The following is a 144,179-nucleotide window of genomic DNA, read 5'->3' as shown; positions in this document are numbered from 1 at the left end:
AAATTAGATAAATATATATAAAAATGCTGGGTAGCAAAATCAAATACAGTGACAACAGGAGGTATAACACAGGGGGAAGAACATACAAAAGAAACAAATAAATTAGGAAGTGGTGCTGTGGCTCAAGTGGTAGAGCGCTAGCCTTGAGCTGAAGAGCTCAAGCCCTACAACCGACCCCCCCCCCCAAAAAAAAATCACACACTACATTAAAAGCAACACTAACAAAGTAAAACCTCTTGTGTCCATATCTTGGGGTTCATTTAGATTAGCATCACCTTATATAGTCATATGCTTTTTGACAAAGTGATGTACAGAGGGGTTACAGTTACATAAGCAAGGTAATAAGTACATTTCTTGTCAAATTTGTTACCCCTTCCCTCATTTTTCTCTTATTTCCCTTTCCCCCACCATAACCCGCAAGTTGTACAGATCATCTCCAACTTATTGTCTTGTGTCTGAACTTAGAACTTGGGTGCTATCCCTGAGCTTTTTGCCCAGGGCTAGTGCTCTATCACTTTGAGCCACAGTGCCACTTCTGATTTCCTGATTTAGAGACAGCAGTCTCACAGACTTTCCTGGAGCAGTTGGGTTTGAACCATGATTCTCAAATCAGCTCCTCAATAGCTAGGATAATAGGCATGAACCATTGGTGCCCAGCTTCATGTACATTTTTATTTTGTGTCTTCTTGTTCAGGAACTAATTTTCCAACCTGATATTTTGCCAAAACAAACAAAAAAACAGCACAATATAAGCACATTAGTACAGAGTACAAATACATCAACTATGAGCAATAGGATTTCTAGACAAGAGGTTATGTTCCTCCCAGTGCCCCATATTCCTTCATAACTTTTCTGCTATTAGGTATTAGGATAAATAACTTGTAATTGCTTAAATTATGAATATTTATTCCACCCACCTAATTTTTCTATGTTCAAGTATGTATCTTTCCAATGTGAACACCTATAGACACCTGCTCAGTTTTTTATTTTACCTTTAGTTTAGTAAAGATGCAAATGAAAATGTTTCATTTCTCACTGATTCCTCTCTGCTTTGACAACTTTGTACTGCTAAGTAACAAAATAAGTTGCCACACTAGAATTAATGGCAAATATTACAATTCCGTTTTTTTTTTTTTTTGGAGGAGAAGAATATGTTCAACTCAAAGATTTATATTTGCTCAGCTGGGACTCTACCAATTGAGACAAGCTTCCAGCTCTGATTTTTGTTGGATTTATTTGGAGATGAAGCCTAGAAAACTTTACTGTCCTATCTAGCTTCAAATCTTGATCTTTTGGTTATCAGCCTCCTGAGAATATTGGATTATAGCAGCAAACCACTGACATCCAACTACAATTCCTTTTCTAACACTAGTTATTCATTTAACATGTACATCAAGGTATTATAGAGAAATTGAACAAGATAAAATTTCTCCTTCAAGATCAAACTTCTTTAGTGGATAGGAGGCCTGAAGATACATGTATATTGGAGAAATAACACTGTGTATTTCTCTGTAATGGTGGTTGCCAAAATCAGTGGTTTACGATTTGGGGGAAACCTAAGATGTAGATTGCTAAGACACAGCTACAATACTTAGAAAGTGGTCTAGGTATCTATATCTATATCTATATATATTAAAAGGCTAGTATGGGTGATGTTTCTCTTTAGGTGATTCTCAGAAGTTTATTAGAGAAACATCATAGCTAGTTAACTTTATAATAGAGTCATTATGTTTTCCCAGTCTTTATATTTTGCCTTCTTTGTTGACTTTAATGTACTCCAGTAATTTCACTGAATCTGGTTTTTTTCATATATAATGTCTTTGGGTTTTGTCAATAATAATGTTTTTGGAGTCTTTTAATCATCCATTTTAGATCCTTGTAGTCCTTATGTTTGTTTAAATTCTGCTGAAAGTTAAATTAAAATTGTTATTAATAGATATTTAAAAAGTTTTTATCTACATTTTAGGAGTCAGAAGTTAATCCTTAAATTACAAATTAGTTAAAATATCAGGTACTGGTAGACATATAAAACTAAGTTTCCATTCTAAAATAATTTCTTCTTAGCAGTTAAGTAAGATATGTATTTAATCTTTTCAAAGAGGGAGAAACCACAGGGACTTACACATTCACCTCATCATTGAGGCCTTAATTAGCATGTGGGATAGCTCATAATGGAGGTCTTAATTAGCATGTGAGATAGCTCAACTCTGAAAAAAAATTCTGCCAAATGATTTTTTTTGTCAATTCACTCATGCAAGGGAATGAAAACATCAAAGGACCTGTGGTTGGAACTTAATTCACATTTATTTTCCATAATAGTTTTGAAATTTCTATGTCATAACGTCACAACACTTAACATGTTCTTGATAAATAGGTAATAGAATGGCAACAATTTTCAAGAATTTGATGAACTCTTTTATTGAGAATTTGAATAATTATGTAATTTGTTGACATTTTATTAAGTTTTCTCTCATAAACTGTAACAATGGTAGAAGTATTAGAAGAAATGCTTTGAAATATTAGGGCAATTTTATGTCTTGTTAAAACTCACTGCAATAAGATGACATAATTCTTCCTTGTTTTAGGATTTTTCTTAGTTGCTTGTTTGATTTTTGCATTGTTAGTGTTATAAAGTAGTCTGGAATCTATTTGACTTTGCCATGGACAAACCCCTATCCCCAGACCTGAAATACAATCATATTTTGAAATTAAAGTTCCTTCTTTCTATTCAGAGCAAAGGTACAAGAAGAAATGTTACCTTAGGGTTGGATTAAGAGGCGAAGTCTAAGCTGCATCACTCAGTACAAAATTTAACATACTGACTATGAACAATCAAACTCCTAGGTTTGCTAATAATTACTATTATAGAAGTATTTTAATTTCTATGAAAATTTTGTAAATAATATTGTATGTATAAAATGAACTGAATTAAATATCCTTTGGGTTGTTCTCAAATAAATATTCAAGAAGTCATGGTGTTTATAATATTTATTATAATTATTTGAAACAGGATCACAGTATGTAATCCAGGTTAGACTAAAACTAGTATTCTTACTGTCTATAGTTCCTGAGTGGTGGGATTACAATTATCAGCCACAATGCCTAGGTTTAAATGGAAGAATATTTCCTTAGGTATTATTGATATATCCACTTTCAAAGTTGAATGTAGAAGCAATTATTTGTTTATTTCAGTTCAAATTAGCAATCCTGAAGAATCTGTTCTGTGCTGAGCACAAGCACTCTTACATATCATGCTAATTTTCTGACATTGAGCAGACAGATGTTATAGAGGCTGTTCTAAAGTAGGCAGGAGGGTTTATTCTTTCAGAATGAAGGAAAAGGCAATGAAATATTAACATGTCTGAGGAGAAAGCTGTGAAGGTACAGAATAGACAAAGACAATGAGGGAATGGGGCAGGGGGGGGCAGATATCGGTCACCACTAGTGTGAACAGAAAGCAATCACCCAAAGGCAGACCATCTATGTGTATACATAGAAGACCAATAAGGACTTTTCTCAGTTCTAACTCTATCAATACCAAGTCAACACAAAGTTCAAATGGTCCCTGAGAGGTCCTAAAGGTAATTATATTGATGATCAAATATTTCTTTTTTTTTTTCTTTGGGGTCCGGGCATGGGGCCTGGACTCTGGGCCTGGGCACTGTCCCTCAGTTCTTCAGCTCAAGGCTAGTGCTCTACCACTTGAGCCACAGCGCCACTTCCGGCTTTTTTCTTTTTGCTTATGTGATGCTGAGTAATTGAACCCAGGGCCTCAGGCATGCAAGGCAAGTGCTCTACCACTGAGCCACCTTCCCAGCCCCTGATCAAATATTTCTTAAAGTATTTTTAAAAATCTGAGATACCAATTTTAACTTTTGCATGCATAAATAATTAATTGGTAGACACACTAAGTGAACAGGCTCTGTTGCCTAAGTTGGTAGAGCAGTCAGTCTCCTCTCTGCTTATAGAATGAGACAGGAAAGGCTCCTCTGTTAGGAAAATGACAACCTTTGCAGACAAGCAAATAGCATGCTTCTTTTCTGTACAGATTGGAATGGTGATGGAGGACAGATTTGTTGGTCAGTTTTTATTTTCTAATTCCCTAGGATTTCACTATCACTTGATGTCATTTGGCAATTAATTTAAACAGTTTTTCAGAGTTTAATAAGGAAATTAACATAACATATATCCCTCTCAATTTCTATAACATGGGCAGCATTGACCTTTCATTTTGCTGTCTGAGAGCTATCTAAGAGAAATAGGATGAATCTTAAAGAAATGAGATCATCATGCATCTATTTACTTTCTTTGCCCCAGGTTCATTTTAAAGATGCCATTAACTTGAATTGAAGTCTCCTTTAAAATGTCATCCTTTTACCCTAATACACTATTGATGTTTATTGCAACATTATTCACAATTGCTAAGCTATGAAGGCAGCCAAGATGTCCTACCATTGATGAATGGAAAAAGAAAAATGTGACACAAACACATTCACTCTCTCTCTCTCTCTCTCTCTCTCTCTCTCTCTCTCTGTCACACACACACACACACACACACATACATGCAGGAGTGTCAGCATTAGTTGGCCATATTAAAACATAAAACTATGGTGCTTGTAGCAAAATAGACAGAACTGGAGAGCATAATGTTAAGCAAACTAAGCTAGACTCAAAAAGTCAAACAGTACATTTTTTGTAATGTGCAGACTCTAGATTTTTTTTTAAAGCATGGAAAGAGAAGAGAATTTGGGAAAAGTGAGAGTATAGATGGAGAGGAAGAGAGGTAATTCTATACACATATAAAGGCTCATTATTTTATATAATTCATATATGCTAGAGGAAAAAGGAACATGAAAGGTGTCACTCTTTTTAACTGGAATTGTGGACATCTACTGACTTGCTGGATTGCCACTTAGGAAGTCAAGATGATCTTTGGTTCCTCCTTTTTGGGCATAAACTGCTCAAAATTACATGTAACTGCGGAATTGAAGCCAGTTTCTGTCTCTTTCTAGAATATTTTTAGCTGAGAGAATTTTCAAGAACTACCTGATTGCTTCTAAAGGCACTTAGTTATCGAGGGATGGTGGTGGACTTCAGTAGAGAGTATTAAGTACCCAGGCATGTGGGAATGTATGTAAGCAGATATTTTACACCAAGTTATTAACAGTTTTTGAATGGGATGAAGTTCAGCAATATCAAGACAGGAAGGATGACATTCTTTTCATAAAGATGACACTTGGCCCCACATGGGCCTGACAATGCATCTGTTCAAATGGATCTCTATTCTGTTTGAAGGTACAACCACTTTAACTGGCAGTTTTTCCATTTCAATCTTTTAATTGGTATTTTACTGCATGATTATATTCTTTGTAAACACAGTACAGAGATATGTTGAGGAGAGAAATGAGGATAGAATGAAAAGCTCTAGTTTGTTGAATGTCATTCTAAGCTTTGCCTGGAAAGATCAGAGAGAGGTCTAAGTCTGAGAACACTTAACATGAACTGATTTTGATGCTACAATTTTAGATTACTTCCTTTGGGTGGGAAATTAAAAGTTTCCATTGAGCTTTATGCCTATGCAGACCTTGTGTGTAGACTTGAGTGTACCACCATAAAGAACAGAAAAAGAAGCTAATGGAAGCAGAACTGACATGATGTGTTCACAATGTAAATAATGTTCTAAAAATCTAAAGTGCTGTTATTTACCAACAGTCAAAACTATTTTTTTTCTTTGTCTGTCCTGGGGCTTGAACTTAGGGCTTGGGCCTGTCCCTGAGGTTTTTGCTCAAGGCTAGTGCTCTACCACTTAGAGCTATACCTCTACTTCTGGATTTTTGATGGTTAATTGTAGGTAAGAGTTTTATGGCTTTTCCTGCCCGAGCTGGTGTTGAACTGCAATCCTCAGATGTTAGCCTCCCGAGTAATTAGTATTACAAGCATGAGCTACCAACACCTGGCTATGCTATTTCTTTAGGGAAAAGTTTACATTCATCCTGGAAGTAATAAAAGACTACCTCCAAATTAAAAAAATGGACTCCATATTTTTCCAAATAGTCATGAGTAAAATTTTAGTGTTCTCAATGATAAATAACATTTTAATTGCTTCCAGTCATTAGCTAGTGTACATATTCTACCTACTCCTAATTTTGCATATTTTTTAAAATTTTATTTTATTGTAAAGATGTTGTACAGAGGGGTTACAATTACATGAGTAAGGCAATGCGTACATTTCTTGTCATTTTATCTCCTCCTTTGTTTCTATCTACTATCCCTTCCCTTCCTTCCTTCCCCACTTCTCCCCTTCCCCTGGCTGAAGTCATAAAGATCATTCCAACATAGTGTCTTGTGAGTATAATTGTTGCAATGGGTCATCCTGTGTCCTTGTTTCAGCATTTTGTTATTCCCCTTTCTCTTCCCAAATTAGATAAATGTATATACAAGATTCAGGGTAGCAAAATCAAATAGAGTGACAACAGGGGATATACCATAGGAGGAAGAACATACAAAAGAAAAAAAAATCACATAGTACATTAAAAACAACAACAAAGAAAAACCTCTTGATGCTAAGCCAAATGGAATCCATATTTTTTTGAATAGAAAACATTCATTGTTATAAGCAGGGTAACATTGCCTTTAAGGACTGTTAAGAGTTGTTAAGCAGATGGTTTCCTGGGCAGTAATTCATCATATAACTAGAACTGATAAAACATAAATCACAGATTTCCTATCTGTATGTTTTAGTAACATGCTCATTTCTAAAGACCAAATATCTAGGGGAACCTCCCAGGTTAATAGTTTTAACCAGAAAGCACTATAGTGTGGACAAATTTCCTCCTCCACAAAGTTTGTTCTTTATTTTATTTTTTTTTAATTTTGGATTTGGGGCCTGAACTCTGGGCTTGGGCGCTGTCCCTTATTTCTTCAGCTCAAGGCTAGTGCTCTACTACTTGAGCCACTTTCCTAGCCCCCTCCACAAGGTTTTAAGATTTCTTCCTTATTTTTTTTTAAGAATAAGCCTATTTGTTCTTCATTAAACTAATACTTCTGGCCATATCAGCAATAGCTCCAAGGAGTATAACTCTGTAATTTCCACAATTTTCACAAAGTAGTTATTAAAATAAATAGATATTAGGTTTGATGCTACCCTTGATTTGAAATAAAAAAAAATTGGACTATCTTCTTGGGGAAACGAAATTTGTGCCTTAGTTATAACAAGAGAAAGAACTGACTTCATTTGGAGATCTTCCAACACATTTAGTTATTATTCAAAACTGTGTACAGATAAACTGCCTGTGAGAATAATAAGAATATGCAAGGTAAGAAATAGACTTTTATTTTGTTTCTTTCTACTGGTTATAGCAAGCAGAGATAATTATACTATTTGATATTGAATTGGAGAAGCTGTATCAAGTACTTTTTGTAAATCCACAGCAAAAGGTTTAGGCTCAGGTAGATCAATATCTATATTTATATCTATCAATCTATCTATATATCTATAGCATGTCTATAGTCCTTCTCTCTCTTTCTCTCTCTCTCTCTCTCTCTAAATTAGTGCCACAATATATTGGAGACATGCTATATAGCAGGCACAGAATTTGGTTAATATTCACAATAACTGTGAAGGTAGAGACAAATACAATCCTTATTCTCTACATGGAAAAACAATGACCAGGGAAGCTGTTATTTTTCTAAGTTTACCCAGCTAACAAGTCATTCCTCCCGAACAGATTCATGTATACTATTTCACAAATAATTCATATGTGTTTGTCCTTTATTCATCTTATTTTCCCAGTAATCTTGCTTAATATTTCATGACTTATTATGTGAGACATGTAACAGAGAACATATTACTGAGAAGTGTTGGGAAAATATGGAAGAATGGTTCATGGGTTTTTTTTTGTTTGTTTTTGTTTTTGTTTTCCCGACATAATTGCTTTAGGAGTCAGCTACTGTGCCCATGAAATCCCTGCTCTTTGGGAGGTAAAAATAGGAAGCTTGAGGCTTGAGGTTGGTTTGGGAACCACAACACAAGATCTGAAAACAACTAAAGCAAAAAGCGGTGGTGGCATGGCACAAGTTTTATAACACTTGCCACACAAGGGTGAGGAATTGAATTTGGTCCCTTGTACTGGCCAAAAGACAAACATAAGACAATAAAAGCAGCCAAACAGTAACCTATTATTAGTTTAAGAACAGGAAATGTTAACCTTTTATGGTTAAGCCAGAATATTATGGGTCCATGACGTATTATTTGAAATTTGTAGAAACTTGTCTTTCCTCCAGAATTACTTTGTCTCATTTCTGGTAAACAAATTTTTTCTGGAATAATACTTTAAATTATTTTAATAAGAAGCAGAATAAACTATGTCAGGTTCTGTGCTAAGGATGGATCCTTTTATTGTAAGTCCTTTATGGCCTTAGTCACATTAGCTAGACCTCAGATCTGGCTTTGTTCAGATAAAAAAGAGTTTTAATAGCATGTCTCAGGGTTTAATTTACTTATTGATTGTGGGGATTGAACTCTGGGCCAGGACACTGTCCCTGAGCTCTTCAGCTCAAGGCTAGTGCTCTACCACTTGAACACAGTAGCACCTCAGGTTTTCTGGCGGGGAGATAAGAGTCTCATGGACTTTTCCTGCCCTGCGTGGCTTTGAACCACGATCCTCAGATCTCAGCCTCCTGAGTAGCTAGGATTACAAGTGCCTGCCTCATGTGTCAGTTTTCTCCTTACTAGATAATGAAAAAATTATATTTATTACCTGAGTAAGACACAATGCATACATTATAAAATTATTATACTATGAACATATGCAATGTTTTTTGTAATCAAAGAAGGCAAAATAAGAAGGATAGAATATAATTTTTCCATTAATTATACCATCAATATTTAATACCCTAGATCCTGTCTTTGTCAGAAAGATCTTTACACACATTTCCAGTGGGAAAGAAAGGTGATTGTACTGAAAGAAAACTATTTAGGAATGTCTAACAGAATGGGGGGGAAAGTCCATATCTTAGAAGTTACAGATTGTTATAGTATATATTGGCATGAATTCTACTTTGCTCTTTCTCTAACTTGTTCTTTTTTTTTTTTTTGTCAGTCGTGGGGCCTGAACTCTGGGCCTAGGCATTGTACCTCAGCTCTTGAGCTCAAGGCTAGAGCTCTACCACTTGAACCACAGCACCACTTCTGGCTTTTTCTGCTTACGTGGTGCTGAGGAATTGAACCCAGGGCCTCATGCATGCAAGGCAAGCACTCTACCACTGATCCACATTCCCAGCTCTCTAACTTGTTCTTTTAAGTGGTAGCTTATTTGTAATTTCCAGCTATCTCTCTTTGAAATAGGGTTATACATCATCCGTCAGTGACATATATTTTGCAGTACTTCTGGAACGTGTGTGAACCTTTCACCCCCTGGACATCACTCTTCCTTATATGACTTTCTTCAGCCCAGAGATCAAGTAGACATGATGTATATCATAAGAGAGTGGAAGTTTCAAAGGTTATATTGGTGCCACCATTTCTGCTTTTCCTCTAGGAGATAAAAAAAATACAAGGTGCCTCTTCACAGAGTGAAGTGAACTACCAAATGACACATATGGGAGTAAGAAATCTTATTAATGGAAACTACCGGACATACTCTCAGGATACAACCAGGTAAGAGCTAATAAAACATCAATATTTACCTTAAAACATATTGTAAATGTGATGTACAGAGGGGTTACAGTTACACAAGGCAGGGAAGGGTGAATATTTCTTCTTGAACAGTGTTACCTCTCCCTCCTTTTCTCCCACTTTTCTCCACCAACTCTCCTTCCTTCCAACATTGTGTCTAGTGAGTATCACTGTTGAATTGGTTCACCTTTTATGAACAGTGTCACTCCCTCCCCCATTTTCTCCCAGTTTCTCCTCCTGACCCCCTTTCCTGCTCAAGTTGTATAGTTCATTTGTTACATAGTGTCTATTGAATATCTCTGCTGAATTAGTTCACCTTTTGTCCTACCATTACTGTGCTTCCTCTTTCCCTCCCCAAATCCTAGTTGATCTTTCTCCTCTTAAAACTACACAATTATCTCTTGTTTTTAATAGAACTTAATATGTGTATTTTAATTATATGCTTCTATTATGTGTCAGTCCTCTGCTAGATATAGTCCAAAGAGCTTCATGTTATAGTGTATACACATTCATTGTGGCTTAATTCAGATGAAAGTTAATCATTTAAACTGTGAAATTCAGTGGCCATATTACATTCTCCAGGTTGTAAAACCAGCATCTTTGTCTGCTTTCAAAGCATTTTCATCACCTCCAGTAGAAAACCCATCATTTCCTACTTCCCCAGCTCATTTGTCTGGCAACACCCATCTTATTTCTGTCCCTATGATTTTGCCATCTTTGAGTATAAATCATACACTGTTTCATCTTTTGCATCATTTCCTTAACTTAGAGTGATGTTTACATTCATCTAGTACTTCATTCCTTTTTTTATGATGTACTCATCTTTTCTACCTTTTTATCTTTTCTACTATAACTGTTGTGGATAGTGCTGCTATGAACACCTGTGTATCTGTACTTTTTGAAAACCTCGTTTTGACTCTTTTGGATACATATTGAAGAATGGATTGCCGGGTCATATGGTAGTGCTATATCAGACTCTGTGAGACACCTGACTTTCTTATACAAGGCTGCACTGGGTCACATTTGTTCTAACAACATAAGAAGGTCAAACTTCTCCACATCCCCTTTATTACTTGTTGGTTATCAGTTATTTTATTTCTAAGCGTTGTAGTCAATTTTAAATGGGATTTCACTGTGGTTTTGATATGCAGTTTCTTTATAAAATAAAATATTTTTCCATATGCTTATTATATATTTTTATGTGTTCCTTGGGAAATATTTAAGTTATTTGCTCATTTTGAATAGTGACCGTTGTCCTTTTTTGTTATTGCTGCTTGTTAGAAGTTATTTATTTTGAATACCAGATCTTTATCAGCAATGTAACTTGAAAAAAAATTGCTTTTACATTCTCCATAGTTTCTCAAAGTCTTCAGTGATCCTGAAAGAGGATTGTGTGGCTTTAAATTGTATCTTTTGACTCAAAAAGTTTTAAATTTTGATTATTATATTTTATTTTTTTCTTTTCCTTGTGCTTGCTTTCTGAGTTAAATATCATGAAAATTTACTTGATGTTTTATTCAAATGCTATTGTAGTGTGAGCTCTTACATGTAGGTCCTTGTTCCATTGGGATAGTGTTTGCTTATGATAAAAGGTAATGGAACAACTTCATTTATTTGGATATGAATACCAAGATTTCCAGCACCATTTATTGAAGATATTAATCTTTCTCAACTGATGATCTTAACAAACTTCTAAAATATTAATTGGCTACATAGGGGCTTATTTTTGAACTTCTAATTCTGTTGTTTTGCTCTCTTGTTATATATAAGTTTAAACAGATGAAAGGAAGCCAGATCTCCATGGGACATGGGTGAGGAGTTAAATATTATTATATAACAATGCAAAAATTTTGGTACTAATGAAAGTTTGTTGTAAACATTTATTTTGCAGTTTTTCTTTAAATGTATTTGGATGGTAGAGTCTAGGGAGATTTAAATCTTTTATTAACATCTGTTAGACCATTTCTTGATTCTCTGGCTGCCTTGTACAAAAATTTACCAACCATGAAGTCAGACTGTCTTCCTGCCAGTAGCCGCTGCTACTTTGAATCTGATGCAACATTCCAGTTGTCATTCCAAAGTCATTGCTCCAATTAGCAGCTTGAATGAGATTTTTGTCATCAAAACAGCCATTTCCCCACAAACTAGAGAACTGCTTGATTCTTTGGATAGACCTTCCTTTCTTTGGCATTCAAAAAATTTCACTGATAAGAATTGTAATCATTTTCTGAGGAAAGTGAAGTCTGAAGAAATTATGGACTTTTCCACATCTTTTATCTCCACAGTCCACTGTGGAGCTAAAAAGAAAACACCATGGTATTCTTAGTTCCTCTGAAAAGTAGAATTACTTCGTCTTGCTAGGCATTCAAAGGGCCAATGTGCCAACTCATAGCAATAATTCTTTTCTTTAACCTTGGCTAATGTTTCCTATCAATTCATTACACTGGCTGTTAGCTGAGGAAGGGCAAGTGCATCCAAAAATATAGCAAGGTTAACTGTGCAATGATTCAATAAAATGTATTATAATAAATATTATGGGGCTATTGAAAAAATAACACTGATGTTATACAATTGAGTATATTATCGATGTGTAGGCACTTAAAAATAGCTGTAGCCTGTCGATTACTGATGTGTGTAAAATATATGTCTGAGACAAACACTACCTTTATATTAAGCCTCCAAAATGTGTATTTAATATCACAGAAGAGTTTGCAATTAAGGACATATCTAATCAGATAATATACCAGAATAGTCTCCTTTTAAAATAATCTGAAAATCATTTTATACTTAGAACAAGATGCTTTTGTTCTATGTAACTTTTTTAAAAAAAACATGAAATTTATTGTGCCTTATTAAAAACCATAGGGTACACCACATAAGCTAGAGGATCATGTGGCTTCATATATATTTCAAAATATGTTCCTAATTAAGTGAATTAATAAAACTGATGCATAAAACCCGGCCTGGCATAGTACTGTACCCCAGATAAAATGTGACTTCTTTCCTTGAGAAACACAATTAATCATCACTTTTAGTCCTTCATTCAGTAATCTGTAAACACATTTTTTTTTTTTTGGTGAGGATAATCTCCAAGGAAAGACTGAAGATTACATATAAACTCCTTTCTTCTAACAAATAAGTACATGCAACTCATTCATTTATGCTTTAAGAAATGCTTTTTTACCCAGCTTTTTGTAATCATTACTTTTTCCTCTGTTTACAGGGGTATATATTTCTAAAGGAGGCTCTCCTCAAAATGCAGAATGTATTTGAGTTTTGATTTTTGTTATATTTTCCTAATTGTTTATGTGTAATTTGCCTCTGAGAAGAGGCAGATGTATCTTTGTATGTCTTGTCAAAACTTACAGGAAAGAATCTTAGTGTGCTCAAGTGATAGAGTCCCAACTGTGGTTAAGAAATCTGACCAAGTCTTCTTTAGTGACTTTGCTTATACTTGCAATCAGATGATCCATGATGGGAATATTGAAAATATTTCCCACAATAATAAGAATTAAGTTTATATTATAATAAAATTAAGTTTAATGAACAATTAAATAAGTCACGAATAGGGCATGAAATGTGGACTATAGATTGTCACCTTTTAAAACATAGCTCCTTAATTTTTGAGGGCTGTCTGTGCAGGCTATGTTTATTATAATTTTTCTAAATTAAGAGATGAAAATTCCATTTGGGCTAGCAGACAGTTCAAATAGATTGAACAATGGAATACCATCATCCCATTCTTCTCATAATCTTGCTGACAATTATTACTATGAAAAATACCTATTCCACATTGTATACTTTGCTGTTTTTTTTTGTTGGTTTTTTGGGGGCATCTGGTCATGGGGCCTGAACTCTGGGCCTGGGCACTGTCCCTTAGCTCTTCAGTTCAAGGCTAGCACTCTACCACTTGAGCCACAGCGCCACTTCCATTTTTTTTCTTTTTGCTTATATGTTGCTGAGGAATCAAACCCAGGGCCTCAGACATGCAAGGCAAGCGCTCTTCCACTGAGCCACTTTCCCAGCCCCCTTGCTGTTTTTTTTTTTTTTATACATTGCTACATATTATCTTAGTGATGAACAAACAGGTAGAAATCATTATATTTGTTTTTATCCAGGTAATGAAAAATGGAGGGAGCCTCCATTTGACTTGCTTCTCTTAGTAAATCAGAAGCTGGTACTTTTCTGTTGCTTTGGCATCTTCTCATCCCAATAGATCAAATGCTATTGTTCTGTTCTCATTTCAAGGCCTGACTGTTAGAGGAGAGACAAGGTGAGAGAAAATTTGGCTGACAGATATCAATACCTTTCATGAAAGGTGACATTATATTTGGGCTAATTTTGTCTTGGAGCATCTGAGGGAATAAGCTATTATAGCGTGTAGACTTGACTCATTGTGTTTTTCTTAGATCAAGCAAGCATCAAGGAGTCCCAATGGAGTTGTAATTGAATTTCTCTTCCTTTTACTCATTCCTGTTAACACAGGTATGTGAATAGCATCTAAGTGTTTTGGAAGATTATTTAAATTTGGTTGTTTATTCAAGCAACATTTGAGAAATACTGACAGGAGAATATGTACAGGCATTATACAATTTGTAATGTAATGAACCTTAAGTGTTAGGTTGTTTCATATTTTATTATGTTTTTCATCTAGTAAAATGTGTATTATTCTATGGGTGAAATGTTTATTTGCAGCTACTGGTGATGATGTATTTTGGTAATCTTTTTCAAGATGAAGTCACAGATATTTTAAGAAGTAGTTTTTAGATAAATTGAGCTTTGGTTGAAAAAAGAAGCCAATTTGGAAAGCAGCTACTTGCAAAACTCTCTAGACATGAAATAAGTGTTATTTCTAAAACAATCACTTTCGGAAACTGTGAAGCCTGTGATGTTGGGAAAATCACAAGAGACAAAGTGGTATGGAAAAAAGAAACCATCAACTAACAAAACAGAACTTTCTAAGCCAGGAACTAACCATGTGTGTGTGACCTGGAACAAATTATTTTATAGAGTCAGGTTCACTTTTCCTTCTCTGGAAAGTTAGTGCGTTGGTGTGAATGATCATACAGCTGTATTGCGTATACTTTGATTTGAGGTAAATATAGAATCCAAAAATTTGCCATAAAAAATAGTTATTTCTTATTTATCTCCTTATATGTCTTTAAGAACATGAAGGATAACTTTAAGTAGCTCTAAGGATCAAAACAATTTCCAGATGTCGTAGCCAGATTGCCCTCACATCCTCAAAACAATATCCATATGTTCATCTTCTCTTTGGTCATTAGCATTTAGGTTGTATGAATATCTTTACCAATTTATAAAGCTAGGAAAAAGTACCAGCCACTAAAATGACAGTTGCTTTATTGATAGATGATAGAGTTTGGAGCTTATTGACTTACCAGTTGCTATAATATTGACTTTTATTTCCATCCAAATATTTACTATCAGTCTGAAAGGAAAAAAATTTGAGGACAACTTATAGTTCGTAACAGTGCAGATGGAATGAGGACCTAGCACTATGATGTTCTTGATGAACTAGAGCCCACAAGAAACTAGCGGAGTTCACCTGGCTTTGAGTTCGGATTCTAATTCCCTTTCATTTGTTGTCTAATGGGCCATTACTCTAACTTAAGAGAATGATTAGGGATTCATATACCTTGCAGCTTCTCCTCCTCTTTTATTAGATACAGAGCTGCTTCATTAGAATTGAATTCAAATAATTCAGGACATTGTTCATTTCTAATTGTAAGCCTGCTCTGCCATATAAAGCAACAAAGAGAAAATATACAATGAACTGTTTAATAGCAACAGATTTCCCAAATTATATGACTATTCCCAGTAACATCAGTTTTCAGAAATAAAAAGATGCATAGGCTGGTCATTAGAGGCCCATGCTTTCAATCCTAGCTACTCAGGAGGCTGAGATCAGAGGATCATGGTTTGAATAGAGCATGGGCAGAAAAGTCCCAGAGAATCACTCTCCAATTAACCAGCAAAATTCTAGACTCAAGTGGTAGAGTCCCAGCTGTGGTTAGGAAATCTGAGCAAGTCTTCTTTAGTAACTTTGTTTATGAAGATATGGTAGGGATAGCTGTTGTGCTATCCAAGAAAATAGTTTCAATATTCCCCATGAAGGACAATGCTGTAGTTTTATTAGATACATAGACAGACAGACAGATAGACAGACAGACAGACAGACAGATGTTTAGATTTTATTGTGTGTTTTATTTTTTACACTCCTAATTTCTTTAAAGCTTTTATCATGAAGGGATGAAACATTTTGTTAGACTTTTGCTTCATGTATTGAAATGATCATTTTATTTTTCTCCTATATTTTATGGATGCCTTTTATTATTTTAATTGTTGTGGATATGTTGAACCAGTTTTTTTTTTTGTAACCCTGGGATAAAACTATCTTGATCATGCTTAGTGTGTGATTTTAAATGTGCTGTTTAATTATGTTTGTGGGCTTTTGTTTCTGAGGATATTTTATATAAATACTCATTGGGAGTTTGTAAAATCTGTGTCTTGATTTGGTTTTGGTATTAGGGTCATATTTGTTTTATAGAGTGAGCTCATAGGGTTCATTCCCTTTCTGTTTTATGGACTAGCTTGAGGAGCCTTGCTCTCAGGACTTCTTTAAAGGTCTGGTACAATCCAGCAATGAAAACATCCAACCCTGGTCTTCTTTATTGGGAGAAATTTTATGACTATTTGCATTACTTGTTATCACTCTGTTGAAGCAGTAAATATCCTTTTGACTCAGTTTTGGTGGAACATGTCAACATAGAAATTTATCCATTTCATCTAGATTTTGCAGTATATATAATATAGGCTACAAAGTATTTTCTAATTTTCTTCTATATTTCCATCCTTTTTGGTTCAGTGTATCTTTTTTCATCTATAATTCTATTAATTTGGATCTCCTTCATCTTTCTTCTAGCTATTTTGTCTAAGACTTTCCAATTTTGTCTATTTTTTCAAAGAACCAACTTTTTTCGTGGATTCTTTTGGTCTTTTAGTCTCCATTTTGGTCATTACTGCTCTGACCTTATTTATTTCTGTCTCTTGATTTGGAGTTTGATTTGATCTTGTTATTTTCTAAGATCTGGGATATGTCTCAAGCTAAAATATACATTTTTAGATATACATGCCATCATCTTTTCTTAATTTATATTACATTGCTTTATTTTACAGAAATATGTACGTTAAGGTGCACACAATTGTGATATTAATTACTTAAAAAACAGAATAAAATATTTAAAGACATTATTTAAACATAAAACGCAATAGATCTGAATAACTAAATTGAATAGATCTTTATTTCAAAGGACAAGTGTATATTAAAAAGTTTGCTTAAAAGTCATCAATCAGAGACATAGATTATTTAACTGTCAGAGACATATATTATTTAACTAAGTATGAGATTAATTATGACTTCATCTCATACTACAGACCCATTTATTTCCCCTAATCTCTTCACACTTTATATAAAGTTTCTGAATGCCTCATGAATCTTTTATAATCTACTTGAAACTCTTTCAAAATCACACATTTCCATGCAGGGGGAGTTTATGAATGTCAAGCATCATGTAATTTTATTTGGTAGTGAATGATAACAGAAGACAAGAGAAATAGTAAAACAAAGGTTTTCCTGGTTATGTTCTTTCATTAAATAGAATTTCGATGTTTTACTTGCTATACAAATACCATGTTGCTGAGATGTGTGAATGGGTTATAAAGTCTAGAAGACACCTTAGATAGACATTGGGCTCAAGGTCTTAGAGACAGGTGATACGATAGGGTTTCTTCAAACTTTTACTAAGTTAGATAGTTACCATTTGACCAATACTCTCATCTCCCTGAATTGAATTGTCTTGTCTTGTCTTGTCTTGTCTTGTCTTGTCTTTCCTTTCCTTTCCTTTCCTTTCCTTTCCTTTCCCATATTTTGTGCTGCTGGGGATCAAATTCATGACCTTTTAGCAAGCACTTTATATCTGAGCTATATTCCCAGACTGGTATTTGACTTTCTATATCTAGCAAATGGTAGTCATTGCTAGCAGAGGGCACCCTGGTACAGTCAAGAGCAACACTGTAATAGAAAGACACTCCAGGGAAGTGTATCATATGATTTTGTGAGAAATCTTCTAATTAGATGCATAGAATGGAGAAAGTGCTTCTCATACATAGGAAAAATTAATCAGCAAGTTCCTTGTATTAAAGATTATTCTGACTATAAGGTGACCAAATGCCTTATTGTTGAGCAATGAAAACAGACAAAAGCTCATAAATCAGTATATAAAAGAGAATAAAATACTAATAGTAATATTGAATTTTTATTTTAGCTCTGTTTAATTTGATGTAAAAAGGAAAAAAATTCTGCCCATTTAATTAAAAGTCTATGATATTGTCTTACAAAACTAATAATATATTCTAATAGGGAAATGTTGCTACCTTACACAATCCAGCTGGAGCAATAAGTAAATATTAATTACTAGAGCATAAGCAAATGGAGAACAAAAGGTTTAGCACAATGGCATCATTTAGATAAGAAATAAAGACTTATTTTCATGTTGTACTCTTTCATACATTCATGTTTCATTTTTATGATTTTATGTATTTTGTGATAAGATTTTTATGTGACTTTGTTATAATAACTGGTTTTAATAATAACAGTTATTATTCTCTCTCTTCCAGAGAGAGAACCACAAGTCATAGCTAGTAGATTTTTGTTTTCTTTTTGCAAGTTTATGTAAAATGATCAATTTGTTAAATCAGACTGAAAGCAAATTAGAGAGCTTACTCAGTATCAAGTTGCTTTAAGAAGTGGCGCAAAAAGACAGAGAGAGGTCTGTGGCCTCTCTCATGGCTCTGTAGCTTAGTCTTCTGTCACTGGGCATAGACTGGAAGGTAAGAATAAATGATGTGGTCTAAAAGGAGGGCTGTGGCTTGTCTTACAAAGCTTGGAATAGGTAATTATGAAACATTTCCATTTTATATACTGAAAAGTTGGAAGCATTTATGTGACTCACATCAGGGAGCTATGATTCATAAATTTATACTTCACAGTTAAGATTATGAAAAACAAATATTTCCTTTCAAAACATACCAAAGATATAAAATTTCCAGCTAAAGAAATACGACTGTATTTACCCAAAGGATATGTACTACAGAGGCGTAAACCCAACGAGTTACCTGCCTTTTGTTCTCATGATACACTCTCTAGCTACAAACAGGTTGATAGACTTGGAGATGGGACAATTCAGAGCAAATTAGTTTATGAGAGCAGGACTGTAACATGATGGGATTAGTATACATACAGAAAGTCACACCCCAAGTACTCCCATCTCTCTTACCCACTATGCAGTGTACAAGGTTGAGCCATGTTATAGGACCAAAGTGGCTGTTTGCGATTTGTAAGTGTTTAATCTTCTAAAGCTGTATGCCAGAGTATCTGCTTCAACAATGTGCAAATATAATCAAGAACAAGGCAAACACAGAGGGGCTGCCAATGATTTTGGATGCCTAGCATATTCTAAGTTGTATATTCAGAATCCAGATGTAGGATGGAAAAAAAATCACAGAATTACCTGTCTGGCCAGCAAACAAAAAATAAATCTTTGTTCTTTTTCAGTTATTGAACATCTACCTAACATACAAAAAGGATGGACATTTTAATATCTTATTACATCTGTTTAATCTCAGAACAGTAGTTATATGGTTTAAAAAGTTCTTGAAGATAAGAAATTTGTAATTTTTTCCTATGCTCATAAAAATACTGGTGTCAATAGAGAAAATATTTGTTTTATTTTGTTTTAATACAGTGCTGAGTGATCAATCCTAAGTCCTTGGTGATACTCAACAAGACCATTATTACTGAGCATATCTCTCTAGCCCATGAAGCAGAAATACAACTAATGACAAACTAATACTAAAGCAGAATTGTTAATAATCCAAGACTGTATTTGAGAAAAAATTCACTGGAAATCATTGAATCATGGGACAAAATAGTCTTCTTTGTTCAGATTTGGGGGGGGGGCTTGGGGCTTGAACTCAGCTCTTCAGCTCAAGGCAAGCCCTCTACCACTTGAGCTGCAGCACCACTTCCAGTTTTCTGGTGGTTTTATTGGAGATAAGAGTCTCACAGACTTTCCTGCCCAGGCTGGCTTTGAACTGTGATCCTTAGATCTCAGCCTCCTTAGTAGCTAGGATTACAGACATGAGCCACCAGCAGCCATCCAGATATTTCTTATTTGATGACTGTATCCTATTCCTGGAAATAATTGGTACATGTAATCTACATGAAATTATATTTGAAGTGCAGTTGGTAATTCAGAGGCAATTTTCTTATCAAACTGTTCATTATACAACTCCATTGTAATATTTATAGATCAGAGATTTAAAGATGGATTACTCAAGTTACATAGAATGAATATAAAAATATTTTTTGGATCACTTATCAAAGATTGAGGGCTATAGGCCTGTGAGTTCATTTCTGGGTGTTTAGTTCTATTCCATTGGTCCTCAGGTCTGTTCTTGTGCCTGTACCATACCAAGCTGTTTTGATTACTATGGCTTTGTAGTAGTAGAGTTTGGAGTTTGGTATTCATATTCTACCAGCACTCTTCTTTCTGCCAAGGATTGTTTTTGCTATTCAGAGTCTTTCATTGTTCTACATAAATTTTTGGATTGCTTCTTCTATTTCACGGAAGAATGAGGTTGGGATACTGATGGGTATTGTAGATAGCCTTTGGCAGTATTGCCATTTTTATGATGTTAATCCTCCTAATCCTCCCAATCCAGGAGCATGGGAGGTTTTTCTACTTCTAAGTTTTTCTTTAATTTTTTTTCAGGTTTTTAAAGTTTTCATCAAAGAGGTCCTTCACTTCTTTAGTTCATTCCTAGGTATTTCATTTTTGTGGGGCTATTATAAAAGGAGTTGATTTCCTGATTTCAGCTGCACTCTTCTCATTATTGTCATAAGGAAAGCCATTGATTTTTGAGGGTTAATTTTATACCCTCCTATTTTGCTAAAAAAAAAAAAAAAACAACTAAAAAACAAAAAAACAGCCTCTTCAGTAAATGGTGCTGGTAAAATTGATTAAATACCTGTAGAAAACTAAAGCTAGATCCTTTTTTTTTTTTTTTTTTGTTGGTCTTGGAGCTTGAACTTTGGCCTGGGTGCTGTCCCTCAGCTCTTCAGCTCAAGGCTAGCGCCCTACCACTTGAGCAACAGAACCACTTCTGGCTTTTTCTGCTTATGTGGTGCTGGGGAATCAAACGGAGGGCCTCATGCATGGGAGGCCAGCACTCTACCACTGAGCCACCTTCCCAACTCTTAGATCCTTATATATCACCGTGCACCAGAACCAGCTCCAAATGGATCAAAGACCTCGAAGTAAAATCAGACACCCTGAAAATATTACAGGAAAGAATAGGAGAAACTCTAGGGCTCCTTGGCACAAGCTAAATTTTCTTAATAAAAACCCAGAAACACAACAAATCAAAGAAAGGTTGGACAAATGGAATTGCATGAAACTGCAAAGCTTGTGCATGGCAGTGAACATATCTGGTATGATCAATAGAAAGCCCACAGATCGGGAGAAGATCTTCAATAGACAGGGCCTCATATTGAAAATATACTTAGAGCTGAAAAAAATTAAATCCTCCAAAAACAAATTATCAAGGAAACAACTGCCCCATTAATAAGTGGGCTAAAGATTTAAAGAGCGCCTTCTCTGAAGAAGAAATAAGAATGACAATAGACACAATGAAGAAATGTTCAACTTCTCTGGCCATAAAAGAAATGCAAATCAAAACAACATTGAGATTTCACCTCACTCCAATTAGAATGGCTATAATCAAGAAATCTAATAACAACAGATGTCGGAGGGATGTGGTCAAAAAGGAACCCTACTGCACTGTTTGTGGAAGTGTAAACTTGTTCAACTACTCCACAAGGAAGTATGAAGGTTCCTAAAAAGACTATACATATAATACTATGTGAGATATATATATATATATATATATATATATATATATATATATATATATATATATGAATTCTATGCTTCTATCAGAAAGAATGACACTGTTCCATTTGTTAGGAAATGGAAGGACTTGGAAAACATCATATTAAGTGAAGTAAGCCAGACCCAAAATAACATAGGTCCCATGGTTTGCCTCATTTACAATTATAACTATACATCTAGAATAATTTTTTTTGGTTAGTCATGGGCTTGAAGTCTGGGCCTGAGCGCTCTTCAGCTCAAGGCTAACACCCTACCACTTGAGCCATAGCACCACTTCCAGCTTTTTCTGCTTATGTGGTGCTGAGGAATTGAACCCAAGGCCTCATACATGCAAGGCAATCCTTCTCCCCCTGAGCCACCTTCCCAGCCCTGTATCTAGGATAATTTTATCAGATGAGCAGAAAAGGTCAAAAGGTATGTACATATGGCCACATAAGAAGATGCTAATTGAAATGAACCCCAAGATCTGGGCATAAGAGGTCTTTCTTTGCTGTTTTTTTTTATATACTATGTCATTTTTTGTTTTCTTTGTATGTCCTTCCCCTTTATGGTACATACCTGTTGTTACTATTCTTGATTTTTGTACCCTGCAACTTGTATGTACATGTGTCTAATTTGGGGAGTGGAAAGGGAATAATAAAACTCTGAAACAGGAAAACAGGATGACCTATTGCAACCATGATACCCCTAAGACACTATGTTGGAAATTAACTTTACAACTTTGGGGTGGGGGTCGGGGGAGGAGAGAGGGAGGTAGGGGAAGAAAGGGATAGTGGATGAACAACAAAGGAGAGGGTAACAATGTTGGACCAGAAATGTGCTCATTACCTTACTCATGTAACTGTAACCCCTCTGTGCAGCATCTTTACACTAAAATAAAATTAAAAAAATAAAGTAATAAATAAAATGTAGAATGTGAGTCCTAAATCTGATTCTGTGAAAATTCAGAAAACAACTTCTCCAAGTTATCCACAAAACTTTAGTTTGTGGAAGCACGTCAATGGATTTGCAATGCTATCAGCACCCAAATCTTCAAGAGTAATAGTTAAGGTGATATCTTTATTGCTGTCAGAGATAAGGGAAATCAGAATGATGAAAACATGGCCCTTCCTTTTAGTTTAACTGAACCAAATTTACTTTATCTCCAATAATCTCAACCAGAAATGAACATTTAGTTTAGTTTATCTATATTCAGTTTTATATCAGAAGAACTAATTAGCAAGTGTCAGTGTTCAGAAATAATTTTTTTCTTTAATTTCAAGAAAATAGCAAAGGGATCTTGACTTTACCCTTTAGAGATAATTGTTAGCCTGGGTTGTGGCTTAGTGGCTCAGTAAAAACAGCCCAGGAGTAAAGCATATAAACACATCACCACACACATCCACACATGTGGAGAGACTATGGCAGAATTTTGTGTATGTTTGGCAATAATTGAATATATTTTAACTATTCATTTTATTATAATTTTATTCTAATAATTCTAATATTCAACCTGTACTCTGGGGAAAACTTGTGATTTTAATATTTGTCTATTTATCATTTATCTATAAGTCTATAAGGCATATGTATTCCAGTTTTAATACGTTCTTTTCATTGTGGAACTGCTTCCCCATCTCCATTAAATTCATGACCTTGCTCTATCACTTGAGTCATGATCCTTGACCTTTTATTTGTATTTTGTTTCTGAGATAGGTTCTTGCTAACTTTGCTTTTGCTGGCCTCCTCCTAGTCTCACCTCTCGAGTAGCTGGTATTTTAGATATGAGCCAATGTGCGCATCTTATCCATTTCTCTCCTGAAGAACCAGAACACTTTTATAAAGGACTTGCATTCTAAGAAGTTAAAAATGCAGCAAGTGTGGTCTTATCTTAGATCAGGAGATGAATCCCCTATGAACTTCCCTTCACTAAACACCTAGGTTTCTTGACATTTGGCTAACATGGATTTCCTAAGAAGTCCCTTCACTGAAAAGCTTAAATCCGCCACATATTAAGAGTGCTTGCTTCCTGGCTTCTTTTGACTTCTCCTTTATGCTCTGCTAGGTTCTATGGCACAACCCCAAGATAAATGCACAAATCCTCCCAGGCTTTCAATTTGAGGTGTTTTTGGAAGTATCCTAAGTACAGCGATGTGCTGTAGATGGATCCTTATTGCCAGGGGTCAGGCAACACGCTTTGGCCCAACTTTTCTCTTCAATATTCTATTCAAGGGTAACTGCTTGGATGCTGGCACTTTGGTATTACATAATACATAATTCCCCATTTGATAAGTACCTCTTTCCCAAGGACAAACATTAATATTTTAAGAGACAATGTACTTTTAGTTCATATTTAGAAATAATATTTCCTACATTAACAATGTTTCTGCCCTGCCCTTGGAGTATATGATTCCCAAATGTTGCTCTGAGGGGCTTTTAAATTTCTCTTCTACATTTTCCTATGGCTCAGAGAAATCATAAAAATTTACATTAGCCTTTAATGTCCAACTTTATTGGGGCCTAGGGACAGACTTTCTATTCTATCCCACTCTTCAGAGTCAGACTGTCTCTTTGATTTACGGGAAATGGAAGCCAATGGTTGCCAATGTGTCCTACAACTGACCCACAAATAAATAAAAACTTAAATTGCTATTAGTATATGCGCAGCAAATAGATATGTTATATATTAATAGATACACATAGGAAAGCTAGAATCTAAGTATAATCATGCTGCACTTAGTGATGGGACTGCTTTTGAGAAATGCAGTTAAGCAACTCTACCGCTACCCAAACATGATGGTTTGCATTTACAATTTTAGATAACATATATCAGTCAATCGTCCGATATGTTCCTTTGAATGTAATAATATGATTAATAAACACAGGATGTGTGAGAACTGATACAACATAATAATGTAGGCTGATTTACAATAAACCTTTTTTGTAGTAGGAATATACTCTAAACAATGATTTAAAGTTGTAGGAAACGACATAACAAATTACCTGTTTATGATGATTATTATTCTATCAATTATCACATATTGTACAGAATTGTATGATCTGTAGTTTTGTATGACTGTCACCACCGAAGATTTTCTTACACTTATACCCCTACAAATACAAGAATAAGAGGACTATGATATCATTGGATGATGGATTCCCAGCTCCATTATAAATTTATAGTACCATGGTTGTCTATGGAGTCCATTTTGTTGACTGAAACTCATTTGAATAGTAAATAATATCCTAATTAATAACAGCAATTCAACTATTCTGTTGGAAGAGAAATAAAATTTTATCTTACCTTATTCACCAAAGGCAAAATGGCTATTTTGAGACATCTTTGGTAGTTTGTGGAAACTCATGTTAGCTATCCCTCTGAAATGATGAGCAAAATGAACTTTTTCTCCCTTGCATTGTTTCTGATAGGTATCTGGTCATATAAACAAGAATAACTCATAACCTGACAAATGTATAAAAGTATTACTGTAACTGCTTTACTAAGAACAGTTTAAATGGTAGAGTGAATAAAAGTAGAGACACTGTTTGGAATAGATTTAAATAAGCCAGTCAATATGTCATGATGGCTTACAATGAGAATAAATAAGCAGACATATAAATATATATATAAACATGTATAGTATTTCTGATATATCTGAATGCAGCAATGACTATCTTCTTGTTTGTTGTATAACTAACCCATGTGGTCAAACATTATAAGCCAAGGAAAATAATTGTTCCATATTCAGAAGATTTAAGTCAATTTTCTTCATCATGTTATCTTTCCCAGATAGTCTAAGTTTTCAACAGATTAACTAGTCATGTTTTCCCATTTACCTGATACTTATAAAACCTCTTTTAAAGTCTAATAATTATACTGCATATTTATAAAATATATGACACTTTAACTTCTGAACGTAGGATCTGGAAAGGATATGTTTGCCCCAGAAAGTTGCAGCCACCCATGGAAGAAAAAAACATTTAAAAAAACATTTTTCAGATCACATTTACTACCATCAAAACTGGTGAATTTAAACTGATTCATTGAAGCCGTCAATGCATTTTACCTCTCCACCTGGCTTAGCAGCTCTTTTTTTTTATATTTATTTTTTTTAATTGTGAAAAAACTGTACAGAGGGGTTACAATTATATGGGCAAGATAATGAGTACATTTCTTATCAAGCATTGTAGCCTCCTTCTTTGTTTCCCCTTCTGGCTTAGCAGCTCTGAGGATTAACAGAAAAGTTTTCTTCACGTCTGAGTTGTTCTTCCTCTTGGCAATACCAAATCACTGAACTTCTGTTTCTTCCATGATTAGATTATGGACAAATTTGTAAATGTTGCATCTGAGTTTAGTAGAAATATCAAAATATAACAAGGAGGGAGGAGAAATATAATAATGCATTCTTGGTCCCAATCTCTAGCTCAATATGGTATGAATGTATTTCTCTCTCATGCTATCTGTTGGTTTTATTCAAAGTATAGTTGTTGCAGATGAGTTCTCAGAATCGTGAGTGATGACAGCTGTTCACTCTTGTTGTTTCACTACTGAAAACATGAAGTGATTTAAAAACTGTAGTTGGCATTTGGTATATTTTTTTTACAACTAGTCACACATGATGAAGCTTACTAGAAAAGGGTCTGGGAAATGAATCCTCTGTGTTCCTGGAAAGGAAAAAATAGGCTGAGTATTACTGAGTACTTCTAACAGTTGAGTACCTAATTATGGTGAATTCAGTCATAGAATACTTGTACATCTTTCATATACTTCTTATAATGACTGTATGGCCTAATAACATGATTTATTCAAACTCTATGGATCATATCATTAGCCAGTTATATTTTCTCATATTATTTTTTTTGTTTGTTTGTTTATTTTGTCAGTCATAGGGCTTGAATTCTGGGCCTGGGCACTATCCTTCAGCTCTTAAGCTCAAGGCTAGCACTCTACCACTTGAGCCACAGCACCACTTCCAGTTTTCAGAGTGGTTTATTGGAGATAAGAGTCTCACGGACTTTCCTGCCCCGGCTGGCTTTGAACCATGATCCTCAGATATCAGCCTCCTGAGTAGCTAGGATTACAGACATGAGCCATCAGTGCCCAGCTTTAGATATTTTCTTAAATTTTGGTTTGATACCCAGACAGAAATCCTCAGAAATAGTGAGAAAATCATTACTTTCTCTGTGACACTTAGTAGTGTTTTAAGTAATATTGGCTGATTTTGCATTCGCTCTTTTGGCTTATTATTATTATTCCTTTTTAACTTTTTATATGCTTGATTATGCATACTCGACATTGAAATTGATTTTAATTATTATTATGAGAAAAGCTATTATAGATATGATAAAGTTGTAATTTTTTTTCTTTTAAAAGAATTTTTCTCAGGGTAGACTCAAATCTACAACTCTTCTAATTCATCCTCCTTGAGTGCTAAATTGTAGGTATATCCCACAATGCCTAGCATATTCTGGTTACATGAAGAATATTTGGTGCCTAGGTTGATAGTAACAAAATTGAACCTTTATGTGAAATTCTTTTTCATTGTTTGTGAATACTGGAGGAAGATCCTTTTCAGAGTACTGTTTAAGAAAAAACCTTTCACGTTAAATATTGGTAATCATGTTTTCTTTTTTATTTGATCAGGAAGGTAGAGTAACTGCAAATATTTTAGATGTGTAGTGTGATATTTTGGTAGCTAATAGGTACTATAGTGATTACTATAGTCAAGAAAATTAGCATAGCTATATCTTCTCACAGCTACTTTGTGTATGTGTGCATAATGTTTTAAAATCTGTTCACAGTAATAATTTTATGCTAGCTAAGAAAAAAAATCTATGAAACTGACATTTCTACTAATTATCTAAGAATGAAAGTGTATTGTTTGTAACAGCTGTTATTTTCAAAGTTGTGCCTCAACAAGGAGATGTGTTGTGAGGCACCTGCTTCTCATAGTACAATTTGTAAAGACAAAGTCTGTCATGTTTTTTCTTCACCCTCTGCGGCTTCTTCACTTTGTTCAGACAGTATTGACTCAACAAAGTGAAAGAAGTCTTACATAGTGAACAAGCTGCCAGTACCATTTAGTAAGATTATCTTTTATCTCTGTACATTTTTAAATTGAGAAACATCAGAGAGTACAATGAATGCAGCACATACCTTTCCACAAGGAAACAAACATTGCAATTACTCAATCTAGTCACAACTATAATTACAAGCTGGAGAACACATCAAACCATCTTTAAAAAAATGTTTTAGTAAAGCTCTCACAAATCCTTATAGAGTATGTTTCTGAGATTCAGTCAATGCAGTCAACAGGATGCTATCCTGCAATAGCAGTCTCTGAAGAAAAAATAAATCATTCATCCATGCCTCTTCTTTCCAGTGCAAACATTTGAGGAAGTCAAATTAGTGACTTAAGTTTAAATTATATGTGTTCCTTTGTAAACATGCAACTCTGGGTAGATCATTTATTTCCCCTTGGTCCACTTTTGTTTTGAAATTGACTCCAGAAACACAGGCAGGAGAAGCAAATATAAATAAATGAGATGGCATTAAACTATCAAGCTTGACATCAAGCTTTTGCAGAGCAAAGGAAGCTCCCAAGGAAATGAAACAGGCACACAAAGAGAAAATATTTGAAAACCATATAATTGGTAAGGATGAATACCTGAAATACATATGGAGAACATACAACTCAGAAGCAAGGCATTAAATAGCCCAGTTTTAAAGAAGGCAAAGGATATGAATAGGCATTTTTCTAAAGCAAAAAAAAAAATGCCAATACATACACTTGCTCAATACCAAAGATCATTAGGGAAATCTTTGTGAAAAAACCACAGTACCACCTTACAGATGATCTGCTGATCTTCAGCATGGTTCTCAGAGCCAGGTGTTCAGAGATGGATTAGGGATTGATTGGCAGACTTGTGTTAGCCTGGTCTTAAAGTAACGCTGCTGTTGATTGCTGACACTTCAGAATCATGGTAACTTAACTAAATCACTTGCTGATTAGTTGTCCAGAAATGTGGTTCTGTCACTGATTGGCTGACTTTTAGATGTTTGGGACTGTCACTGATTTTCTAACCTTTTAAAGTGCATTCAGTATTGCTCATTTTTTTTTTTACTGTCAAGGTGATATACGGAGGGGTTTCAGTTATATAAGTAAGGTAATGAGTACATTTCTTGCCAACATTGTTACCCCTTTCTTCAATTTTATCCTACTTTCCCTCCCCTCCCCCTTCAGTAGTACAGTTAGTTTCCAACATATTGTTTTTTGTGTATGGCTGTTGCATTGGTTTCTCCCTTGTTTGTTCTCTCACCATTCTATTGTTGTATTGCTGACTCTTTAAGTTTTAGAGCATGTTTACTGATCTAAAGTTTGCTCTAAAGATAGTTACTTGGTTCACACCTGGTATTTTAGCCAAAGTACAGTCTTACTTCTTTTATCATCATGAAAAATTAATTCTTATTTCTCCACTGTGTTCTAACTTTAGACAAATCTTATGGGATTTTCCAAATTTTTTATCTGTGATGGTAAAATTTTACCTACTATGGTCATTATTTAATTTCTTAAATCTGATTGGAGTAACCTAAAAAATAACTTTTATGAGGAATTTTTAAAATAGGTGTTGTGAAAGTTTAGGACAAGATATTGAAGGCATCCTGATATAGTTAGAAAATGATTTAGAATTTTAGAACATGCATTTAATAAATAGAAATGTTTCCTAATACAACTTCCCAGCTATTTTATATTTTTAATCTCAATATCACAAATACAGTTGTAAGAATTCTACTTTTTCAAGAGATAAGCTCATAAACAAAAGAAGAAGCTAACTCAGAACATTGTTAATGTCTGAGTTATTTTACATTTTCTAATCCTGGGTAAGAATTACAGAAGTGTTACCACTAGAAAGGACATTAGAAGTTTGTAGTCCAAATAAACAGACTCCTGTGTTTAGGATTACAGTTAACATTAGTGTTGGTGTTACATTTAGATTCCTGTATTCCTGAGAGTGATTGCAGATTTTATCTTGATGCTGTAGTTCAGTGAGTTGATTTACTGGATGGATTCAGTTGTTGCATAGATCTTGCTTGAAAGTTTCCACTGGATTTAAAGATGAGCAAATTGTTGAATGGCCTTGAGTTCCAATTTCAAATCAGTAAAATAGTAATAATAATAAGATAATCCACATCAATTTGATATATTAATGGCAATCAATTATTCTATCTACATGGTATATAATCTATGTCCAGCAAATGTTAGATAATATCTCATGATATCCCATTCAACTATTATAAAATTAGTTTTCCTAGACTTGTACTCTTGATATCAGTTGTGTCTGCACTTGCAATCATCTTTGTATTTATGATAGTCGTGTCTGTTGCATACACACCCTTGGAAACCATGTGAATCTGTGAAGTAGTATGTCCTCTTAGACTAATAATGTTGACCAATGGCTGTTATAATTTCCTTATTTCAGTCCCTAGACAAAAGACAACCTTACTTCTGGAATTTGGACTTGCAGGTGACTCATCTTCCTACAGTCACTGAGAAATTAAATGACCTTTTATTTGCTTGCTTCAACATCCCCTAAAACTTAAGCTCACCATGAAGTTCACATTTTATAGTGTCCAATGAAGAAAGATAGAAGTTATAAGTGGTTCTGCAGGTTAGAAAGGCCATTTCTGGGACCAAGGCATAGTTCTTTCAACATTGATCCCAAGCTATGAGGCCTGTAATGGCAGAGAAATCAAGTTTAGAAAAAATGGACAAAACTAAAGACTGAAACACGAAGATTCATGTGAGGGAAAATGAAGATCTTAGGAGCCCTATTATAGATAATTAGCACTTCATAACATGCCAATTAATTGCCTATGTATTGTCATTCTACATAATTGAAAAATACCTGGGAGACACAGATGAGTACCCAAGCGTGCCTGCTCACTGAAATGAAGGTTTCTAAAAATACTTTTCCAGGTAATAAGAATCAATAGTAAAGATTTTTTTATTAACAAGTTTTTTTATTGTGAAAATACTGTACAGAGGAGTTACAATTACATGAGCAAGGTAATGAGTACATTTCTTATCCAGCATTGTTGCCTCCTCCTTTGTTTCTCCTTCCCATCCCCCTCCCCCAACAAAGTTGTAAAGTTCATTTTCCCACATAACGTCTTGTATATCTCATTGTTGCAATGGGTCCACCTGTATCCCTATTTAAACAATTGTTTTTTTCCCTTTCCTGCCCTAAATTATACCTACATCAAATACAGTGAAATCAGGGGTTATACTGTGGGGGAGGGACATACAAAACAAGAAAAAATCATCTTATAAATATGTTAAAAACAATAGCAAGAAAGAAAAACCATTTGAGTTCTTATCTTGGGGTTCATTGCGCCTAACATCAACTTATCTGACCTTCTCTGCTTGTCTCAGATATACTAGTTATTGCAAATAAGGGAAAACATGGGACCTATGTTTCCTGGGCCCTGGCTTACTTCACTTAATATAATTTTTTCCAAGTCTTTCCATTTCCTAACAAATGGGGCAATGCCATTCTTTCTGATGGAGGCATAGAATTCCATTGTGTATATATACAACATTTTCTTCATCAATTCATCTACTGAGGTGCATCTGGGTTGGTTCCATATCTTAGCTATAGTAAATAATGCTGCTATAAACATAGTCGTGCTGGTAGCTTCAGTGTGGTCTTGTTTGTGATCATTTGGGTAAATGTCCAAAAGTGGGATTGCTGGGTCATAGGGGAGCTCTATGTGGAGTCTTTGGAGGAACCTCCATACTACTTTGCAAAGTGGCTGAACAAGTTTACACTCCCACCAACAATGCAATAGGGGTCCCTTCTGTCCACATCCCCTCCAGCATCTGTTGTTATTAGAGTTCTTGATTATAGCCATTCTAACTGGGGTGAGGTGGTATCTCACTGTTGTTTTGATTTTCATTTTTTTTATGTCTAGGGAGGTTGAGCATTTCATGTGTCTATTGGCCATCCTTCTTTCCTCTTCAGAGAAGTTTCTCTTTAAGTCTTTAGCCCAATTATTTATTGGGCAGTTGTTTCTTTGAGTATTCGTTGTGGGGAATTTAATTTTTTGAGTTCCAGGCATATCTTACATATGAGACCCGTTTCTGTTGTATGGCTAGTGAAGTTAGTAAAGATTTTTTTGATTTTATATTAATCTATTTTTTAATTTAATTTTATTTTGGTAGAATATTTGATTGTTGTTTTATTCAACAGATAGAGTAACTACCATGCCAGTCATGTATATTTTGTCAACATTTTAATGATTTCATATTTGAAATTTAATCCTATTAGTTTCTGAAAGTAAAATGGATTTGATGGATCTAGCATTTTCTAGAATATTCTTCACTGTGTTCTCTACACTAAATGGATTAATTTGTTTTGTTTAATTAAATAAATTTTACTTTTATTATCAAACTGTCTTTTCTATTGGCTGGGAAGTTGGCTCAGTGGTAAAGTGCTTGCCTTGAATTCATGAGGCCCTGAGTTCAATTCCTCAGCACCACATTAGCAGAAATGGCCGTAAGTGGTGCTGTGGCTCTAGTGGTAGAGTGCTAGCTTTGAGCTGTAGAACTGAGGGACAGCTCCCAGGCCCAGAGTTCAGGCCCCACGACTGACCCTTTCCCCCACCTCCCAAAAAAGTCTTTTCTAAACTTAACTATGTGATTGCCTTATGTACTTTGACACTTTTTAAAATTTTGTGTGTACTTAATTAAACAGCATATTTTTTGATGAGTCTCCTGAAACAAGTTAATACTGTTTAAAAATTAATGAATTTTAAGAAAATACTTTGAATGGTTGAAAAATTCAAGTTATTAAGTATGTAAAGTTAGATTAAAAATAGCATTCACATTTGATATACAGAAACAACTGTTTCCTAAATGTGATATTGGAAACTTTAATGAATAATGGCAGTGATGCACTTAATAAATAAAACTTAGAATTACTGAGCAAAGCATGTAGGAGTTATTTAACTTTTAATTTTCCTCTACTAGCATTGGCTAGCTGTTAACTAACATATATCTAAGTAGAGTTTTTGAAAGGCATTCAAGACAAGGTCCTTTTCTTAAACGCTATTGACATCAATTTCATTTCTGGAAAAGTTCTGGTTTACATTTTTGTAGAAAAAAGTCTTCTTTATTAACTATAAATCAACCTATTGGAATCAGTCATAATTTCCAAGGACAGTCTACTTTTTATGATATTATTAAACAAAGAAATATTTACTATTGAAATATTCACTATTGAAGCACACTTTAACTCTCTTTATTCCGAACCATCTCACTAAAATAACAATGGAATTCTGCAGAAGGGGAGGTAGATTGAGATCAAATCTGATTACAGCAATTAAGAACATTTCAAGCCATGTTATAAATGGGATCATTACTGAAAGGCAAAAACAGAACAAAGCACAGAGTAAGCAGATCATATGAGACCAACAGGATTGTTCCTGATGGACCTTAAAGGATATTCAGATATCTTGGATGATGGAGGATAAGAAGCCCACTTCATTCTCAAGGGAAGCCTCTTGCTAAAGTGACCTAGAATTCCTATAAGGAATTGCAAAGATGAGCCAAGAAGTTTCATGGAAATTTGGTGAAGCAAAGAACTTTTGTTGTTCTCTCACAATGCAATTTCAATTTGCACTTATCTTTTGGTATTTGTTATCGGCTAAGCTAGTTGTTTCTTTCATGAATGTTATCATCCAGCTTCACTTAGAGAATTAGATTTCTAAGTCCTTTAATGGTTTCTAAAGCATTTTCCCACATAACTTGTGGGAATTTTATGGTTCAGTGTTGCAGAGTTGAAATATCTATAGAGATTAAAGAATGATAAAATAACTTGTTGATTTAAAAGTCTAGATGTGGAGGTTTATTCAGCTATTCATGACTTGAACACAGATGTTTATACTAATTTGCTTTGTTTACATTTTGAATTAGAGTATTTTTAAGAGGTAAATCTTAGTTACCATTTTAATATCTGCAGAGTTCATATAAAGAGTAAAAAGAAATAAAATTTCTTTTTGTATTGTTGTCCATTTCCTAACTTGATATGTTCTAAAATCATCAAAGGATGCCATATCTTTTAGTTAAAATATAGGGCACACAAGGATATTTATATTTCCATATACATGTTGAAATATATTTAATAATGTGCTGACAATTAGTTGCCAGGAATAGAAATTCCAATTTAACTGACAGCCTATATTTTTATTTGTTAAATCTGGCATACTTAAAATAGATTCATAACCATTTCTCAATCCCTCCTCTGCACAGTTTATATCATCTGCTCTTGCTGAGCTGCAAGGCCAGTATCAGGAATAGGAGTCATACACTTTTAGAGCAATGATAACTAGTTGCTCTGGCAGAGAGAACAGTGAATGAAAAGTTACATTCAGAGTTACTTTTAAAGTTGGGTATATACAGAAGGCAGATACATGTTTAGAGTTGGGATTTCTACCTTATTGTTATGTCTCAGTTCTATTGTACTTTCTGTCTTTCTTTCTTTTCTTTTTTTTTTTTTTTTTTTGTCTGTTGGGGCTTGAACTCTGGGCCTGGGTGCTGTCCCTTAGCTAGAGTTTTACCACTTGAGCCACAGCACCACTTCCAGCTTTTTCTGCTTATGTGATGCTAAGGAATCGACCTCAGGGCCTCATGCAGGTAAGGCAAGCACTCTACCACTGAGCCACCTTCCCAGCCCTCCATTGTTCTATCTATGATTATTTTTTAACATTTCAATATTAATTCCTTAAAGCAGTCTCAAACAGATAAAATCTGAATCCAAAATACCTCAACTGCATTATTTTTAAAAGCAATTTTAGCTACTGTTGAGAAACTTATTGCAAGAACTGATGACAATATTACTTGTTATTATTTCACATCAAATAGGATATTAGAGCTTATCACTGCTCTGTGTGATCCTTCACCTATCCAGTCAAAGATTTGGGATTTATTAATCACAGGAAAAACTATATATCTTCATAATTTGTTATTCTTTGATACAGGACATAGCTTTGTCTCAGTGAGCTGAAGGGCATGTTTAACATTCTGTCTAAAACTGGTTCCATTACAGAAAAAGAAATACATTCCAACATAATATATGTGTTCTATCCGGAATATTTAGAAAGCAAAATCATCATATATAGTATAGTTTTCTGTGTGTTTTGGAGCTATAAATCAAGAGGAAGTAAGATTCTGTTTTTCTGATATAAAAAATGCTCTGTGATGTGATATTTTTAAAGCTTTGCCTTTTATACACTTCATGAATTTAAAATCCAGGTCCTGACCACCAAGTATATCATTTCACAAGACGATTAGAGAGTGAGTGAATATATTTTCTGTTCTGACAAGAAGGTGTAATTCACTCAGTTGGAACTGAGAGAGATAGTCTTTGTGGATACTTTACATTTAATACTCCATAATATGAAGTTATACACTTCAAGCTTGCATACTGAAAATGCTATTATAGAAAATTTATGGTTCAACTGTTGTTTTCATGAATGAAATAAGTAAAAATGTGTTCATCCTGTACTAGCCACTACTTTGTTTTTAGTCAAAGAAAGAAGAATCACAGCAGAGATACATTGTAATTGTTTTACAATCAGTGCAATTAGAAATTGATTTACAAGTGATTCTTATTTTTACTAACAGAAAATTGAATCTACAAACTCATTTGAAGTAGAACTAAATTCACTGAATGTACTTTTTTTTAATTTAATTTAATTTAATTTGTGAACATACTGTACAGAGGAGTCAATTACATGGGCAGGATAATGCGTACATTTCTTACCAAGCATTGCAGCCTCCTCCTTTGTTTACCCTTCACATCCCTTCCCAGCCTCCCCCCTCCCCCCCCAATCACAATCTTCCCCCCCCCCCCCAACGTTGTAAAGCTCGTTTTGGGCATGACAACTTGTACTTCTCACTTTTTTTGTATTATCTTTCAGGTACTAGGATGTAAAATCAGAGGTTTTATGCAGATTCAACTTGCTTAGTCATAACCTGTACTCTACCACTTGAGCTAGACCTATAGTAACTTTTGCCTGGTTAATTGGCAATGGAGTATCACAGAATTGTCTTCATGAGTTGGCTTTTAGGTATGGTATCTGGAGCTCAGCTCTGGATACCATGGATAAGGATCATAGGCCTGAGCCACAGGGAGCCTAGTTGTATAAAATTATTTTTATTCTACTGTTTCAACAAGAGATAAGATAAATTTTGCTTTCAGGTTTTTACCAATAGTAATGGTTCACTATATAAAATTTAGACTTCAACATTGTAAATTTGATTTGTGTTATTTCTTAAAAAGTACTAATCTTGGGCTTCCATGGAATCTCAAATTTTAAATTGTAAACCTTTAAAGGCCAAACTGAAATTCTAGGTGGGATGTCACTATCTTATTCTGAAAGTAACCTGTGAAAATCAGAGGAGGAGATGTTGCTTGGATGTAGAACATTGCTCAGCCACAGTGTAAGGTGCTGAATTCAAAATATAGTACCTTCTCATGCCCCCCACCAAGCCCCACTGGAATTTAATATTTATTTTTAAACTGACAGAAATATGTAGATAAACTTTCAGTGAACACTAAAAGAAATTTCTTTAAAGTAACATCCAGTGGATTGTTGAAGTGTGGAGAGGGTTTGAAGATAAAGTAGAAAACAAAATATCTGAGGATTTTGGACTTAGGTTGGCTAAGCAGTCACTGCTGAAGAAATAAGAAGAAATGAGAAGAGAAACTTCTGTCACTTATATTACTTCATATACATTTTATTTGAAACCCACACACATATGCATTTAGAAGAATTTTAGAAGTATATGATCTTGAAACTTTCTCATTTATTTTAATATCACTCATATATAGGAAGGTAGTTTAGTTTATATTTGACAGATAGAGTCACAGATTCAAATAAAGGCCCCAGGTCCCACAACAGTTAATGTTGGAATGCATAAGCCCACATTTTCAATAACATGATGGAAATTTAATCTAATTTCCTACTCTATTTTTTTCTTTTCTGAGTTTTGGCAATCATATTTGATCTTGCTTGTATGAATGAATTACTAATGTTCAAAATTTGTTTGTCCTTGTAGACTGGGAATATTAGACTCTGGTATTTTCTGCCTAATGCTTTCGGGTTAGACTATTATTAGCAGAAATGATAACATTTCTTAAACTCATATGCTCAAACTGAAATACTTTGCACAATCATATACTTCACATTGATTTGATATTAAATAGATATGGTGACATCGTTATAAATTTTCAATTCAAGAACCTTGAATATTTATATTCTGTAGCTCCAAAATTATGTATTGAATTATGTGAAAGCCTTGTTGAAATTTTCTTCAACCTATAAAATAAATTCTATAAAAGTGGGGTTGGAGGCATGGTTAGTTGGTACAGTGATAGCCAATAAACAAAAGTGTCAGATATCAAGTTTGAGAACTGACTTAGCCCTAAAAAAATAAGAAAATAAATTCCATAAAAACTAGAAAATATCTATAACATTCTGGAAAATTATTCAATAAGATTGAATTGTGAAAGTTCAATATACTACTTTATCAGTAAAAATAATTATAAATGAGTGTTCCAAGCAACATTGTTTTAAGTTTATCACATTATAATGGAAAGTAAATAATTGCAGAAATTGTAGGTGACATTTTAGGAAAATTTTCTACAAATTATTACCTAATATGCTTAATAACAGCTGGAAAATCTGAGCAATAGTCAAAAATGCTAACATAATTCTTACACAATTGCAAGTTCTTATTTGGCTCAGTTCAATTAGCATTTCCCACATGTAAAACAATTCACAGTAAAAATAAAGTGATAATATCACGAGAAATTATAATATAAGGTTGGGATATCTTAGAGAACATTCTGGTGTATATTGTTTTGTATTTTGTATTTAGACTGATTTATTGATTTGACATAAAATCCTTTTTTCAATCTTGTTATTTTGGAACATATTTAACCTTTTGTCTTAAAAATGCATATTAAGCCAGGAGCCTGTGGCTCACACCTATAATCCTAGCTACTCAAAAGTCTGAGATCTGAGGATCACAGTTCGAAGCCAGTCTGGGCAGGCTTTGTGAGACTCTTATCTCCAATACAAACTACTCAAAAAAGCTGGAAATGATGCTGTGACTCACTGGCAGAGTGCTTACCTTAAAAGGTAGCTCAGGGATGGTGCCCAGGTCCAGAGTTCAAGCTCCAAGACCAGCACATACACATAAAAAATCATATTATATAAGTCTCTAGTCTTTTTGCTCAACAGTGACTTAATAATAACCTTTAAAATATTTTCTTTTTAAAAAAATTTTAATAAGTTTTTTATATTGTGAAAATACCGTACAGAGGGGTTACAATTATATGAGCAAGATAATAAATACATTTCTTATCAAGCATTGTTGCCTCCTCCTTTGTTTTTCCCCCACCATCCCTGCCCTCCCATCTCCACTACTACTCTCCCCCCCCAAAGTTGTAAAACATTTTTTTAAAGTAGTTGTGCAAAGGAGTTGCCACACAATAGAATAGTTTAAGAATATAGTGCTTCTTGATCAATACCACTTTTTTAAAATAAATTTTAATCTTACCTTTTTATTTAGAAACTGATCTATGAATAATTTTAGTTCCTTTTATTTTTAGAAGTACATTTTAGCAATTCTGAATAGTTGTATCAGAACTGAAAGCTCTTCTTCCAAAGCATGAAGCTTAGCTACATTTTCTAGTCTCTTTGTAAGCTCTAACCATTTGACTGAGTGATCTATACCTTTAAAACCTCTTACTTTGTGCTGTTTGAGGAGACAGCATCATGGTGAGACTCATGAACTGAGGATGATGAAATTAGAAGATGTATTGACCCTGAGTCTTTCACATGGCGCTAGAAAGAAAAGAAAAAGGGCCCATAATTCAGAAACACTGATTTAGATTTGAGGAAGTATGGAAAAATATTCTGTTAAATTACTGACTCTTCAGATTTTGTATATTAGAACAGCCAAAGTTACCTTCAGAAGAAGTGTCTTTCATACTTTAATATTACACTATTCACTACATTGAAATGTTAAAGGATCTTTACTTTTTAAATAAATTGTCCATACTGTGATCGTAAGCCATAGCAGTAGAAAATGGACTAAGATAGGAACTTTTGGTTTTACTGACTTTTCTCTGTCATTTTCATTGTCGCTATTTCATCTTTCATACTTTCAGACTTTCTTTCCTATGCTTTTTTTGCACTAATTCATGTTTCCAATCTCATAAGGTGAAGCTTACTAATTTGAGACATTTCTTCTTTCTTACTCTGCAAGATTTAGTATTGTATTTCATTTTCTGTACTCTTAAAAATATCTTCTAATGTCTCTGGTAACTTACCTTTTGACACATAGGATATTTAGCACTGTGTTTAATTTTCCTCTCTAAGGAATTCAAATTTATCATCCCACTGTCTTCTGGGCTTTGTAGTTTCTCATGACTTCCTTTTTAGATGTGCTTCACTCCTCAAATAAATTTAAGTATTTTGGATCATCTAGGTATGAAAAAAATGACAGATACCTGGTAACCAGCTAGTAAGTTGCTTGAGACATTCCATTTCATTACACTGTGTGTTATTTGATGTCTTGAAATGCACTGGTATCGAAATCCCTAAACAAGCTGTTGACTGATTAGCTGTCAAATATACGGTACTGAAATAGCCAAGATAAGAATGCTATGTTATTATGTTTCCAAATATAATAAAATACTGTTTTATTTGGCCATAAAATCTTTACTCCCTAAAAGACTATTAAATTAATGCATGCATTTAAAATAAATAAGTACATATGATTTTGACAAGTATACAGACTCAGTTGGTAAATTGGGAGTAATTAAATAAAAATGACAAAATCTAAAATAAAGAAAAGGATGCCTTTAGTATTATGATTACACATAATCCTATATTTTGTTGTTATAATACCATTTAATGAATGGTGCAATGTCAAATTACTTAAGGAAACAGGTGAGAATCAGTGTACAGGACAGTCATCAAAGCTTTAGAACCATTGTGGCAAGAAGGGACATCATCATTACGTGAATTACCTCCTTATGGACCTCCCTCAAAGTTCTTCATAATAGAGTATTTTGGTATAGCTTCTCAGCAGAGTCTTGTCTTAAATAAACATCTAGGATGTACTTATTTTTCACTCTTTATTAAGACTTTTGTTTGTTTACTATGCAACTGAAGGAAAATTTTATCTCTAGGGATTGGAAGAAATGATATTGCATATATTTTATTCATAACCATGTCAGCATAGAAATCTCTAAGGTATTCAGAAAATTTTATATTTTAACACTTAGAATCCACAGTATTTCAGTCATCAAATAAACAGAAACTTTCTGCACAGTGATTGAACAGTATAATGTAAAAACAAAAAGAAAAACCATCAACATTTAAATTTTGCAAGGGTGGTGCCTGAAATAGATTATTAAATTATATTAGAGTATGTTTTCATCTTCTTGTTAATGAGGTTACATAATTGGAAGTGGTATTTTGCCTTTAATTGCCTATTACTAGCTCTGGGACATTGGGCAAGTTGCAGAATCACAAACACTGGAGAATTAGAGGGATTTAAAAGGTTATAGAATCCTGTAATTTCTAGAACATATCATGCCTTTCTGAGCATTCCCACAGAGCATTTATTCTGCTTTTGCTTCAATATTTTTTTAGCAACAGGGAACTCAGTATGACCTAATGAACTCCGATTGGTTTCTGACAACTCTGACTAATAAACCTCTTGATCTTTTTATTTTTATTCAGTTTCCAAACACTGAAAAGGCTTACCAAGAGTTAAATTACAGAATTATTTGAAGATGAAATACATGCGTACAGCAAATAAAATGGATGATGGAGTATACCCAAAAGGTACTTTTATTGTTTCAAGTGAAATAAAATTATATGATTGTTGCCAAATACCTGCTTCTGCTCCCTGGAGAAGTTGCACATCATCCATTGATAAAGATCTTAGCTATCCTACCTAATTAGAGCAGTAGAAAAAAAATCATAGTGAGAGGTATAGCTTCAGCTAAAAACTGCTAGCCAACAAGCAGATCCCAAAGAGAAGGTTATATGATTTAAGATATGGTGAATGGAAGAAATGATAGTGCATATATTTAACTCATAGCCATGTCAACATAGTAATCTTTAAGCTATCTGGAAAATTGGATGTTTTTAACACTTATAATGTACAGCATTTCAGTCATTAAATAAACAAAAACTACCTATATAGTGATTGAATAGTAAGATGTAAAAAATTCCACACTTAAATTTTGCTATAATGAAAATACATTATCTTCATTATATAGATTGTTAAATAGATTATTTATTATATAATTATATAATTAATTATATAATTATAATTATAATAATTATAATTATATTATTTTAAGTAGAGTACTTCATTATATGGATTATTAGAATATGAAATAGATTATTAAATCACTTAAATTAAATAAATTATTAAGTTATTATTCCAAAGAGTAGAAATCTGACATAAGATGTACTTTTCATGTTCTTCACTGAGGTTATTTGACTTTTCTAATACACACTATCCCTTTCTACGTAAAAAAACCTGCCTTCCAGAGTGTAGGCACAGACTTTTGATCACTGTAAGGAGGCTCTCTTTTCCTGGAGATGTGGTATGGGTTTAGTTTTCTATACTGGTGCAGGTAGGGAAACTCTCTTTCCTGGATTGACAACATTAGATTTTAATAGCATTTTGAAATCAAGTATTTATTTTAAATTGTGAAATCTTTCTCTGGTTAATGATCTTTTATGGTATATTTTTCGCAAAAATTCATTTAGTTTTACAGTGATTTTCCTTTAACTGAAGAGGAACAGATAAGGAAATCCTTTGGTTTCCATAGGAAATGCTACAATGTATAGTGCCATGGTTTTGGCACAAGGAGGTTAATTTCCTCAAAATAAATTAGCGACATTTGCAAGTATAGATTATACTAAAATGATGAGATGCTTAAAATTCATTGTGAGAAATATATGCTTATTTTTTAAAACAACATTATCTTCCTGGAAATAAAAACAAGGCATTATAGATAAACATCTTTCATTTATTAAGCATTTGTGATGTGCCTAAACATTACACACGTTGTTTATTTCTATCTCAAAAAATATTTGATGCATGGATTATTATCAAGCTTGTTGTACATGTAAAATTTAGGCTTGGAGAAAATTGTAAAATTTGCTCATTATTACATGGCAGGTATCAGTCAGACTAGGTGCCCAATTTGAAACGATCATTTTGAGGAAGTGCCACACTGGCGATTCTCCGTTGAAAATTGTTTCTATTTGATTACTGAATCATAAGGTCACTATTACACTCTGGTAGAGTTTGAATTGGGCATGTCCCCAAGAGCCCCTGTTTAAAGGGTTTGCCTTGAGGCTGGCACTATTGGGAAGTGGTGGAACCTTCAAAAATGGGGCCTTTTGAGAGGAAGGAGGGTGGTTCTTCAGAAGTCTATTCTTGAAGTAGATTTGGGGACTTTTCCCCTTCCTCTCAGCTTCCCAGCTGAATGAAATGGGCAGCTTCTCCCATTTCACAGTCCCACTATGCATTTTTGTCTTGATAGAGGCCAGAAAGCAATGAATCACTGAACAAAGACTGAAAGCTACCTGAACTGTGAGACAAGCTACATCTCTTAAGAGCTATCATTTGTGTTAATATCTTTATAATTTGTGTAGTTTTAAGAACACCCATTCCAAATGAACATAATGTTAATGTTATTGTTTTTACTATATAAATATTCACTAAAAGATCCCTTAAATACATATTTGATCTATTCATAAAAGCCTACCCTGAAGAAATTAGTTTGAGGGAATCTAATAATTGGCTAACAGTTACTTTTTATTTGTTCATTTCTTTGGGTGTCTTTGGACATAGCCAGTAATAGCATGGATAAGTGTCCAAGATATTACTATAGTTTCTATGTCAATGGCCAGTAACAAAGGATTTTAGTGAAACTGAAAGTGGTCTTAATTCTCAAGTCAATGGAAGTAGAATAGTTTGAAACAGAAACCCACACGTTGCTGACTTTAGTGGACGTCAGTAATCTATTGCCCTAAAATCTGCCTTGTGATTTGAAGATAATAGTATGATATTTTTAGCCAAGCAATTATTCATCAGTAAAGGAGATATTTTGTTTCATATGTTTGAAAACCTTGGATGTGAGAAGATATATTTTTGTAAGACTTTGTGTAAGGACAAAATGTGTAAGGACAAAAATAGCTATGAAAATTCAATTCCAAATGAAATTGTTTGCAACTGCTTTTCAGCTTGCTAAATAAATACTGATTTCACCTTCTCATAAAATGAAAAGTTAATGAACAAAATCACAGAGCTTTTATTTCTAGAAGAATGACATTCATGAATTCATGCACATGTACATATATACACACACACACATATATATATATATACATGAACACACATACGCTGATATCCTCTTGCACAAAATAATCTCATAGTGTTTACATATCAAATTCATGAACTTTTATTAGGAAAACTGATGTTCATTCAGTCTATTCAATTAATATTGGTTGCTCTTTTGCATTCTAGGTAAACATTACTTAATATAAGAGATCACTTACAATGTGATAAATTGAGAAAAATTTTCTCAATAAGTTGATATGTCCTGGCTGAGAAAATGATAGAGGAAACATTGTTCCCTTTGCTATCAGGGACTGATTTAGAAATTATTTGGGCAAATTGAAGTGCATGATACTACAATCTTTGTGACTGTATCAATAACTGAAAAGATTCTACTAGCTCAAAGTAGAAACTCCTTATAAATTACTATTTTGCAATAAGATTACTGAGAATAGAGGCTTGTTTGGAGGATTCTGGATGGTATTAGAAAGAAACACTATTTCTTTAATAGGTAAAACACCATTATTGAAACATTTTTCTAAGAATACCATCACTAATATTTTTACCATGATTATTGAACATTGTATAATTATTTAACATGCCATTTCAAGTCCCATAGAGATACAGAACTATTATTTCTCCTTAAAAGCCTGTTCATATTATCTTTTAAATAAAAGTTTGTGAAAATTCACATGAGAAGTAGAATGTAAGACAAAGTGGGAAACTTTGATAAGAATCATTTCATCTCCAAAATTCCAAGGAAATTGTCCAGAAAATTGAGAATTATTTTGTTTGTTTCAGATAAGATCTCAGATTTTAACATGGGCTAGACTTAGTTTTTGATTCTCTTGCCTCCACCAGAAGAAATTGACTACTTTGCCAATGTACATAAAACTGAGGTGACTGGTCTGCTTTCTGAGGTGAATTCTTTCTAATATTTTTTTCCTCGTTGCCCTGAACTACAATCCTTTTATTGCTTCCTCTCAAGTAGTTGGGATTATAATTTCTTCAATTCTTTTTGTTACTCAGAATTTGAATTCATGTCCTTATGCTTGCTAGAATGCTGCATTATCACTTGCACCTTTACTCTAACCATTTGTTGGTTTAATTTTTATTTTTCCAGTCAGGGTCACACACTTTCATTCAGAGATCAAGCATGGACTGCAATCCTCCAACTGTACAGAACAGGTGTGAAATATCACATCTGGTTTGTTTGTTGAGATAAGCACCACATCTGGTTTGTTTGTTGAGATAACGCTTCACTATTTTTTTTTTTTACCCTAGGCTGCTGCACATTATAATCTCCAAATATTTACCCCAGAGTAGCTTGGATTAAAGTTGTGGAACATTATACCTGACCTCATTCCTTCATCCCTATTCATAATTTAAGAAAAAAAAATTCTATCTAGTTTTAGTTACTTGTAACACTCCCATCTTATGTGATAAGTTCACTGTTGTATTAATTAAAGAAATAAGATTAATAATTAAAGAAATAAGCCATTCGTAGGTTCTGAAATTACCTAAAAATTGGTCATGTAAAGCCTGGCTAGAAAAATGTAGTCATTCTTGTTGTTGACCAACTAGAAAGTTGCCTGGAGAAACTAAATTTAACAAAAGAACTTTCAATTTCCTTAGCACAGCATGTAAATGTGAGGAAGTTAATACTAGAAATAGATGACAACTAACATTTGTTTGATCCTAGAAATGTTTCAAGTGTAGTTAATTGTTCTACAAGTATCTCATTTCATTCATTTTCATTACTGAGAGAGGAAATTCGACATGTTTTGCAGGTGAGGAAAACAATTTAAACATAAGTAATGTTGATAGCCTCACTATAGGTTAAACTTTGGGTTGTCCAAATGAATTTCTTAACTGCAAACAATATAGTGTCTAGGATCTGTTTTCTTTCTTTCTTTTTTTAAATCTAGATTTGTGGTCTTTCTTGAATAAGCCATTTCATCTGCTTTCAGTTCTTATCCTGTTGCATGACTTTCTTCTTTATTCACAATTGCACTGGCTCCCATAATACTTTAGAGCTGAGAAGTACACTCTTCAAATCAGCCATAGTTTCTATCTCGCTCTGTTCCCATCTCTTTCAACCTCCATTTCATTTAAATAAGAAACTCATGGGGATGGATGTACACTCAAGATACTCACAAAAATTTCACATATACATGTAGGAAAGCTAGCATCATAATGGTGTGGTTATTCTTTGAAATATATTAATTATGAATCAGTAGGACTGAAGGAGGCCCTAAATGCAGACCAGAAATCAGACCTGTCCTGACACTGTACTATGATCATCAAAAAAAAGCCACAGTGGCATTTGTAGGCCTAAAGGTGGCTACTGTGCATCTACACTTTAGCATGTGTTGATCAGAGATGATATATTTCAGATTGAGAAAGCCTGGCATTTGTGGCAGGTAGGTTGAATTTAATACTATAGCCCAAGTGTCTAGGAATTGAGCAGATTCAATTTTTAGAGAAGATTATAAAGGGAAACAATATAAATTACACGGTGGTGATTTGTGGCAAATAGGAAGAAAGTAAAGAAAATCTTATAATAATTTAATACTGGGACAACAGTCTATAACAATGTATAAGACAAAAATGTATAAGCTATAAATCACTGAAGTACCAAAATTTTCAGCAATACTCATGAAGGACAAAAAAAATAATTCTGTAAAACTGGAAAAGACGATGTCTCTGCTTATAAATTTATCCTTTAGAATAAATAAAAGTCTGTTATAAGTTAATGTAAAATAAGAGATATTGGGAAGTAGAACTAAAAATAAAGGTTACAAATAAATAAAAATGAATTTAAGAAATGAAAAGAGTAGCTAAAGTAATTTTACTCAGGCCATATTATATTACTAGAAAGTTGTATTATAGTTCATTAAAGCATAGGGTATTTATAAGTTAAGTGTGGGCAGGTATAGAGAATGAGATTTATGAGGCTGTATGGAAAAGGAATAAAATAGATGGATAGAAATGGAACAAAATTTGCTGAAGGTTGCTCTTATGAAATTGGTAGCAAAACACTGGAAAAAATAACCTAAATAGATTAAAATGAACTAGAGATTGTATAGTAAGCTTTTGATTCTTCACTTTCAGGAGACTGTGAAGTTCCAAAGAGGATTCTTTTTCAGGTAACTCAGAATACACAAATAAAGTAATTTCCAAACATCAATCTATGCATCTTCTGGCACGAAATAACATCTTAAATAAATTTAGACTGCAGGAATGAATCTGTCATCCTTTGCTGGGTCAGGTAATTCTCCATAATGTGGTTCAGAAAACACTAATCACTTATTATCTCATAGTTTTTTTGCAGATTTGAAATCTAGGTGTAACATAGCTTGTTCTCTGCCTTATGATTGCTCCGATGCTCAAGTCTAGAGGTCAGCTGGAAGAAGAGATTTGTAAGTGGAGGATGATCTGTTTTCAAGCTTATTTGGATGGGCTGCTACCAAGTTCAGAGATTCACTTTCAAGTCTAGTCTTGTGGTTGTCAGCATGTCAGGGGTCTTCAATGGCTATTGGCATGAGACACTACTCCTGTGTTCCTAGACCTTTCCATAGAAACAAATCACAGTTTAATAGTAATTTTCACTGTGGAAATGACAGTGAAAAATCATTTCCAAAGTGAAAATGACTTTCAAGTAAAGAAATTTATTACTGAGTTAGAAATAGAAGCTACTGTTCTTAACACTTTCTAGTTGGGCGAGCATCCTTGGCATCTAAAATATTTATATTCTTTATAAATCCTAATATAAATCCTAACATAAATTTTGATGTTTTCTCTAGTGTAGGTCTAATAAAGTAAAATAGTAAATAAAGAAATAAAATAGTAGAAATAAAGGAATAAAGTAAAATAGTAAAAGCCTGAAATTTTAGAGGATTCCTGTTTATTTTCCTCTCTTCATCTTTTAATGCTTCTTTAGAAGAATGTGTCTTGCTTATACTTCTTATCTTCAGGTGAGTTAAACTCAAATAAAATTTAAAAACAAATCATAAATCATCTCCAGTAGCTTTTTTTTCTTGAGAGAAATTCTTTGGTACTGATAAGATGGATTCCAGATTTCTAGATTTTTTAAAATTTGTACCATGTCCTTTGGTTATCCTTGTCTACTTCCTCTTTTCATTATAATGAAATATTTAATTAGAGGTCTTTTAAATACTAAGCTTTTACTTCAAAGTGGATGGTCTGAATTTCTATGAATTATTAAAATAATTTCCCTTAAAAATAAAAATAAAGTATTATTGACTTCAAATATCCAATAAATAACAAGATTATCTTGTATGATTATAGCTATTTCTCCTCAAATTTTTAGTTCATTTTTAGACAATGAATTCTAAACAACCTTACATCTCTGAAGAATGTCTTTATTACTGGTGCCTTTTCAATTCAGAGACTACCCAGCATGAAATGTTTTCACTATTTTAGGTTAGAACTACTTTCAAAATTCCAAGTCCATTTATATCTTGATAGAAATAATAGACATCATTTCTCAAAGGCTCAATTAGAACACTGAATTCATTTTTATTGTTACAATTTAGTAATAGTCTTGCTTTGTAGAATAATCTATTGTATTTATGCTCAAATACTTTTTCTTTCCTGCTGGCAGACTATTAAACGCAAATGAAAACTGTCATATTTACTGATTATACAGTTGAAAATTCCCGTTCATTTGATCATCTGCAATACACACAAAAGTTTGAAAATGTTATCAATGAACATTATGTTTGTGTGAAATTTATAATAGACAAGATAAAAATGGTCCTTCATAGAGAGCAGAATATAAGAGAAGGCAGAGTAAAAGAAAATGATTTTTTTTGAAAGGCAAGTTAAGTATCAGTTCATTTTCTTTGTGAGTACTTAAAAATGTCACTCCTAGTGTGACGAACAGAGTGACATTTAATTACTGTCAGAGATAAAAGTAAAGTCAGTCACATAGTGAGTAAGAGTGTGTTCTAAAGTTCCTCTTCTGTTTACCTTGAACTGAACAACTCTTCAGTAATGCAAAGTTGATAGAACTATACATAAGAAGTCTTATTTTTCTGGTTTATAATGACAATCAAAAGTTATCCCCTCCTCCATTCATGGTGGTTATTAGTATTAAATGAGAAATTTCTGTTTGTGGAATTTTATCAGGATGTTATTTAAATATACTTACTTCAAAGTTAGGAGCATAATATCATCTGTTTCTTATAGGAAAACTGACATGTACCCATAGGATGAATTAAAAGCCAAAATTAACATTGGACATTAGAGTATGTGGAGAACTATATCATAGATGATAGATAGATAGATAGATAGATAGATAGATAGACATTGTATATGATATATATCATTTGTAAGCTACATTTTATACATCATATAAAAGTCTGTCTTATGGCTGCATTTAAACCAAAACAGGAGAAGAGGAAATGAAATATAAAAGAGAAATTGTTAAAAGAATTTTCTCCATAGTCACATGTAAAACTGTATAGTCTTTTTGTTGTTTAGAAATCTGTTAACAATTCACACATAATATCCAAATATACTTTTCTACCATAAACTCATGGGTAAATTTATGATTTGTGATTAGATTATGATATCTCAATCTGGAAGAAAATAGGTAGAAGAAAATACTTGCATACATCTACACCCAATATTCCAAGGGTTATCTAAGTAACACTCAATTAACTCACTATTCTTGGCAAGAATTATGAACTCAATTAAAGGTAACATAGGAGAAAAATAAATGAACTTACCAGAAGCCTCAGGCTTACCTATTCTTTGTCAGATCTTAAATTACTTATTCCTGCTGGGATTTGTTTTTTACTTATTTCCACTGGTAAGAGGATTTGGTTAATAAACAGATAGTTTACAGTAGTTAAATGCCTACATATAAGGAATAGATTTTCTTATTGAAAGGAGACGCTATAGTTCATTTTTAGTAACTTCAATTGCTTTTACATCATACTGATCAGAAACAGTGGTCTTTTAAAAGTAGTTGATAATGAAATACCTGAGACTCTTTGAAGAAGTTGAACACAGATCATCAATGAGTAGCTTCAAAAGAAAAATGTATGGAGTGGTTCCAATTATTTTTCAACTCTTGCTAGATTTAGAGAAAAGAGAAGCACTCAAAATTGAGGGCTGAAACTGCACAGACTTGAGGGGGTTGAGAAGCTGTTTGCATGTTAGCAATTTCCTGCAATTAGACTATTCAGACTGAGATCTCTGGGTTTTCCTATCTATTGTTAGTGATATATTTGGGTAAATCTGATAATTATCTTAAAAAAATACAACTATTTGTATTGTTGTCAGTCATACCTATTTTGCTCTGTTTTGGGATAGATGCGTTCTTTTAATAAAGTCACCTTAGGAAGATCTTTTCTAGAACTGATTTACTGACTTTTCTGGTGCTTCTAGACTATGGATTTGCTTTGTGCTCTTCATGTAAGTATTGATTGTATTTGTTTATTATTCCTACTGCAATTAACCATATGATTAAAAGTAATTTAAACAACAACTTACTTACTTTCTAGTTCGGGGAACCAGACATATAGACTAGGTCTCATCGAGGTAACATGTAAGTGTGGCTAGGGTCATAATCAGGGAAGGTTCCAAGAGAAAACCCATTTTCTTACCTTAGCAGCTCCTTGCATTCCTTGATATTTTATTTTATTTTAGTCCTGTAGCTTGACCTTTGGGCTTGGGAGTTGTTTCTGAGCAATTTTTTGCTAGAGGTTAGAGTTCTACTACTTTGAGCAACAGCTCCACTTCCAGTTTTCTCGTGGTTAATTGGTGATTAGTCTCATGAACTTTCCTGCCCAGGGTGGCTTTGCACTGCGATACTCAGGTCTCAACATTCTGAGTAGCCAGGATTACAAGTGTGAGGTGATCATTTATTCCCCCCACCTTTTTTTTTTTTTTTGCCAGTTATGGGGCTTGAACTTTGGGCTTGAATGCTGTCCCTCAGCTCTTCAGCTCAAGGTTAGCGCTCTACCACTTGAGCAACTGTGCTACTTCCATTTTTCTGAGTGGTTTATTGGGATAAAAGCCTCATGGACTTTCCTGCCTGGGCTGGCTTTGAACTGAAATCCTCAGATCTCAGCCTCCTGAGTAGCTAGGATTACAGGCATAAGACTGGCACCCAGCTTCATTTTTCCCCATTTTTAAAGCCTGGCACTTTTGAATCTCTCTCTGGCTCTGGATCTCTTCTTAGGCTAAGTGTAACTGATTAGGTTAAAGTCTGTTGACTTATAGTTTCTAACGTATTTGATAATGAATATCATTAAAATTATGTCTTATTGGGAATATCGACACAAAAGGATCAAGTGAAGATTCAAACCATGGCCTACTTAGGAAATAACTTCATTGGCAGTAAACTGTTATATGAAGATAGCACTATTGTGATTTTAAGGTACTTAAACTTTTAAAAATTTCTATGCATTTTCTCTGAGCATGAAAGAATTCTTATTAGTGCAAAACTGTACTTCGAAAAGATTAGTCTTGAAGAAACAATGGACATGCACACAGAAATACTGAGAGTAAATGGAATGGAATTAATAAAGAACAACATTTGTGCTAACCAGGATAAAAAACAACATCATAAGTGAGAACTGTTAAAGATCTTTTATCTTTTGAGTGAATTGATAAAAACCCTGCCATGGTGGCAGCATCTGTGAGAGAAATTCCAAAGAATATGATATAGGTACTCATGTCAGATTCTCTTATGAAGATATAGTAGGTCAATCATATGTAATAAAATTTTCCTTCCACATATTAAGCCTAGAAAGAAACTCCATAAATATTCAGCTCTAAGAAATACCCATGAGACCATAATTCCTGCAGTAAAGACTTGAGAAGGAAATAGTTATAGGTCTGACTTGTGGGGGAAGAAAACTCATCATTAAGAAAAAACTTTCAAGATCTAATAGGTTTACAGATTATGTTCAGTTGCATTATCCTGTGATAAGATAATGGAAATGTAGGAATGAATACTACTTTGAGTATATAGACCAAAAAGTTTTAAAAAGGTCTTGAACTCTCTGTCCAGTATAACTTATTTTCAAAGATGTCTATTGCCTTTATAGGTAAAGTTAAAATATATAAACATTTATAAATAAATTTCAGGTTTTTTCTATATTAAAAGAATGGCATATTGTATACAAAAAGCCATGATTTTCAAGTTAGATACACATTTCTTTGTACAAAGCAGCCTGATATACACCAGAGGTAAACATGGGTCAGCTCAGAAAGTTTCCCTTCTAGCCATTTGCATATTTTGTTGTGAAACTGAGTCCTGCCACACTGTACATTTCTTAGTGAAAGAAAATCAAGAATGGGGCTGGGAAGGTGGCTCAGTGGTAGAGCGCTTGCTTTGCATGCTTGATGCCCTGGGTTCGATTCCTTGGCACCACATAAGCAAAAAGAAAAAAGCTGGAAGTAGCGCTGTGGCTCAAGTGGTAGAGCACTAGCCTTGAGCTGAAGAGTTGAGGGACAGCGCCCAGGCCCAGAGTTCAGGCCCCATGACTGGACCCCCCCCTCCCACCAAAAAAAAGAAAGAAAATCAAGAATGACTTGAGGATATTGTTTTGAGGTGTATGTATGTATGTATGTGTGTGTGTGTGAGTGTGTGTGTGTGTGTGTGTGTGTGTGTGTGTGTGTGTGTGTGTGTGTGTGTGTGTTTGGATGAGAGAGAGAGACAGAGTTTAAATTACTTGCTATGGTTATTGATTTCTAGTTTTAAAGTTGCTTACTGGATCTAGAAGTGTTTACTTATGTGGGTTTTATACACAGATTAAACTGGAATACAGATGGTAAATAAAAGTAACACTGAGGTTTCTCGCTGCAAAGAAATATATGCTCCACAAATTTCAAAATAGCGAACTTTCTTTTTCTCTCTGATTTTGACTGTTAAACGTCAAACTACAAACTCATGGATTGGCTTGGTGATATAAGAAATCTGTAGGATGTTGAGGTTTAGAAGAAATAGGGTTAGTGCTTCAACACATGGTGGCAGAAGGTACACTTGAAGAAATCTGAAAGGCATACTGTACTAGTGTCGAATGGCAGCAGCTGCGGCCTTTCTCACTTGCTGCCTGGCATGTGGTTTCATTACCGGTTATGGAAGATTTCTTGACACTAGCCTGTCTTAGTCAAGACATCCTGTAGGTCTTTATTGTCAATTCAAATTGGTTCTTTAGGCTTCAGACACCAACACAGAGTAGTAGAATGGGGACATTTTTTCTAATGTAATTCACACTTATTAAATAAATTCTGAGCTGGATCTTGGTCTATTTTATTCTGGCTACAGATTGCATGAACCATTTTTTGTCTTAGTTCTTGATTTTTGTCTTATGAATTGAAGATACATGATTAGAATTCTAAGTGTCAACTTGTCTGCCCAGTGCTTCAATATTTAAGAAATAATTTGGGGATGAACATTCAGGTAAACACCTGCTTCATATCTTCTTTCACTACAAGTAAGTCAGGTGCTTTATGAATGCAATGGGGTGAGTATTAGCTTTGCAATGTTTATACTCCATTGGTGAATTTGACATATTAAAATGCTCTTTCATCTCAAGACATTGAACAGAGACTTTAGAATATGTGGGTTTGCAGATCCTTGTTGCTATTATCTGGCTGCACGGCAAGTTACTTAACCCCTCCATTACTCAGTTCCCCCATTATACAAGATAACAATGCCATCTATCTTAATTAGCTTTTCTGGGAACACTATAGGCATGTAGTATATATTTTTAATATGTTGTCCTTGAGCAAGTTATTTTTTATTTTGTACCTTTTAAAGAAACTCATACTGGCTCTAGGAACCCATTTGGATCTAACTGTTTCATTTTCAGAAAATTGTAAAGCCAACCCTAGTTGCAGTTTTTATTTTAAAAAATACACACTTATTATTAAATAAATTATATATAAGTTTATAAATACTCAGAACTCATCATTTTTTACTATTTTATTATGCCAATTATGCCCAAGTTATTTCTATCTACAAAACTGACTGGGGTAAATAGCACATACTCATGACCTACTGTGTGCATTTCATCCTCAGTACTCAGTGACATATTGAAAATGCATGTAAGGGTATATGTTCTAGAAGGTAATCTTTATGCTATTTAAGTAACAATTTTTTCACATTTTAAAATACTTACACAAGGATCTTTCCTCTAACAGATTCTGGTAATCCTGTAGTGGCAAATATACCAGTCATTTGATTATACATTTATATCTTTTCTTACATTAATTATGTATTATGAGGGGCAAGATTTTTCATTATTGGAAACCTCACTTTTTTGTTGTTTTGTTTTGTTTTTTGTTTTTCTTTTACTGGAGCTTGAACTCAGGTCTTGGAATTTTCCTTGCTTTTGTTTTTGTTTTTTTTTCTTCTTCTACTCAAGCCTAGTGCTCTACCACTTGAGCAACAGATCCATTTCTGCAGTTTTTGCTGCCCTTGAAACATGATCCTCAGATCTCAGCCTCCTGAGTAGCTAGGGCTATAGGCATTAGCCACCAGAACCCAGCCAAGCTTCACATTTTTATTAAACTATTTGTTTCAATTTATGGAGCCAGTTACTATTTTTAAAAAGGTCTATATCATGGATTTCCTTATGCTGCATTTATGTTCCATGTCTCATGATTGAGTCTTGGATAGCATATAATTTTTGGCCCTGTCAAGGGTCTGGGTCAGGTTCTCTTATGTGTATGGATATCCAAGTCTATTCACTGACAGCACATTATTAAGCAGGAGCTCCACAGCACCCTGTGTGATCTCAATCTTTTCACAGGTCCTCAAGTTAACCTTGCTCGTGGCTTCTTTTGTACCAGAGTTACAAAAAGAATCTTTTCCTTCCATTGTGTTAATGTTATCCTATAACTTTCGAGAGATTTCAACTTTAGAGAGATTCAGGATGCTGACGCTGAGATTTTTACAGAGATTCAAGATGGTGATGCTCTCACAGGTAGTCCCACTATGTGTCTCTTACCAAACTCAGATCTAGGGTCACAGCACACACTTTACCTCAAGTGACCCACTCTAATCAAACTCCACATATCTAAAGCCTTTTCCTCCTACAAGAGGAATATCCCAACAGGCAAGCAAGGAAGGTGAACAGAGAAACAGTGAGCGGGACCCCTGCTGAGCGCAGCACCACGTGCCTCACTGAGACTTTCTGCAGATTTTAAGAACAGAAGCATCCAAAACCTGAAGAATCATTCAACACCAGACCCGGGGAAAATTAGGAGGGAAACCAGCGAAGACCCGGGGGTCCGCAAGTGATCTTGGCTCCAACCCGCCCACTGGGTGGCTACAGAGGAGGAGCAGACTCAGCAAACACCGCCCTTGCAACCGCCCAAATCCCCACTGGAATTACCACTGGGTAATCACTCCGAAGTCGCGGCTGGAACCAATGCAAGGTCCCGTGCCGGTAGTGCCAGTGGGATCCCCATGGACCCCAGTGACCTCCATACATGGCCCCCAGGACACCACAGCCACAGCCACCTCCCCACCCCACTGGCTGACCACTCCACAGACTGGGTGCTCTGCTGGGACCCATTCCCTCCCTGCCGCCCCTGGGAGCCAACCCCATAGTCACCACAGCATCACTCTGCCAGCTGTGCCCACCCTGTAGAAGCCCAGCCCACGCCTTCACCACTGCTGCCAGCAAAGTCCAGAGCTGCTGTGGATGGCACCACCGCCTGAACTACATAGTCTTGCTGTGCCACCACTGACACAGCCTGCAGTAGCCCAGCACCAGGCCCACACCAGCCCAAGCTCCACCTGGTCCTCCCAGCGCCTGGACTCACCACCGCACAGAGCGAGACCCTTAAGCTGCTACAGACACCAACCATCCTACCTAATCCTGCCAACGCTCAGACCCTCCCACTGAGAGCCCACCAACACCATCCTGGCCCCCACTACACATGCTCTGTGGTCCAGCTTACCACCAGTTACAGATCTTGTGAGTAACCCAATTGGGGCCACTCCCTGGGGGTGGCAATTCTCTGTAGGGTCCCAAAGCCCTCCGACCCAAGCTCCGCCCAAAAGGGAGGGATCACATCAGAAGTGAACACAGATCTAAGTTCTGTTCCTAAACCTCCTGTGCCTACCTGGGAAAACCTGGGAACATAGCTTCATGCCTGTGATAGCAGACTACAAATCCCAATCCCCCCAATTTCCTACCATTAGGCCCGAGGGTGGGATTCTAGGTAGGGGTCACTTCCCTTGCCAAAAGGCCAGTCTGGATCCAACCAAGCCACAGGGGAAGTGTACTATTTCAAAGCATACAAGATTTTATCAGGAACTGGCTTAGAAGACTATGTGGAGACTCGAGCTCCCCCAAACAAGCTGAAAAACTCACTCTTTAGACTTTTTATGTGTGATTGTTTGTTGTTTGTTTTTGTTTGTGTTATTTTTGTTGAGTTCTTAAGATTTGCTCTTTTAGTTAAATCTGTTTTTTCACTATTTAGTTCTTTGTTCCCCTTTTCAATTTCCATATTTTTAATTTTTTCCCTCTCACTCTTTCCTCTTTCTTTCTCCCCACAGCCAACTACTACTCTGTCAGAGCTAGCCTGTTTAGTTCTATACACAGAGTAAGGCCTTCTATGTTTATAAATATAATAATTACAGGGGTTATTTTAGATTAATTAACTTTCCAATGCTCTTTCAACAAAACTTTTTCTAATATCAGCAATTCTCCCAAATATACCTATATATAATGTCCTTTCTTATTTTCATCTAGATTTCTAAGCTATTCCTTACATAATCTTTCTTCAAATTATTTTCTACCTCTCACACTCTAAAGCTGTCTCTATTCTATTCCTGCTACACATATCTCTCCTCTAAGCTGTTCTTACCCCTCTACTATCATTATACCCAATATTTCTTCTTAATTTAAACATATCTCTCTAATCCTAACCCTTCTCTTTTCCATTTTCTTCAGTCCATTGATCCCTAACAGTTTATATCTGAGCTAAATTACAGTTGGTTCCATTTTGACTGAGTACAAGGGCCCATCTTGTTAACCCTAAGGTGAAGACTACTTAATAGCCAAACCTAGATTATTTCACACATTACAACTATATGTAATCTCCATCCCAGAACCACAATATTCTTCTCCAAACAAAGATAAAGAGAGCTAAATAGGGAAACACCTGCCCACAATTTTGAAACCCTAAGTTCTATACCTCTACACAATACTGGGTTGGCTCCTGCCCTAAAAGACTGTCCTATTGTCAAATTGGAGTGGCATTTGTCTCCAAATGGGTAGAGCTAACCACAAAAATGCAAGAAACAAGGCCAATCAACTAACCCAAATCCATTTCCACATAAACAAGCTATAAAGCAATCCCAGAATGACCTAGAGGATGCTCAAGACATTTTATTTTTTTTTTTAATTGTATTTTATTTTATTTGAGAACATACTGTACAGGGGGGCTACAATTACATGGGCTGGATAATGCATACATTTCTTACCAAGCATTGCAGCCTCCTCCTTTGTTTACCCTTCACTTCCCTTCCCCGCCTCCCCCCTCCCCCCACCCAATTTTACCCCCCTCCCCCCACCCAATTATACCCCCCTCCCCCCCACACACACCGACATTGTAAAGCTGGTTTTGACATGACATTTTGTACTTCTCATTGTTGCAACAGGTCCACATTTTAAAAGCATGGCTGGTAAATCTGCTGAATGAAAAGTTGGACACCCTGCATAGAGAAAATGACAAGGCCAACCAGAAACTAATAGACAACTTCATGACCTCCACAAATAAAAAGATAAAGGAATTCCAACAGAAGGAGACAGAGTCCAATGAAAAGATAGAAACCTAGTTAAAGGAATGGAAAGACAAGTCCAAAAACCAACTACAGGAGGTAAGGCAATCTGTTCAAGACTTAAAAGAAAACCTCAATAAAAAGCTGTCTACCATTAAGAAACACCAACAAGAAGGAAGGGAGATAAATAGCGAAGTAAAAAGTCTTGAAAGACTGTATTGGAAGACAGAATCTCTGAGGCAGAAGATAGTTTAGACTCCATAGAGAAAGAACACACAGATATTCATAACAAAATCAAGAAACATGACAGATCATTCTACAAGATACAATCAGAAAGCCTAATTTGAGACTAATAGGTATTGAGGAGTGCCTGGATAGGGAAGTCAATGGATTAAGAAATATATTCAGCAGAATCCTATCAGAGCACTTCCCAAATACACAAAAGGAAAGGCCCATTCAGGTACAAGAAACTTTTAGAAGTCCAAATAGACCAGACCAGAATAGGACATCCCACCACCACATTATAGTCAACACAGGATCAATAGAAACCAAGGAAAGAATTCTTAAAGCGGCCAGGGAGAAGAGAACAATCACCTCTATAAAAGGAAACCAATCAGAATAATCTCAGACTTCTCAGCAGAGACCATGAAAGCAAGGATGGCCTGGAAAGAAGTATGCCATGCTGTAAAGACAAATAACTACCAACCAAGAATAATATACCCAGCTAAGCTCCCATTCATAGCAGAAGGACAAATAAAAACCTTCCACGGAAAGAAAAAACTGAAGCAATATAACAGTAGCAAACCAGCTTTACCAAAAATCCTCAGAGACATTTCTACATATAGAAAACCAACAAGAATGGGATATTGGCAGTAAAATGGTCCACTAACCCCAGAACTATGTAATCACAGCAACAATAGCCAAGGCAAAGCTCCCTAAAAATAGACAAAAAGGCAGGAACAGATAAATACCTCTCAGTCCTAACTCTCAATGTTAGTGGACTTAACTCTCCAATTAAATGACAGATTGTCTAGTTGGATCAAAAAGCAAGGTCTTTCTATCTGCTGCCTTCAAGAGACACACCTTGCCCACAAAAACAAACATATTCTGAAAGTGAAAGTCTGGAATAAAATCTATCAAGCAAATGGCTTCCATGGGCAGTTGCAATCTTAATATCAGATAAAATAGACTTTCAATTAAAATCAATGAGAAGAGATAAAGGAGGTCATTACATACTAAATAAGGGATCTCTCCTTCAGGAAGATATTACAATTCTAAATATCTACTCACCAAATAACAGAGCACTCAAATTTATCCAAAAACACTACATTCCCTCAAATCATACATAGATACACAGAAAATAATTGTTGGGGATTTTAACACACCACTATCCCCACTGGACAGATCAACCTGGCAAAAACTTAACAGAGAAACCTCATATCTAAAGGGACTTTTTTTTTTTTTTGCCAGTTGGAGGTTCCTCAAAAGACTATACATAGAGCACCCCTATGACCCATCAGTCCCACTTATGGGCATTTACCCAACCTACCACACACAAGGCCACACTAAAGCTACCAGCACAACTATGTTCACTGCAGCATTATTTACCATTGTTAAGATATGGAGTCAACCCTGATGACTCTCAATAGGTGAATAGATCAAGAAAATGTTGTATACATACAAAATGTAGTTCTACGCTTCCATCATAAAGAATGGCATTGCCCCATTTGTAAGAAAATTGAAAGACTTGGGGGAAAAATCATATTAAGTGAAGTAAGCAATACCCAAAGAAACATAGGCTCCATGGTTTCCCTTATTTGTAACAATTAGTATATGCCTAGGATAGCCCTAGCAGAGGATCATAATAGCTCAATGGCTATGTACATATGACCATATAAAATGGTGTTAGTAGAACTGAACTACAGAATATGGAAACAATGAAAATAAGATTGTTGTTGTTGCTGTAGTTTTGTTTTGTTTTAGCATACTATTTTCAGTCCTTGCTTTCTTTTTTCTTTCTTCTTCTTTTCCCCCCTCTATTTTACTCCCTGTTGTCACTGTCTTTGATTTTGATATCCTTTGTCTGGCATATAAGTTTACCTGATTTGGGGAGAGGAAGGAGAACTACCAATGCAACAGTGATACTCAGTAAGTATTATTTTGGAAATGAACCTTATAACTTGGTGGAGGTAGGGGAGTTGGGGGAGGACAGAAAGCAGGAGAAAATGAGGGAGAGGGTAACACTGTTTGAAAAGAAATACACTCATTAGCTACTTATGTAACTGTAACTTCTCTGTGCATCACCTTTACAATAAAAAACAGCTTGAAGAAGACATTATAAAACCAGTATTTTTTGCATTGTCATTGAAATTTCCATCTTTTTTATTTTATATTCTCATCTATCCTAATCTAAACAACGTCCACTATCAATTTATGCTTTAGTCTGAGGAACCTTCTTTTCCACATTTTTGTTTTTTAGAAAGTTTTCTTTTAAAAAAAATTTCTTTAAAGCCTAACTCCACATCTCACCAGTTCTGAGAAGTCTCTTAAAATAATTTATTGTCAAGGATAGGACCTGATTTCCATCGGATAAAGTATTATATTTATGTAGGTAAAGAATGATATTTATTGTTCATGGCTTACACTTAAGGCCTGGTTGAATGTTTTCTTTTGCGTAGGTTTGTGTAGATTGTTTACTTGCTATTTTAGAAACTCATGCATCTACATTTACTCCTATAGTAGGTAACATATGACAGTTGCTTGCTAAATGTAGCAATTGGTTGCTACAAGGTAGAAATGATCATTTTTATTGGAAATGTTCAATATCCAAGCTAAGGGAAAGTCAGACAACTTTTTGCATAACATTTAAATATAGAAGTTGCTTCTACATAAAGCTATTTTTGTTAAAGAGTTCTGTTTTCCACCATTCAAGGTAGTGAACTGAAAGTGGTATAAGATATAGTACTAAACGAGTAAAAATAACTTTAGTCATTGTATGATTTCAGTGGATACTTTAAATAATAAGCTAGTGGTTATTTCTAGGCAAAACTGAATAGCTTCAGTGATACTCAAAATTATGGAAAATGCATAGCAACAATATATATATATATATTCAAGTATATTAAAATCAGTACCGAATTCATCAATGTGGGTATAAAATCTCTGCCAGACATTCTCTCTGAGAAGGCACTTTCAGTGAAATAATTTCCATAGTTTGTTCTACTTATCTCCCTTTCTGATGTAATTCTGCAATCAACCCACATACCTTTTCAAGGGCATTTTAAGGGATAGATTATATAGAATCCTGGAGCAAGCTAATCTTGCAAGCTAATAGACAATAAGGTTGAAAATTACTAACATTAAAGTGAGCTATTCTCCCTAGATTCTAATTTAGGGATACTAAGCCCTTTTGAACTTAGTTTCTACTTACGAGATCAATGATTTTTTGCTCTCAGCGTAACCTGATTCTTTTATACAAATTAAGGTAATGTGAATCTTTTCTAAAATTTTCTTTTTGGAACAGATCAGAAGCCTTAAAGCTGACCCATCAGGGAGCTTGCTTATCAGGGCTGGCACAGATGTTGGCCAGTAGGAAACGGGGGAAGGGTGATTTTTGCTTCATCCATAAGCTCTCTCCTCTTGTTTCAGACTCTGAAGATTACGATGTACTTTAGTTCCAGCCATTACACCCTGTGTTTGTTTGGATAATGAACCTGACTGAGAACTGATGTAATTCTGTGATACTAAGCCAAGGTCTATTTGTTCTTGACCAGTAAGGAGTCTCACCTTGAATATATTTTAAAACACGACTCCTCTTCTAAGTAAGTAGTCACCACAAACTCTTGCTCTGAAAAGTCAAGTGGAAGACAAACTTTATTTGCCTATCTTGGAAAGGTTGTTTGTTTGGTAGGGAGATCATGGACTATAGGTTTTTTGGGACATTAGTTCATGTGCTATAAATTTACACATTTTGTTAATTGTTTTTTCAGAAAGCAATGGCCACTTTTAATGAATTTCTGAAAAGTCTGATGGCTACAATGCTTTCTTTTGAATTCCTAATATTTTTGCCGACATGAAATCCACAGTTCTTCTTCCTCATGCTTCACTAAAGTATTCAGTATTTCAGTAAATGTGTATACAGTTTTCATACATTTACATTAAAGAAAACTAATACATTACAAAATTTAAATAATAATGATCACTTTTTCCTGAATACAAAATAAATTAAAATTAACCATTAGGCTTCCAGAATAAGAGCCTAATTCTGTATTACAAATCATCCATCTATTGAGACACTGTGTCCCATATTACTGTTTTGTTTCCACTATTGACTGCTTATGCAACTTTGAAAATATGAGGTTGCCTAGAAAGATTTATTTAAGTTATTCAAAGGGATAACATTTTCCTTCTTCATTAAGCATATATGAGAAATAAATATGATGGACTTTTGAGGCAAAAGGAAGGAAGGGTATGAAAGTGAATGGGAGTCAACTTGAGAGGAAATGACTGAATCTGCACCTAATTCAATAGAATCAGTTTCTTCATCCTGCTCAGTCATTTCAAGTATTTCACACTAGAAATGGTTAGAAACAAATTCAAAAGATAACAGCTACTAGATGAAATATGTTTTTCAATACTTTCGTGAAGGTAACAATAGAAATAACTATGTGGAAATCCAAGGAATTTTGTCCTGGATTAAAGGCTCTGAAGCCAATTAACATGAAGTTAAAACTCATCAACTCAAGAAAATCGTTGGTTATACCATGGGGGAAGAATGTACAAAAGAAACAAACAAAAAAACGCACATAGTACATTAAAAACAACAACAAGAAAGATAAAACCTCTTGTGTCTCTATTTGGGGTTCATTTCTCTTAGCATCATCTTATATGGTCATATGTACATAGCTTTTGATCTTTTCTTCTTGTCCTGAATAAGGATTCAGGTTGACCCATTGTAACAATGAGATGTACAAGACACTATGTTGAAAATGAACTTTACAACTTTGGGGACTGGGGAGGTGTTGGGGGGGTATATAGGGAAGGGATGGTAGGGGAAAAACAAAGGAAGGGGTTAACAATGCTTGATAGGAAATGTATTCATTACCTTACTCATGTACTGTAACCCCTCTCTACAGTACTTTACTATTATATAATATATATAATACAGTACTTTGCTATTATATAATATATATACAATATATAATATATCTAATATAATATATATACAATATAATAAATAATATATATTATAATATGTTATATACATTATATGGGTGTATATATATATATATATATATATATATATATATATATATATAATAAGATCTTTGGCCTTTGCCATTTCTGCAAAGGTAAAAGCATGAGAGTTTAAATCAACAGCTTAGTGTGAGATTAAATTTCAGTTTTAACCCGGCCTCTGTTGCAGAGGTCTTCTGAAATAATAAAACATTTCCCACTTAGCTGAGAATACCATTTACAGCAAAGAAAAGGCTCAAGAAATAATGTCTTGGCAAGAATGTGAACCACAGAAGGAAAAGCAGTAATTTGCAACAAGAATAGTCGAACACAATTCTATCTTGCTGAGGGTCAATAATCTCAGCAAAACTATATGGTGAATTAATTAGGTCACTATCATTGGCTCTCTCCCAGTTTTCTGGAACTTGGCTTGAATTTAGGACTTCACTGCTTTCTTTGAGCTTTTTTTGCTCAAGGCTACCATGGTACATCTTTAGCCACATCCTACTTCTGTTTTTTGTTGTTGTTTTTTCCTTTTTTTTTTTTTTTTTTTTTGGTCGGTCGTGGGGCTTGAACTCTGGGCTTGGGCGCTGTCCCTCAGCTCTTCAGCTCAAGGTGAGTGCGCTACTGCTTGAGCCACAGCACCACTTCTGGTTTTCTAGTTGTTTATTGGAGATAAGAGTCTCATGGACTTTCCTGCCCGGGCTGGTTTTGAACCGCAATCCTCAGATCTCAGCCTCCTGAGTAGCTAGGATCACAGGCGTGAGCCACCTGCACCCCACTCCTCTTTTTCTTTTATGATTAACTTGGAAATAAGATCCTGGTCTGACTATGAGCCATCATCCTCAGATCTCAGCCTCCTGAATGACTAAGATTACAGGTGTGAGCCACCAGCACCTGGCTTAAATCCTAATTTTAATGGAAAGCAATGAATATGATTTTTTTAAAATAGCTAATTCATTATGCGTACAGGAACTCAATTTTTCTTCTAACATCGAGTTTGACTTTTTTAAACTTGATTTTAAAACATTTCAAATTTTAATCTATGTGTATAGAACAGGAAGGGTTTTGTTTTTGGTTGCTTTTTACTATTTCATAGATATACAGGCCATATATAATCCAAATGTTTTATACACAAACATTTAAAATGTCAAAATATAGCACCAGGTTAAAATTCTAAGAAGTAGAATGACTATGATGGGCCAGTACTATCAGTGGATATGGCTCCAAAATTACCACTGTTTAAATATCACAATATAGACAAAAATCTTGGAGACTTCAATTACTTTCTCCTTTTAAAAAGTAAGCACTGTCTTATGTATTGAGCTAATGCTCATCATGAAAGGCAATAAAAATCAAAGCCTAAAAAATGAGAATAATTTACTAACGAATCTCACAGCTTGGTAGACATAGTTTTGTTTGATATTAACTAGTGGAGAGTAGCATATGAAGTGGAATGAATAATATGAACCCAGTGTGTTATCTATAATGAGATCTTTAGTTGTGATATAGGGTTGTTGAGTTCATGACTCTCATTAGATATTTCCTCTGAAACATTTCAAGTATAGAGTTGGAGAAGGAAAAATTTCGAAGATGTTCAAAGACTTCATGACATGATAATTGAGTAAATTGTTTGTTACATTTTATAGGGGCAGAGGTGAAGAGTATGTAGTTCTTGATTTCAAAGTTATCATGATCTAGTCATGTAGGAATTTTTCTTAAATAACAAGTAACACCATGCAAATACATAAAGCATGAAATGAGAACACAATTCTATGGTATTTATGGAACAGGCTCACTAGTGGTGTCAGGGAAGATTGGGACACCTTCATAGGATAAAATATCAAATGAATGATACTGGATGTAATGGTAATTCTCTAAAGAAGAGAAAGAGTGACTTTAAGAGAAAAGAAGAGAGGGAAGGAATTATTGTGTGTGTGAAAATCATGTCACTCTACATGATAAACAATAAGTTTTATACATAGAAATAGTGGAAAAATACAGGGTTGGATGAATTCAGTAATCACTGAATGAGAGATCAGTATTTCTTGAGTAAATAGTGATGGGGTTTATGTTTTCCTTCAGAGCAACATGATTGGAGAGTGTAAAAGAAAAAATACACACAACAAAAATTACCATTAGAAAGATTATAAAAAGAAATATATAATAGTAACCATACAAATTTGTCTGGATTTGAGTGAGAATATGCCATTTTGTAAAATTATTTCAGATTAAATATTTCTTAAATTTCTAATCTCATTGATGTAGCATATGACTTCACCTTATAAACATTGCCTAAAATTGTAATACCTCATATAAATACTATATAAAGAATTGATACGTAGATACATATAACTTCTGATGTGTTTTTAACTGTTATAAACATGTAAAGGACAGCTACTTCTAATTGCTTATTTTTGCAATATCTTAAGCCTTAAATTTTACTTGTGGATTTGTATGTAACAGAACAACTTTATCCCACTGTAATATTTTCTGTAATTTAAAGAATACTCAGAGCACAAACTTCTTGCCCTAGACATTGCATTTTTCACAGACTCAGTGCCTAAAGCACAAATGCACTGTTTCCAAAGTGCAACAAACACTACAGAGAAGAAAGCAAAGGTCATTAATGGAGGTCATATGATCATAGAGTTTTAATACAAGATTAATAATTTTAATACAAGTTTTAATACAGTTTTAATACAAGATTAGATATAAAGCGTTGCTTTTGTATTTGTCCACAGTGAAATTTGTCTAGCACATAAGGGAACATCCACAAATAAAAGGAAACAACCCCTCAAAAAGTAAATGATCAGTGATTAGTGAATGCCATTCAGATAAGAAAAGATAAAGACAGACCCCAGAAAAAAATATATCATGTATTCATCTTTTAAATCTTAGCTCAGCCTGTAAATAAACCTACTGTTTATTTATAAGTTACCACAGAAAGTGGTAACAGTGATGTGCTCAGAGGATACTATTAGACATTTACAAGAGAATTTAATTCAATAACTTTAAAAAGCACTTGCTGTATTATTTTCCTATTTCAGTTATAGCAATTTCCCACAAACTTACAGCTAAGACAATTCAGATTCACATCTGTTTCTATCTATCTATCTATCTATCTATCTATCTATCTATCTATCTATCTATCTATCTATCTATCCATCTATCCATCTATCTATCTATCATCTATCTATCTATCTATCTATCTATCTATCTATCTATCTATCTATCTATCTATCTATCTATCTATCTATCTATCTATCTATCTATCTATCTATCTATCCATCCATCCATCCATCCATCCATCCATCTATCTATCTATCTATCTATCTATCTATCTATCTATCTATCTATCTATCTATCTATCTATCTATCTATCTATCTATCCATCTTGCCAGTCTTAGGGATTGAAGTCAGAGCCTGGGCACTGTTCCTGAGCTTCTTTTACTCATAGCTTTAGCACTCAACCACTTGAGCCATAGTGCCACTTCCAGCTTTTTCTGTTTATGTGGTTCTGAGGAATCAAATCCAGGGCTTCATGCATGCTGGGAAGCATTCTACCGCTAAGCCACATTCTCAGCCTCACATCTGTTCTTGAAAGGCTAAGAAAGAAAATGAGCTACTATCTAGAGGAAAACATTTGCAAAATATCTGATAAAGTGCTGCTAATCCAAGACATCCAAAAAACTCTAAAATTTAGCAATAATATGGCTAGTTACTTCATTAGATCTGGGCAAAAATACCAATAGCCATTGCACCAAAGAAGATATGCATGTAATGTAAAATATGTAAAAATAGCCAGAATCATATGTGCTAATCAATGAAAATGATATAACATTGCACACATATTACGGTGGGAAAATTCAAAACCCTGTCCTGGCATGATGAGAGTTGCATTCATTCCTGGAGGAAATGCAAAAGGACACAGCTGCTATAGCAGACAGGCTTTAAAAAAGCAAACAAACACAAAACCAAATATTCTCTTACCATATAATACATTCTTCATGTCTCTTGCTATTTAACCAAATAATAAAAAATCTCCATCCATATCTATAATTGATGTGGATATTGATAGCCACTTTGTTCATAGTTGACAAAAGTTGAAAACGATGAAGATAATTTTTGTTGCTAAAAAGATAGATAAATTACAGTATATTTGATGTGCACTGGAATATTGTATTGTCTTAAAAATAACTATGAATCCATAAAGAATCATGACACAACCTTAAGTGCATGTTACTGAATGAAATAAGCTAATCTCACAAGGTCATATAGTATGTGATTTCAACTGCATGACATTGTAAAAAAGGTAAAAGTATAGAGATAGTTAAAATGTCTATAGTTGCTTTTGGCAAGACAGAACTCAAACTGATTCTCCTATCTTCCTTTCCCCAAAAAGCTATCCTTTTTATTGATTTTAGTTTATTTTTCAGACAGGCTCTGGTCTTAGAGTGTGATCTTCTTCCCTTTGTCTCCTACCTCTTGGGTTATGATCTTTACCATCATACCCAATCTTTAAGTTATTTTTGGTTCATTGAAATGGTTCTGGTAAGAAGAAGAATTATGGTCAAGTCTGAAACACTTTCAGGATGTTTTAGGCATTTGAACTATCTTACAATTGGTTATGAGTTTGGACGAGTCTTTGTAATTTTTGAGTCTATCAAGTTGTTTATGTATTGGTATGATTGCAGTTGATTTTCATGAATTTTGACAAGTTAATTTTGTTGTTAAGATTCAGTTTTATCCTTTCAATCATGTAATATCCATAGCAGATTATAGAAGTCTGGGGGAAAATGGCAATTAATGCACATAAAACATTATTGACATGTTGAGATGCCTCCAAAACATTATTATTGCAACATCATATCTCTGTTAATTTATTTCTAAGAATTTGTCACCTATCTGACACTATCTGTTAGAAAAATTCTGGTCTCAGAAGTACGGCAGACAAGGTCTCCATTGTATTTCATCATTAGATAGCCTCCAACTTAAATTTAAAAATTTATGTCATTCATCTGCTCAAAATTTGGCAACTTTAGGGCTGGGAAGTTGGCTCAGTGGTAGCGTACTTGCCATGCATGAATGAGGCTCTGGATTCAATTCCTTAGCACCACATAAGCAGAAAAAAGCCAGAAGTGGTGTTGTGGCTCAAGTGGTAGAGTGCTAGCCTTGAGCTGAAGAGCTGAGGGACAGTTCCCAGACTGAGAGTTCAAGTCCCACTACAGACAAAACAAAAAAAAAAGCAACTTCAGCTAGGTGTACAGCTATATCACTTAAAATAATCAACATGGTTATACTTGCATGCCAGGATTTTATTTCTAGGCTGCATTTCCATTCTAGCCAGTCTTGTTTAAAAAGAATTATGGCAGTCAAAATGGTATATAACAAAGCTATAATAAATAGGTGTTAAAGTGCACATTGACCTTTGACAAGAAGCAGTCACAAAAGAAGCTTGCCCATATATGTCTGCATTTGTCTGAGTGATATAGGTTGAAAATTTACTTTTGTATTCCTTGAATAATTTTTGCCATTTTCCTTGCAAATGGTTTGGACCTACCAGCTTATATGGAAGGCAGCCCACATTAAATGTCATACTAATGTACTTCTGGCTCATTTAGTAACTGAAGTAAGTTATTGCCTTCCCAAAACATTTTAAAGCTGGTCCAGTGATACAATATATGATTTTGAATCCTACTAATTGACATTCTATACACATAGAAAATCTTGCTAAACAACAGTAGATATGTAAAAAGTGTAGATAGATCGACTGAAGAAATTTAGAGTCAAATGAATTTTCATAGTATGAATTTGTGATAGTGTCTGCCAATCTAAAGTATGTCTTTCATGAGCTTCAGAGGATAGAAACATTTGAGTGGCTTTTATCTTCATTCTACAGTTTGTGATACAATCAACAACAACAACTTTGCTTCCCTTCTGGATTATTCTATTCTTTTTCTCATCTTCTGCTTATCTTCCCTTTTCTGTTATTTCAATTATTATTATTCTCCTTTTGATGATCTTATCTGTCCATCTACTTGAGAACACTCAGTACCAGCATATTTAAAACTATAATTTGAAGTTATATTTTAATATTAGTCTTCATTTCTAATATTTTAATAATATTACTTTTAATATTCAGTCTGGTATATGACTTCTTTCTATAAACAAACAATTTCATCATAAAATATACACTGAAAAAGTCTTCCACTTTGGTTGTAGGTCTTTTGAAGATACTGAAAATAAACAACAAAATCAGAGTTTACTTTCCAACCAAAGATAGCTGAAGACAAAAAGAAATCATATAAACTGAATGTAATGAAAAATCTATTTCAGTTCTCAATTTCAAACTGCACAAGATAAGGACTCAAATGATTTTTCTTTCTTGCGATTGTTTCTTTTTTTTTTTTTTTTTTTAAATTGTATTTTATTTTATTTGAGAACATACTGTACAGAGGGGCTACAATTACATGGGTAGGATAATGCATACATTTCTTACCAAGCATTGCAGCCTCCTCCTTTGTTTACCCTTCACTTCCCTTCCCCGCCTCCCCCCTCCCCCCACCCAATTATACCCCCCTCCCCCCACCCAATTATACCCCCCTCCCCCCCACACACACCGACATTGTAAAGCTGGTTTTGACATGACATTTTGTACTTCTCATTGTTGCAACAGGTCCACCTGAATCCTTAAACGACTTGTTTGTCCCCATCTCCTCCACATGTTATACTGACATCAAATATAGTGAAAGCGGGGGTTACACTGTGGGGGAGGGACATACAAAGCAACAAAGAAATAATCTTATAAATGCATTAGAAACACATGCATGAAAGAAACGAAAACATTAAAATACATATTTAAGGGTTCATTTTCCTAACTTGCGATTGTTTCTAACATATTTATAAGACGATTTCTTTGTCCCTCCCCCAGGGTATAAGCCCTGTTTTCACTGTATTGTATGTTGGTATAATTTGGGGAGGGAAGGTAAAAAACAAATTGTTTAAATAGGGATATAGGTGGACCCATTGCAACAATGAGCTATACAAGAAGTTATGTCTTGTATATCTTTACAACTTTGGCGGGGTGGGGGGCAGACAGGGAGATGGGAAGGGACGGGAAGGGGAAACAAAGGAAGAGGCAACAATGCTTGATAAGAAATGTACTCATTACCTTGCCCATGTAATTGTAACCCCTCTGTACAGTATTTTCACAATAAAACAAAGAAAGCACACTGCACAAAGTAAGGTGTCCTCAATAGTCAAGATAAAGAGAAATCAGTTTATGTAAGGTTTTTTTGAAAGGATCTAATGGAGAAAAGACAAAGAGTAACAGAATACTACCCCTTAACGAGGAAAGGAAATGAGATCTGAGAGAAACTCCCTTAGGTACTCTGAACTTTAAGTTAAGAAAGACAAAATGAAAAACTATTAGGAAGGAAGGAACTACTCTGAAAAAATTTCTACTGTCATAGTGAGTGATCTGCTTTAAAAATCCAAACATGTTTTGGGGCCAAATTTGAACAGCAGGATTGCAAAATAACACTCGTATAATGGAAAGTATGAGCACAGAGATCAAAAAGGATGAAAATGTTGTGTGATGGGACTGGGAAGATGGCTCAGTGGTAGAGTACTTGCCTTGCATGCATGAGGCCCTGGGTTCGATTCCTCAGCACCACATAAGCAAAAAGAGAAAAAGGCGGGAAGTGGCGCTGTGGCTCAAGTGACAGAGCGCTAGCCTTGAGCTGAAGAGTTGAGGGACAGCGCCCAGGCCCAGAGTTCAGGCCCCACGACCGGACCTCCCCAAAATAAAAGAAAATGTTGTGTGACCTAAAAATATTGCTAATCATATTGAAGCAGGCAGAATCCTATAATAATCCATGGTGTATATATATTCTATTTTCTTGTTTCATTAATTTGTTGTTTGATATCTTGGCAGATTCCCCAATTAGGCTATTGCAAACAGTACTGCATGGGTGTGAACTTGTCTTTTCTGTTTTTATAATTGTAAAGGTGATTTACAGAGGGGTTATAGTTACATAAGTAGGGAAATGAGTACAATTCTTGTCAAACATTGTTTCCTCTCCCTCATTTTCTGCCACTATCCTTCCTCCCCTAAATACCCTCCACTCAAACGTATAAAGTGTATTTCCAACATAGTGTCTTCTGAGTATCACTGTTTTATTGGTTCACTCATTGCCCTTTGTCTCTCACCATCTCTAGGGCTGGCAGAACTGTCTATACACATGCAGAACATTGAAATCGGCTCCTTATGTATCACCTTGCATCAGAATCAACTCCAAATGGATCAAAGACCTCAATGTAAAATGAAATACCTTTAAAATACTACAGATAGGAAAAGAGGGAACACTAGGGCTCCTTAGTGTAGGTTGAAACTTCCTCAATAAAGACCCAGAAACACAACAAATCAAAGAAAGTTTGAATACATGGGATTGCATTAAACTGCAGAGTTTCTGCATGGCAAAGGACATAGCTAGCAAGATCAATAGAAAGCCCACAGGTGGCCATGTTTAATAAATATACAACAGACAAGGCCCTCATATCTAAACTATACTTAGATCTCAAAAAATTTATTCCCCTCCCCCCAAAAAACCCCACAAATCCTCAAAGAAACAACAACTCCCTTAATAAATGTGCTAAAGGCTTAAAGACAGACTTATCTGAAGAAGAAATCAGAAAGGCCAAAAGACACATGAAGAAATGTTCATCAACTCTGACCATAAAAGAAATGCAAATCAAAACAACATTGTGATTCCACCTCACCCCAGTTAGAATGGCCATTATCAAGAAAAAAAAATAACAGATATTGGTAAAGATGCAGCCAAAAGGAACATTACTACACTGCTGGTGGGAATATAAACTTGTTCGACCACTCTGGAAAGTAGTATGGACATTCTTTAACAGGCTAACCATAGAGATCCCCTATGACCCAGCTATTTTACAAGTTCATTTGTCCAAATGATCCTGTCTTTCTTGAACTTTAATTTATATCCCTTAAGAGATATGCTTGATTTCCAGAATATACAAAGAGCTCAAAAGTTAAACAGCAAAAGAATAAATAATCCAAATAATAAATGAACAAGTAAAGCCGGTGGTCATCTCTAGGAAATATAAATGGCTAATAGACACATGATAAAAAATCTACATTCCTAGATATAAATTTGGAATTCACATCAAAACTACTGTATGCTAAAGTTCTATATCAGTCCAGTCAGAATGTCAGTTATCAAAGAAACAACAAATGCAGATGAGGATGAGTGGGAAAATGGCGCCCTCATACATGGTTAGTGGAAATGAAAACTAGTGTGAACATTATGGAAATCAATATGGAGGCTCCTCATAGAAACTACACAGGGATTTACCTTGGGATTATACTCTACTTATTTTTAATCTACCCTCCAGCATCAATATAGTTACTTCTCTAACATGCAGAAATAAAATGCCATTTAATTTATTTGTAAATGTCTATAATCTTGGCCATTTAAAAAAAGCAAAGTTTTAAAAAGGTCATTGGATATTATATTTTCTATAAAAGTAAGTTTAGAAAATGTATAATTTTTTTCTATTAAAAGTGGAAACCCTACAATACTGATGATTGTACATATGTATCTTTTCATATATCCTTCAAGAAAATGAAACATAAGACACAAAACATCTTGAATTTGCCTCTCAAAAATCTGGTGATAGTTTCATCCATGGTTGTTCCCTGTTGTTTTTTGATGATATTTTGTTCTATTCTTTTACTTTTTTGGCAATAACTACAAAACTCACTCTTCATAAAACATAGTTTGAGTTACACTAAAAAATACACAACTCATCACAGTAAGGCAAATGTCTCGACCTGATGCAATTCACTGGTATTTATTATCTGTAGATGGGAAACTATTATTGGTTCTGACAGATTAGCTGACCCCTTGTAAAATTTAAATTCAAACTATAGGTTTGAAATCCGAATGAGTTGTCCAAACATTAATCACTGTAGTTCTACCAAGGCTGTTGTCTTAGTATTCAGCACTTTGCCTTAAGATGAAAGCAGAGTAGCAACCTCCTTGAGTGGAGAGGAAATAGAAAGAATCCTTTTTTAAAAAAATTAATTAATTAATTAATTTTTATTTTTATTAATTTTATTTTTTATTGTGAAAATACTGTACAGAGGGATTACAATTACATGGGCAAGATAATGAGTACATTTGTTATCAAGCATTGTAGCCTCCTCCTTTGTTTTCCCTTCCCATCCCTTCCCATCCTTCACCCCGCCCCCCCACCCAATTCTCCCTGCCCCCCAACCCCCACCAAAGTTGTAAAGTTCGTTTTCAACATAACGACTTGTACATTTCATTATTGCAATAGGTCCACCTGTATCCTTAAACGACTTGTTTTTCCCCATCTCCTCCACAAATTATACCAACATCAAATATAGTGAAAGAGGGGGTTATACTGTGGGGGAGGGACATACAAAGCAACAAAGAAATAATCTTATAAATGAGTTAGAAACAAATGCATGAAAGAAAAAAAATTTAAATACATATCTAAGGGTTCATTTTCCTAACATCACATTATCTGACCTTTTTTGCTTGACTCATACATTTACTAGATATTGCAAATAAGGGAAACCATGGGGCCTATGTTTCTTTGGGCTTGGCTTACTTCACTTAATATATTTTTTCCAAGCCTTTCCATTTCCTAACAAATGGGGCAATGTCATTCTTTCTGATGGAGACATAGAATTCCTTTGTGTATATATACCACATTTTCTTGATCCATTCATCTACTGAGGGGCATCTGGGTTATCAGAGGCCAAACACTCACATTTTTTCAAATATCCGGGTCTTACTGACTGCAATGTTCTTCTTACCAGGAACAATTTTGTTGCAGGAAAATTTTTTTGAACTTCATTACTAGTATTATAAGTGGATCAGGGCCTATAAGTTTAATATTTTGGATGAAGAAGAAATACTTGAATTCTTTTGTTTTTTTAATACTTGGATTCTTGCAAGAACTTAAACATTATTAAAATCAATCAGTCAAACAATCTATCTACCTATCTATCTATCTATCTATGTTAATTCAAAACATTGTATATAAAAATTTTGAAGTGTCACAAATAAGGTTTCAATTTTTTGCCTTTAAATATTCTTTATCAAAGTAATGAATATGTATTATGACTAATTTAGACATAATAATAGCTCCAGGTTCTAAAATTTTGTTCTCTCATCTGTTTTTGCTTTTTTTAATCTACGATTTCTTTTTCAAGCCCTAAAATCATAAAAAAACGGCAATAATATTTCATATAGTATTCACTGTGGGCAAATGTAAATTTAGTGGCATTTTTACATTATCCTTCTCTAACCAAAACACTTTCCAGAGCACACATCCAGAAAGAATAAACACAGGCAATCAAACTCAGATCAATGAGTATACATTAGTGGGCTACATTAATTTGCATAAAGGAATTCCTCTATTCTTTCAGATTTAGAACAGAGTAAAATTTTCTGGCTTGTCATATTAATTACTTGTATCAAAGCAGATCAGCAAAAAGGCACAATTATTTGTAACAAAGAATTACTGTGTTCTATGATATATATAAGTAACAATGTTTAAATGTGATTTGTGAATAAAATTACATAGGCCTGTAGAAACACCCTTGTTGTCCAAGAATTTTAATTTTTTAAGAAAAAAGGCTACTGATTTTGACATGTCCTGGACCCAAACTTTTATTCCTTTCTTTTAAAATTTCTATTAGTTAGATACAATGAGGATTGCATATATAGCTGTTATACATTGACTATCATTAACCAAACATTCAAATTTCAAAATATTCTGAAACCTATGACAAGGTACAGTTCTAAGAAGTTAAAATTCCTTGGAATGATAATTATAAATTCCAGACTTCAATTATGTATGCTGCAGCAATAAAATCTTCGTGAATATTCTGAAATCCTCCCTAATGAAATCCTGTGAATTATGAAATATTTTGTATTCTAATATTTGAGGAAACTGTTACTCAGATCTTGTTGTTTTAAATAATGCTGAAACACAATATACTTACTTTCTCTTAAGTTAAACATTACCTAGAGTATTTTAAATTAACTTAGGTTCATACTTTAAGAAATAGTTGACACTGAAAGATAAACCTATGGTCTATCAAAGTGTATTAAACAGTTTGCCTTCAAGTCTTTTTCTGAGATCTCCTTTGGTTATACCCATTCTTCCACACAAACTTGTGGTCAGATTCAGATTCAGCCCAAATGAAAAGGAGGACAAATAATTTCTTAGTTGGATCAAAGGCTCTAGGCTTATTCAAACAAGTAGGATGTCTAGACAGTAACTGAAGGGAAAAAAAACATAAAAAATACTGATTTATGGGATTTTTCCAGCTGGCTCAATCCTGGTTGTTCAGGGTTATGGTTATAGCTGGTCTTAATTCTATGCTAGAGAGTTGCTTTAATTAAATTCTAATAATAAGATTGAGCATATCTGGCTATACCGTTTGTCATTCATTTCAATGACAATAACCCTTCTAACAGTATACTGACTGGAAAATTTTCTGAATGCCAAGACAGTAGACAAATAAGTGGAGGTGACAGGGAGAAAATATTATATATACTTTCACATGACTTGTGAGCAAAATAAGGAAAATCTACAATCAAGAAATGGACCTGGAAGTGATGCTGTGGCTCAAAGTGGTAGAGCTCTAGGATTGAGCAAAACAGCTCAGGGACAGCACCCAGGCCTGGAGTTTAAGTGCCACAGCTGACAAATAAATTAAAAAATAAATAAATAAATAAATAAATGACCTAAAAGACTTATGGACACAGCCAACATTAAGTTTATCTTTTGCCTTTATAAATACATTTTTAGAAGCATTTTATAAATCTGATTGGTGGGCCCCTTTTCTTCCACTACAATTAATGTCATTAAGTGCTAAGAAGGGTATTTCCCTAATAACTATAGATTTCTGAAAGTAATTAATTAAAAGTGCTTTGGACTTCATGTTCAAGTTAGCAAACAAAATAAATGAGTAATCTATTATGTTCGATAGCATGGAGGTTTATGGTGAAATAAATCAGTTTAATAAAATAGTGTTATAGTCTGCAAGATACAGTGGTCTTAGATGAGATCACAGGCTCACAACTACAATTCTAGCTACTAAGAAGGAGATCTGGAGATTGTGTTCAAAGCCAGCCTGTGCAGGAAAGTCTGAGTCTTCTCTCCAATTAGACACCAACAAAGATAAAAGTGAGCTTGGTTCAAGTGGTAGAACAGTAGCCTTGAGCAAAATGCTCAGGGACCACATACAGGCTCTGAGTTCAAGTCCCAGGGCCAGCACATATGAAGGAAACAAGGGAACAATGATGCAGATACATAGAAAAAGAGCAGTTCAGATATAGAAAATATGAAATGCAAATATTTGATATTGGGAGCTGTGTCTAGTATCTTTAAAGAATGCTGGAGTTTGGCACTACTGTAGCAAGTGAATGAACAATGGGTAGAAAAACAGAAGATGACCTCAAAGAGCTAATGGCAGTGAGATTGTGTACACTGTTAGCAGTAAAGACTTTGCTTTCATGCTGAGTTAGACAGCAATTGCTAGAGAGGTGTCAGTACAGTGATGGCTTTGTTTTTTAACAAGGCAATTTTGATGTCAAGAAAAGGCTCTAAGGACAACAGAAGAAGAAAACAGCTCTCTTTCTGACTGGTGTTAAGACAAATGTTTCTGCAACTGGGAAGCCACTTACAAATCAAACCTGTAGTGGTGTTGTTAAGAATCCAAAGCACTTCTTTGATCAACATGTACATGTTCTGAGATGGGTGTGAAGATTGAGAAAGGTACCACAATCATTGCTTTCCAAGTTCATGAAGATCATTTCTCTGAAATGATGCCAATTTTGGGATATGGACATAAATTCTCTGGAGAGGAAGAGTGTATTTAAGGGTTGGGAGAAATTTTCAGGGATGGGTGAGAATGTTGAAAGGGGTGACATTGATATGTTATATTCATGAACTGCTTTGTCAAATGGCAATTCCTTTATACAACTATTTAAAAATAATAATTAAAAAAAGACTTCCAAGGAACCAAACAAATACTCATATGTAAGATTTTAGCCAGGAATGATCATTATCTTTTTAATCAGAACATTAAAGAGAGAGATGGAAGTAATCAATAGTTCAGGTAGACAAAAATCTTTTTTTTTGACAAAAATCTTAAAAGATATTAAAATATTCCCACATTGACATTAAAAGCTAAGTCATTAGAATCAAATAAATCTTTTGTTTCTAGGTAATGACTTGTTATTTCATATTTCAAACATCATACATCAGTGTTCTGGTCAAATTAAAAGTTCTTCAAAACTAGTAGTCACCTTGGATCTGGTGGCTTACATCCGTCATCTTAGCTGCTTGGGAGTATGAAATCAGGAGGATTGTACACACAGTCAGCAACATTTAATAAATTCCAAAGCACATTTAATTGAGATTGAGATGACCATGTTTGAAGTAATGGTAAACATAAGGGGTACTCAATTTTGTCATACTGATTTGATCAAAGTAATCCATCAAATGAGACATAGGTGTAGAAAAATGGACTTTACTTGTTGATAGAATAGCAATATTTCCTTATTTTCTATTGTCCTCATTTATTTTATTCTGGGTTGGCCATATCTTCAAAATCCTGTTATTTCTCTTGACTGTAAAAACTTTTTACAAAGATCATGATCAGATCATGATCATTCTCCCCACTTACCAAAGTGAATCAACTCATTTATCTCTTGTTTCTTTCTACATTAAGGATATAGCTTTCATTTTCATATCTCTTATGGCATGCAAATTCTCTCCCTAATGAAGGCATCTCCATCACTGATGAGACACTTAGGTTTCGATGATTACACTCAAATGATCCTTCAAAGCTTTAAGGCAGACTCCTATGCGAATGAAGAGATGAGAATGGTTTAAGGTGGAGTTATTATTATTGCTCTAGTTGTTTTATTTTAATAGGGCTTTAAATAGTTTTTTTCAAAACTAGAGAACACAAATATCAGACAGAATATTCTTTATAAATAAATATTGTCTTTTAAAAAATTGGTTTTGCTTGATGTCAATAAGAACTGCTTTCAGTAAAATTTCACTGAACAATAATTCAAAAGTACTGTTTATAAATTGACAAGGGATTGGTAGGAGCTGGTGGCTCACGCCTATAATCCACTCAGAAAACTGGAAGTGATGGCTCAAGTGGTAGAGTGCTCACCATAAGCTGAAGAGCTGAGGGACACTTTCCAGACCCAGAGTTCAAGCCCCAGGACCTAAAAAAACAAAACAACAATAACAACAAAAAACCTGAAAGAATTGATAAGGTATAACTGTGCATATTACCATTTCCTTTTCTGAAAACAATAACTGTCTTCCTTTCTGGAAAAATAACATAAATATTGAAGTTAGAATTCAACAACTACTCATTTAATTTCAATACTATTCAAATAAGAATCATCATTGAAATATGCTTTTGTTTCTGTAAATGGGATATAACATAGTCTATGGAGTTAAAGTTTGGTCTTTTGGAGAGTGAATTTGAATTTAGAATTTTAAACCTACTAACTTTATGATGAATTACCAAATCATCAAAGACCCCATTTTCTTCAACTCTACTATGTAAATTATAATTGATAGTTGTTCAGGATAGCATTTAATGATTTTAAATATGGCAATAGTTGAAGGCAGAATGTCCATGGTTTTCTTTAATTTTCAGAGAGATGATAATTTCTGGAAGCTCTTCCAAGCACTTATTATACATGTCAGACAAGTTGCCCTTTAGGTCTCTCAGAATTTCTCATCATAAGTAAATCCAAATACATCAAACAACGATGATGGTAAATCAGATGGTTTTTGAATTCTCCTTTGTATATGATTTATTCTCAACTTGTTCTGATAGTTGTATAGCATTCTTAACTCATTCTCACTAAGAATATAATAAATGAGAATGATACCATATGAATGATACTACCATTTGAGGAGATTTAGAATTATAAATGGTTTCTTCTAGGAAATTGAAGGAAGAACCTCTGATTGTTATGTTTCAGACATACTATTCTATTTGTTTTTAATGTTATCTTTTTCAACACTACTGTTTTAGCAGTGTATATGAGTGTTTTAAAACAGCTGGGTACCAGTGGCTGATGTCTGTAATCCCAGCTACTGAAGATCTTGAGATCTGAGGATTGCCTTTTGAAGCCAGCCAGGGCAGGAAAAGTCTGAGAGATTCTGATCTCTAGATAACCACAAAAAGCTGAAAGTGGAGCTGAGATTGAGCAATAGCTTTGAGCACAAAAGCTCAGGGACAGTGCCCAGGTCCTGAGTTCAATCCTCAGAACCCCGCCCACTCAAAAAAACCCAAAACAACAACCACAACAAAAAGAAATAAAAAGAGAAAAATCACCATCACCACAACAAAAACCATGTAGCTACAGCTTAAGAATGTTGAGAAAAGATGGGTGATCATAAAATTTTCTTAAAGAAATAATTTTAATAGAGAATTCTTAATTTTCTGACTTCTGTAGGTAGAATGCTGCATCTGAGAAAGTGTGTGCATGTGCATATGTGCATTAGTGCCTGGGCTAAAATGTGGAGTGGACAGAAAAGATGAGTTAACTGCTTTTATTGAAAGATGTATTTTGCAACTTACTCTTACATTATGTTATGGTGTATGTTATTTTGAAATCATATGAAACGATTGATATCCATCTGTCTGTTTATATGTTTCCACGGATGATCAGATCATTAAGCAACTCCACCCTTCCACATGGCTCATTGGTCAGGCTGTGAAACTTGCACCTCGGCAGCTGCATTATAGGTACTATTGAAATATCAAGATGAGAGCCCCTTTAAAACATTGTTATACAATTCTGAAGTGTATATTAAAATAAATAAAATAGCTATTTTATTAATTCTATAACTACCTATGTAAAACATCTGGATTATACATATCAAATGTTCTATTTTTGAGTTACATATAGAATTGGGGTATTGTAAGACAAAATTGTAAATCTTTCAAAAAGCGAGAAACTTATGTTATTATATTATAAGTTATAGTATAAGATATACTACTATAGTGTAAGTTTTCTCCCCATGGATTTATTTTTAAGACATTTTTCTTTCCACAGATTTATTTTGATTTGGCTGTAGAAAATTTTATATAAATAATGATTTGCATTCATTGAGCACCTAGATGCTTTCTCAGTGCACTCTGATGTAAAAATTCAACAAAAACTTCTTTTTGCAAAGGAGAGACCTAAAACACAGGGTATTATATTTTGCAAGGTCACATATGTAGTATAAATAAGAGGAAACAAGATGAGATAGCATTTGTAGCTTCCCTAGAAACAATAGCATTTGAAATTTAACTATTAGCTGTGTGGTCCCCATAAAGAACAAATGTACAAGCTCTCTCTGGGTGCTTCTTTATCAGTCACTCTTAGTTTACATCACAAAGAAAACATTTTAAAACCTCCGATGAAGCAATTATACCTATATTTAGCTCCTATTTAGATCCTAAAGTGAAAGTCAAAGAAATAATCAAACAGAATCTACTGCCTTTCTGGTTCAATTAAATGACTGAATTATGTAAGACAAAGCTGGCCTTTCTTTAAATGTATAGTTAAGAACAGATGCTTATTTATAATCAGGTTGATTATCATCAAGATGCAAACTTAACTGTTGGGATATTATGCATAATTTAGTGGTTTGAATTTTCAGTGGCTGTAATAACTTTATAAAACATTCTTCTAAAGTACAAATTACCGTTTTGTTGGCAGGCAGTCTGGTAAGGAAAGGAAATTCCTTAATACAGTCCTTTGCATATTGATCAGGTCTTTAGTTGTTGGAAAAACTGAAACTTTAAGAAAATGATTTTGTTCAATTTGAATGCAAATTTTAAAAATTAAACCTCTGGCTACTAAACAGTTTTGAATTTAGGTTTTGGTGCTTTTCTATTTTCACAAATATGGCTCTGTTTATACCCAGCTTTGCATTTGTATTTACTTTGGTCAGCTCTATTCCAGATAAATATTTTGATGCTTGTCAGTAAGGAAGTAAGGAGAATATGAAACATTAAGGACAATAGAATTGTGTAGTGACTTTAGATTTAAATGTTGTCTTGATTAGATAATAAGGCTTGGGACTCACTACTGGATTCAGTCCTAAGGGGTGATAAGATTGTGTCACTCTGGAGGTAGAACATAAAGAATGATTGCCTTTTCTCCTAAGTTTCAACTCTCCTTCATCCATCAAGCAGAGAATGAGGAGACTGATGTGAATGAGGTGATTTCTAAAGTCCAATTCCACTACAAAGTTGTATTACTTTATATGGCTCTGTCTTCAGATGTTACTTTCCTTTTTAAAAAGTGAGAATTGAGACTGTCTATATCCATACACCTTATCTATGAGACTAACAATTGGAAAACCTTCATCAGTGTGACTTTATTTTTGTTTCAGGAAATTCTTCTCCAGGAAGATAAGACTATAAACCAGTAAATGTATTGATTGCTACAATAACTTGCTAAAAAATCAATTTATATTAATAATAGCCTGCTCAAATTGTTCTCTCTATATACAACTTTTTTTCTTTCTTTCTTTCTTTCTTTTTTTTTTTACTGGGCATGTATCCTTTTTCTCAGAACAATAAATTGCTCTACTAGGGAAGTTGCTTACCAATCAAGCAGCTATGTTAAGATTCACTTGTATTTTTTTTTTTTTAAGATTCACTTGTATTAAGAACCTCACCTCCCTGGCGCCGGTGGCTCACACCTGTAATCCTAGCTACTCAGGAGGCTGAGATCTGAGGATTGCGGTTCAAAGCCAGCTCAGGCAGGAAAGTCTGTGTTGCTTTTATCTCCAATAAACCACTAGAAAACCAGAAGGGTGCTGTGGCTCAAGCGGTGGAGCGCTTGCCTTGAGCTGAAGAGCGCAGGGATAGAACCCAAGCCCAGAGTTCAAAAAGAATCTCACCTGCCTAAACTAAGCATTGTATCATGGATTTTGTCAAATCCTATTCACATAGCCCTTAAAATATCTATCCCTGCTTCATCTTTATCTTTTTTAAAAGTTAAAATTCCATTCAAATAGTATTGTGTTTTACTATAGTAAATAATAATCCTCACTTTATTTGATTGCCAAATTATTTTGATGGTCTGATGAGAAGTTGGTACAAAATTATTCCTATTTCTAATCCTTAGTTCTAGTTCTAAACCCTATTTCTGGTCTTGTCATTCTTAGTCGACTACTATTTAGAAGAATTGAGAACTATATTTCTTTATGATATTTAACAATTCAGTTAAAAATGGCTTTGATGGAGTATTTCACATAATGGGGTTATATAGACTTTGGTTTATGTAGACTTAAAAATAATAAAAGTCATATATTGCCCAAGTATATACTAAGATTCCTGCTAGTTGTGTTAAATAACTCAATTGATGTTTTGACTACCACTTACAAAACATTATTCCAAGTTCTTTACAAATATAATCTCAGTTAATCCTTGTTATTTATGATGAGGTATATACCTTGTCATTTATTCTACCCTTACTGATGAAAAAAACTCTGGATCAGATCAAGTGCCACGGGTAATAGACACCAGCAACAGACCAAAACTCACAAACAAGCCATGTATGACAGAGGTCTTTAGTCACTACCCTAAACTACTCATCTAGTGGTAAAGGCAAATTTTGTTGTTGTTGTTGTTTTGTTGTTGGTGGTGGTCATGGTGCTTGAACTCCTGGCCTGGGCGCTGTCCCTCAACTCTTCAGCTCAAGGCGAGTGCTCTACCACTTGAGCTACAGCGCCACTTGTTTTTTTCTGGTGGTTTATTGGAGATAGGAGTCTCATGGTCTTTCCTGCCCGGGCTGGCTTTGAACCTCGATCCTCAGATCTCAGCCTCCTGAGTAGTTAGGATTACAGGCGTGAGCCACCAGCACCCAGCAAGGCAAATGTTTTTTTGAAAAGTTTCAGATGCTGATTTTTTTTCTTCCTTTTAGTATTTATTGAAGATTTAGTTCTCCATTCAGGAGGATTTTATATTTAGTTAACACCTTGTCAAAGATGATATTTAATTAAAAAATAGCATCTATATTGCTGCCAGAAATTCTACTTGGATTTTTTCTCTCTAGCATATTTATCAGATAAATTGACTCTGTGTAATGCAGCCAATGAGAATTATTTAAGGGGAAGTATCCTACAGAGAAAAGAACATTGGAAGAAAATAGCTCTCTCTCCCTCATCAGATTCTTGAGAACTTTCCTGCTTCTTTGGCAACATTCTCCAACTTGACATTTTTCCAGTGCCTGGCTTTCTATCCATGTTTCTAAATCAGTAGGATGTTAGCTTCCAAATCAAGCACTGGAACCAAAGAACACGTTAGTGACCTGATCCCAGCTTTATTCTTTTGGCTTGTAGAGAAGTGGTAATGAGCTTCTCAACAATCACTTCTGAGTCTGTTTGACTACAGTAGACTACACAGCAAGAGGATTTCTGGATCAAGTTTAAGACATATTCAAACATGGTGCAGCAGAAAAATCTGTAGATCTACACATTCGATATCACATTTACTCTACAAGACTATTGGTATACTGTATATCTAGCCTAGTTATGATCTTTTCTGTAGAAATCTGTATACAAAAGAGAACATCTTGCTGATGATAGTTGTGGTTTTGGAACAGTTCTTTGTCTGACCCTTAGCCATTCATATTTTGGGATTCATGGAGTTGGTTTATCACAAATCTGAGGAAGTGGTTTATCTTGGTCACTTAGATTTTACTCTTGCCTGTGTTTGCTTCAGTTCTCACTTTTGTTTTCAAGGTGAGGGCTGGTTGAGAGATAAGGAAAAGAAATAAGAAAGCCCAAACTACTGTTTCCCTTTGTCCTGCTTTTGCTGTCTCATACTCAGAAAAACAACATTCAGTGGAGTTTGTAAAGCAAGCTGTTACTTCTTATTGGCCTTTCATTTCCCTACAGGACACAGAAGCTACATCAAAGACAGCATCCTTGTAGCAGCCTGGCTTTATTCCAGTCACACTCATTTCTTTCTCTCTTTGTTGAGGGCTGAAAGTCTAACTTGCTTCCAGCCTCTGCTGCTATTTTCCTCCCTATATACTTTTTTCACTTTCTCCTCTAACTCTCCACTTGGTGAAATACCTGGGGTCATTTTTCCTGGATTCTTCCTTCTCATTGACAATTGCACAGGAACCTGCTGGCAATAAACCACAAACACATCACACAAGATAGCATTTGCTTCTCTGACTATTTTGGCAACCACTGAGAAAGTCCCTCAAATCGAGAAAGGAATGGCTACCTTCAAACACCACAGAAATATTTATTCTAAAAGGCAAATAAAGACTGAAATGGATTGAGCGAAGATCACAAAAAATGTTTTAAAAATTACATAGATAACGAGAATAATGAGAAGATTGACAATATTTTAAAATCATCATGCTACACTAATGAAGAGGGAAAAAGTCACAATGTAGTGGGTGCTGTCTAGCCTGAAGGCTCTTCTTTACTTTTCCATGCTTTGTCACCTATACATGTTTTCAACTTCAGCAATTCTTAAAATTTCCCCTTAAAGTCTGATTAGATAGCTTAGTGCAGGCTGATTTTATAAATATGTACCTCTGCCTCAGACTATTTAGTGCTGGGATTACAGAAAGCCAGCACCAGGCCTAGTTTCCAGTTTCTGCTTTTAATAAATTGCCTCTTAATGTATTGATTATCGCTTAGACTATCCTAAGAGATACTGTTTCTGCTTCTCTGTGTATTAACTCAATTATTCAAGCTCATACAAAAATGTTCTCCAATTTTTTAAATCAAAATCTTTAGTGTGAATGAATTTTAGTTTGTCCAAGTGCTCCATAAAGCTACACAGAAATGTGGGTTGAGGCCCAAGAATATTCCTTTTTGGCATATTGTATACAATAACAGAGACATGTTTTAGATAGCCTCAAGTTAGAGAAATCAAGGATTTCTAACAAGGTAAAATTTATATTTTAATTGACAAATGGAGTTCTTTTTCATGGGTCCAAACTGAATAAAAGGTAGAGAAAATCATATGGCTTCAATTGACCAACTTCACTGTTTTTTTTTTTTTTTTTTCAGGAAATAGAAAGAAAGTAACTTGCCATTAACAGCATTTCTTGTCAAATATTCTCTTATTTGATTCAATTTTGAACTGACCAAAAGAAAAATTGACCACTGCTCTGGTTTTTGTGGGTTCTGATTTTCTGGAAAACATGTTTTAAAAATTGTTATTATAAATTAGTCTTGCTTCAATAAAATAAAAGTTAACTTTTTAGAAAAATAATAGATATAGAAATCTGAACAAACACTAATACAGAAGACAGAACTACAAGTCTAGAAAGTAGGGTAAGATAAATTCAAATTTTCATTTGGCTCTGTTTTTTGGGGGGAGGGTTATATAATTCTATTATCTTAGAACTAGACTTTTGTTTCTTGTTTTGTTTCTTAGTAATCTTTGTTTTTACCTTTAATCATAACAAAGCAGATCACAATGAGTTTTTCCTTTCTATGTCATTTTTCTACTTTTTTATTGACTAGATAATTCAATCAGGGAAAACAACAGGCTTTTGTTTTTAGTTGAGCCATATTCTTTTCCATTAATTTTGGACCTGTAGACCTAAACCTAATCTTCCCTTGTTTCCTGCCAATTGTTTTGCTTTCTTTTATATTTAATTCTTCACATTGCTGAATTGATTTCTTTGCTTTGTCTGCTAGTTGCATCCCTTTTTGAGCCTTTATTTCTCAAAAATAAATTATGACAACAATGGAAGATCATGATTTATATCTCTTCCCATAGTTTTCCCTAGTACACTTCACAGTGGCATTGTTGGTTATTCATCTAGGTTTTTATATCCCGTATTGTTCAGCCTGGTATTTGTTCCAGTCATCTCTAGACCAAGAACTAAACCATTACCCAGTATTCTTCACTATTATGCTCTCTCTCTTTTCTTCTTTCCCTCCCTCCCTCTGTCTGTCTCTCTGTCTCTCTTTCTTCCAGTGTTGGGGCTTGAACTCAGGAACGTGCTGCTGTCCTTGAGCTTCTTTTCTCAAGGGTAGTATTCTATCACTTGAGCCACAACTTCTCTTCCAGATCTTAGGTGGTTAATTGGAGGTAAGTGTCTCACAGTGTTTCCTGCCCAGACTGGCTCCAACTATCATTCTCAGATCACAACCTCCTGAGTAGCTAAGATTACAGCGGTGGGCTATTGGTGTCCTGCTTACTGGGGACAACTTGAGTGTGAATGTGATTAATTTGCTGAGTTTGAATTCCAAATTTCAACACAGTTTTATTGTTTTCTAAGGCTCACAATTATAGTTTCTAGCAAAATAACTCACAGACTACTGCAGAGTCTCTGAGAATGTGGTTTCTGTTTAGCTATGTTGAGACATTGTAAAACACTGCACAGTTGAAGGACCATATGAGGATCATCCATGTGCTACTTCTTACACTCATCTATATCTATATCTATAACTATATCTATATCTATATATCACATATTATATATACACATATTCATTGGATTGCTGTTTTATGATTACAACCAAATTTAGATATGCCAGTGAAAATTATAATGTTTACATTTTGGTATTTCCTGTTTTGCAAAAGAAACTAACTAGTGTAAATATTTATAGACATTAAAATATAAAATTTATTTAGTGTTTCAAAAATACTAGACCTATTTAGGTCTCACTGTAAAATCCTTACTAGAATATCATACTCATTAGTTCAATTTGTGTACTTGTAATATTACTATGGAATATTATATGCATATGTAGGGCAAATCTGGTTTTATGTTTGATTTCTTAATGGGAAGTACTGAGAATGAAAATCAGCATGGTGTAATTCTACTATTGTATTGTCCAGGAATCAACAGACAGTAGGACTCCAAAACCACTGATGAGTTGTGGTTTAAACAAACTTTGAGTGAAAGAACAAAGCACTGAAGCATCAGGACCATGCCCAAGGTCAGAATCCTAGGGCAAAACCATGAATGCCAGCCTGCATCAGCTTTTAAGCATTCTTGACTGGAAGGACGTGAGGGAAAGGACTTAAGCCTGCGCAGTTGGGCTCTCTGTCCATTTTGGCCAATGGTCACTGCAGAAGAGTTTACAATTTCCGCCAGGGCCTTCTGCCTAGGGACTGTTGACTGAAAGCTTGGGGAGTAGAACAAAAGATGGGAGTGATGCATTTAATTAGTAGCAGAAGCAGAGTTACAGTTCGATTCTACAACCATAAAAACAAGGTTACAAAAATTATCCATTATTGATAAGCAGAGACTTCTAATTTCTACATGGCCTCAGTACCTAAATCAAATATTATATCTTTAATTTTCATACCACAACACTACAATTCTTTTTCTTTTTTTTTCTTTGTTGCTGCTTTTGTTTTCATGTCCTTTGTCTTCATTTATCTGTCTTTGGGAGGATAAGGGGCACAGAAATGGTGTGACAAAGTGTGAACAAATGCAACAGTGGTACTCACTAGAAACTATGCCAAAACTGAATTATACAACTTGTGGGTGGGGACAGGAGGGAAAAATGGGGCGGGGGGATGGTGAGAGAAGGACTATTATTCAGAAAGAAATGTACTATTTACCTGACTAATGTCAGGTATATAATCTTTTCAATAACAATGAATAAAGTTTTTAAAAAGATGTAATTTCTTTTTCTTTCTTTCTTTCATCTTTTTTTTGGGGGGTGTTGGTTGTGAGTTCTGAGCTCTGGGCCAGGGCACTATCCTTCAGCTCTTCAGCTCAAGGCTAGGGCTCTACCACTTAAGCCACAGGTCCACTTCCAGCTATTTCCGCTTATGTGGTACTGAGGAATCAAACCCAGGGCCTCATGCATGCAAGGCAAGCACTCTACCACTGAGACACTTTCCCAGACCAAAAGATGTAATTTCAAACTAAATTGATCCAAATATATGACAATTGTACTACATGGGAGGTTTCTCTTATCAGTGAAATAAATGCTCAAAAACCATGCTAATTCTTTGCTACAGTTGGTATGACTTAACAATGCAGGGTTAGGAATACATGCTTTTCTGTTTTATGAGAAATTAAACTGGAAATACTAGCTGGTGTCTCATAATCTCATTTCACAGACAGTAACATTGGATGGTTACCACTCATACCTCAAACTTTTCTCTCTAATCTCTTTACTGTTGCTGGTGTGAAGAGACTAAGTACCTGTATTTATCAGACCTTTATGAGATCATTCATACAAGTAGATGATGAGTTTGAGAGAATAATTTACATTTTACAAATGACCCCAGTTCTATATTTTTTGTTTGAGAAAGTTGGAAAGTTTTCTGAGTCACCCTGATATAGTATTTAAAATTTAGAAAAAAATCCTTTGCAAATATTTTGAGGGTGTTTACTCTACCTTTTTGGATAAACGTGACATAATAAACAGATACTTCCTCCATAGGTGTCTCCTGACATTTCACTGCTCTAAGGAATGGGCTTCTTCATGGGACATGTGTTAACCAAGACATAAAGAACTGAAGATAGAAAGAGTGAGACCAATTTGGAATAATGAAGCAAATGTAGGAGTTCACTAGATGAACTTGTGTAATAAAGTTTAATCTTACGATGGTAGTGGGTAAAGCAAAATAGGTTAGTTGTACATTCTCTAGAAGGCACAGGAATAATTGACACCAGGCCTTAAATAGAAGAGGGTTGACGTCTGATTAAAGACCACAGGAAATCAGCCACCTGAGAGCTCTTCACTTGCCTTAGCAGAGATGGAGGTTTTCTTTTCTAGAGTTTATAAAAGACACAGTAGACGTTGCAAGATGCTGCTGAAAACAGGAAAAACTGTGAACATGATATACAAAATACTGAATTTCTCTCTTGCACACATTTACCATTTTTTCTTCTTAGTTGGCAGCCAAATGCTGTCATGCAAACTTTATCTTCTATGTAGGGAAATGAGAAATATTGCTGGTTGTAGTTGGCTTAGGAAATCTAAATATGTCGGAGAAATAGAGTAAATGGTACTGAATTCCTAGGAGAAACAATATTCAGTGTAGCTTTCAGTCATCTCCAGTTAGGGCACAGACATTTCAAACTACTTTCCATGAACTGTCTTTAAATAGGACGAGTTAGCAAAAATCACAAGATATTTATAAAATAAAAAATACATGTAATTGAAATGCATATAATTTGGAGAGAACTGATATCATATATAGAAAGACTGTTTACAATGTTGGTATAAATAATACATTTGTACAAACTGAAATAGGAAAGGATTGCATAGATAAGATTCATTCACATAAAAAGAAAATAGAACCCTTCATTTAAAATTTGGAACACATTTAAAGAACTAATCTCAATAATGCAGATGGAAAAAGGAATCTCTCTCTCTCTCTCTCTCTCTCACACACACACACACACATACACACACACACACACACATATACACACATACACACGTACATATATCCTAGATATCTAGAAACATGAAGTAAGAGACAAAAGAAAATAAGAACTCTAGTTATATGTAGAATTGCAAAATAGAGAGAAGAAATCATCAAATTCTTATTTTAGCAAAATTCTAAAAATTGAGGGAATGGTGCTTCAACCTGAACAGCTCTTTTTATCCAGTACATTGGTAGAAATATAGATTTACAGTAAAAAGACCATTGTGAAACTTAAGATCCTTAGGCACAGAAAAAATTGTACTCCCTTTCAATAAGAAAGAAAGACACATAAAATTGTTTCTGAATCAGAACAGTATCTGATTTCTCAAAAGGAAAATTGTCAGAAGACAATGGAAAAATTCTTCAGTGTTTTAAGAAAAAAAATGATTTCTAACATGTAATTCTCTACTGTTAGGTGAGTATTCGATTGTCCAGGACTAATCTGAAGACTTTACACCTTAGGAAGAAATTGGCTTCTTGTAAAGACCCTTTGCCCAAGATTAGGATCTGTAGCTTAGCCCAAAAGTTTGGTCTCAAACTTCCAATTACATCATGGGCAGCATTGGGACTTCCTTAGCAGGAAGTGCCTTAGTTAATGTCTGCCTACATCACCTTGCTATTGTGTCTTAGCATCTGGTCACATTAGGTGAGGGTCTGGGCTATAGCTTTAAGTACCACATCCCAAAGAAATGGTTCACTTCCCATGGGCAATGTCAAGGCTAAGTAGGCAGCGTAACTTACACTTACATTTCTCTTGGCGTCATGATTTTTCCCCATAAACATGTTAAGTATGTGTGTGTGTTGGTCTGCTGTTTACTCTTTTTTTGCATTACATTTGACTACATGAACAAAGGGTTCTTGCTACTACCTCTGTGTGGACTTCCAAAACAAACTTAAGAGATTTAAAATAAATCTCTTTGTATAATGGAAATGTCTGTAAGATGCTAAGTGCAAAACCATTAGAATATAGTGTTTGGTTGTTCATAGAAATTAAGCTCTACTATTACCAAGAAATGAGAGGCCTAGGCAATTTGTTGAATAAAACAACATCTATAGCTTATTAATGATGGGAAGAGATTCATTCAGAAGTGATAAATTTCATCTAGGGCAGATGGATAAGACACTAGATTCCTTCTTGATTGATACTGCTCTCTCTCTCTCTGTTTCTGTCTTTCTCTCTCCTTCCCTCCCTCTCTCTCCCTCTCTTTCTCTGCAGGGTTACATTTGTGCAACATAAGAGAAAGTTATGTGACTCTCAGGATAATTATTTTACATGTCAGAACTGGAATAAAGGCTTGGCCAGGTGCTGGTGGCTCATGCCTGTAATGCTAGCTACTCAGGAGGCTGAGATCTGAGGATTGTGGTTCAAAGCCACCCTGGGCAGGAAAGTCTGTGAAACTCTTATCTCCAATAAACCACCAGAAAACTGGAAGGGGTGCTATAGCTCAAGTGGTAGAGCACTGCCTTGAGCTGAAGAGCTGAGGGACAATGCCCAGGCCCAGAGTTCAAGCCCCATGTCTGACAAAAAAAGAAAAAGAAAAAAGACTTATGCTTGTTTTCTGAAAATTTTATGTTTTTGCACTTACTCTTCAATAGTGCTGTATAAAACTACTGGGTTCCAACATCGTTTGCTTTTATCTTGACAGTACTACCAAAAGAATGATTGTTGTCTATGTTAAATGTCATTGAGCAATTGTTTTCATAGATACCCTTTTATAAGAAAAATTTTAATTGCACATTTAAAAAATAATCACATTAAAAACAGTTTATGCGTGCTCATTTATAACCATTAGAGATTTCTTCTAGTTTAACTTAAAGCATTATTGAACTGCTTTGAGTGTTCACTAAAAGTAAACGAACAATATACTTGTCTTTTATACAGGTAGAATCTCTAAATTTCTCTCCTTAGTTATAATTTGGAAAGATTGTCAATATTTTTATCATTCAAGTTAAGAAAAAGTATCCTCTGAAGAATTGTTATTATGTTTTAATTTCCAACTTTAAAAAGGAGGAAATTTGCAAGTGGCTCAAATTTTTTCAACTTTAGTTTTCTCAAAAAAATAACACATATAACATTTGTCAGATAACCAGTGCTCAAACCACACACTCTTTAAGTAGTGCTGAGATCAATATGTGACACATACTCTAGTTAAGCATTTCACGTTGCCTTTCTTCTCGTTTCTTGTCATTATGCTATTGGTCTTTGGAGATCATACTGTAATACATTTGGATCCTAGTTTACACTTTGGTTTGGAAAAGTAAAATCTATTTTTTTACAAAGAATTAGCATTGCAGGGAAAGTGTGCAATGACATAGAAGATCATCCAAGGAAGTTGAAAAAATTGAGCTTTGTGGGACAACTTTGTTTTTTAGAAAGATCACTCATTAATGAGACCCAAAGATGGAAAATTCTAGAAAATTTTAAAGAATTCTTTTTAAAGTACAGATATTTAAGGGAAAGCAAGCCAGAGATCTTTCTCCTATCCTCCTCTTATTTCCTTTTAGAAAGGAAATAAAATGTTTTTTCTGATCAGAACAGTTTATTCACATTTAAAGAAGTTCACTTTCACCCTTGTGGTGACACATACCTATAATCTCAGCACTTAAAAATCTGGGTAAGAGAATGACACGTTTGAGGCCATTGTTAAATATCAAGACTTTGTCCCCCAAACTTTCCCAGTTGCAGTGGGCCAAATGTGCCACAAAATTGTTGGTGGTACCTTGCTGAAACTGCTGTAGGAATAATTAGCTCCCTCTGAATGAGGAGCAGTGCCAGGTGACCACCATGAGTAGTTACATTTTAACTGAATAGCTCTCCTAGAGGGAAGCATGTGAGTTTCATCTTCTTTAGCAACCTAGAAGCCTAACAACCTTTCACCTTTTGAACAGCCCTTAATCTTTATGCTGCACATCGCTTCTCAAAATTATTGTTCTTTATGTGAAAGATGGATGCTAATATTGGATGCTGCTATTCACTTTCCACTGTGAGAGATAAATGATCTGTGTCCTGAAGGCAGGAGTTTGATGTTCTCTGTTGGCACACATATGTAAAAACAGTGGTAGGCTAACTAGTTAGCTTGCTCTCAGATGTTCCTTTCAGCATTTTTCTCTTTAACACTCAAGTCAGGTGTAGACAGGAAAGCTATACAATTAGGAATTGAGATTGATGTAGGACTTGATGCATGGAGACTAGGAAAGTGGGTCATACAAGAGAACAGAGCAAGGAGACCCTCACTTTTGCAGATACATAATCATATTTCATATAAATATTTACCAGAAAAAAGGCACTGAAAGGAAGCTAGACACTAGCAGCTGAGTAACCTGCAGATGCCTTGGAAACACTTACTACACTCCAGTTACACTGGAGAGAAGTTCACACTACTTCTCTGTTCTTTAAAAAAAGTATGTATGTATGTATGTATGTATGTATGTATGTATGTATGTATGTATGTATGTATGTATGTATGTATGTATGTATGTATGTATGTATGTATGTATGTATGTATGTATGTATGTATGTATGTACCAGTCCTGGCACTTGAACTCGGAGTCTGGGCCCAATTTCTGAGCTCTTTGCTATTTTGCTCAAGGCTAGCACTGTACCACTTGAGTCACAGCATAACTTCTGACTTCTTTGGTGGTCTAATTTATTTTATATAAATTATTTTGGTGCTTTCCACTCAATAATCTTCAAAAGTAGTTTTTTTTCATTTAGCCTTTTTTTTTAATTGTGAAAATACCATACAGAGGAGTTACGATTACATGGGCAAGATAATGAGTACATTTCTTTATGAAGGATTGTTGCCTCCTCCTTTGTTTCCCCTTCCTATCCTCCCCCTTGACCCCCCATATTTCCCCCCATATCTCCCCCATCTCTCCTTCCCCCTCCCCCCCAAAGTTGTAAAGTTCATTTTGCAACATAACATCTTGTACATCTCATTGTTGCAATGGGTCCACCTGTATCCCTGTTTAAACGATTTGTTTTTTCCCTTCCCCTCCACAAATTATACCAACACTAAATACAGTGAAAGCAGGGGTTATGTCATGAGGGATATACAAAGCAACAAAGAAATTATCTTATAAATATGTTAGAAACAATCGCATGAAAGAAAAATCGTTTGAATCCTCATCTTGGGGTTCATTTTGCCTAATATCTACTTATCTGACTGTTTCTGCTTGTCTCAGACATATACTAGTTATTGCAAATAAGGGAAACCATGGGATCTATGTTTCTTTGGGCCTGGCTTACTTCACTTAATATAATTTTTTCCCAATCTTTCCATTTCCTAACAAATAGGGTAATGTCATTTTTTCTGATGGAGGCATAGAATTCCATTGTGTATATATACCACATTTTCTTGATCCATTCATCTACTGAGGGGCATCTGGGTTGGTTCCATATCTTAGCTAGGGTAAATAATGCTTCAAGAAACATAGTTCTGCTGGTAGCTTTAGTATGTTCTTGTTTGTGATCATTTGGGTAAATGCCCAAAAGTGGGATTACTGGATCATAGGGGAGCTTTATCTCAGTATTAGAACTAATATGTAACAGAGCAAATTGTCAGTGACAATGTGTTTTAGAGCATGCTGAAATTCTCCTCCTGTAGAGGGCAGCATACTATTGTAGATAGCAGAAGCCAAAATTAATGATGTTATTTTAGTTGTAGTTAATTACAAAGTTTATCTTCGGACAATATATATTTTTTTCATTTTGGCTCCAAACTGTAAATATAAAAAAATAGAATAAATATATTGTTTGAGATCCTTGTAGTTTTTCAGACAAAGAGAAATTGGGGTGGAAACTGTGATTTAGTCATGGCTTTTTATGGCATTTATTCTGAAACTGTGGACCCCAGGTCTCTGTCAAGCATTATGAAAGGGCGTAGAATAGACTGATGAGCTGTGTCTTAACCTCAAAGTTTGTATGCTAGTTATAAAGAGGGAAGTAGGATATTAATGTACTAAAAAGTGTCAGAAGTGAGGATTGGAATGTTCACAAATGAATGGATCCATTCTCTTTGAGGAAAAAATAGGTAATGGAATAAAACACATTTGAGAGGATATGAAATTCATGACATGTCTTGAAATGGGGTCATGCTTATACATTGACAAGATAAAACAAGATTTTCAGCATTTTAGAACCAGAGAGAAGAAAGAGCATGGGAAATTGCACGGATTGTCAGAAGCAACTGACATACACAGTGTGCTCTCCCTCTTAAGATTAAGGCAGGTGTAGAAGCATTCACACTTATGAGGTTTACATTGATTTATTTTAACATATAAAACTCTGGCAGCTGGCTAGAATGTTTCCTGGAGGAATTAAAATGGTATACCAATGAGGTCCAATTTAACTAATAATATGACTACTACTTTGCTGAATAAAGGAGAAAGTATTATAGTGTGAGGGAAAGTGTTTTAATGAAAAACTATATCAGAATATTGTCATTTGTCTTCCTGAAGCAGAACTTTCATGCTTTATTTCCTCCTCCCTTTACTTTTGCTTTCCCAGTACCTTTTTTTTAATACTCTGAGAGAAAACACAGCCTGCATGATCCACTCTTTTATTGTTGAAATAAGTCACCTTCACAGTTATAAAGCCCTAATGCAGTAAGTCAGTCAAGAGATTGTTTTTTGTACCAGGCTGTTGGCGAAGAGGTTTCACAATCTGTCTCAGCACAGTGTGAGAAATGTGGGTAACTGGTGAATGAAAACCCTAGGAAGATTCAATCTAAGCCAGCTCTGCTATAGGAAGTGGTCAGATGTAGAGAGTGTTGCCAACTTGTCCAGTATGTGACATGGTGTTAACAGGTAAGTCCTGAAATAAAAGAATTACTTTGCAATCAGTTAATACCCAGGTACCCTGAATGAAAGTTGAAGAAGAAATTCCTTTAGAATGAGACAGTTACGCTAAAATATAAATCAATGGAGTAATGATCAAGGGACTCATGATAATGTAGTTGAAAAGATTAGAGCAATGTTTTGTAACTAAAATTTCCCTCAAGAAATGCATTTTATGGAGATGACTTTCCATATAAAGCTAATTTCAGCTAGCTTCAGTGATCTGCATATTCATGTTATCTGAAAAAAATGCTATACTCTCAATGTCCAGCGTATATGCAAAGTAAAAGGAGAAACAGAAATTGTCAAATCCCTCTCTTATTACCTCTGGTTACAAGAGATTCTGTAATTTATGATGGCAGACTAAGTCCATCTTGGAGATAGAAGAGCAGTTAGGTGACAGATAACATTTTTATTCTGTAAATGCAGTAGTAATTGTACATAAAATTTGGAAGAAAGATAGTTTGATTTTCTAGTAGCAGCTGTTTAAAATTAACAGAGTAAGTATCCAAAAGGTAGTCTTTGAACATCACTGAATTTAGAGCCGTATTCATGTAGTCAAATAGTATTTAAAGGAGCCAGTCTTCAAAAAGTCACATAAAAATATTTGCCCTATCATGGAGACAGTGCTACAGAGATTCACAGTTCTGGTAAGCTCAGAATAGGCTAAACCATCACCAGCATTGACAAATCTAGGTCGACTTCCTGTTGAACTGTAAAGGAAACTGGGATACCACTAAACCAGCTGTTGAGACTGTCATAGGGAATTTATTATTTGTACATTTTAAATCAGTGAGGCCTATGACTGTATCTATTTTCTGTTATTAATAACACTATGCAACTTTTTGAATGTATGTAATTTTATCAGTTAAAGTATATCATGTTCCCAAGGATAAATTCAATGTTTCCTTGAAAATCTTTTATTTCTTGTATTCCTAAGAGTCTTTTGCAGTCAGGAAATGAGATATCTTGTCTCTGCATCTTTTTTTTTTTGTTTTTTCTTAAAGCTCTTGCTTATGCCCTATGTCTTTTGGGGTTAGACTTTTGAAATACAGAGCACACTGTTGACTTTATTGATTTCTACCTTTGGTTCTTTCATCCTTTGTGTTTTTTTTTTGTCACCAGAATGAAAACAAAGCCCAAATTTAAGAAAAAACATTTGCAAAAGCCTAGTTCACAAATGAACAGGCATAACAATAAACAGGAAAATTTCAACATTTTTTAAAATCTGATTTAAGAATTGATTAACATCTAATGGATGCTTTATTAAAGACTATATACAGAGGGAAGTTAAACATGACAAGGTACTTCACATCTTATCTGATCAGGGAAAGGTAAATTAAAAGAATGAGGTATTGTCACACACCTAATAAAATAGCCCGAATTTACAAAACTGATAAAATTTACCACTTAGTACAACATTCACACTTAATGACTGCTGAAAATTTGGCACAAAATCTGTGCATGGAAGCTTTAGGATCTTTATTTATGGGTGCAAAATAAGTTGACACGATTAAGGTGTCCTTTAAGAAGTGAATTTATTTAAATAAATTGTACTGTATTCAGATAATTCAGTGGTGTAAAAAGTCCAGTGATGTAAAAAGTCCAGTATCAATCTAGAAAAATACATTAAGAAATGATTAATTGATACTACAAATACAAGAGTTAAATTAGAAAAGGTTATATACTGTGTTATTGTTACTGTGCATCATTCATGGGACAGCAGGACATGACCAATTAGGGGCTGAAGAAGGGTGAATGTGCATAACACAAGATAAGTCAGTATATTATACTTATTCTGTACAATAAAGTTGTAGGGGATACACAGAATTCTTGATGTTGTTGAGTAGTGATGAGGATCCTATTGGAGAAATAAAAGAAGATATTTTTATTTCTTACATTTTCCTAGGCTTAACTAACTATACTATAACTCTGCATAATTAAAAAGAGAATTTTAAAGGGACAAAATCATAATGTTCTCCTTGTTACTAACTGAACTTTTGTGTATATCTTGAGTACTTAGGAGGATCACAATTTTCAAATATATATATATATATATATATATATATATATATAATTTTAAATTTAAATCACCAAAATAAAACAGCTTAGGAAAGAATCTCTGAAGAGCATTCCATATTTGGGGGGATATATAGTTACTTTTCCTCTTGGTACAATTGAATCTTAATGTTTGACATGCATGTGTGCCCTTCCCAGAAGAGTCCAGTTTTTTTATTTTTTTTTCATGGATTATATTTCTCCTGCTCCCTGAGTAACTTGAAAGTGTTGCATGTTTTAAATCAATAAGATTCTTGTCATTGCAGAATAATTAAATATAAGCAATGTTCATACTTAACATTTTAGAATATTTCTCATGCCACTTTCAGTGAGATTCTTCCCACTCATTAGAATAGGATAAGGAATTGTAATGCTTCTACTGAAAAAAATAATTAAGTTCACAAGGGCTATGTAAGAACAGAAAGAATTTTGTGTATATTGAAGCTAGAAAGGGATTAAAACATGTACACACAAGATTATTAGCATGATAAGAATTCATGATACCTAATGTCCCATAAAAGGTGTTATTAAACCATCCTGCTTTTGATTAATGTCTATATTTGACAGTATTCCACTATAGCATGTCAAAAGATTTAAAGATAAAATAGCAGGGAATAGTTTTGACAAAAGTCCAGTGTTAATTTAATTGACCTCTGGGTGGAAGAAAGCAAATTAATCCTTCCTAGTTTGAAACTGTAGACTGAAGAAATCGAGAAAGTAAAAAGTGATATGTTTAAATATATATTTATTGATATAAAAAACTATGCAGTATTTTATAATGAATAAACAAATCTTAAACATCTTATTCTCAGTGATTATGATTTCAGACAAAAAAAAATGCCAGTACAAGTAACTCATTCTAGTATTTAGTGAAAATATTTGCTGATATACATATCACTTTTTACTTTAAAATTTTCTAGAATTTTCCATCTTTGGGTCTCATTAATGAGTGATCTTTCTAAAAAACAAAGTTGTCCCACAAAGCTCAATTTTTTCAACTTCCTTGGATGATCTTCTATGTCATTGCACACTTTCCCTGCAATGCTAATTCTTTGTAAAAAAATAGATTTTACTTTTCCAAACCAAAGTGTAAACTAGGATCCAAATGTATTACAGTATGATCTCCAAAGACCAATAGCATAATGACAAGAAACGAGAAGAAAGGCAACGTGAAATGCTTAACTAGAGTATGTGTCACATATTGATCTCAGCACTACTTAAAGAGTGTGTGGTTTGAGCACTGGTTATCTGACAAATGTTATATGTGTTATTTTTTTGAGAAAACTAAAGTTGAAAAAATTTGAGCCACTTGCAAATTTCCTCCTTTTTAAAGTTGGAAATTAAAACATAATAACAATTCTTCAGAGGATACTTTTTCTTAACTTGAATGATAAAAATATTGACAATCTTTCCAAATTATAACTAAGGAGGGAAATTTAGAGATTCTACCTGTATAAAAGACAAGTATATTGTTCGTTTACTTTTAGTGAACACTCAAAGCAGTTCAATAATGCTTTAAGTTAAACTAGAAGAAATCTCTAATGGTTATAAATGAGCACGCATAAACTGTTTTTAATGTGATTATTTTTTAAATGTGCAATTAAAATTTTTCTTATAAAAGGGTATCTATGAAAACAATTGCTCAATGACATTTAACATAGACAACAATCATTCTTTTGGTAGTACTGTCAAGATAAAAGCAAACGATGTTGGAACCCAGTAGTTTTATACAGCACTATTGAAGAGTAAGTGCAAAAACATAAAATTTTCAGAAAACAAGCATAAGTCTTTTTTCTTTTTCTTTTTTTGTCAGACATGGGGCTTGAACTCTGGGCCTGGGCATTGTCCCTCAGCTCTTCAGCTCAAGGCAGTGCTCTACCACTTGAGCTATAGCACCCCTTCCAGTTTTCTGGTGGTTTATTGGAGATAAGAGTTTCACAGACTTTCCTGCCCAGGGTGGCTTTGAACCACAATCCTCAGATCTCAGCCTCCTGAGTAGCTAGCATTACAGGCATGAGCCACCAGCACCTGGCCAAGCCTTTATTCCAGTTCTGACATGTAAAATAATTATCCTGAGAGTCACATAACTTTCTCTTATGTTGCACAAATGTAACCCTGCAGAGAAAGAGAGGGAGAGAGAGGGAGGGAAGGAGAGAGAAAGACAGAAACAGAGAGTTAGACAAGAGAGGGGAAGCCAAGACATGGAGACACATCTGAGCGCTTGCCAGCAGAGTAGAGTTCCCAAATAGCTCTACAAACCCTGGTGGCAAACATGATAAATGAGAAGTTTGACAACTTACAAAGGACTCTGTATGAGCGTGATAGGGAGAGAGAGGAGGCATCCCAAAAGTTTATACAGGAATATCATAAGCGTGAGGAAGCTACTCAAAAACTGATACAGGATTTGCGTGAACAACTTGAGTATACTCAAAGAGAAAGGGAGGAATGGCGTGAGCAGGCCGAGAACACTCAAAGAGAACTGCAGGAATCCCACGAATGGGAGGAAAGAGAACTGCAGGAATCCCATGAACGGGAGGAAGCTAATCAAAGAGTAATACAGGAATTGAGAGACCAGGTAGAGAATACACAAAGATCACTAAAGGCATTCATGGAATCCATTAACAAAAAGCTGAAGGAAGTCAGGGAGACCACAAAGGGAATGCTGAATGGAACCCAACAGAAGGAATGGGAGTCCAAAGAAACCATAACCAATCAACTAAGGGATTTGAGAACAAAACACTGAACATCAAATTAAGGAAGTAAAGAAATTCATACAAGACCTAAATCAGAGCTTCAACAAAGCACTTGAAGCCATCAAAGCTGACCAACTAGAAGGAAAAGAGATAAAAAACAAAGTAGAGAGTCTTGACAGCAGGTTAGACCATGCAGAAGATCGAATCTCAGGGATTGAAGACAGCCTAGATATTATAGAGAAAGAACATACAACCATCCAAGACAAGTCCAAGAAATATGATAGATCTATCCAACACCTGGAAGACACCATCAGAAGGCCTAATCTAAGGATAATGGGTGTAGAGGAGCACCTAGAAACAGAAGTTAATGGTCTAGGAAATTTGTTTAACAGGATCCTAGCAGAGAACTTCCCAAACATACAAAAAGATAGGCCTACTCAGATACAAGAAGCTTTTAGAACCCCAAATAGACCAGACCAGAATAGGACATCCCACTGTCACATTATAATCCAAACAGGATCAACAAAGACCAAGGAAAAGATCCTTAAAGCTGTCAAGGAGAAAAGGTTAATCACCTATAAAGGTAAACCAATTAGAATCACCTCAGATTTCTCAGCAGAGACAATCAAAGGAAGAAGAGCCTGGAATGATGTATGCCATGCCCTAAAAACAAACAACTATCAACCAAGAATACTGTACCCAGCTAAACTCTCCTTCATAACTGAAGGCCAAATAAAAACCTTCCATAGCAAAGAAAAATTGAAACAATACATCTCCACCAAACCAGCCCTACAAAAGATTCTTAAAGATGTCCTACACATAGAAAACCAACAAGACCACAACAAAGGCCAAGAAACTGCACCCAAACTGAGAATCCAAGAACCATAGGAAGAACCCAGTTTTCACAGCCCCCAAGAAGGTGGATAACATGGCAGGAACTCCCAAATACCTCTCAGTCCTATCTCTTAACGTTAACGGACTGAACTCTCCAATTAAGGGACATAGACTGTCTATTTGGATTAAAAAACAAGACCCTTCTATCTGCTGCCTGCAGGAGTCACATCTTGCCCATAAAAACAAACACATTTTCAATGTTAAAGGCTCGAACAAAATCTACCAAGCAAACGGGCCCCATAAACAGGCATTAGTTGCAATCCTAATATCAGATAAAATAGACTTCAAATTAAAATTTGTGAGAAGAGATAAAGAAGGTCGCTACATACTAATTAAAGGATCTCTCCTTCAGGAGGATATTACAATTCTAAATATCTATTTGCCAAACAATGGAGCACCCAAATTTATCAAAGAAACACTACTTTCCCTCAAATCCCATATAGATCCAAAGACATTAATTGTTGGGGATTTTAACACACCATTCTCCCCACTAGATAGATCAACTCGGCAAAAACTCAACAGAGAAACCGCAGATCTAAACAGCTGCATAGATCAACTAGACTTAACAGACATTTACCGAACATTTCACCCAGCAGCATCAGAATACACATTTTTCTCAGCAGCACATGGAACGTTTTCTAAAATAGACCATATTTTAGGCCACAAAGCAAACTTGTCTAAATTCAGAAACATTGAAGTTATACCTTGCATTCTCTCTGACCACAAGGGAATAAAATTAGAACTCAACACCAAAAGCCACCAAAGAAAGTCTGGTATCACATGGAGGCTGAACAACACACTGCTGAATCATGAGTGGGTCATGGAAGAGATTAGAAAGGAAATTCAAATGTTCATGCTATTCAACAAAAATGAACACACAAATTACCAGCTCTCTGGGACACAGCAAACGCAGTACTCAGAGGCAAGTTTATAGCTCTGAGCTCCTACATCAACAAATTGGAGAGATCTGAAACTAGCAATTTAATGACACATCTAAACCTCCTTGAAAAAGAGCAGCAAGATAAACCCCAATCCAATAGACGGAAAGAAATAATCAAAATTAAATCAGAATTAAATGAATTAGAATCCAAAAAAACTATAGAAAGAATCAACAAAACAAAGAGTTGGTTCTTGGAAAAACTTAACAAAAATGACAGACCCTTAGCAAATCTTATCAGAAAAAGAAGAGAACACACCCAAATTAATAAACTCAGAGATGAGAATGGAAACATCACCACGGAAACAACCAAGATTCAGAACATTATAAGGGAATACTTCTCAAAACTTTATGCTAATAAGTTTGAGAACTTGACAGAAATCGACCTTTTCCTAGCAAATATTGACTTGCGAAAACTAAACCAAGATGAGTTAAACCAGCTTAACAGGCCCATATCAAGCATTGAAATAGAAACAGCAATAAGAGACCTCCCAGCTAAGAAAAGTCCAGGACCAGATGGTTTTACAGCGGAATTTTACAAGGCCTTCAAAGCAGAGCTCACACCAATACTCCTCCAACTCTTCAATGAAATTGAAAGAGAAAGCTCACTACTGAACACATTCTATGAAGCCATCATAATCCTCATCCCAAAACCAAGCAGGGACTCATCAAAGAAAGAGAACTATAGACCCATTTCTTTGATGAACATTGATGCAAAACTTCTCAACAAAATTTTGGCCAATCGACTTCAACAATTCATCCAAAAAATCATACACCATGATCAAACAGAATTCATTTCAGGGATGGAAAGCTGGTTCAATATATGCAAATCAATTAATATTATTCATCACATCAACAGGAGCAAGAATAAGAACCACATGGTTATCTCAATAGATGCAGAAAAAGCATTCGACAAGATCCAACACCCCTTTATGATGAAGGTTTTGGAAAAATTAGGAATCCATGGAACATTCCTCAATACAATAAAGGCTGCATATATCAAACCTACAGCCAGCATTATACTCAATGGTGAAAAACTAAAGCCATTTCCTCTTAACTCAGGAACAAGACAAGGATGCCCACTCTCTCCACTCCTCTTCAATCTAGTATTAGAATGCCTAGCTACAGCAATAAGATAAGATGCAGACATAAAGGGAATACAAATAGGGAAAGAAGAAATAAAACTCTCCCTCTTTGCAGATGACATGATCTTGTATTTAAAGAATCCTATAGACTCCACTCCCAAATTACTCAAGCTGATTCAAAACTTTGGCAAAGTAGCAGGTTATAAAATTAACCCCCCAAAATCAATGGCTTTTCTATATGCCAACAATGAGAAAAGTGTGGCTGAAATTAGGAAAGCAACTCCATTTGTAATAGCCCCACAAAAAAATAAAATACCTAGGAATTAACTTAACATAAAGAAGTGAAGGACCTCTATGATGAAAACTTTAAAATCTTAAAAAAGGAAATCAACACAGAACTTAAAAAATGGCAAAATCTCCCATGCTCCTGGATTGGCAAGATTAACATCGTGAAAATGGCAATACTTCCCAAGGCTATCTACAAATTCAACGCAATACCTATCAAAATTCCAACCTCATACTTCAAGGAAATAGAAGAGGCAATCCAAAAATTCATATGGAACAATAAAAGACCCCGAATAGCAAAAACGCTCCTCAATGGAAAGAACACTGCTGGAGGAATATCATTACCAAATTTCAAACTCTACTATAAAGCCATAGTAATCAAAACAGCTTGGTATTGGCATAAGAACAGACCTCAGGACCAATGGAATAGAATTGAAAACCCAGAAATGAACCTACAGACCTATAGCCATCTAATCTTCTATAAGGGAGCTAAAAAAAATAGAATGGAAGAAAGACAGCCTCTTCAGTAAATGGTGCTGGCAAAATTGGTTAACTACATGTAGAAAACTAAAGCTAGATCCTTATATATCACCCTGCACCAGAATCAACTCCAAATGGATCAAAGACCTTGAAGTCAAAGCAGACACTCTGAAAACATTACAGGATGGAATAGGAGAAACCCTAGGTCTCCTTGGCTCAGGCCGAAATTTTCTGAATAGAGTCTCGGATACACAACAAATCAAAGAAAGGTTGGACAAATGGGATTGCATAAAGTTGCAGAGCTTCTGCAGGGCAAATGAAATAGCTAGCAAGATCAATAGAAAGCCCACCGATTGGGAGACGACCTTCACTAGCCATACAAAAGACAAGGGTCTCATATCTAAAATATACTTGGAACTCAAAAAATTAAACCCCCCAACAACAAATCCTCAAAGAAACAACTGCCCAATAAATAAGTGGGCGAAAGACTTAAAGAGAAACTTCTCTGAAGAAGAAAGAAGGATGGCCAATAGACACATGAAGAAATGTTCAACATCCCTAGCCATAAAAGAAATGCAAATCAAAACAACATTGAGATATCACCTCACCCCAGTTAGAACGGCAAAAATCAAGAACTCTAACAACAACAGATGCTGGAGGGGATGTGGACAGAAAGGAACCTTACTTCATTGTTGGTGGGAATGTAAACTTGTTCAACCACTTTGGAAAGCAGTATGGAGGTTCCTCAAAAGACTTCACATAGAACTCCCCTATGACCCAGCAATCCCACTTTTGGGCATTTACCCAAATGTTTACAAACAAGACCACACTAAAGCTACCAGCACAACTATGTTTATTGCAGCATTATTTACCATAGCTAAGATATGGAACCAACCCAGATGCCCCTCAGTAGATGAATGGATCAAGAAAATGTGGTATATATACACAATGGAATTCTATGCCTCCATCAGAAAGAATGACATTGCACCATTTGTTAGGAAATGGAAAAACTTGGAAAAACTTATGTTAAGTGAAGTAAGCCAGGCCCAAAGAAACATAGGTCCCATGGTTTCCCTTATTTGTAATATCTAGTATATGTATGAGTCAAGAGGAAAAGTTCAGATAATGTGATATCAGGAAAATGAACCCTTAGATGTGTATTTGAATGTTTTTTTCTTTCATGCATGTGTTTCTAATGCATTTATAAGATTATCTCTTTGTTGCTTTGTATGTCCCTCCCCCACAGTATAACCCCTGCTTTCACTATATTTGATGTCAGTATAACTTGTGGAGGAGATGGGGAAAAACCAGTTGTTTAAGGATACAGGTGGACCTGTTGCAACAATGAGAATTACAAGTTGTCATGTCCAAAACGAGCTTTACAACGTCGGTGGGGGGGGGGAAGGGGGGGAAGGAGAAGGATTGGGATTGGGGGGGAGGGGGGAGGCTGGGAAGGGATGTGAAGGGTAAACAAAAGGAGGAGGCTGCAATGCTTGGTAAGAAATGTACGCATTATCCTGCCCATGTAATTGTAACTCCTCTGTACAGTATGTTCACAAATAAAATAAAATTAAAAAAAAAACTCACATTCAAAAAAATAACATACCATCCAGTGTCTTGTCTTTTGGAATTCTGAGGGACTAAAGAAGTCTTTATTTCAGGGGGGAGGGGGTCCGGTCATGGGGCCTGAACTCTGGGCCTGGGCGCTGTCCCTCAGCTCTTCAGCTCAAGGCTAGTGCTCTACCACTTGAGCTACAGCCCCACTTCCGGCTTTTTCTTTTTGCTTATGTGGTGCTGAGGAATCAAACCCAGGGCCTCATGCATGCAAGGCAAGCTCTCTACCACTGAGCCACCTTCCCAGCCCACTAAAGAAGTCTTAAGACTAGTTCCACATGAAATAAAAGAAATAGATAATGTAGTAAGAAAAAATTGATAATGTAGAGGAGACTGGTCGCATTCATGAATAGTTTTGTAACACTCCTATAATATTCAACAGGAATTATAAGTTAAAATGAGGTAACCGTGCAAAATATTGTTTGAAATGTGAGTTTAAGAAAAATAACACAAAAATATTACCATTCTTGAAAAAGTAAATCAAGGAAAAATGGAGTCAAGTCTTAATGACTGACGGACTCTATTGTTCTTGTAGCAATAAATAGCAGAAAGTCAAAGCCAATTATTATCTGAATGAGGAACGTTTCAATCCGTCAGCCACAGCATGGAGTAAGAAGAAACCACTTCAGAATCCAGAGAAAGAATGGCAGAAGGGCCCAAGTTAACATGGAGAGGGGAATCCTCACCAGCTCTGAGAGGGACAATGTGGCCATTTTCCTTGTTCGTTTTTATAATATTATTTTAAATACTGACTTATTCTCATACAATTTCAGCTCCTTCTACTGTTTCTTCCCTATCAACACTTGGACTTGGTGCATTATGTAAAACGGTCCCATTTTCAACATGTGAAAATACATAATACACACCTATACCTATACACACACACACACACACACACACACACACACACACACTCATATATTCTAAGCCAAGCTGGTATTGTTATATCTTCTCAGAAATCTTACAATGCAGAGAAAAATAATGTGTAAAAAACTATATTTTTGTGGGGTTTTTTGCCTTTTTCTTTTTGGAAGGAAAAATTCTGATTCATTCCCTCATTTTATAACTGCTTTCTTCAGTGGACTCAACAATAAGCAGTAACTGGCAACTTCCCAATGATAACTATAAAATAGTTTTAGAGGGAAATAAACAACATTTTCATTATTAAAAACTCCATAAACGGATTTCTACTCTTGAACCAAGAGCACTCTCTCATGAAACTGGAAGGCTGGGTACTTTCTTGGCTCAATTGTTTGCTTTGGCATTCATCTATTTAAATTTCATATTTTATATTATTTCACCATCATCATAAACAGGCTTGCTTTCAATGCTACTTTATGGGCTGTCTGTCAATCCCTGAAAGTTTCAGTGTACCTCATAAGGATGTTGTGCAACTAAAAATAGTTTATGTGCATAAAATAATACAATCAGTAAAGTTGGTATTTATATAATTCATATTATCAGATAGTGGTGGCATTGTATATTAGCCTTATCTTTTACTAGCTATGAATTATTGAATGTGCTTAACACTTTAGTTCCTTTATCTATATGTAAAGATAAAAAGAGTCTGCCTCACAGGGTGGTGACAAGTTTAGATATGTTATCAAATTCTATTAGAGTACACAGTAGCATTATTCAGTATTCAAATACTCATTGTACAGAGTCAGCAATGTCCTGTCTTCTCTGAAGATATCTTTCATTTTCAAGTCTTCCTGCTCTTCCAGAAGTGGTTATTCAAATTGCTGATTGGTTTTGCAGGTTTTTAAATTTTTTTTTAATGTCTCTGTCATTCAGCAGAGCAGTTCATGGATACAACACATCTTGATCAATGTAACCCCTTTCAACATTCTTGCCCATCCCTCTCATCTACCCTTTCCCTCACTTCTTTACTTTTCTTTGCTTTTTCTTTCTTTTCCTTTCTTTCTTTCTTTTTCTGTTTTTTTTGTTTGTTTGTTTGTTTGTCATGTGGCTTGAACGCTGGGCCCAGGCACTGTCCCTTAGCTCTTTAGCTCAAGGCAAGCATTCTACCACTTGAGCCACAGTGCCACTTCTGTTTTTTTTTTTTTTTTTTTAGTGGTTTATTGGAGATAAGAGTCTCACTGACTTTCCTGTCCAGGCTGGCTTTGAACTGTGATCCTCAGATCTCAGCCTCCTGAGTAGCTGGGATTACAGGCATGTGCCATAGGTGCCCAGATTCTCTCACTTTTCTTAATTTTGTAGAATATAAATTGAGTTCTTGATTGCATTTTCCACCTCCTTCTGATTTTTCAGGACTTTTTAAAAAGAGTCACATGTATGTTGTTCAATAGGAGATCTTGGTGCTGAAGATGTGACCTTGTTTAGGAAAAGTTCGTACAGTATGATCTAAAATACTGACTATATTAAATATTAGCCATTAAAACCATGTGACACTGAACAAGTCTCTTAATCTTTCCAGGTGTTTTCTAGTTGAAAAAGTATGAGTATCATGTCAAGAAACATTATTGTTATGTCTCTATCTCTATCTATCTATCTATCTATCTATCTATCTATCTATCTATCTATCTATCTATCTATCTATCTATCTATCTGGAAGGTGTGATATTGGGATATACAATGATTGAGATTTGCTTCTAATTATGAGAAAACTCCAATTATTACAAAGTTCTGCATGATCTCATATCCTACTTGCTGTTACATCCACCTTTACTCATATAACCATTCTCAGCTGCAATGATTACATCTTTTTTATTGAACACTTTAGAAGATGTGTCCTGGTAAAATTTGAAACAATTTCAATGTGCTTTGTTTTTCTGATGAGTCATTATGTTAAAGGAAACCCTGAGTAATTACTACTTAAAGATAAAAGATCTGTTCAAAAACTTCTTGGGTATTTTACAAATAGAGTGGTAATGTAAACATTTATCACCCAGAGAAGATGAGAATTTTTTTAGATATTGTGGGTAAATCCACAGGAACTCTTTAATGGATAAACACTAAGAGAATGAATATACTATCCCAGACTGAAACTTTGTAATATATGCTGTCTCTATATCTCTATATGATGTCTCTATATATCTTTGCTAGAGAGTTATGTTTAAAATTACTAAGCCTCATCGATTTAGGGCAGACTACAGAAGATAACTTTTTACAGTAAAAGACAAAAGAATTGTACCAACTCTTCATTAGTTTATAGAAGGTCTAAACTGAAGAAAATATGACTCTAATAATTTTTCATTTTCTCAAAGATAATGCACATTTGAAAATTAAGTCACAATTCTAACCTGCTAAAGAATAATGCTGTGAAGTAACACCTATAAGCCTAAACTAAACTAAGGAGTGTGTGCTTTTTCTTTGATTTTCTCCTAAGAATTAATGCAGTGAGTGACGATTTCCTTTTTTCATAGCTCCCTGGAAAGTGGATTTCTATGGTTGTCAGCCTCCCAGAGATTCAATGTAAATTTTGTTTGCATTACTGAATCCAACATCTTATTTGTATGAATTACAGTGATTTAGAGTTTATAGAAAGTAGTAAAATCTAGCTTATGTACTTGATCCTATGCACCTCTGGGACAAATTATTTCTGGAGAAACTTACCTTTTAGACATGACTCTCATGCAGTTTCTTGAAATGAGAACCATTTCTAGCTGGCTGTAGTTTTAATGCAATTTGTCTTTGCCAAAACCATGTTGAAATTTAATCTCCACAGGGAAATATTTAAAAGTGAAGTGCTTGGGGCCTTTAAGAAGTGGCTAGGGCTCTATTTTCAGGGAGAACATTAGCCACTCATGTGACTAATGTGTGAGTGGTGTATCTTCCAAGTCTGTAATGAAGTATGCTTGTTTGACGAGGTTCCTTGGGCCTTCTCTCTCTCTTGCCCTGTGATGCCCTATTACTGCCTTGGGAATCTGCTGGCAACAAGACTATCACTGGATCTGTCTTTTCAAACATGGATGGAAATTGTGAACAAAACCAAATGTCTCTTCTATAGTACTTACCCAGTCTGTGGTATTGTGTTGTTGGCAACAGAAATTGGATTAAAACCTCCTCAGCAAATGCTACCCAATCTTGCATTGGGCATATATATATATATATATATATATATATATATATATATATATATATATATATATATGCACTTACCTTTAGTACTTCGGGTCAAGGGAAAGATGTAGGTAGGTAGTTGCTTAATAGATTCCAGGGATAATATGGTGTCTTTCTCATAAGATAGAGCCTGTTTATGGCAAGGAGAAGCCTCAGGGTATGAACAATGCGTGATCAATTCTTTGAATTGGAAAAAAGTGAATGACTCATAAGCTCCTTAGCCAATATGGGCCTCAAGGCAGTGTATGACCAATTTCTCCATTGGTGATGGGAAGCATGGACAAACACAGAACATAGAACCTATGTTGTACCAGGATCTGAGACATCATTATAGAGAGTCTTAGAATTTCCTCCCAGAGGTTCCATGAACCCTCCCTCCCTCACCTAAAGCACACCTAGCAACTCTCCCTCAGAAACTCTTATTGCTGTAGAAACTTATTTTTGTTTCTTTTCATTTTGTAAATTAAAAACTTCTATACTTTCTCATCCTTTTTCTCCCCATGAATTTCATTCTTTGAATCTCACTAGATATAAAACTTCAGTTGATGTTGCCTGAATAGAGTTATGTCACTATTTACTGTAAAGGCTTAGGAGAATATTGATGTAAAAGACATGGGTAAATACTAACTACTTATAACTGCATTTACCACCTGCAATTACTATAAGCAATCCCTTCCCACTCATTTATTATGGACAGTATGGAGTTAGTACTATTTCTATTCTCCATTTTTTAGATGAAATTAACAGGGTAGTGACTGATACAGATATATATATATATATGTTATGCCAAATATCACTTTAGCTATCATTCAGTACATACGTTGTAATTTTCAGTAGAGTTTAATTTTACCTTTGAAGTTTCGCTGTATTTTTAATTTTTGAAAAATCATTTCTGTATTAACTTTTTTCATGAGTGATAACTGCTAATTGTGTTTAGATTACATGTCCAAGCCTTGTTGAATTGTACTGAAGTATAGCTTGAATCAGGAGTTTGAACTGTACCTTGGAGTGTTTCTCTAGGACACTTACTACATGAGAGACCAAAGTAAGTCAAGTGTAAGTACTTAGAAATCACTTATATGTGAGGGAAAAGTAGGTAAGTAGAGCTGTTGCAAAAAGTTGAAATATGAAATCTTTAACTATATGTAAAGCCTATAAAGCCACTTATTTACAAAGAGAAACTTGTAGCTCCACTAATCAACAGGAAGGCACAGAAGGAATCATGCTCAAGATTAATTAATTATATAAAGTTTCATTTAGTCAGTCAACCAATTGTATCCATACCCTGTAGACCAGAGATTATAATTTTTATTTTACTATGTAATTTACTAGCTTTGAGTCTTTATGCAATTTACTTGAAATCTTTACTAATTTATAAAGTAAGAGTAATTACTCCAACATTTTAAACATTGTTAGGGGAACCCAATATACAAATATATACCAAGTAAATATCATTTAGCAAGTCAGTCTTCTTACTTAATACCTTTTTTTCCCCTAAACTTGTATTAATTTGCTTTACACTAAATATTCTTTGAAAAAAGTTTCTACCACTATAGCAGTTCCTCTGTTCAAAAAACTTCCTTTACTGTTTTCTGAATGAGCTTTTCATTGTCCCTTCTGTTCTTTAAAATTGACGCATTTTCCCCACACCCTCCACAGGGACCTTGCAACACCTATATATTTCCTAGAAAATCTCTCTTAATAGCTGAGTGCTGCTGGCTCATACCTGTAACCTAGGCTGCACTGGAAGTTCATGGTTCAAAGACAGCCAATACAGGAAAGTTCGTGAGATCTTTATCTCCAAATAACCACCAGTAAACCATAAGTGAAGCTCTGGCTCAAAGTGGTAGAGCACAAACCTTGAGCAAAAAAGCTCAGAGATAGACCCAGGTTCCAAGTTCAAGACCCTAGAACTGGCAAAAACAAAGTCTCTTAAGCTTGTATGACCTCTTGAAATATCTCCTTATTGCAAACCTTCACATACAAGCTAAAATCTCCATCTCTTAGATCTCCCTTACTTCGACTTCAAAGATAATGAGAATATTCCAGCTAATTCAATGGCCAGTCCACATAATCTTGCTTTAAGTACCATTTTATGATTGCAATAATAGCATCCTCCTTCCTCTTTGAATTTTTATAACAACTTATATACTTTTATGGTAATTTTCTAATTTGCTTGGCATCTCACTCTGGAGGTGGAGTACCATGGTAAAGCCCTGTACCTATGTTTGGTCAGAGAGAGCTAGGGTTGTTTGCCATCTTGTCTGTCTCAGTAATTTTCTTAGGTTGACTTTTATTCTGGTCTTTGATTTCGGTCTCTGATTTCTATGATTTGAAATGGAGCTCCTGAATCCATGGCAGTTACTTAGGCACCTTTGGGAATCTACCACTGTGTATAGCAAACAGCAAACATTCCATAAGTACCTGGTCAAATTAAATTGCAATGCTTAGTTGGCTCATACTCACGGAGTGTGTAATATAGGTCATACAACAGCATGAAATTCCTGTGACTGAATTTTTTTAGAAGCTTATTAAGGCCCATTTCCTTTCACTAACATCTGGACAGGTGGTGGAATCATTAGACTAATTTGCAAGATGTGGGTTCAGCTGTCTTTTGAATAGCCATCAGTGCAGTTTTCTGTGGGTAACTGTGTTGTAATGTCTTTTTTATTACATCTGTAGGTGAAGAAATGTTCACTGAAAGTAATTGAGAGAGGATAATTATTTGAATTGACACTTTCCATTGCTGCAAGTAGATCTATTCATAGGATAGGCAATCTGGTATATAGGAACATCACTGCTATATTTTCTACTATTGAATTTGGAAAAGATTAGAATTGAAACAAACTGAAAAATAGATTCAGGTATCATTTCTATTAAATTAAACAAACAAACAAATCTAAAAACAGCCCCTTGGGGCAATTGTAGGTTCAATAAGCCCTTATATGTGGTAAGCATGGGAAAGCAGTGTTGTCAGATGGTACTTTTTCCATTCCTACTTTATAATTCTTTCCCTTCCTGATTAAATGAGTAAATCATAGACCTCAAGTTTTTTATATTTGTTTTACTGGAAAACAGCTGCCATAGACAATTCTAGTACATCTCTTTTTCCATATCTCCTTGAGGTTTATAAAGTAAAATTTCTATTTTCAGAAAAGCTACTCCCACCCTACATTTAAAAACTAGCATACAATTGTATAGTGTGCTATGGCTTGGTTATAACAAACTCTAAGCTTAAATTTAAATTTAAATTTGTTTTCAAATTAGTACAGAAGCATCTTTTCATAAGATTTTTGGTAAGCATACCTGCATGGGCTATTCTAGCATTAAGTAAATATAGGGTGGGGTCGATTCTATATGTGTCTATGAACAGTAAAAAGGAAAGAGAATGAAAAAGTGTGTTGTACATTGCAAGCATACCTGAGTATAACATAGAGAAATTCAATGAAAACTGTTGATCAGTAAGGGGACGAGGTGGGGAAAAGAAATAGACAGTGGGAGGGAATTAGAAATATTTGATCTGGCAAGGATGATAAAAGAGGTTGATTACTATCAAAGTAGATTATTTTTAACTATGAAAATAAAATAAGAAAACCCATTACAGATGCTTCATCAAAGAATGTTGCAAGGAGTATGGTAGAGAGGTTGAAATTGGTTTTTGTATTGGTATTTATCGGTATTAAGTGTAATGTGTGGAGATGTAACAATGATATCTCCCCACTGTATAACTAATATAAGCTGATTTAAAAATATTCTAAAGTTACATATTCATAGGCTAATAGAAATGCATTTAACAAAGTCTTACAGGAGGGAAATACATCTTTATTACCCTTAAAAACAAATGCTTGCTATTTAATAACTCCATCTTAACATGTTTATATAAAGGAGAAATATCCCAAATAATAAGAATCAGCTATTTTATTTTAGCTTTTTCTTTTTAACAGTACTGAGGTTCTGAACTCAGGAACATTTTTATAAGGCAGAGGTTCCATCCATTGTGCTGTTCCCTCAGGCTATTTTTGGTTTTGTTATTTTTCAGATAAGGTCTTCTATTTTTTGCCTAGAGCCAGCCTTGGACTCTAATCCTTCAAATTGGGCTTTCCTGTGTTTAGCACAGTCCACCACATCGGGTTTGTTTGTTGAGATGGAGGTCATGTTAACTTTTAGACTGGCTGGCCTTTAATGACAATCATCCCATTTTCTGCCTCTCAAATATTTGTGACTATAGGCATGAGCCACTGACCTTGGCTAAAGAATCAGCTATGATTTATGAGTGTTTTTTTGCTGCCTCTAAATATAGAGTCATGATTAAAAGCAAAAATGCTCTACTTATCTCTGATCCTTATCCTTTATTTCTTCTCATAGTAATAAATGGACATATTCTCTGCCAGGTACTTTGCATATTTGGCACATGGCTTTTAGTCATCAAAGTGATGCTGTGAGTAAAACTCAGTGAACTTCTATGTATTAAAAATACTGAGGCTCATATACAGTTATCAGAGATGATAAAAAAGAATAGTAATAGGCAAAAATATCCCTGTGGGTTAGTAGACCAGTATATATGAACTTGGCATTGTACAGGATTGGCAGATGGAAATGTTTTATGCACAAACACACACAAATACACACATAAGAAACCATGCAACTATACATAATCACACTCACACATAACTCATTATGCAAGCTAAATCAACTCACTATTTGGTTGTATAAATGTGATGACCTCTATGAAACTACTTATGATGTAAGCGAAAATTCATCTAAACTATAATGATCATTATGGGGTGCTAAATCAATAGAAATGAACTCAGAATGTATAGAATTGGCAAGATAGTATTGCATACTATCTTAATACTATTTTTGTTGTTTGTAATGAAAACTTCATCAGAAAAGAGATCTGTTTTGGCTAATATTGTCAGAGGTTCAAGAGCAGAATACCAGCATAAGCTTCTGGGGAGGGCCCTTCTCAGAGCACATGGCTGGAGAGTTTGAGAGCAAGAACTTATAAAGTTAGAGTGTGTGAAAACCTAAGGGAGGGGGAAGATTCATTCTTTTATAACAACCTACTCCTGCGACAGCAAGTCCACTCTTGCTAAATGTTACCAAACCATCATTATGAATCCTTTCCACTGATGTCTCAGGACCTAATTAACTGTCCTTAAGACTGCTCATCTTAGAGGTCAAGTTCCCATATATTAATTATAAAAGGGCAGACCATACCCAAATTATAATATTTATACAATAAGAAAATATCTAAAGGTAATTGGGCTGGTTCCACTTAATTGTTCTACATATTAAATCACTTGGAAAATATTAGAGTGTATGGATTTATGCTATTAATTGCCATGCCGGTTGGGCTCCAGTGGCTCACGACTGTAATCCTAGCTACTCAGGAGGCTGAGATCTGAGGATCATAGTTGAAAGCCAGCCCAGGCAGGAAAGTCCCACAAGACTCTTATCTCCAATTAATCACCAGAAAACCAGATGCAGTGGCTCAAGAGGTAGAGTGCTTGCCTTGAGCTGAAGAGCTGATGGACTGCAAACAAGCCCAGAGTTCAAGGCCCATGACTAACAAACAATAAAATAAGAATAAAAAAAACATATTGCCATGTCATAAATTATCTAATTTTAATGAGTTTCTAGGTTACTTCAACTTACATAGTTCTACAATGCAAGCTGACCACTGAAATTTCCAATTATATTTATGCCTATTGAGCTCAATTTTATGTTAGAATCACCTCACTTCACAGTCTTCTTGTGTTAGGATCTCCTCAGATACCTATAGGTTGGCTGCCAACTGTGAGGTTCATTAGGGTCCATATCAAATTTAATGTATATTTATTGCATACAACTTTACAGATTCTAGACATGGAACAGGTTTTTCTTTTCTGATAAACATTTTTAGACTTTGCATTTTGAAAAAAAATCTCTTCAACAATTCTTCATTGAGAATTAAGATGCCAGGCTTTTTTTTCCCCTGAAAGGTAATTCCATTAGTCAAGCTAATCTACAGGTGATGACAGAAACAAAATTTACGATCCACATCTTCACTGGTAAGGAAAAGAACATGCCTAGATTTACTATGAAACACACAGTGTTCTTTCTAAAATATTCCCCCCCCCAAAAAAAAACTTTATTCTTTCCATATCAATGCTAATATAAGGCAAAGGGTAAGGATTTCAAAAATATTTTTTGTGACTTTCATTAGAACTTGTGTTTTTGATGAGCGTGGAAATAAGTCATCATCTCTAATTCTTGGGATTATTTTTTAGAAAATATGCATAGACAACAGGAAGAATCTACAAGGAATTGTGACATATACTAAGTCAAACTTAATATTTTAATATGTGAACACTTTACTGCAAAACTAGAAACATGTTCTGTTTTCTGTGGACCTTGTAAGGGAAAACTGAGTTATTGTTCAGGGAAAGAGTCCTGTCATTTGTAAGCAGCACACACTGTGATGAAAGTAAGTTCTGACTTACATTCATGGACATATTTTTTTAGTATATGGTAATTTTTTCCCACATGTTCCACCATGGTATTTCCCATATGCAATTCTAATAAGATTGACTCCCTCCATGGCTTTCATATTACCCAGTCCCATTAGCCCCTAATGTTCAAGAGCTTTCAATGAGTCACATTTTATTTTCATTCACAAATACACTATATTTTGGTGCTATTTGCCCTCTAACTTTCTCTTTTCCTACTCCCTCTCTAATCTCCTCAGACAGCTGCACAAATACTTCCAAAACATGAGTGCGTGAAAATGGAACAATGAAGATTGCTGAGATTGGTTTGGGGAAGAGAAGGAGAATGACAGACGCTGAATTTCATCAAGATATACTGAATGCTAGTTATTGCAAATAAGGGAAACCATGGGACCTATGTGTCTTTGGGCCTCACTTACTTCACTTAATATAATTTTTTTCCAAGCCTTTCCATTTCCTAACAAATAGGGCAATGTCATTCTTTCTGATGTAGGCACAGAATTCCATTGTGTATATATGCCACATTTTCTTGATCCATTCATCTACTCAGGGGCATCTGGGTTGGTTCCATATCTTAGCTAGGGTAAATAATGCTGCAATAAACATAGTTGTGCTGGTAGCTTTAGTATGGTCTTGTTTGTGATCATTTGGGTAAATGCCCAAAAGTGGGATTGCTGGGTCATAGGGGAGCTCTATGTAGAATTCTTTTTTTTTTTATTTTTATTTTTATTTTTTTTATTTTATTTGTGAACATACTGTACAGAGGGGTTACAATTACATGGGCAGGATAATACGTACATTTATTACCAAGCATTGCACCCTCCTCCTTTGGTTTACCCTTCACATCCCTTCCCAGCCTCCCCCCTCCCCCACAATCCCAATCCTTCTCCTTCCCCCCCTTTCCCTCTCCCCCCCCCCCCCCCCCCCCCCGCACCGACGTTGTAAAGCTCATTTTGGACATGACAACTTGTACTTCTCATTGTTGCAACAGGGCCACCTGTATCCTTAAACAACTGGTTTTTCCCCATCTCCTCCACAAGTTATATTGACATCAAATATGGTGAAAGCAGGGGTTATATTGTGGGGGAGAGACATACAAAGCAACAAAGAGATAATCTTATAAATGCTTTAGAAACACATTCATGAAAGAAAAAAACATTAAAATACATATCTAAGGGTTCATTTTCCTGACATCACATTATCTGACCTTTTCCGCTTGACTCATACATATACTAGATATTGCAAATAAGGGAAACCATGGGACCTATGTTTCTTTGGGCCTGGCTTACTTCACTTAATATAATTTTTTCCAAGTTTTTCCATTTCCTAACAAATGGTGCAATGTCATTCTTTCTGATGGAGGCATAGAATTCCATTGTGTATATATACCACATTTTCTTGATCCATTCATCTACTGAGGGGCATCTGGGTTGGTTCCATATCTTAGCTATGGTAAATAATGCTGCAATAAACATAGTTGTGCTGGTAGCTTTAGTGTGGTCTTGTTTGTAAACATTTGGGTAAATGCCCAAAAGTGGGATTGCTGGGTCATAGGGGAGTTCTATGTGAAGTCTTTTGAGGAACCTCCATACTGCTTTCCAAAGTGGTTGAACAAGTTTACATTCCCACCAACAATGAAGTAAGGTTCCTTTCTGTCCACATCCCCTCCAGCATCTGTTGTTGTTAGAGTTCTTGATTTTTGCCATTCAAACTGGGGTGAGGTGATATCTCAATGTTGTTTATGTGGAATTCTTTTGAGGAACCTCCATACTGCTTTCCAAAGTGGTTGAACAAGTTTACACTCCCACCAACAATGCAGTAGGGTTCCCTTCTGTCACATCCCCTCCAGCATCTGTTGTTATTAGTATATGTCTGAGACAAACAGAAACTCAGACAAGTTGATGTTAGGTGAAATGAGCCCCAAGATAAGGATTCAAGCGTTTTTGTTTTTCTTTCTTGTGATTGTTTACAACATATTTATAAGATTATTTCTTTGTTGCTTTGTATGTATCTCCCCCAGGGTATAAGCCCTGCTTTCACTGTATTTGATGTTGATATAATTTGTGGAGGCGAAGGGAAAAAACAAATTGTTTAAATAGGGTTACAGGTGGACCCATTACAACAATGAGATGTACAAGACATTATGTCGAAAAATGAACTTTGTAACTTTGGAGGGTGGAGGGTGGGGGGTGGGGGGTGGGGGGATGGTAGGAAGGTGTGGGGGTGGGACATGGTGTAGGGGAAGGGATGGGAAGGGGAATCAAAGGAGGAGGCAATAATGCTTGATAAGAAATGTACTCACTATCTTGCCCATGTAATTGTAACCCCTCTGCATGGTATTTTCACAATAATAACAAAAAGAAAAACAAAGATATATTGAATGCATATATGTCAAAATGAACACCCCAATTCAATCGATGCTAATAGCTATGTACAAAAATGGAAACTGCTTAAGAAGAAAAGGAAAGAAAATAAGCTATGAAATAAAAAAAAATGTTTAAGCCAGGCATTAAATCCTTACATAGACAGACAGGCAGACAGACCGATGGACAGACAGACAGACAGACAGACAGACAGATAGATAGATAGATAGATAGATAGATAGATAGATAGATAGATAGATAGATAGATAGATAGATAAAATAGAATTAAAGGCAAGAATCCCAGAGTTACTTGGAAGGCTGAGTTTGGATCCTTTGTATTTAGAGGCCAGCTTGAGCAGAAATGTTCATGAGCCCTCTTTCTCAACTGAGAACTGAGCATATTGGCATTTGCTTCTTATTCCAGGGTAAAACAGGCGATTGTAGTCCAAGTAGATGCCAGGCCATGAAACAAGACCCTTATTTTAAATTAACCAGTGCAAAAAGGACTTAAAATGTGACTCAGCAGTGTAGCACCTTCCTAACCTAGCAAGTGTGAGGAGATCCTGTATTTAAAACCTATTGTGATGTGTCACATTGGAGCATCTTGGCCAACAGCTGTATGAGTCAAATATTTCCCAAGATAATTAAGAGAAAGTATGTTGAATGAGAAAGATAATCCCACTTCTGATGATATCAGGAATATGTAATTCCTCCCTAAGCCATTCATGATGCCACATTCTATTTTTGGATGTGTAATTCTTCCATAGCCCTGAAGAAAAATAAAGATGACTTCTTAAAAAGCCTAAAGCCAGAGTGACTTGTGGTGAATTATAGTCAATTATGGTTATGCTACTGCAGCAGAGATCCATTTCTTCCAGCATAAGCCTAAATTACTAATTTTGCCCACAGCTGACTAATGTCATTATATATGAATGAAATGCAAGATGCAGACTTGTGGCTCATCATCTGAAAAGTTCCTCAAAGAACACATTCTAGACAAAAGAGAAACTGGCAATTGACTGAAATTCTTGCATTTATCAAAAAGAAAACAATATAGAGGAACATTTTCATTTTTAATTAATTAATTACCAAAGCTCATTTTGAAGTCTTGAATAAATAGGTTTCCCTTCCTTTCTTGTGATGTTATCTTGGAATTACAGGAGTGTGGGATAACAGTTTCTGAAAAGAAACCATTCGTGCTATTTTGAAGTTTGTGTGTACCTTTTAGAAGAGTAAAGATACACAGGAGAAATGTAACTTTTTTTTTTCTTAGCAATGGTTTCCTGCTAACGTTGTAGAAGAAAATGTTTTCACTCCCATAAGAAGTTCCCCTTCTATATTTTCACAATAAAAAAAAAGAAGTTCCTCTTCTAGGACCCTAATCCTTCATATAGGATGGAAATTTGAACTATCTACTTGCCGAGTGCTGGTGGTTCATGTCTGTAATCCTAGCTACTCAGGAGACTGAGATCTGAGGATTGCGGTTCAAAGTCAGCCCAGGCAAGAAAAGCGTAAAAACCGGAAGTGGCTTTGTGGCTCACATGGCAGAGAGGTAGCCTTGAGGTGAAGAGTGAGGGACAGTGCTCAGGCCCAGAGTTCAAGCCCCATGACAGACAAACACAACAACAACAACAACAACAGCAAAATCCTATCTGCTCATCACAAAGTTGACTTTTGAAGGCCTTTCTGAGTTTGTGTTTGTTTTGTTTAATCCATATGTTTCAGGAGAACGGATACCCTTCCCTTGGGAAGTATTCACGAATATGGCTGTATCTCATTAAATAAATGGGGAAAAAATTCTGTTTGTTACCCAGGGGGAAAGAATAAAACTCCCAGAAGTTGCAGAGTCATCAAGTACATATTACCTAAAGCAGGCATGCAAATGAATTCCTACATATATTCCCTTTTTCAAGAGTACAGCATTGGGAGAACAAAATGTTCCTGGAAACTTCAGAGTAAAAGAAAATTGCCAGTGCTCTTATTATCCCTGCCTGGAGGCTCCATTTTTGTACAGAACAGTGATTTCTACACTTATCCTACTGAATTGTAACTGACATTCCTTATTCTACCTTCACAAGGCAGTTCCATGTCGATAAAACAGACAGTTGAACACAATTAGTTCTTTGGCAGAACAGTAAATACGATCAGTTCTTTACTTCTAATGTTGCTTTCTTCCACGGCTCTTGGGTGAATCATACAGAATTGGGAACCAAAATCATGTCCCGGCAGGTGGATGACTTCTCTTTATTCTAATATTCTCCACTTAATTTGTATTTTGCAAAATTTAATGATACAAATAAGTTTCCAATGGCTGAATGGCTGATTTTTTTTTAATTTTTTAAGTTATTTTACATTTTGACCACATGTTTTAATGCACAAGACAATCAAAGCTTATTTCAAACTTGATAAAAAAATTTCTAGAGTACAGAATCATTTTAGAAATTAAATACTTTTCAGTCATTATGTGGACTAGGAAGCCTGTAGAAAGAAAGTTGTGAGTCTGATTGATAGCAGGCAAGGCTTACACAGATGGCAATTCTTCCAAAGCCTTTCCTTTCTTCTACATACTACAAGGGAACAAATCAATGACTCCCTTGCTGCTGGATGTTACCAGAAATAATTAAATGCATGTTCCAACACAAACACAGTTTGTATATCATTTCTCTTATCCAAAATGAAAGGGCTTTAGACAGGAATGATATTGGTCCTGGCATGCCAATGGTTAGCAATTACAAGCCACTTCTATGATGTTGGACTCACCAGTGCCAAACCAATCCCCTTTTTGTAAACAGTGTATTTTCCTTTTCTGTTTTTTAAGTGATCTTATTTGAGTTAGCAAAACATTTCCTTGTTCTCATTTATGCTGAGGCCAGGTTACCCACTTCTGAATGACAGAATCTGGGTACTTCAGAAGTAAGCTTAATTCTTGCATTAAAATATTGCTACTAGTCATTAGTAATAGCTTGTGATTTTCCTAATTTCACGACAATCTTCCTTAATTTGATTAATCAAACCCAGCATAGGTTCATATCCCAAGAAATGCCAAGGGGAACGAAATTATTTTATATGTAAGCATCAGCTCCTCAGAGGTAGATACAATAATTAAAAAAGAAATTCAATTAAAAATGAATTATTGTTTTTGATCATTCATCGAAATATCACTTAAATTTAAATTTAATTTTCTAATTTAGGTTTTTAATGTGTTTGTTTAAACTATGATCTAAAAATGTCCCCTAGTTCTGGACTTTCAGTGCACTAATTCTTATCCTTTTTTCAAATTCTAAACATTACTTGAAATATTTCTTCCAGGATACAACTTCAAAATTAAATAACTTACTGTTTTGAAAAGAATACTATTGTCTTCCACAAAATTTAAACAAGTATTTTTGTGCATTTAATTGAAAAGTACCTTTGTAAATGAATTGAATTAATACAATTATTGCTACAAATAAATATCTTTCCATTGTATTTGCTCAATTCTTTTTATTTTATTTTTAAATTTTATCTTATTGTAAAGACGCTGTACAGAGGGGTGATAGTTACAAGAGTAAGGCAATCAGTACATTACTTGCTGATCATTGTTACCTCTTTCCCTTCCCTTGCCCACCTCCCACACTCCTTCCCACCCCACCCCACTCCCTTGCCTGAAGTTGTAAAGTTTATTTCCAATATACTGTCCTGGGGGTTTCATTGTTGTAATGCGTCATCCTGTGTCTTTGTTTCAGCCTTTTGCTATTTCTCTTCCCTTCCCCAGATTAGACAAACGTATATACAAGATGCAGTGTACCAAAATCAAGTACAGTGACAACAGGGATTATAACATAGGGTGAAGAACATACAAAGGAAACAAAATAAAAATCACATAGTATATTTAAAACAATAAAACAAAGACAGACCTCTTTTGTCCATATCTTGGGGTTCTTTTCACTTAACATCATCTTATATAGACATATGTACATAGCTTTTGAGCTTTTTGGCTCATCTCAAGAGATTATCCTACATGTATAATAATTATTGCAAATAAGGGAAATCATGGGACCTAAGTTTCTTTGGAACTGGCTTACTTCACTTAATATGATTTCTGCATTGTTACCTTGATTCATTCAGTCTATCTGTGTTTTTCTTTTTCTTTTTCTTTTTTTACTCGTTATTCCTGTGATACCACTGTATTGTACACTGTTTTATTTAATAAGCCTCTAATGAGAGATATTTACATGGAGGAAATATATCTATTTATTAATCCACATAATGAATTATTGACCTTTGGCAAGATATTTATATAAGCAGGTAGATTTTATCACAGGATTTATTTACAGAGAATATAATTTTCCTCTCTACCCACATTATGTTGTATTTGATTATTTATTCATTAATGTTATAATGAATATTCCTTTCATTAGGAAGAAACTATACTTAAGATTTATTTGTAGTTTGAAGGGGTTTTCATCTCCATTGGAAAAACTGTCTATCTAAAGACAAAATTCCCTGCACAATTCTCAGATAATGCACTCCTCTCTTTCTGGTTAATTACTTCAGTGATGGAGAGAACTGAATAGGTCAAAAAAGCCTGTCTGATTGAAAGAACAGTATACCCCCAAATGAATCCCACATTCATTTGAAATATTACTCTTGCATAACTTTCATCCATTTATTTTGTCCAGAAAATACTGTTTTACATCCAAAGGGGAAAAATAGATTAAAAGAGTCTTATGAAACTCATCTTAATATTTTTCATGTAGCTTCTTATAGGTTCCTCAAATGACTACCACCATTATATTTCTTTTCAGTCAAAATCCTTATTTGTCTCAATAAAGGGCAGGAAACAAGACAATAAACTGTCATAATTACAGCAACACAACCCACTTCACAAAAGACGTCATGATTTTGAGCTTTCCTTCTCATTTGGCAGGGATTCTCCCATGTAGCCACTGCATCCAGTGGAATATATGTCATGAAACTTGCGCTATTAACACTGATTATAGAACATAGTTAACACTGAGTTGATCAAGTTCTCAATATCTCTGGCTTCATATCCCTTGTGTACCCTATCAGTTCTCTATTGATTTCTCTTCATGTACTTCATAAATAACTTGGAAACTACTTAGTCAGTCTTTCCCTGTTTGGAAGCAGATAAGAAATTTCTTGGTAGGTGTTCCACCTATCCTTACTTCAGTTTGAGAAAAGATTCTGATATCTGTGTGTGTGTGTGTGTGTGTGTGTGTGTGTGCGCGCGCGCACGCGCATGCATGCTTGTGTGCATGTGTGTGTTTGTACATTTTTTATTGTAAAAAAGCTGTACAGAGGGGTTACAGTTACATGAGCAAGGTAATGAGTATATTTCCTATTAAGCATTGCTGCCTCCTCCTTTGTTTTTCCCCTACCATCCCTTTCCTCCCCACCTCCCAACTCCTCCCTCCCCAACCCCGAAGTTTTAAAGTTCATTTTCAACATAGTGTCTTATTCATCTCATTGTTACAATGGGTCAATCTGTATCCTTATTTCAACGTTTTGTTATTTCCTTTCCCCTCCACGAATTAGAGAAGTGTATATACAAGATGCAGGTCACCAACACACAGTGAAAACAGGGGTTATACCATGGGGGAGGAACATACAAAGCAACAAAAAAATTACATGGTACATTATAAATACGTTAGAAACAATAGCAAGAAAGAAAAAAAATTTTGTTTCCCTATCTTGGGGTTCATTTCACTTAACACCATGTTATATGATCATATGTACATAGCTTTTGGCCTTTTCTGCTTGTCCTACAATTGTACTAGTTATTGCAAATAAGGAAAACCATGGGACCAATATTTCTTTGGGCCTGGCTTACTCACTTAATATAACTTTTTCTAAGTCCTATTTCCTAACAAATAGGGCAATGTCATTCTTTCTTATGGAGGCATAGAATTCCATTCTATCTATCTATCTATCTATCCTATCTATCTATCTCTATCTATCTATCTATCTATCTATCTATCTATCTATCTATCTATCTATCTATCTATCTATCTATCTATCTATCTATCTATATCTACCTAGCTAGCTAGCTACCTATCTCACATTTTCTTGATCCATTCATCTAATGAGGGGTATCTGGGTTGGTTCCATATCTTAGCCATGGTGAATAATGCTGCGTTAAACAGTTGTGCTGGTAGCCTTAGTATGGCCTAGTTTGTGATCATTTGGAGAAATGCCCAAAAGTGGGATTGCTGGGTCATAAGGGAGCTCTGTGTGGAGTCATTTAAGGAACCTCCATACTGCTTTCCAAAGTGGTTTAAAAAGTTTACACTCCCACCATCAATGCAGTAGGGTTCCCTTCTGTCCACATCCCCTCCAGCATCTGTTGTTATTAGATTTCTTGATTATAGTCATTCTAACTGGGGCATAATTTTAATGTTTCTGAATTTGGACCAATTTGCTTTGTGACCTAAAATGTGGTCTATTTTGGAGAATGTTCTATGTGCTTCTGAGAAGAACATGTATTTTGATGCTGCTGGGTGAAATATTCTGTAGATGTCTGTTAAATCTAGTTGATCTATTCAGTTGTTTAGGTCTGAGGTTTCTCTGTTGAGTTTTTGCCAGGTTGACCTACCCAGCAGGGATAGTGGTATGTTAAAGTCCTCAACAATTAATGTTTTTGGATCTGTGTGTGATTTTAGGGAAAGTAGTGTTTCTTGGATAAATTTGGGTGTTCCATTATTTGTTGAATAGGTATTTAGAATTGTAATATCCTCCTGATGGAGAGATCCCTTAATTAGTATGTAATAATATCCTTTATCTCTTCTCGCTAATTTTAATTTGAAGTCTATTTTATCTGATATTAGGATTGTAACTTCCACCTGTTTATGGGGGCTGTTTGCTTGGTAGACTTTATTCCAGCCTTTCCCTTTCAGAATATGTTTGTTCTTATGGGCATAGCAACCTTTAATTGACCTTCACCATAGTTTTCATTGCATTTGATGACTTGCTTCCTTATTTCTTTGAAAAGATAAAAATATTACTTGGGGGTATTAGTCTAAATTGTTCAAATTAACTCTTGTGACTCTTAGAAAGGCTCCAATGCTCAGTTGCTGAATGGATGCATTAATTAATCATTTAGTACTTTCTGCTGCTATTGCCTTTATTCCAGTATATATAGATCTCCTGACACTTTTTAGCTAGCGTTATATAGACTTGAGATATAATAAAAGGATAATATTCTTTTTTAGCAAGTAATGTTAAAGTTTCTGAGAATTCAGCAATCAAAAAGTTTTGCTAGATTATTCCTGATTTGACTCACTGCTCTTTTGAGCTAATAAAAATGTAGCTATGATTCATGTAACTGTTACTATCTTATCAGAGCTAATAAGGGAAGGCTCATATGGTCATATAGACATGTAAAAATTAAATACAGATCCCTGAAGCATAGTAGTAGGCTAGCATGGTATTATGTCAAGAAATGAAGGAAAGGCCTAACTCCCAAAGAAAGAAAAGGCTTGAGGGAAAAATGATTAACTCATTTTCCTCTTCTCAATACTTAGAGTATTTTTTCGCCTGTATCTCCAAGGATAACAAGAAAGCAAAAGCAAAACAGAACTTCAGTATGTGGGAAAATTTGGTTTTATAGATAAAATAATATGATTTTATTTAAAATTGATGTTCATCAATGAGAGGATATCTATTTTCAAATAGTTAGATGTATTCAATTTCATTTTAAGGACTTTTCTGAAAATATCTAAGTACATTTTCATTTTCATGAAGATGTCTGGTTATTGAATTTTTTTTCAGAAATTTGCCTCCAATACAGAGATGAATAAACAGAACCTCAAATTTGTGGCAAGAAGAATTCTAACAAGTCCCCCGAGAGGTCCCATTCTTCCTTCCATTGAAGCCCCCCCAATGTCTGGAGGAATTTATTTTTGGCCATATTATTTACCATACCATGTTGCATTATCATCTAGCTTGCCATTTGTCATGAGGTGTTATTCTGAAGACATGTGGCATCTAAAACAATTTTTCACTTAACATATAGGACCTGTAAGGTATTACAATGATAATGCCCACATTTTATAAAATTTGATTGTGGGTACATATGTGTGTGAAAATACATTTCTTGTAAAAAAATGATTCTTTTATTTTATTACAACATTAAATCTGTAAAAGGGAGAACCAATGCAACAGCAATACTCACTAGACACTTGAAAATGAAATTTACAACTTAGAGGAGAGGAAAATTGTAGAAAATGAGGGAGGGGTGATACTGTTAAAAAAAGATATGTATCATTACCTTACTTACATAACTGGAACTCTTCTGTACATCATCCTTACAATAAAAAATAAATAAATAAATGTGTATATGTTTTTGGAGTTTTAAAGTTTACTGTCATTTAGTTTCCAATTGGAAGCAAAGTGGTCTACAAAACAGTCACAAGTGCTGACAACATTGTGCTATTTTCTGGTATTTTTTTGTTAAAAAAATCAATGTCTTTGAAAGATTATTTCTTTTAACAGAGACATACACAATCTAATAGGAAACATACTTTTCCAAGTATCGTTTTACCATTTCTCTTCTTGTCTGGTTATCATTTATTTTATCTACTTTGGAGCTAAAAAGTTAGCACTTTTACACATGTGCAGTCCAATAAACGTTAATATTTTAGGAACAAGATCTCCCATTAAGTTTGTGAAAAATAAGATCCAGCAGATGGTCAGCCGTGGCATTTATAATGTTGTTTATATCTTATTTTTTACTAGCTAGAACTATAAAATTTATAATAAAATGTAGGCACAGAAATTCAAAATTTAAAGTAGTCATTAGCTATGCCTTTTTAAATGGGCCCATAAAAATTAATGTGCAAACACAGAAAATATAAATGTCCAATTACCTCTAGCACAAATATTTTTTAAGACTGACCCTATATATATCTAGGAAGATTTGGCAACGGACACAGCCAACCATTCCAAGCCCTGGATTGTGCAGAATTAGCTTAATGACGGGTTCCCAGCAGTGATGGTTAAGTGGGGCCTGTGGCTGAAAGGATGTGAGTGAGAACCAGAATTTGGGAGCAACTGGGCAATTTTGAAATTTAATTCCATAAGATCAAGGGTGATGCATAAACAATCGTCATCTTCTAAAATGAACATGGAGGCAAAAATATAAGCCATCAGCCAGGTGTCAGTGGCTCACGCCTACAATCCTAGCTACTCAGGAGGCTGAGATCTGAGGATCGCAGTTCAAAGTCGGCCTGGACAGGAAAGTCCGTGAGACTCTTATCTCTAATAAACCACCAGAAAACCAGAAGTGGCGCTGTGGCTCAAGTAGTAGAGCACTAGCCTTGAGCTAAATGCTGAGGGAGAGCGCCCAGGCCCAGAGTTCAAGCCCCACAGCAGACAACAACAAAAAAGTCATCAAAACATTAAAGATTTGATTTGAATATTCCAAAGGATTCATGTTGGGCCGGAATACAATTTGGGACAGGGCACACTTTTGCTCTTTCTGGCACCCGTTCTAGAGTTTGAGAAGCCTCTGTGAGCTAAAAGTGGCTACTAAAAGTGGGTTGTTAATTCAAGGCCAGTTTGCCAAACTTGAATTTTCCTTCAGATTCAGGTAGATTGCTGTTTTCACCTTGTTAGGACAGAAAGGGTCAGAGAGGCCATTTCATTAATTGTTTTTGATATTATTCTTATCTCCTATGCTTAATAGTGAACCTACTCAGAAGAGTGTCTCTGCCTGCTTCACTTCTGAATTCACCTAGGGAGAGACCACAGATATTTTATAGACATATAATGTACAAACTTTCTCCAAGACAATAGTATGATGATATATGTACTTAGCAATCAGTAATTTTGGCAGGATCTAGTTATTATTCAACTACTTACTTACTCTTAAAAAGAAAAATACTAACATGTAAAAATTTTGTTTTTCGGAGAAAAAAATGAAAACAATTGTTTTATGGAGATAAATTCAAATACAATTATTAATCTCTACTGAAAAGATGTGTTTCACCCTAACAGAAAATGAAACTATTTCGTGACCTTGGTACCATCTCCTCTTTTTTTCTTCTTTCTTTCTTTCTTTCTTTTTCTTTCTTTCTTTCTTTCTTTCTTTCTTTCTTTCTTTCTTTCTTTCTTTCTTTCTTTCTTTCTTTCTTTCTTTCTTTCTTCTTTCTGTCTTTCTTTCTTCTTTCTTTCTTTCTTTCTTTCTTTCTTTCTTTCTTTTCTTTCTTTTCTTTCTTTCTTTCTTTCTTTCTTTCTTTCTTTCTTTCTTTCTTTCTTTCTTTCTTGCTTGCTTGCTTGCTTGCTTGCTTGCTTGCTTGCTTGCTTGCTTGCTTGCTTGCTTTTTCTTGTGTCTGGGTGCTGCCCTTCAATTTTTTGTTTCAAGGCTAGTTCATTATCACATGAGCTACATGTTCATTAGTCATTTTTGGTGGTTAATTGGAGATAAGAGTCTCACTGGCTTTCCAGGGTTGGCTTTGAACAATCCTCAATTCTCATCCAGTTATTAACTAGAATTACAGGTATGATCCACTGGTTTCCGGCTTCAATATTTCTCTTAAATTGTTCTTATCCTACTTTACCAGTATCTTCTCGTCTAATTGTAAAAGGTGAATGGGTAAGAAAGAAATAAATGCATCAAGATCAGGGCTGTTAACACAAACACAGGTGTTAGGAGAAATAGGCATTAGATTTTTGACATTATGCTTTTTAAAAATAACAATTTTTCCACTTAGCTTGTAATGCATTTTTGCAAACATTTTGGTATCAGGTATTAAAAATACTCTGAAATTGTAATATATTCAAAATGCATAATAACTTATTTTTAAATTATTAATTCATATGTAATACAGTCTCAGTTTGGAAAGGAATGGACATTGAGATCATTTTTCTGTACTATTTTTTATTCTGTAGGAGACCTAGGTGACATCTATCTGTTATGATTTGGTGAGTTTTGCTAGAGTAGTAATGTTTGACTGCTAATTGAGTTTATTATATATGATCAACATTTTTTCTTATTGAATGATGTACTAATATTTCTGATACTTTAATAATTCTGCTTTACTTGAGAATATTCCTAGAATTCTCTAAGTAAAGCACAAGATAATTTTGTAGAACCACTAATAAAATATTCATAAATTCATGTCCTTTGACTTGTCATATTTGGTGTGACTAATTTGCATGCAGATACTAAATTATAAGTCATAAGACTGACGAGTTCATAGATATGCAAACGACAAACCTGGAGAGTCACTTATCAAATCCAGATTTACCATAAATATCACAAAGTAAATTGAAATATTTACTGGAAATGTGTCATAAAAATTTAGTTCTTTCCATTACAAGTACTGTCTTCATCTATTCTAAATGATCTTCCTTTATCTAGTGATACCTAAGGAGCTACATAATACATTGCTTATAAAAATTCCCAATTATCTGCTGCTGCATGCACTTAGTATCTTATTTTGTGATAACTTTGTTGATGTACACAATATTTATATGTACATTCACTACTAACATCTTCATTAACGTCTAATGAGTATGCTGATTTATAAAGAGTAGTACATTTTTCAGTGACCAATTATAAGGCAAATTTTGTTGTTACAAGTAAATGGAATTTAGAATTGTAAAATTTCAATAGTTATACAATTATTTAATTAAAGTTATGTAGATTCATTCTTGCATATTAAATTTTGCAATTATAAAAATATGCATAGTATGTAACTATATGTAGAATAATTGGTCACTGAATTCATTTTTATCTTCCTTCCAAACTGTAGTAGAATGCAAATAAAATGAACCAATTCAAAGATCAAATGGACTAGATAGAATGACTTCAAAAATATAACATCACAATTAATGACATATATGAAGAATTGCTGCTTAGAATAGCATCCCACTCTAAGAACAAATTTTCTGAGATCTGACAAAATTTAATTGATTTTAGCAAAAAGTTAATATTGGAAAATTGAGACTATAAGTATTTATATAATCTTAACATTGTATTTACCTAATAAAATTATTCCTGTGACTTTCAATTTTGAAACAGCTCATAGAGTAATTCCTAAGGAAGTAGTTCAATGTCCTTTCCTTCGATTACATATTATGATTTTTATTTTTATTTATTATCTATTATTTTATTGTTGGTTGTCGGGCCTGAATTCTGGGCCTGGTGCTGTCCCTGCGCTCTTCAACTCCAGGCTAACATTCTACCACTTGAGCCACAGAATCGAACCCAGGGCCTCATGCATGCAATGCAAGCACTCTACCACTGAGCCACCTTCCCAGCCCCTAATTTTTATTTTTAAAATCATTAATTATTTGGTAACATCACATGTATCCATGGTTGCAGATCAGTGGTATTACTACAGTTTACCTAAGACTGACAATATGGAAGAAACTAAGAGGAATATTTAATATTCTACTAAGGTAGAAATATTAAACACATTTCAGATCTGATTGCTATATTTGTCTTAATTCAAATGATCTGTGATATACTTTTCAACAAAATTCCAATTAACACACAGTAGTACTTCCTTATCATCATATTTCAGCTCCCTCTCTGTTATGTACAAAGATAGGATTAATATAATTGTCTGATAATTTGGTTGGATGAGAATTGAATCTTCCTGGATTTTCCCCTGTTCTCCAGCACAACCTGACTTTTCACAAGACACTGCAGACTTCCAAAATCATTACCAATTCCAATACTTCAAAGTCACCCAGAAAGGCATTTCAGAAATAATTTCCTATAAGCTGCAATTAACTGTGCACTACAGAGTTATAAAAAACAACTCTAAATGAATAATGACACAATTTCATTTGTGCAATGTAAAGATTTTTAATAATTACAGAAAATTAGATGGAGGAAAATCATTAATTGCCTGCTGTAATTCTATATAACAATGCATTTTACTGCATGTGCACAATTGTGTTCATTGGCATTAGTTTCAACAGGGATAGTTAATTGAGAGAAAACTATCCTGAAAATGCTTAAAGAGTAGAAATCTATGTTTAATGCTTAAGGGTCCTAAGGTATCCTAATAGAGAAATACGCATCAAACCTAGGAAAATATTAATCAGAGCCACAAACATTGCTAGAATTTTTAAAAAAATATTTCATCTCTGCTTTATTATTTATCAGCTTTCTTTGAAAGAATACTTAAAATGATGATTACTATTATTTATTGCTCTGTTTTAAAATGGTATTGAGATAATTTTAGAGTCAGAGAAAACTTTCAAACATAGTATGGTTATTTATATTTAATATTTGCTATATTCTATTTATGGGGCTTTCTGTAGGAGGCGCATATTTTTCATCATGTTTAATCACCTTTGTTGCTTTATGTATTTATTTGTTCATTCATTCTTATTTTGTTGTCATTAAGTAGTTGTACAAACAGGTTTCAATTCAACATGTTGGTTTGTAAGTATAGTGTCACCCTATAATTTCACCCCTTCTCACTGTTAAAATCACCAGTATACAAGTAATTTATCTTACTATGCAGATAGAGCTGAGCTATTCCCTTCTGACATTGTGCAAAGAAGATTGGTGATTTACAGAAGATTCTGGAATGAAAACTTCCAGTCATATCCATTGCTACACTTGTGTGTTGAATTCTTTTCTGGAGAACTAAAATAGTATTTCTTTTACTTCTTTCTTTTTATATATATATTTTTATTTTTTGGTGGTATTGGTGTTTGAACTCAGAATCTGGTTCTTTTTAGTACCAGGTCCTATACCACTTGAACCATACTCAAAGCCTCAGATAATCTTTCAATAACCAGCGATGTTTGATTGAGAGAGCACTGTTTTGAAAAGTATTTTTTGTTTCATATTTTAAATAAAAAATAGGTCTGTATATTCCTCAGCATGTGAATTCAGATTTATTTATAAATTTTCACAACAGTATCATGTCATGGAAAACAACACTGCATCTTTATTTGAGTATGGTATGATGTTACCTTAAGGATCAATTTTTGATCTTGTAAAAAAAAAAGAAACAAAAACAAAAACAACCTCCCCTCTCCGCCCCCCCCCCCCACAAAACGTTCTGCAGAGTTGAAGAATATCAGAATATTGAGATTTCTATACTTAGAAAAATGTTTCTAAAGTATTTGGGCAATGCCAGTGTGAGGAAAACTGTCTTTTCTATCAAAGTGTGGTATTTAAATGGCCAGGTGGCCTGGCTCTTGCTCACAGAGGAACTATTGGGGATAGGAAGAATTTTTTGAAAGGTAAGGTTTTGTCTTAAACTTCATTTCAGGATGGATTTAGGAGACACTTCAGATTGCTCAAGAAATATCGGAGAGTGTGGTCATGTATTTGTGTACTATTAAATGTTATTTCAAAGTCACTTCATGTAAATACATTTTAACCTATTCGAACTAGCCAATCATGAACAGATTGTGAACCTGAGCTCAACAAATCAGAGCAAAGGGGCAAGGCCTGCTATATTAGGTATAAATGTGTTTGTGGGGGGACCTGTGGGGGGACCTGTGGTAGGGAGCAGCCTGCCTGCTCTGTGTGTCTGCTTGCCAGATTTTTGGCACACTCTTCTACAGAAGTACTTTTTGCTTTGCTGAGACAATTCTTTATTTTTGCGTCTATAGTTGTAATTCCAATGGTTCTTGAAGAACGTATTTATTACACAAGAAATCTGAATTTAGCTCATTTTATACACTTGAGTTTTCAGGTCTTTTCTTTGACCACTTGGTAAACTAGTTACCCTTGGATGAAATTCAATGGCTTTTGAATTTTAATGATAAAATTTACATAAAATTTAGCTATGGCTATGAAGTTTATACGTAGCTGGATTTTGAGCCAGAAACGGAAGACTTACAGACTAAATATAGTAAGCTTACTGGAAATTAGATCGAAACATTGGAGCAACTTGAAAATACAGCATGAATATGAACTTCGTGGGAAAAATAAAAACAAAACAAAACAAAACAAATAAGCAAAACCTCCTATAGTTTTCTGATTTATTCTTGCGTTTCTTTTGGTACATTATGGAGAAAATAAAGATGAAAATCCTGAAGTTTTAGACCATAATTAGAAATATAGATATTTTTAATTTGGGGAGGAGGAAGGTAAATAACAAAATGTTGAAACAATGGTATATGTTGACCTATTGTAACAATGAGATGTACAAGACACTATGTTGAAAATGAACTTTACAACTTGGGGAGATGGAGAGGGAATGGATGCTAGGGTAAAAACAAAGGAGTGGGTAACAATTCTCGATAGGAATTATACTCATTACCTTACTCATGTAGCTGTAATCCCTCCATATAGTATCTTTACAATAATATATATGTAAATATATATGTATATGTATATGTTCATATACATATGAAAAGCTACAGGCTTTCAGATATATTTCTTAATGGAAACATCTTTCTTAAGAGAATCCTGCCATTTATTTCAGAGGCTTCATATTCAAATTACATGAGTAAATTGCAAATTAGATTTAAACAGCTGAAATCCCTGGCCAAGACAAGCAGTATCCTGTATTCTACACAATTTTGAAAACTGTGACCTAAAAATTAAAGACAAGCATCATGGTGACCAGAAACAAACTAAAGTTTAGATAAAGAATCATCGACAAGAGGGCTGGGAAGGTGGCTCAGTGGTAGAGCGCTTGCCTTGCATGGATGAGGTCCTGGGTTTGATTCCCCAGCACCACATAAACAAAAAAAAAAAAGCCGGAAGTGGCGCTATTGCTCAAGTGGTAGAGCGCTAACCTTGAGCTGAAGAGCTGAGGGACAGCGCCCAGGCCCAGAGTTCAGGCCCCACGACCGGACCCCCAAAAGAATCACCGACAAGAAATGTACTTACTACCTTACATATGTACCTGTAACCCTTCTGTACATCAGCTTGACAATAAAATTAAATTAAACAAAAAGAATTATAGTTCATGATATACCCATGATAGATTTTCTGGCAAAACATTGGCTTTTAAATGGACAGTTTCTTTCTTGTTTTGTTTCAGTGATGCATATAATTAAAACTTTGTAAAGTTAGTATTCAAAGATAAAAATGAGTTGAAAAAAGTGGAATTAAATCGTGCAAACTATATAGTTAGCTTGAATGCAGTTTTCCCAGATAAAATTTCTAATATTCATTTAAGGAAAATCTCTACTCTGCGTTATATGCTTTCAAGCATACATTTGGGTAATCAAACTATTGTATTCAAAATAGGTTTACAATCATTTAGATTCTAACTATATTTACCTATAGCCCAAAAATGAGGTGATAAAAAGAGGAAGTGAAATCCAGTAAATATCTGTATGTGTCAGTTATATCTAGGGGAGCTTTAAAATATTAGTTTGTTTTATTCTTTCTAATACACCTGTACATCCATAGGTCCCTTTGATCAATGAGAAAAATATATTTTTGAGAGAATTGTTCCAGATTCCAATTTCAAATGCTTCATTTTTTGCACTGGTCAATGATATAATATGATAAACTTATTTTTCATCATTAGCTAGGTAAAATCATCACTCAATATATCTCATCTAGACAAAAATCAGTTATTTATCAGTAGAAGTGCATTTCCTATTCTGTGTATTTTAGACATTTAATTTTGTGTATGTGTGTGCCAGCTCTGGGGCTTGAACTCAGGGCCTAGTAGCTGAGTGTTTTTCCTCAAGGTTAGTGCTCTACTACTTGAGCCACAGCTCTAGTTTCAGTTTTTTGGTCATTATTTGGGGGTAAGAGTCTCAAAGAACTTTCTTGCCTGGGCTGGATCTGAAGAACAATCTGTAGATCTCAGCCTTCTGAGTTGCTAGGAGTACAGGTCTGAAACACTAGCACCAAGCTGTGTCTTTTAGATCAGGAGGAACATTTTTTTTCAAATATTCATGATAGAATAAAAAAGAAATATGAATAAATATGTGAAACAAGATTAAAAATCCTATGTGTACCTTGAATGTTTGTTGTTTTGTGCTATGTATAATGTATTGTAATGCTTTCTGAGTTAATTTACCAGAATTGGCAAAGGAACCATAAATTGGTGTAATTATTTCCCCTTTCTCCTTTCAATTCACCTCTATATTTATACAGGCATTCAGAAAATAATGATGAAGCCAGAATCTATTAAAACATTTGGTCTGGCTTGAAGTGCATACTGTTGCTAGCTATTAGACTGCTATGGCTTGAAGGCTGTTTCAATGTCTACATGTAGCTAAATATTCTCTTTACGATGAATCTTTGCCCAAACCTTTTATGGGCCAGATGACTGTAAATATACAGCAGGGTATTAGTATAGTGAATGGATTTGGGGAAGATAAAGAAGTAAGTACAGGGAAGAAGAGATAGAACCAGGTGGAAAGGAAATCCAAATTTTCTTATACAAAAAATTATATTTTGAGACAGGTATATTGAAAGTTATTAGTTATTACAAGACATACATAATTTTACTTTGAAAAGCAACATTTCACTATTTGAAAACTTCTGAGTCATCCATAGTTTGAGGAGAAACTGAAGAATAGATTGTTTCAATCTAAAGTTGATATTGACTTGTGTGTGATTATGCAAGTTGCTTAGCCTTTCTGAGCCTCAGCTTTGTATATTCTTCATGAAATGAGGAGAATACTGCATACTTCATAGATGTCCTGTGGCAATGAAAATAGAAAGTATGTATAAAACAGGAATATCCGAGGACATTAATAAATATTTAATTCATCTTTCCAATAAAAGTCCTAAGCATGGATATGGATTAGGAAAATATTTGTTTAGTATGTCTTTAAAAAAAAAGATTAACATCATGAAAATGGCAATACTTCCCAAGGCTATCTACAAATTCAACGCAATACCTATCAAAATTCCAACCTCATTCTTCAAGGAAATAGAAGAGGCAATCCAAAAATTCATATGGAAAAATAAAAGACCCCGAATAGCAAAAACTCTCCTCAACGGAAAGAACACTGCTGGAGCAATATCAATACCAAATTTCAAACTCTACTATAAAGCCATAGTAATCAAAACAGCTTGGTATTGGCATAAGAACAAACCTCAGGACCAATGGAATAGAATTGAAAACCCAGAAATGAACCTACAGACCTATAGCCATCTAATCTTCGATAAGGGAGCTAAAACAATAGAATGGAAGAAAGACAACCTCTTCAGTAACTGGTGCTGGCAAAATTGGTTAACTACATGTAGAAAACTAAAGCTAGATCCTTATATATCACCCTGCACCAGAATCAACTCCAAATGGATCAAAGACCTTGAAGTCAAAGCAGACACTCTGAAAACATTACAGGATGGAATCGGAGAAACCCTAGGTCTCCTTGGCTCAGGCTGAAATTTTTTGAATAGAGACCCGGAAACACAACAAATCAAAGAAAGGTTGGACAAATGGGATTGCATAAAGTTGCAGAGCTTCTGCAGGGCAAATGACATAGCTAGCAAGATCAATAGAAAGCCCACGGATTGGGAGAAGATCTTTACTAGCCATACAACGGACAAGGGTCTCATATCTAAAATATACTTGGAACTCAAAAAATTAAACCCCCCAACAACAAATCCTCAAAGAAACAACTGCCCAATAAATAAGTGGGCGAAAGACTTAAAGAGAAACTTCTCTGAAGAAGAAAGAAGGATGGCCAATAGACACATGAAGAAATGTTCAACATCCCTAGCCATAAAAGAAATGCAAATCAAAACAACATTGAGGTATCACCTCACTCCAGTTAGAACAGCAAAAATCAAGAACTCTAACAACAACAGAAGCTGGGGGGGATGTGGACAGAAAGGAACTTTACTTCATTGTTGGTGGGAATGTAAACTTGTTCAACCACTTTGGAAAGCAGTATGGAGGTTCCTCAAAAGACTTCACATAGATCTCCCCTATGACCCAGCAATCCCACTTTTGGGCATTTACCCAAATGTTTACAAACAAGACCACACTAAAGCTACCAGCACAACAATGTTTATTGCAGCATTATTTACCATAGCTAAGATATGGAACCAACCCAGATGCCCCTCAGTAGATGAATGGATCAAGAAAATGTGGTATATATACACAATGGAATTCTATGCCTCCATCAGAAAGAATGACATTGCCCCATTTGTTAGGAAATGGAAAAACTTGGAAAAAATTATATTAAGTGAAGTAAGCCAGGCCCAAAGAAGCATAGGTCCCATGGTTTCCCTTATTTGCAATATCTAGAATATGTATGAGTCAAGCGGAAAAGGTCAGATAATGTGATGTCAGGAAAATGAACCCTTAAATGTGTATTTTAATTTTTTTTTCTTTCATGCATGTGTTTCTAACGCATTTATAAGATTATCTCTTTGTTGCTTTGTATGTCCCTCCCCCACAGTATAACCCTTGCTTTCACTATATTTGATGTCAATATAACTTGTGGAGGAGATGGGGAAAAACCAGTTGTTTAAGTTGCAACAATGAGAAGTACAAGTTGTTATGTCCAAAACGAGCTTTACAACATCATTGCGGGGGGGGGGAGGGGGGAGGAAGGAGAAGGATTGGGATGGGGGCGAGGGGGGAGGCTGGGAAGGGATGTGAAGGGTAAACAAAGGAGGAGGGTGCAATGCTTGGTAAGAAATGTATGCATTATCCTGCCCATGTAATTGTAACTCCTCTGTACAGTACAGTATGTTCACAAATAAAATAAAATTAAATTAAAAAAAGAAAGTTAGGTCTAGTTATAACAAAAAACTGCTTTCCTTCAAAAATTAAAACTGTGCATACTTTTTTAATTTGACAAATAACCCATTAAGTTCTTAATGCAAATAGTAAAAGCATACAAAATGAGAAATAAGTATTCTGGAAGTTCTAGCTGAAGCTCAGCAAGGAGTTACAGTAAGAGCAATGTCACTATGTTCTTATTTAGATCCATAAGCCTATTGATAATAGAAAACATTCCATTTTATGTCACTAATTTATTTGCTTGTTTTAATTAATATATAGACATAACTAGAACTATGATATTATAAATGGCAATAATTTATATATTTTAAATAATAAAACATTTAATTAGTTTACCATAAACAACTGTTTAATATACCAAGTTTGCAGTAAAATGAAGAATCAGGATTAAATTGCTCCAGATTAAATTGGTATCATTTATGGGGAACTACCAGAATAGTAATTAAAATTTATATTTCCATCAAAATTAAGTATGCAAGGTTGCATGAATAGTCAATCCTATTGGAGAACTGAGATGGGCTTATAGCCAGTGGTCAGATATCATTAGTAGCTACTAACCTGCACAGCATTCTAGGAAGGAGTTAATTCCTCCTCAATTATGAACGTATAAGTGAATGAGCCTGGTGTCATATTTGGTTGCATTTCCAGAATATGATTACTCATATGACAGAAAATACTCATGCTTTCTTATTATGGAATTCTGAGCTTCATTTTGCAGGTTCTATTTTCTATTTTTTGTTGTTTCTCTCTTTCTTCCTTCTCTCTCTTCTTTCCATCCTTCCTTCTTTCCTTCCTTCCTCCATTCTTCCCTTCCTTCCTTCCTTTCTTGCCTCCTTCCTTCCATCCTTTGTTCCCTTTTCTTTCTTCATTCCTTTCCTCTTCTTTCTTCCTTCCTTCCTTCCTTCCTTCCTTCCTTCCTTCCTTCCTTCCTTCCTTCCTTCCTTCCTTCTTTCTTTCTTTCTTTCTTTCTTTCTTTCTTTCTTTCTTTCTTTCTTTCTTCTTTCTTTTTCCCTCCTTTCTTTCCTTCTCTCTTTCTTTTTGCTTTGTTTCTCTTTCTCTCTTTCTTTCTTCCCTTACTTTCTTTTTTCTTCCTTTCTATTTCCTTCTTTTTTCTTTGTTTTTTATTTTGTTCAAGACTGAGTCTTGCTATAGGTCATGCTGGCCTGACACACAGGTCCTTCCCTGTTTCAGACTAGCATGTGTCACCATGCTTAGTTCAGATTCTTTTTTCTAGCTCTGGCCCAACTTGTCTACAAATACTTTTTATCTTTTACTTTGTTCTTGATATGCCCTCTTATCTTTACAATTCAGTTGTATAAATAATCTCTGGACTTCTCTGAATCCCTATTAACGTTCTTAGAACACTACTGTCTCCACCCTTCAACATTTACCCAGGGAAAGTATGATATTGTCCTTAGAAAGGAAATCTTATAGTATACTTTGTAGCCTAATGGTTTCATTATATTTAGCAAGAATTCCATAGACTAAAGAAAATTTTCTAAGTTGTGGTTTCAGTGAACCTTATTAAACTGTTTTAAGTTATTTTTTACATTAGTTCATTAAGAACGATAGGAAGAACATTTTCCAACACCATTTAAACCAATTATATGCTTTTGCAAAAAAAAAAAAAACTAGTTATCGTTTAAAAAACATCCTTAGAATAATTGCTGTGTTTCAAGAACAGACAAAAGTGTTAGGTGTAGAAGTAGACAAAGGCCCAGGAGCAATTTGTACATGAAGAATATCAGATGCCTAGTATACATGGCATATAAGTAGTGGATGCCACAGGAAATTACCTGGGTATCAAGGCCAGAAAAACTTTCCATAAAGAAGTACCACAGGGTTCTTGGAACAACTGCATCTTGCTACTGTAATTTCAGAAAGTATTTATTCACTGTGAAGTTAGGTGTCAAACCTCAGTGGTAAGTTCTGTGAATAGTAAATGTTAAGCCAAACAATGTGCCTCCCGTTGCTGGGTATATATTTGGGGATAGGAAAAGCAATTAAATTTTAGCAAACACAACTTTTTATTGATTTTAACGGCTAGAAAACAAACTTTTGTTATTACCAAGAACAGACATTTTCCCAGGGAGAAGGAATACCTCCAGTGAGGTGGATAAAGTCAAAGAATCTCCAGATTTGAGAATGTAAATAGCCAAAACTTTTCAGGTGAATATGTGTCTCTACCTGCTGGCTATGGGAACTAACTTTATTCTAATAATCAGAAAAAAAAACTGATAAAAAATGGTGATAGTGAAGATAGGATCTTGAAATTTTTTTCTTTCTCTGTCAACAAACCTCCCTTGCATGTATCTATTAAAACAGAGCTAAGCTGACAGAGAAGTCACATCACTGGCAAATACAAGCATGAGTCTGGGACAAACACAAATTTTAAAATCAGTACAAAAATGCTTTCATTCTCCTGAGCAAAACACATCTTCCTGAGTAATCATTGCTTATCATTGGAATTTGCAATAATGACAGCAACTTAAAAGTTGAAATCCATTTAAGCAATTAGACATCATATTAAGGCAATGTTCTGAAATTGAGCTTCCGTTCCGATGCTACTCCAAATGCTCTTCAAAAGAAGAGTTATACCATGATTATAATTATAAAAAGGTTTCATATTATACCCTCTTAATCTATAAATACTTTCAGTATCATTTACATTTCTGGATGGTGACAGTTGCCAATCAAATCATATGTATCATCTGTACCTGGATGGCTCTCTTTCTAAGGATTTGGGAAAATACCTCCTATTTAGTAAATACTTTTTTTTTTTAAATTGTATTTTATTTTATTTGAGAACATAGTGTACAGAGGGGCTACAATTACATGGGCAGGATAATGCATACATTTCTTACCAAGCATTGCAGCCTCCTCCTTTGTTTACCCTTCACTTCCCTTCCCCGCCTCCCCCCTACCCCCACCCAATTTTACCCCCCTCCCCCCACCCAATTATACCCCCCTCCCCCCCCCCCACACCGACATTGTAAAGCTGGTTTTGACATGACATTTTGTACTTCTCATTGTTGCAACAGGTCCACCTGAATCCTTAAACGACTTGTTTGTCCCCATCTCCTCCACATGTTATACTGACATCAAATATAGTGAAAGCGGGGGTTACACTGTGGGGGAGGGACATACAAAGCAACAAAGAAATAATCTTATAAATGCATTAGAAACATATGCATGAAAGAAACGAAAACATTAAAATACATATTTAAGGGTTCATTTTCCTGACATCACATTATCTGACCTTTTCCGCTTGACTCATACATATTCTAGATATTGCAAATAAGGGAAACCATGGGACCTATGCTTCTTTGGGCCTGGCTTACTTCACTTAATATAATTTTTTCCAAGTTTTTCTATTTCCTAACAAATGGGGCAATGTCATTCTTTCTGATGGAGGCATAGAATTCCATTGTGTATACATACCACATTTTCTTGATCCATTCATCTACTGAGGGGCATCTGGGTTGGTTCCATATCTTAGCTATGGTAAATAATGCTGCAATAAACATTGTTGTGCTGGTAGCTTTAGTGTGGTCTTGTTTGTAAACATTTGGGTAAATGCCCAAAAGTGGGATTGCTGGATCATAGGGGAGATCTATGTGAAGTCTTTTGAGGAACCTCCATACTGCTTTCCAAAGTGGTTGAACAAATTTACATTCCCACCAACAATGAAGTAAGGTTCCTTTCTGTCCACATCCCCTCCAGCATCTGTTGTTGTTAGAGTTCTTGATTTTTGCTGTTCTAACTGGAGTGAGGTGATATCTCAATGTTGTTTTGATTTGCATTTCTTTTATGGCTAGGGATGTTGAACATTTCTTCATGTGTCTATTGGCCATCCTTCTTTCTTCTTCCGAGAAGCTTCTCTTTAAGTCTTTCGCCCACTTATTTATTGGGCAGTTGTTTCTTTGAGGATTTGTTGTTGGGTGGTTTAATTTTTTGAGTTCCAAGTATATTTTAGATATGAGACCCTTGTCTGTTGTATGGCTAGTAAAGATCTTTTCCCAATCGGTGGGCTTTCTATTGATCTTGCCAGCTATGTCATTTGCCCTGCAGAAGCTCTGCAATCTTATGCAATCCCATTTGTCCAACCTTTCTTTGATTTGTTGTGCTTCCGGGTCTCTATTCAGAAAATTTCGACCTGAGCCAAGGAGACCTAGGGTTTCTCCTATTCCATCCTGTAATGTTTTCAGAGTGTCTGCTTTGAGTTCAAGGTCTTTGATCCATTTGGAGTTGATTCTGGTGCAGGGTGATATATAAGGATCTAGCTTTAGTTTTCTATATGTAGTTAACCAATTTTGCCAGCACCATTTACTGAAGAGGCTGTCTTTCTTCCATTCTATTGTTTTAGCTTCCTTATCGAAGATTAGATGGCTATAGGTCTGTATAGTAAATACTTTTTGATGCCTGTTATTTGTACATCATCTTCTTCTTTACCCATGATTTGATGGATTTGACCTTACGATATTAGTTTTTACTTTCTTACTTTTTATAATTTTATTATGAATTTGTTACTACTTTGATTTTGTTTGAAGCCCTGATACTCTCTTACACTAGACCTAATCTATTAGTGATAGTTTAACTGAGTTTGTTAGTTTTCTTACAGAGCTTTTCTTTTTCAGAATTTCCATTTCATTTTTTCAGGATTGCTATATCTTTATTAAATTCCCCTTTCACATTCTGAATTTTCTTAATTATTCCTCCATCTTTTTTAAATTATCCTAGAATTCAGTCAGAAGTTATCTGTGATTTATGCTTTTCTGTTGATCATGCTTAAAGTCCTATAGCCAGTCTTGTAAATTTTTTCCACTCATTTATATGGTAGTGGTAGTAGTTAGTGGTAGTAGGATTTGAAGCCAAGGCCTTGTACTTGCTAAGCCAGCACTTTACCTCTAAGCTATGCTTCTTGACCTATTCACTTTTTGTTTTGTTTTGGTTTTGAGGGAAATTCTTTCCTCATATCCAGGCACATGTCTGGACTATGCTCTGTCTAATTTAGCCTTCCTGTAGTTACTGGGAACATAGGGATGTATCATCATGTCCAACTGCATTCATTCTGTGTGATGGACTCTGGACAGAGCTAGTGCTGTTATCTTCCTCATCGTAGTCTCATGGATTGACAGGTATATTCAACACCACTACATTGTTGTATGGAGATAAACTTTTGTGATACTTTCTTCCTGGGCTGGTCATGCATCCTAGTCTTCTTGATTTCAGCCTCCTTAGTAACTAGGCTTACAACTGTGTACTCTCAATACCCAGATTGCCTTTCATTTTGCTAAATTATTTTATCTGAGATTTCACTATTATTGGTGTTCATTTCTATAAACCTGTTGAATTTTGGAGGTTTTGTGTTGCCACATGTTTTCATATTTCTTGTGTTTTTGCATTGGGATTTGCAGATAAGTTTGAGTTGTTAGTTTGCCATTACATTTACCTGTGTACTTTCATTGTTCTCAATGTTTGGGAACTGTGTAGTAGCAAGTGTCCTCAAGAAACAAAAAAAAATGATGATAAGTATAGCAATAAAAGATTTGAAATACTAGTCTGGGATGGATCAAAGAGCAACTCAGAGGTAAGAGAATAAGGGGTTCTACATTAAGTGTTGTTGGAAACCACTGAACACTCTTAAACAGGAAATCATGTTCTTTTAGAATTACACTTTCCTAGAAGAATATAGTCAGCAATTTGGAAGTTGAAGCCTTCCTTTGAAGAATAATGAGGAAACCCTGTACATACATGAAAGAGTCTTTTCTATTAAACATAAAGATGCATGAGAAAAAAACAGATTACTGAAACAGAACCAAAATGAGAGAGAAATCGATTAATGTTTACTTTATATGCAAAATGCATCATATTCTTTAATGAAGGACTAATATAATTCTTTCCCTAATTAAATTTTATGTTTGCAATTTACATTTGTTTAAAAATTGTTATGTGTATAAAATGTCAGCTTTGCAGTGGTCTTCATATATTTTGACCTGTCATTTGAGTATCTAATAACTTTTATTTTTAAATAATTCTTTACTTCTCATTTCCATAATACAATGTTTTTCTTTTGTCAATTTTGTTTGCTTTTGAATCTCAAAAATATTTTAATTTAGAAAAGCTGAAGAATAATGTAACTTCTATATAAATGAGGCAGGTTGTATGTATGTATTTATTCATTTATTTTGTTGGTCATGGGGCTTGAACTCTGGGCCTGGGCACTGTCCCTCAGCTCTTCAGCTCAAGGTTAGTGCTCTACCACTTGAGCCACAGAGCCTCTTCCAAGATAAAAGGTATGCATATTTTCCTTGGGATCTCATAAAAGGGAAACTCTTATGAGGGAATTTATTCATATACAAACAGCAACAACAAGGAACAGAAACAAGAATGCATGACCATAGGCTAATGTAGCCATTCCTGCACTAACATGATTGCGAAGCAAATAACCTGTATTATGGAACAAATCCTTAGTTTTCCTCTGAGTTGCCAGCATGAGGAAATAATAGGACTTATACTACATTTTTATCTTTATATATTGCCTTTGCTCTATCTCTTACAGAACTCTTAGATAATTTATTAGCTATTATTATGGTTATTATAGCTACTATGCACACCTATCTGATTATATACTTTTGATGTGAGATGTTCATAAAGGTAGGTTACACACTTACTGAATCTAATAAAGACTTAAAGTAGAACCAAACCTCACAAATCATGTGACCTCTCTATGCCCCCAGGTGAGGCGCTCTTAGAGGTGTGAATAACCCAACCTGAGCATGGCGCCTCAGCGAAAGAATGTAGTCCTTCAGAGAGTAACAATACATAGCTACACTGAAGAATTGCTAACATCGATGGAAAGAGAGAGAGAGCTGGGGGAATTGAGACAGGCCACTGACAGTGACTTTTAAAATTATCTTATAGAATTTATGAGAAAACTTGCATGTAAGGGATGTTAAATTTTATCTAAATATAACAAAAGTCATCATTATTAGTAGTTATTAGTATTTTCTGCAGATTATCTACTAAAATACCTAAAATGTATTAAATCCAAC

General features: G+C 34.8%; 1 long non-coding RNA gene across 1 annotated transcript; it reads right to left on the bottom strand.

Moving 5' to 3' along the window:
* Positions 1–25,834: 25,834 nt before the first annotated feature.
* Positions 25,835–108,884, bottom strand: LOC138825775 (uncharacterized). Its single transcript, XR_011371514.1, has 4 exons — positions 108,655–108,884; positions 39,088–39,241; positions 38,505–38,599; positions 25,835–26,349 (listed from the first exon to the last, which is right to left on the bottom strand). It is a non-coding gene; the product is annotated as an uncharacterized lncRNA (long non-coding RNA).
* Positions 108,885–144,179: the final 35,295 nt, after the last annotated feature.

This window comes from Dipodomys merriami, unplaced genomic scaffold (assembly GCF_024711535.1).
Source record: "Dipodomys merriami isolate MVZ:Mamm:240054 unplaced genomic scaffold, mDipMer1.0.p SCAF_14, whole genome shotgun sequence".
Lineage (NCBI taxonomy): Eukaryota > Metazoa > Chordata > Mammalia > Rodentia > Heteromyidae > Dipodomys > Dipodomys merriami.
The sequence above is the reverse complement of the archived record's forward strand: the minus strand, read 5'-3'. Positions and strand labels throughout refer to the sequence as shown.